Below are 139,141 nucleotides of genomic sequence, written 5' to 3'. Positions count from 1 at the left end.
GTTTTTTCATTCTTGTGTTTATGAGAAACATGAGCCTGATGTGTCCTAGTGATTTCTTCAATGTTTGAGCATATATTTGAAAGGCAAACTCTCATTTCCTCATCAATACATTGAAGAATTCCTCTCTTTTTACTCTTAATTGTGTTGAAAATAGAAAATCTTAATTCACATAAATAGGATGTTGAAAATTGTAGTAAAATGTTCAAAGCTTTTTAAAATATTGCCTCATATCTTTATTTTATAGAAATCCACAAGGCTTCAAGAGACAATTCATTATGTTTAATCATCAATCCAAACTTCCACCATACATATCATCTTAACTTTACACCAAACAAAGGATAGAAGAAACTTGCCTTCAGTCTTTCCAGAGAACATGGGGGTTAGTGTAAACAATCCAGCACCACAGCTTAACAGCCTTTTGCAACCTAATCAGGCAAGTGAGGTGGGGGGTTGGGCAGACTGTTAGCTTATAGCCAATTTCTCACACCTCTATCCCCCAAAAATCTAAACTCCAAAAACCATGTTGGTTTTTCGGTCCCTAACAGGCACATATTTCTCTGGAATACCATAGAGTGCACCTGGAAATCTAGGGTGCACCACTGCTCCCTAGCACACACTTTGAGACCCATTGTCTTAGAAGGAGAAGGAAGTGGTCTTCCCTGTTTGCTTGTCTGCTGGTAGGAGACTTAAATAAATGGAATGGCCCAGCATTTTCTGGCTCCACAGTTCTTTTACTGTCTACCCAAATCCAATGAGAACCTGCATGGTCATGGCAGGAGCCAGTGGTCTTACACTCTTCTTTTTCCTAAGCTGTAAGATCCCCATGAGACTTGCAACTAGGATGGCGGCAGCTGGTCCCAGGCTAACCCCTTTAATCTGTTTCCAAGGTCTCCTTTTTTTCTTACTTTCCTCTTGCTTTAATTGGCAGCACTTTGTCTTTTGATTGAATTTTTTCCTTCAAGAAGACAAAAATTGCAGTCCCATCATGTCAGCAGCAACACAGACATATATCTGATAAATAATATTCTTCAGCCTTGGAGATAAAATTTTTATTTATTTTATTATTGGGTATGCTTGCTTGGCAAGTCTTTATTTTAGCTCTATGCATACTAAGAAAGATTTGCTATAAATAAGATGTAAATTCAAAATTATATGTGCTTAGGAAATAGCTTTTTAGAATTTAGAAAGATAAAATATGAAGGTTTCCAACTGACTGTGGTGGTACAGTGGATAAAGCATCTACTTGGAATGCTGAGGTCACCAGTTTGAAACGCTGGACTTGCCTGGTCAAAGCGCATATGGGAGTTGATGCTTTCTTCTCATCCCTGCTCCCTCCCCCATCTAAAAATTAATAAATAAAATCTAAAAGTTTCCCATATTGTAATGAAATCTATCCTAAAATAATCTATAAATACAAGTTATGAACAAGCAGTGTATTTGATAGGAGAGACTGTGCTTATTAACAGTTTATAAAAACAGGGCTTTCAACAGTTCCCTTTCTAAGAACAATCAAGTACTAACTCACTTAGAATGGTAGTTCCAACCCATTTCACCAACAATGTTGTTTTTAATTTTTCTCTTCTTCCTCTTGTGGTCTATTAATTTAAAAGATTTTTGCCCAATAAATATTTATTTTTTAAAATCTTACATTTTTTAAGGGATTAATATGCTGTTTTCATTAGTATTTTTTTTTCTGACCAGTCTAATGATTCTAGAGTTTATATGGAGAGCCAACAGGCTCAGAATAGCCAAAAGAATATTAAAGAAAAAGAAAAAAGTTGGAAGACTGAAGCTACCAGATTTCAGGATTTAATATAATACTACAGTAATCAAGACAGTGTGGCATTTGAACAGTATAGAGAGCCCATAAGTAGATCTACATAACTAGCACTAACTGATCTTTGACAAATTAGCATTTACAACTAATGGTGCTAGAACAACTGGACGTCCACATGGAAAATAAATGAATCTAAACACAGACTTTATACCCCTCACAAATATTGTCTAAAAACGAGTCAAAGACCTAAATGTAAAATGCAAAACTACAAAACTAATATAGAAAGTAACATAGGAAAAACTTAGATAACCTTGCATGTGGTGGCGACTTTTTTATTAAACCTCAAAGGCTTAATCCATGAAAGAAATTATTGATAAACTGGATTTAATTAAAATTAAAAACTTTGCCTGAACTGTGGTAGTAGAGCGGATAAAGCACTGACCTGGAATACTGAGGTCACAAGTTGGAAACCCTGGGCTTGCCCGATCAAAGCACATTTAAGAAGCAACTATGAGTTGATGTTTCCTGCTTCTCCCCACCTTTCTGTCTTGCCTTTCTCTTTCTCTCCTCTCTAAAAAATCTCTAAAAAAATTTAAATGTTTTGCTATGCAAATGATAATGAGGAGACAAACCACAAACTAGAAGAAAATATTTGTAAAAGACACATCTGATAAAGGATTGCTATCTAAAATGGTATAAAGAGACTCTTAAAACTCAAGAATCAGAAAACATACTGATTTTTAAATGAGCCAAAAATCTTAAAGGATATCTCAACAAAGAAGGTATACAGATAACAAATAAGTATATGAAAAGATGCTCCACATCATATGTCATAAGAAAAAATGCAAATTAAGACAACAAAGGAATGCTACTACACAGCTATTTGAATGGTTGAAGCCTAGAACACTGAAACCTCCAAATCCAGAAGAGAATGGGAAATAACACAAACTCTCATTCATTGCCAGTAAGAACGCTAAATGGTGAAGCCATTTTGGAAGACATTTTGGCAGTTTCTTACAAAACTAATGATACTCTTACCATAACATCCAGCAATCACACTTCTTGGTATTTTCCCGAAGGAACTGCAAACGTACCCACACAAAAACCAGCACATAGATGTTCTGACTTAACTGGAGATGGAAGGAAGAGGGCAACCTGCCGTGGAATGCCGAATGCTGACCCCTTGAATCTAATTTAGGATTTCTGACCTTCACAACTACAAGGTGATACACTTGTGTTGTTCTAAGTCACTCGTGTGTAGTAATTTGGCATATCAGCAATAAAACTAGTATATCTATCATATTAGTCCTTAAAAACTTGTAAGAATGGCATTGTGAGAGATAATAGCCATCAAATATTCTATTCCCTCTCCTCACATTTTTTTTCCCCGAGAAAGATAGAGAGGCAGGGAGAGAGATGAGAAGCAGAGACAGACAGACAGGAACAGAGAGAGATGAGAAGCATCAACTCATAGTTGCAGCACTATAGTTGTTCATTGATTGCTTCTCATCCTCACCTCCATTTTCCAGTCCCTATGAAGTTAGATGTTACTCTTAATTTTGTTCTAGCAACTGAAATGTGAGCAGAAGTGAAACGGGTCACTTTCAGATCAGTTTCTTTTCTTCTGCTGTGTCTGTGTGGTTCAGATGGCACAATTACAAAATGGTAGCTTCTCAGTCAATCTGAGACCCTGAGTGACTGACTGTGTGAAGCCTAGCAAACACTGTTGAATCCTCACTGAACATTGAACTAGAAATAAAAGTTTTATTATGTTAAGCCACCACAATTTGAGTGGTAATTTGTTACTGTAATATGACAGTTTATTATAAAAATATACATACCAAATTATAGCTTAGTAAAAATATTTTTATCACAAACCAAGTTTCTTTAATTTCTAGAGTTCTTGCTTGAAAATAGAACTCACAGGATTTAGAAGACTTTATGGGTGACATCATGTTTAGACTGTTACATTTTATCTACACTTTTAGCACACAATATTTAAAATTCTAAATGTGCTCTGTGACTAGTGCCTGAAATGAAGAGTGTATCTTATTGAAAAGAGTATTATGATATTTATGGAAAATGGTCAATCAATAGCAGAATAAGATTCAGTTAAATGAGTGAACAGGTTGTCTTATTTTTGCTTAGAGGTAACCTCATGAAAGCACCTGGAGCAGAGTTGACAGTAACGGCTGGCAAGAAGCCAATACTTTTCTCAAAGAGCTTTGAGCCTCTTGTATGACTGAACAAACACTTCTTTGGCAGTTATCTGCCAAAGACCTAAAAGTTATGATTTTATCTTGGCCTAGTGGTTTTTAAAGGCAAGTGGTTGCTATTTCACCCAGTCACTTAGAGAACTTTAGTGTGAATCTGTTAAATAAATGAACCAAAGTTTGTCCCTAGGTAATTTTTTCACAGTGGCCTCTAGGATCTGTTAGCTCCGAAGACCACTGGTGCCAAACTAAAATTTTTACACATCCAATTATTTTCAACATAGCCCAAATAGGTTTTTAGCTATTTTGAGCTTGTCTGCTTTTCATATCATAGGAAACTGTGCCCAACATCCGCTAACCATAGATAAAATAAATCTTGTCACTATCAAAGACCCCAAACTGCTGCTGACCCTTTAGAGCTCTGTGACCCAGACTCCCTGCTCAGCTGCTCTGTGACATGACTTAGACATGTAAGTTCCCTCTCTCAGACACCTCTCCCCGTTGGAGTCCCCTTGCCCTCCTCCCCTTCCGGATTTTGCTTCTCATCTCCTCCCTTTTGCTATAGCCTCTCGATGGTATTGTGCTGTACGGGACTTCTCCCACATGCAAAATTGTCAGAGTGTTGCCCAAATAAAACTCATATGTGTTACACCACCTCACAGCCATATCTTTTTCTTTGATCAATCCTGAAATCCAGTGAACATATTACATAATCTTATAGAATGTGTGATTTTTATCTGTCATTGCTGGGCCCATTCGATATTATTTGCTCAAAAACACTTCTAAGTAACTGAGAGAACTCCCTAAGTGGGATTACTAATATTGTCCAAATAGATCATTGTGAATCCCCCCCCAAATACACCCCATGGTTTCACTTTGACATTATTACATATTATGGGGTATTTTTTCCTAAATTTATTTGGCAATAGATTCAGATGTTTTGCGAAACTTCATTCTGGTTTAGCCAATTTCATTAGGAAATACAAATGCTATTTTAATGACCTTTTGAGCACATTGTAATGCAGTGATTAAAACCCTAGATTTTGTCTTTGAGAGAACTGTGTTTGAATGTGTTTTGTCAATTATGTAAGTTGGGTATTTATTTACTTTAAGACACTTTTCTCATTGAAACGATAGGAATAATAATTGTATAGAAACATGGGTCATCATTACCTATTACTGTGTAACAAATTAACCTAAAATTAGTGGCTTAACAACATATATCCTCCAGTTTCTGTGGGTCAGGAATCTGGGTGCCGACACCCGGGTTCTGTGGCTCTTGAACTCCTAGTGCTGGAATCAATGCATCATCTGTGGCCTCAGTCATCTCAGGGTTTATGTAGAGAAGAGTCTGCTGTTAAACTCAATCATAAGATAGGATATGGTTATCGGTAGGATTCAATTTCTCAAGGGGTTTGGTTCACTGACTTTTGACCAGAGGCCACTGTTGGTTCCTTGCTTGTGGGCCTTTCCATGCAGACTCACAGAGTGGAACTTGCTTCACCAGTATAGCAAGCCAAGCAAGGTGACCCAGAGAATAAATGTAAACAAGGAGGTCACAGTCTTCTATAGTCTTGACTCAGGACTGACATTTCAACACTTTTCAGAAACAATTAGAATACAACTTTCTTTATTCAGAATTCACCAGTTTTTCCACCCATGTTCTTCTCTTCCATGATTTAATCCAGGATGTCACAAGCACTGGAGAATTTTATAAAAGGTAGTGACTAATCTTATTTTTACAACATTTGGTCTAATTGAAAAATTACAAAAATCTTTCAAGAGTAGTGCAAGGAAGTTTCAAGTACTCTTTATGTGAAGTGAAAAGTATTACACAATGGCAGCTTTGTATTAGTCTGCACGATCCAACCTATTCTCTTTGTATTAGTCTGCACGATCCAACCTATTCTCTTCAAAACAGCTAAAATGGTACACAGTCAGCCCACCATACCCACAAATACTGTTTCTACAGATTCAGCCAACCACTTATTAAAAATATTCTGGAGAAAACATCCCAGAAATTTCAAATGCAAAACTTGAATTTGTCACCATTATCAGACATTATACTGAATCCATGCTAATGAAGTGATGTGTAGGCATTACCTGCTGTAGCCTATGTGCAAATATATATTACATGCAAATACTACCCCATTTTACATAAGGGACTCAAGTTTCTGTGAATTTTGGTATCTGAAGGGGGTCCTGAAACCAATCTCCTGGCCATATGGAGGGACAGCTATACTGGCTTTTACTTTTCTATGATTCAAAAACAACGATATTACTATACCTACTATAGAATAAGGAACCATAGTAATTTTCTCACTTCTCTCTACATATTTATATAATAAGTGCAAATATGTTTGGGGACTATTGCAGCTATCTTTAGTGTGTAATTTTGGGACAGCCACAGGTGGGTACCTATTGACTGGTGGGAAACTATTTTTCAGATCAGCCTGTACTGTCCGGTGTCATTGTAAGCATCCTGTGGGCAATTTTATTTTATTGCTTGAATTTTACTTTAGAATTTTTGCCTTAACTATTGACTTTTTTTTTTGTGGATGGGTGGGACAAGAAAATATAGGTATAAGTTTCTGAAACATGTACAGTACAAATGAATGTGTAATTGAATCCAAAACTTTACCATCATCAATGATGCTTGAATATTATAACACACATAATTTAGTAACTAATTAATGTTTATGCTTACAGTTTTTTCATACTTATTATTTTAGTATACTATTTTAGGAAGCTTCAAGTGGCATTCATGCAATATATCTTTTATGTTCAGGTCCATTATTTGGGAAATAATTTGTTTGTGTATAATGGTATGTCTGTTACTGCTCTATGACTCATTCCACTCCATGAATAACTAGAAAGTATTTTCCTAGTTATTTTCAAAACTAAGTAATATTTTCACTCTTGTTTTCTTACTTTCTACCCATATACCAGAACTATATCTTCCTCTTTTTGCTAACATATACTTTGAATGCTTTAGACATAAAAAGAAAACAAGAGTCAGGGTAAACAGTACATCAGAAGTATGAAAAATTTATTGTCTAGTCAAAAAATGCTAAGAAAGTAAGGTGGTCACAACAAACAAGCAACTTCGCCAGTGAGGTCTTGAATGGTTCCAGTTTGAATAGAACACAGTCCATTTATTTGCCTCGCCAAGGCCTAGAGGGAAACCTATGGTTGCTAGCTATAGGAATAAGATCAGGGGAAAGAATAAAAGTGGTTTAATGGAAAAACAACAAAATTCTAATTTATGGCTGGGGCACTACATAGTTGTTTGTGAAACAAATTTAATAAAGTTTATATTCTTGTCAGTATTTTATAAAATTAACAGGTAATTGCAGAGTTTTAGCATTGCTGAATTTCGTATTTGGAATAGGCTTCAGTTATTGCCAACCCACATCTCCGTAGTTTGCATGCCTCCCACAATATCCTCAATATCTGACCAGCTAGTTCCTCCAGTGATAGCAAATTTACCTACTGAGGCAGTCTATCCCATTTTGTATGGCTCTAATTCAATGGATCTTAGACTTGTTTTGTCTCAGAACTCCCTCCACTCCCATTTTTAGCAAATGGTCCCAGCGGGAGACAGAAACAGGAAAGAAGTATATCTTCATTCTCAAGAAGTATTACTTCACAGAGAAAATACAAGCCATCAGTGGGAGTTCATTCCACTGCCAAGGCCTCCTCACCCGCAAATATATCTGCATCTGCCCTAGGCCCTATCTCTGCCTGGCCACCCTGTGTTCCCTTCCTCCCTGGGGCTATGGATCCCTATGCTCAGGTGAATTCTCTCCACTACCCAGGAACCTCTTAACGTGGCTCTTTACACTTTCTCTCAGCATTGGCTTTTCCCTTTCAGAATATAAATATGTTCAAGTCTTCCTTTTACTTGTGTCCTTGATTATATTAGCTCTCATCCTGTATTTTTCTTTTTCTTAAACAGCTTAATTGAGATCCAACTCACATACTATACAATTTACCCATTTAAAGTGTACAACTCAGGCCTGACCTGTGGTGGCGCAGTGGATAAAGTGTCGACCTGGAATGCTGAGGTCGCCGGTTCAAAACCCTGGGATTACCTGGTCAAGGCACATATGGGAGTTGATGCTTCCTGCTCCTCCCCTCTTCTTTCTCTCTCTCTCTTTCTCTCTCTCTCTCTCCTCCTTCTCTCCTCTCTAAAATGAATAAAGTCTTAAAAAATAAAGAAGCCTCAAAAAAAATAAAAATAAAAATAAAAGAATAAAGTGTACAACTCAATGGTTTGCAGTATAGTCAGTGTTGTGCAACCGTCACCAGAATCAACTATAATTTTCTTTCTTGACAAAGCCAGATAGCTTACTAGAGGGTTGTAGGTGGTGTCAACTGTCTTATCTCCCATTAACTCCTCAGTATGCCACATTCTAGCTTCTGCTTCTACCTCTATTCAAACTTATCTTACCAGCCATACTCTAATTCAGGGGCAGTTATTAAAATCTCTGAGCATAACCTGACCAGGCGATGGCGCAGTGGATAGAGTGTCGGACTGAGATGTAGAGGACCCAGGTTCGAGACTCCAAGGTCACCAGCTTGAGCGTGGGCTCATCTGGTTTGAGTGAGGCTCACCAGCTTGCACCTAAGGTCACTGGCTTGAGCAAGGGGTTACTTGGTTTGCTGTAGCCCCACGGTCAAGGCACGTATGAGAAAGCAATCAATGAACAACTAAGATGTCTCAACAAAAACCTGATGATTGATGCTTCTCATCTCTCTCTGTTCCTGTCTGTCTGTCCTTGTCTATCCTCTCTGTGACTCTATCTCTGTCTCTGTAAAAAAAAAAAAAAATCTCTGAGTGTAATTGAGCATTTGTCTGTATTTCCTTGCAGTTTTTGCTTGCTGCATTTTGACATCTTGTTTTTAACTATATAATTATTAGGATACTTAAGTCCTCTTGATAAATTTACCCCTTTATTATTAGGAAATAACCTTTTTTATCTCAGATAATTATATATATACAATTAATTATATATATATAATTTTATATTTACACACACACACATAATTTTGCTGTGAAGTTTATTTGGACTGTTATTAATATAGACATTCCAGGTTTCTTTAGATCGGTATAAGCATAATATATCATTTTCAATTTTTTACTTAGACTACTATCACTCATATTTAAAGTATGTTTCTTGCAGATAATATTTGTTTATTGCATTTTATATCATATCTAATAATCTTTTCCTTTTAATTGGAATATTTACTGTTTTTATACTTGATGGATTATTACTATAGTTATGTTTAAAACATTACCTTGTTACTTGTTTTCTTTTGGTCTTACCATTTTTGTTCCTTTCCTCTTCTTTTTCTGCATTCTTTTGTCCTTGTCCTTTAGGAGCATATGCTGAAAGCTTTCACAAATTTCAATGTAAAGATTTTGTTTTATTTTACCTATGTCTACTGCCTTGAACTCTGTTCATTAAAGATCTTACCTGTGTTTACAAGCAAATTATTTTTCTAATTAACAGTAGCTTGCTGGCTTCCTCAACCTCATACTAGACTTCTCAACTCCCAGTAAATTATGAAAAGATTATTGTGAAAGAATATATAAAGTTTTTCACTCAACACTATCATTTTATTTGTTATTGGCCTATTTCCTGCTTCTGATTGCATTGCGCTTTTGGGTACGTTTGACATTAATCTTCCCAGAAGCAGGCTGCTGGAAGAAATTATATCTTGATGTCCTTCATAATTCTATAGATCTAAATTTTAATAACCTTCATTTTTTACTTCTCTTTATTTAAAAATGGGTAGGAATTAAGCTGCGTGTTTATTCAGTAAAGATTACATTTTGTCATGATCATAACATTGTGATTAATATATCCTATATAGAATTGTAGCATATTAATAACTTTCAATCAGATCTTGAATAGAAAAGGAAGACATTTTAGAAAAAATATCCTAATTATTAATTATAATAGAATAATTTCTTCTAATTTAAAGCATTTCTCAATATATGTAAGTCCAAAATATGCCTTCTTCGCTGTATGTAATATTGAGGCATTTGTATCATAAACATGCATTTATAGAGTTCATAATGTTTTGAATAAATTATAATAATCATATATTAGTGAAAAACTTAACTTGATACTGTAAATTTTACATTAATAGTTTGTTTTTCACAACCCATTGGGTTTGCTTTCTTATAGGATTATTGTATCAAATGTTAACTTGGTTTTTTAAAAATTATGATCAGCCATGTTTATGAATGTACTTTCTTAATGATTTATAGTTAGTATGACTAAAAAAAGTATAACTATAATTTTTTAATACAAATTTATCTTTCTTTGCACCTACAACTCAAAACAGTATTTAAAATAATCTAGTTTAGCATTATATTTTTTCTCATACAGAGAGAGAGTCAGAGAGAGGAATAGACAGGGACAGACAGGAACGGAGAGAGATGAGAAGCAGCAATCATTAGTTTTTTGTTGTGACACCCTAGTTGTTCATTGATTGCTTTTTCATATGTGCCTTGACCATGGGGTTACAGCAGACCGAGTAACCCCTTGCTCAAGCCAGTGACCTTGGGTCCAAGCTGGTGAGCTTTGCTCAAACCAGATGAGCCCATGCTCAAGCTGGCAACCTCGGGGTCTTGAACCTGGGTCCTCCGCATCCCAGTCCTACGTTCTATCCACTGCGCCACCGCCTGGTCAGGCATACTTTGTTATTTTTAATGATGTATTTTGTAGACTATTTAAAATGAAAAAGAAAACTGAAGAATATGATCACTTAGATTGCTTCATCACTTTTATTTAGTAATATGAAATCAAACGGTATTAAGAAAATTTTAATACTGGGGTTGTTAATTTACCTCAACAATATCTTCCCTTGTCCATTGTTGTATTCAGATTTTCTCAAGATCCCTCTAATTTTAATATTCTATGAGCCTCATAATATTGTTATACTGGTCAAGGATTTGTATCCAGTCTGCAGTTATAAGGGAACTAAGAAAATATTAAAACCACATAGAAAGGAAAATGATTAAGAACTTGTCATAGGCATAAATATATCTACATGGATGACCAGAATATAATCACAATGTTACTTTTAAGCATGGAATCAGAGTTAATGAAGAAATCTTTTTTTTTAATAAATTTTTATTAATGGTAATGGGATGACATTAATAAATCAGGGTACATATATTCAAAGAAAACATGTCTAGGTTATTTTGTCATCAAATTATGTTGCAAACCCCTCGCCCAAAGTCAGATTGTCCTCCGTCACCCTCTATCTAGTTCTCTGTGCCCCTCCCCCTCCCCCTAACTCTCTCCCTCCCTCCCTCCCATGTCCTCCCTCCCCCCCCCCCACCCTTGATAACCACCACACTCTTGTCCATGTCTCTTAGTCTCATTTTTATGTTCCACCAATGTATGGAATCATGTAGTTCTTGTTTTTTTCTGATTTGCTTATTTCACTCCTTATAATGTTATCAAGATCCCACCATTTTGCTGTAAATGATCTGATGTCATCATTTCTTATGGCTGAGTAGTATTCCATAGTGTATATGTGCCACATCTTCTTTATCCAGTCTTCTATTGAAGGGCTTTTTGGTTGTTTCCATGTCTTGGCCACTGTGAACAGTGCTGCAATGAACATGGGGCTACATGTGTCTTCACGTATCAATGTTTCTGAGGTTTTGGGGTATATACCCAGTAGAGGGATTGCTGGGTCATAAGGTAGTTCTATTTGCAGTTTTTTGAGGAACCACCATACTTTCCTCCATAATGGTTGTACTACTTTACAGTCCCACCAACAGTGAATGAGGGTTCCTTTTTCTCCACAGCCTCTCCAACATTTGCTATTACCTGTCTTGTTGATAATAGCTAATCTAACAGGGGTGAGGTGGTATCTCATTGTAGTTTTGATTTGCATTTCTCTAATAACTAATGAAGCTGAGCATCTTTTCATATATCTGTTGGCCATTTGTATCTCTTCCTGGGAGAAGTGTCTGTTCATGTCCTCTTCCCATTTTTTTATTGGATTGCTTGTTTGTTTGTTGTTGAGTTTTATGAGTTCTTTGTAAATTTTGGATATTAGGCCCTTATCTGAGCTGTCGTTTGAAAATATCAGTTCCCATATAGTTGGCTGTCTGTTTATTTTGATATCAGTTTCTCTTGCTGAGCAAAAACTTTTAATTCTGATGTAGTCCCATTCATTTATCTTTGCCTTCACTTCTCTTGCCATTGGAGTCAAGTTCATAAAATGTTCTTTAAAACCCAGGTCCATGATTTTAGTACCTATGCCTTCTTCTATGTACTTTATTGTTTCAGGTCTTATATTTAGGTCTTTGATCCATTTTGAATTAATTTTAGTACACGGGGACAGGCTGTAGTCGAGTTTCATTCTTTTGCATGTGGCTTTCCAGTTTTCCCAACACCATTTGTTGAAGAGGCTTTCTTTTCTCCATTGTGTGTTGTTGGCCCCTTTATCAAAGATTATTTGACCATATATATGTGGTTTTATTTCTGGGCTTTCTATTCTGTTCCATTGGTCTGAGTGTCTATTTTTCTGCCAATACCATGCTGTTTTGATTATCGTGGCCCTATAATATAGTTTAAAGTCAGGTATTGTAATGCCCCCAGCTTCATTCTTTTTCCTTAGGATTGTTTTGGCTATTCGGGGTTTTTTATAGTTCCATATAAATCTGATGATTTTTTGTTCCATTTCTTTAAAAAATCTCATAGGGATTTTGATGGGAATTGCATTAAATTTGTATATTGCTTTGGGTAATATGGCCATTTTGATTATATTTATTCTTCCTATCCAAGAACAAGGAATATTTTTCCATCTCATTGTATCTTTTTCGATTTCCCTTAACAATGCTTTGTAATTTTCATTATATAGGTCCTTTACGTTCTTTGTTATGTTTATTCCTAGGTATTTTATTTTTTTTGTTGCAATCGTGAAGGGGATTATTTTTTTGAGTTCGTTTTCTAATATTTCATTGTTGGCATATAGAAAGGCTATGGACTTTTGTATGTTAATTTTGTATCCTGCGACCTTACTGTATTGGTTTATTGTTTCTAATAATCTTTTTGTGGAGTCCTTCGGGTTTTCGATGTATAGGATCATATCATCAGCAAAAAGTGATAGCTTTACTTCTTCTTTTCCGATATGGATGCCTTTTATTTCTTTGTCTTGTCTGATTGCTCTGGCCAGAACTTCTAGCACCACGTTGAATAAGAGTGGAGAGAGTGGACAACCCTGTCTTGTTCCTGATTTAAGGTAGAAAGTCCTGAGTTTTATGCCGTTTAATAGGATGTTGGCTGATGGTTTATCATATATGGCCTTTATCATGTTGAGATATTTTCCTTCTATACCCATTTTGTTGAGAGTCTTAAACATAAAATTGTGTTGTATTTTATCAAAAGCCTTTTCTGCATCTATTGATAAGATCATGTGGTTTTTGTTCTTTGTTTTGTTGATATGGTGTATTACGTTAACCGTTTTGCGTATGTTGAACCATCCTTGAGATTCTGGGATGAATCCCACTTGATCATGATGTATTATTTTTTTAATATGTTGTTGTATTCGGTTTGCCAGTATTTTATTTAGTATTTTAGCATCTGTATTCATTAGAGATATTGGTCTGTAGTTTTCTTTCTTTGTGCCATCCTTGCCAGGTTTTGGTATGAGGGTTATGTTGGCCTCATAAAATGTGTTTGGAAGTATTGCTTCTTCTTCAATTTTTTGGAAGACTTTGAGTAGAATAGGAACCAAGTCTTCTTTGAATGTTTGATAGAATTCACTAGTATAACCGTCTGGGCCTGGACTTTTATTTTTGGGGAGATTTTTAATAGTTTTTTCTATTTCCTCCCTGCTGATTGGTCTGTTTAGGCTTTCTGCTTCTTCATGACTCAGTCTAGGAAGGTTGTATTGTTCTAGGAATTTATCCATTTCTTCTAGGTTGTTGTATTTGGTGGCATATAATTTTTCATAGTATTCTACAATAATTCTTTGTATTTCTATGATGTCTGTGGTGATCTCTCCTCTTTCATTTTGGATTTTATTTATTTGAGTCCTGTGTCTTTTTTCCTTGGTGAGTCTTGCCAAGGGTTTGTCAATTTTGTTGATCTTTTCAAAGAACCAGCTCCTTGTTTTATTGATTTTTTCTATAGTTTTTCTGTTCTCTATTTCATTTATTTCTGCTCTGATTTTTATTATCTCCTTTCTTCGGCTGGTTTTGGGTTGTCTTTGTTCTTCTTTTTCTAGTTCCTTAAGGTGTGAAGTTAAGTGGTTTACTTCGGCTCTCTCTTGTTTGTTCATATAGGCCTGAAGTGATATGAACTTTCCTCTTATTACTGCTTTTGCTGCATCCCAGAGATTCTGATATGTCGTATTTTCATTTTCATTTGTCTGTATATATCTTTTGATTTCTGCACTTATTTCTTCTTTGACCCATTCATTTTTTAGAAGTATGTTGTTTAGTTTCCACATTTTTGTGGGTTTTTCCCCCTCTTTTTTGCAGTTGAATTCTAGTTTCAAGGCTTTATGATCAGAAAATATGCTTGGTACAATTTCAATTTTTCTAAATTTGCTGATATTGTCTTTGTGGCCCAACATATGGTCAATTCTTGAGAATGTTCCATGTACACTAGAGAAAAATGTATACTCAGTCACTTTGGGATGAAGTGTCCTGTAGATGTCTATCATATCCAGGTGTTCTAGTATTTAATGAAGAAATCTTGATAGCTTCTGTCATTAATGTGTTTTCCCTTGGCTTATCCAGTTCCTGATTAGAAAAACCACTGACTGTGCACCCCAGAGAATGACATTAGTAGGTGAGGCATCCACTCCTGTGTGCATTGTTGGAGCTTTACTACAACTTACATACCATTCTTTCTTCTAGTCTCCACCTTCAAAAAGGTAGCAAACAAAATCCACAAAAATAATAGCAATTATTAAATACCTTCTGAAATTAACATGGTATATTTTGACTATGCTCACTAGATTGACCAAAGAATTAAAAATAGACAATTTTTCACAGAATTATCAAAAGTTTATTAAGTTTTGTTTGTTTTGTTTTGCTTTCTTCTCATTGTTGCAAATCTGAACCCCCTTCCTTCTATCATTGCAGCATAAAGGATGTAGGGGAACAGGAAAGTGGTGTTGATAACACTTTCAGTAAGAGCAAGATGTATTTAAAATGAAGCAATAGCACTTGCTAGTCTTTCAACAAAACTCTACAACACTGAAAGAGTAGAGATTTCTCCTTAGACAGTATAGATTTCAGAGCCTGATGGTTGTGCTAATTTGATTTTGATAGTATGGTTTGAATTTATTAATTCAAAGCTGCAAAACAATCTTATACTGTGATTGTATTTAATTATATCTCACGAAAGCAAAACTTGCTTATTGGTTAAATTCATATATAATTTAACCAACTCATAAATAAATGGTGATCTATCTATTTACACCTTTACACTCCACTTTAAGCCTATTTATGTCAAACCATTTTTTGATAGGCCTAAGAAGATTACATACTAAACCTAATTTGGATATCTGAGAACTGGGTTATTCAGAGCAAAATATTCTTCAAACCTCATCAGCATCAGGTAAATATGAGTCCTGAACTCTCAGAATTTTTATGCATTTTTTCTAATCAACAAGGAAGATATCTGACTTAGAAGACTGCATATCATTTAGTAAATTGCAGGCTATTAACTATATGTCCTTGGGTGAGTCGTTAATCTGATCTTTAATGTGTAAAATATAGATAATAATAGTTACTGCTCTTATAAGGATTAGTAATTGGATATATAGTAGACATTTAATGTTATTTCTTTTTTTTTACTAAGATATTTAAAAAAAAATTTTTAATTTAATTTTATATTTTTAGAGATACAGAGAAAGGGATAGATAGGGACAGGAATGGAGAGAGATGAGAAGCATCAATCATCGTTTTTCGTTGTGACACCTTAGTTGTTCATTGATTGCTTTCTCATATGTGCCTTGACCGTGAGCCTTCAGCAGACCCAGTAACCTTTTGCTCGAGCCAGCGACCTTGGGTCCAAGATAGTGAGCTTTGCCCAAACCAGATGAGCCCACGCTTAAGCTGGCGACCTCGGGGTCTTGAACCTGGGTCCTCCGCATCCCAGTCCGACGTTCTATCCACTACGCCACCGCCTGGTCAGGCTAATGTTATTTCTTATTTCTACTCTTTCCTTAGTTCTAGGTCAGTCTAGACCTTTTTTACTCTGAGGAAACAAAAAAACAGGATGTATTTCTGTTCCACGTAAGGTACATTTTTTAAAATCTCAATCCCTCAACTCAGAAAATAAAGAATATACAATTGAAACAAAAATTTCACAAAACCATGCTTATGTGTCATGCGTTGTGTATTTTTTTCTTCTGAGTCTAGTTTACTTCATTAAGAGGTAATAATGTTTGAAATATTCTTGCAGGATAGTGGTTTTCAACCATCTTATACTTGGGGACCAGTGAAAATACGAGAATTATTTCGGGGACCGCTTAAGCAGAAATCACCCTAAGCATAAGAGAATTTGACTAAGATTATTGGGTCTGTAATCTTCATACATCCAAGTAGTTAACTCTTCTGCAGCTCAGCACAAAATTTCTGGCTGACTGGTCCACAGATGGGTGGTTGAAAAACACTGGTGTAGGCCATCAAAACTGAGCCTAATGCCTACAGTTAGAAGAACTAAAACATCTTATTTTAGGATGAGAGGGAACCTTTCCATATTCCCTTTACTGGGCTGAAGGCTACACTGGATATGACCATCATATGCTACCAAATCATTGTTATTTGAGAGGTATTATTAGCACTGAATCTAGAACTAGCTTCTTGGACTGGTGTTAAATGAAAATAGCAAGACTTGGAAATTCTCTCTAGAACTTCATAGAATGATTAATCTGTAGTGAGGTATTCTAACTTTACTTAAAAAAGGGCCTTTGTATATGAATGATAGAAGTGTATTGGAAACAATACAATATGGCAATATAGTATCTAGTAAAATCTGAAACTTGTTTTGAGCTATTTCATAATCACTAATTAGATCTGAGGAAGTAGGTTCCTTTACACTCTATAGTCTTATGAAGCATAACAATTTTGTATATGGAGCCTTGATTACCTAGCAAAAAGAAAATATATATGGTTTTATTATATTCCTTATTGGATCAACATTTAATTTAAGGAAAGATAAACATCTGAGATCTTTATATACAATTTTAAAAGTATCTTTGATTAAAATATATTACTTTGAGATATATTTAGTCTATCTTCTGATGGGGAGAGAGAATGGATGCTTTAAAAACCTAATCAGCCCTGGCCGGTTGGCTCAGTGGTAGAGTGTCGGCCTGGCGTGCAGAAGTCCCGGGTTCGATTCCTGGCCAGGGCACACAGGAGAAGCGCCCATCTGCTTCTCCACCCCTCCCCCTCTCCTTCCTCTCTGTCTCTCTTCCCCTCCTGCAGCCAAGGCTCCACTGGAGCAAAGATGGCCCGGGCACTAGGGATGGCTCCTTGGCCTCTGCCCCAGGCGCTAGAGTGGCTCTGGTCGGGACAGAGCGATGCCCCGGAGGGGCAGAGCATCGCCCCCTGGTGGGCAGAGCATCGCCCCCTGGTGGGCAGAGCATCGCCCTTGGTGGGCGTGCCGGGTGGATCCTGGTGGGGCGCATGCGGGAGTCTGTCTGTCTCTCCCCGTTTCTGGCTTCAGAAAAATACAGAAACAAAACAAAACAAAACAAAACAAAAAACCTAATCATATCTGGATAATGTCACTCCTTGGCTCCAAATTTTGCTATTTAACTCCAATAAAAGCTGAAGTCCTAACAGGCATCCCCAAAGTACGGCCCGCGGGCCGCAATGCGGCCCCCTGAGGCCATTTATCCAGCCCCCACTGCACTTCTGAAAGGGGCACATCTTTCATTGGTGGTCAGTGAGAGGACCACTGTATTTGGCAGCCCTCCAATGGTCTGAGGGACAGTGAACTGGCCCCCTGTGTAAAAAGTTTGGAGACCCCTGGCCGAACTGACCCCAACCACTCCTCCATCACACCTGCACTCCTTTACCTGTTCTCAATTCCTGCTGCTCTCCAACTATCTCATGCCACCCCAGCCACTATTTCTCCAACATACAAGGCTCCCTTCGTTATCTCCTTCAGCCTTAGCTCAAATGTCACCTTCTCAGCAAGGCATTCTCTGACCACCCAATTTATTTATTTATTTATTTATTTATTTATTTATTTATTAATCAGTTTTTACAGAGACAGAGAAAGAGTCAGAGAGAGGGATAGATAGGGACAGACAGACAGGAACGGAGAGAGATGAGAAGCATCAATCATCAGTTTTTCGTTGTGACACCTTAGTTCAGGGGTCGGGAACCATTTTGGCTTAGAGAGTCATGAAAACCACATATTTTAAAATGTAATTCCATGAGAGCCATACAATGACCCGTGTACGTTATGCATTATCCAATAAAAATTTGGTGTTGTCCTGGAGGACAGCTGTGATTTGCACCAGCCACCCACAACCATGAACATGAGCGGTAGAAAATGAATGGACTGTAATACATGAGAATGTTTTATATTTTTAATGTTATTATTATTTTTATTAAAGATTTGTCTGCAAGCCAGATGCAGCCATCAAAAGGGCCACATCTGGCTTGTGAGCCATAGGTTCCCAAACCCTGCCTTAGTTGTTCATTGATTGCTTTCTCATATGTGCCTTGACCGTGGGCCTTCAGCAGACCGAGCGAGCTAGCGACCTTGGGTCCAAGCTGGTGAGCTTTTTGCTCAAACTAGATGAGCCCACGCTCAAGCTGGCGACCTCCGGGTCTTGAACCTGGGTCATCAGCATCCCCGCCTGACATTCTCTCCACTGCGCCACTGCCTGGTCAAGCCCTGACCACCCAATTTAAGTTGCATGTTCCTCCCCTTCCCCAACACATATCCATTCTGGCCTGTCCTTCATTTATTTTCCCCCATAACACTTATCAGAATAAAATGTTCTATATATTTATTACTTATTATCTGTCCCTTATTATAATGCAAGCATCATAAGGCTAGGAGTAGTTGTCAGTTTTTATGCACACTTGTACCTCCCAGACAGTGCTTGGCACCAGGAAATAAACATTTTTCCATAAATGAATGAATAAATTGTAACTACTATTGTATAATGGTGTTCAGTTCTTCAAAGTGTTTTTTTTCTTATTTATTCCACAGGTAGAAATTATTTACGTGATTATCAACACTATTGATCTTAGATATGCAATATACTGCAGGAATAATATCACATATATGCTTTTAAAGTTTCTTAATTTCTATTCCTTAGTTTTAAAGAAAACCAAAAAGGTGACTAGTTGTGATGGGGGGTGGGCGGCTAGGGATTTCCGTTGTTAAGGAGGATGACAGGTAAAGCGTCCCGCCATGATGTTCATGGCGTCCAAAGTATTGTACCTGTGGCCGCTAGTCTTCTGTGTCCAGACCTAACAGCTAAGGAAGAAAATCACAGGGTATTTTCTTGAACGAGCTCCTGATGCAACTATGTTTACAGGTTTCCTGTAAGCACCCAGGGGGAACTTGACAGTTGCCGGACTCCCACAACCGCTGGTTCCCAGTCCCTAGGCTCCAGCAAGGAGAGCTGCGGGCGGCGGGCCCACGGCGGGGCGCTGGCCTCTCCCCCGGGCGGCGGCCGGCCGCCAGCCCACACCTCCCCTCGGGAGGCCCGGGCGCGACAGGTGAGCGCTGGGCGGCGCGGCGCCACGCCCACTACCCAGTGGGAGGCGGTGGTTCGCGGAGCAGGGTCCCGGCGGCGGCGGCGGCGACGACCCAGACCCCGGCCGGCCGAGGAGGCGGGGAGGCGGGGAGTTATCCCACACGGGGGCGCTGCCACCTGCCAGGGGCGGAGCCAGAGCGGGACCGCTTTTATTTTTAGGTTTTGTCCGCTCCTTGCACTGGGGCCGGATAACCATCCTGACCATGAAGGGCCGCAAAGGCATCGAGAACCCGGCTTTCCTCAACTCCAGCCCAGACACCCCGCGCCGTTTCCCCGCGTCGCCCTCTCATGTAGAGGTCTCTGCCTGGTCCGCCGATGCCCAGACCGAGGACTCGCGGCCACACGAGCCCCCGGAGCCTGACAGGTCCCGGGAGCCACCGCTGCCTCAGGCAACGCCCCCTGACTCCCGGGAGCGGTCCGAGTTCGAGGAGGGGCCCTGCGGGTGGGGAAACTTCCAACCCCGGTGTCTGCAGCTCTGCAACACTCCCCGGGGCTTCCTGCTGCACTACTGCCTGTTGGCCCTCACGCAAGGTAGGGGCCAGCGCCCGCCGGCCAGTGGGCGCGGGGTCTGGGGGCGGGAGGCGAGCGCGTCGCCAGCCAGGTGGTCCGCGCGCCCTGCGCCGCGGCCCCGGCGCTCCCAGCCCTGTAACCATCTAGGTTCAGACTTCCACATTTTAGCTTCTCCTTTATCGAGTAAACTTAAAATTTGCCATACAGCCTTTTATTTTTGGTGTCCTCAGTTTGGCAGATTCGATACCTCCAGGGAAGACTGAAATTACTGGAGCTTCCAGCGAGAACGGGTTGTCCCGGGAAATCTATTCTACATGACAAAAGCATGGATTTTGCTAAATCTCCAATTGAAGAGATTTTTTACGGTTACTGGAGCAGAAGGGCTGATTAGTAAATTTGCTGGTGAGGGTGGGGTAGTTCTCAAAGGAGAAGCTTGTTGAATATGTATAGTATAGGTTAGATATAAGCATTCCTGTTTTGTGAATGTATTGAGTTTTAGTTGTAGGCGGGCACAAGTGGAGTCCTGTAAGTTAGCAAAGGCTTCAGGTGTTGTAGAAGGGTTGAGGGTTTTAAAACCTCAAGAATTATGCAGTATGTTTTGTTCAAGGATTTCTTCTACATTCTCTTGGGAGTTACTGATTAAGTCCAGGTTTATACCCTCAGGAGTTCGCAATCTGAGCTTGGTTTGAGGAGTGAGTGGTGGGGGAGAAGAGAATGGCCCTTAGGAAAAAAAAGTGAAGGTAGACGCTGCCCTGGTTAGTCTAATGCAGGGGATGAAAGAAATAGGAAATTTCATTATCACTAAATGAGAAATTGAGGACAAATAGAAATTAAAGTGGAGCATCTTAAAGGACACGTTGAGGGTTAGTTAGAATTTAATAATATGCACATATTTTGGCACTTAACTCATAGTTTTTTGTTGTTGTTTTGGGTTTTTTTTTTGTATTTTTCTGAAGCTGGAAACTGGGAAGCAGTCAGACTCCCGCATGCGCTCCACCGGGATCCACCCGGCTCGCCCACCAGGGGGCGATGCTCTGCCCATTTGGGGCTTCGCTCTGTTGTAACCAGAGCCATTCTAGCGCCTGAGGCAGAGGCCATAGAGCCATCCCCAGTGCCTGGGCCAACTTTGCTCCAATGGAGCCTTGGCTGCGGGAGGGGAAGAGAGAGACAGAGAGGAAGGAGAGGGGGAGGGGTGGAGAAGCAGATGGGGGCTTCTCCTGTGTGTCCTGGCTGGGAATCGAACCCAGGACTCCTGCATGCCAGGCCGATGCTCTACCACTGAGCCAACAGGCCAGGGCTTAACTCATAGTTTTAAAATAATTTGCAAAGAGACAAGCAAGGACTGATTGAAACAAATGCCACCCAAGAAACATGGGGGGGGGGGGGCTGGAATTGCTTTTTTCCAAGATTAACAGAAGAATAAATATAAGTATATTCTTCCTGTTCTTATTTCTGTTCCCTTGTCTCATAGGAATTCCATGTTCTTTCGTTAGGTGCTAAGTATTTGTTGATTGCAAGTCAGACTAACTACAGATCCTCTATTAAAGGTAGTTTTGTGCTAAAGAGTTGTTTCCCTTCCCTCCTTTCTTGTCTCCACCAACATTCACCTTTTCTCAATTTCTTGATGTTAATTGTCCAAAATTTGTGTTTTTTAAAGCATAGCACTGTTAAAGGATTGGAGAATTTAAGAAGTTTGACACAAGTAAAAAAATTCTTGTGTTTTATCTTAAAACGTATTCTGAAATTTTGATATAATTAATCCAGAACACATCATTTTACATTCAATACAACATATTATTGCTATTATTATTAGTGAGAGATAGAAACAGACAGAGACAGACAGGAAGGGAGAGATCAGAAGCATCAACTCATAGTTGCAGCACCTTAGTTGTTCATTGATTGCTTTCTCATATGTGCCTTGACTGGTGAGCTCCAGCTGAGCCAGTGACCCCTTGCTCAAGCCAGTGACCTTGGGGTCATGTCTATGATTCCACACTCAAGACAGTGACCCAGTGCTCAAGCGGGTGAGCCCGCGCTTAAGCCAGATGAGACCATGCTCAAGCCGGCAACCTCGGTGTTTCCAACCTGGGTCCTCAGAATCCCAGGCCAACTCTATTCACTGCAAGCTTTAACACAACATATTTTAAAAATTGTTATTAAGCCTGATCTGTGGTGACGCAGTGGGATAAAGCATCAACCTGGAAATGCTGAGGTCGCCGGTTCGAAACCCTGGGCTTGCCTGGTCAAGGCACATATGGGAGTTGATGCTTCCAGCTCCTCCCCCCTTTCTCTCTCTCTGTCTCTCCTTTCTCTCCCTCTCTGTCTCTCTCTCTCTCCTCTCTAAAAAAAAAAAAAATGAATAAATAAATAAAAAGCATGGTATTTATATAAAAAAATTGTTATTAAATATAATTGACACTCTTAAAAAATGTTTAAACTAGAGCTACATCTACCCAGAGGTCCCAAATTTAAGAAGCATAATCTGAGATAAAAGTTACCCATTAAAGGCCCTGGCTACTTGGCTCTGTGGTAGAACGTCAGCCCAGAGTGTAGATGTCCCTGGTGCGATTTCCAGCCAGGATACACAGGAAAAGCGCCCATCTGCTTCTCCACCTTTCCCCCTCTCCTTCCTCTCTCTTTCCCTCCCACAGCGAAGGCTCCATTGGAGCAAAGTTGGCCTGGCCACCGAGGATGGCTCCATGGCCTCTGCTTCAGGCGCTAGGATGGCTCCGGTTGCAGCAGAGCAACGCACCAGAGGGGCCGAGCATTGACCCCTAGTGGGCTTGCTGGGTAGATCCTGGTTGGGCGCATGTGGGAGTCTGTCTCTATGCCTCCCTGCTTCTCACTTCAGAAAAAATACCAAAAAAAAAGGTGACCCATTACATTAATTCTTGTTTCATTTTATGTTTAAATGACTGAAAATATTATTACCATGTTTCTCAAACATGATCCTTGGGAAGACCGTATCTATGGTATATTATTAGGTGTTTAATTGGGGGAAATCCCAAAACTTGTTGAGCTTACTTAACCGAACATTTCTCGGAGATAAATAAGATTTCTCTTAGAACATAATTTTCTAATGTGCCTCTTAGCTTCATGCATTTACTATGGAGAGACGTAGTATACAGTATTCATGGAATTTCTTTTTCTTAAAGGAGAGTTCTTGGAATTTCTGTAGCATAGAATTCACACTGGTATTAATAGATTTAAAGTGCCATACTTCCGCAAGAGTATACAAATTTATTCTTTCAGAAAAGTTTTACCATGAAGACAAGGAGTTCTAATGATTGATTTTTAATGAGTGTGTTAAATATGTTGGAAAGTTGATTTTTAGATAAGAACATTTTCATATTCTCAAATAACCTTACCTACTTATAAATATGTCATTTTTAAGTACTTTGGATACTTTATTTTATCTTGAAATGTTAGGAATTGTAAACTGACTTATTAAACTAGCATAAAAGTAAAAATCATGTTAGGACTAAAAAAATTGTTATATCAATTTTCTTGAAATATATTTCCAGTTACAGTCTTGATAAAATAAAATTTAAAGAAATTGTGGAGATCGTGGCTTGTATACTCTTTTTATTAATTAATAAATGAAAACAATTTATGATATTCTCTTAAGTAAAAGTAATAACTAATTAAAAACTTTGTAAGTTGATCAGATGCCTCTTTTTATTTATAGTAATGTTTAAACTGTAAATTTAGTTTATATTTGGACAGGACATTTTTATTGTCAGTCAAAATTGGATTTTCAACTTTTTAAAGTTTACATTATATTCTTCCATCATAGTTATAATAAGCACATGACATTTTTTTTCTTTTATTTTGTCTATGGTTTAGAATGCCAGTGGTTAAAATAAAACTCTGTTTTGCTCCTGGACCTTTAACTTTAATATCTGTAGAGTGTTAGAAGAAAAAAGAAGTTTGAGAGCTCAATTTTTAACTTTCTAGACTAAGTCAAGTATCTTCTGTTATAGATAAATATGTTTAAGGATTGAGTAACTTGGAAAGTGAGTGTTACTCGATAACCTCTGGAATCAGTTATACTTATTGTGTTCCTTTAAGTGAGGCCAGTGAGAGTATACTACACTTGGCAACCTGGCAAACTGGCTTTATGAGACTTTAACAGTCTGACTTTTTGAAGGTTACTTAAAGAAAAATGAAGTTAGCTACAATTTAGGATGTGTTAAACATCAATTTTACTTAACACCTGAAAATTCACAAGTATACAATTTAAAAGCAAACTGATTTGTAAGGAATCACGTTTGTGTTGCTTCCCTTTGAAATTATCAAAGTATTTTTAAAATTGGAACATTTAAAAATATATTAAAAAAAACACACCAAACAACCAGCCTGACCAGGTGGTGGTGCAGTGGATAGAGCTTCCGACTGGGATGCAAAGGACCCAGGTTTGAAACCCAGAGGTCACCAGCTTGAGCCCAAGGTCACTGGCTTGAACCAAGGGGTCACTCGCTCTGTTGAATGCCCCCTGCCCTCTCACCCTCTGGCCAAGGCACATATGAGAAAGCAATCAATGAACAACTAAGGAGCTGCAAGGAATAATTGATGCTTCTCATCTCTCTCCCTTCTTGTCTGTCTGTCCTTATCTGACCTTCTCTCTGACTCTCTGTCAAAAATAAAAATAAAAAATAAAATAAATGAGTAACCAACCAAACTTTAGTACATTGTATTAATAATCATAATGTATATGGTAAAGTTGTAATAATGCACATAAATTTTCTTTTTTCTCTTTTAGGGATTGTAGTAAATGGCCTAGTAAATATTAGCATTTCCACTATTGAGAAGCGCTATGAAATGAAGAGTTCCCTGACGGGCCTGATATCATCAAGCTATGATATCTCATTCTGTTTGCTGTCTTTATTTGTATCCTATGTTGGCGAAAGAGGACACAAACCAAGATGGCTTGCATTTGCATCCTTTATGATTGGACTGGGAGCACTTGTATTTTCATTGCCAAAATTTTTTAGTGGAAAATACCAATTGGGGTCCCCTGTTGAAGGTAAGTTTCTGTTGTGTTTTTGTTTTACTTTAAGAAACTAGGCCATTAACTGCGTATTGCCATTCCCCTATACATGCAAGTAGGGTAAGGTCTCTCCTTTCCGCTGCTCACTGATTTGTTGTGATGGGAATTGTATGAAGTAGGTTACAGAGACAAATTGTGCATTGGCCGTTCCTTTAGTGCGGTGGTGGTCAACCTGGCCCCTACCGCCCAGTAGTGGGCGTTCCAGCTTTCATGGTGGGCGGTAGCAGAGCAACCAAAGTAGAAATAAAAAGATAGGGTTAACTATAGTAAGTTGTTTTATAAAGATTTATTCTGCCAAACTTAGCAAAAATCTGACATAAAGTACTTGGTAAGTAATTATTATTATATGCTTTAACTTGCTGTAACTCTGCTTTATAAATTTTTTTTTTTTTTTTTGTATTTTTCTGAAGCTGGAAAAGGGGAGAGACAGTCAGACAGACTCCCGCATGCGCCCGACCGGGATCCACCCGGCACGCCCACCAGGGGCGACACTCTGCGCTCTGCCCATCAGGGGGCGATGCTCTGCCCCTCCGGGGCATCGCTCTGCTGTGACCAGAGCCACTCTAGTGCCTGGGGCAGAGGCCAAGGAGCCATCCCCAGCGCCCGGGCCATCTTTGCTCCAATGGAGCCTTGGCTGCGGGAGGGGAAGAGAGAGACAGAGAGGAAGGAGGGGGGGTGGAGAAGGAAATGGGCGCTTCTCCTATGTGCCCTGGCCGGGAATCAAACCCGGGTCCCCTGCACGCCAGGCCGACGCTCTACCGCTGAGCCAACCGGCCAGGGCCTCTGCTTTATAAATTTTATAAAGTAAAGTTACTTCCCTACTTTATAAATCACCATTACTGTGGAACCGGTGGGCAGTTAGAAAATTTTACTACTAACAGAGATACAAAAGTGGGCGGTAGGTATAAAAAGGTTGACTATCCCTGCTTTAGTGGTTCCAAATTTTTAATCCTCTGATACACTCATTCCTTATATTACACCCAGTTCTCCTCAAAAAGAAAAAAAAATGATCATTTTCCTTTGAGGTTGTGGCCTCACTGGAATTCTGAGATCTGTGGTTTTTCCCTTTGCAGTTTTATCTCCTGTGCTTACAGCTCTGTACCCAGACTTGATTCCTGATCTGAGATAAAGTGAGGTAATTTATAAAACCGAAGCTTTTCCTAAAAGCTGAAGGACTCGTGACTCTCCAGAGACATTGAACTTCAGGAGTTATCTAAGGCAGTGGTCCTCAACCTTTTTTGGGCCACGGACTGGTTTAATGTCAGAAAATATTTTCACGGACCGGCCTTTAGGGTGGGACGGATAAATGTATCACGTGACTGAGACAAGCATCAAGAGTGAGTCTTAGACGGATGTAACAGAGGAAATCTGGTCATTAAAAAAAAATAAAACATCGTTCAGACTTAAATATAAATAAAATGGAAATAATGTAAGTTATTTATTCTTTCTCTGCAGACCGATACCAAATGGCCCACGGACCAGTACCGGTCCGCAGCCTGGGGTTGGGGACCACTGATCTAGTGTATTGCCCCAGTTGGATAAAGAAGCCTTATTCAGAGACTCAACAAAGGAATTTTTTTTTTCTTACAGAGACAGAGAGAGAGTCAGAGACAGGGATAGACAGGGACAGATAGACAGGAACGGAGAGATAAGAAGCATCAATCATTAGTTTTTCATTGCGCATTGAGACACCTTAGTTGTTCATTGATTGCTTTCTCATATGTGCCTTGACCGCGGGCCTTCAGCAGACCGTGTAACCCCTTGCTGGAGCCAGCAACCTTGGGTGCAAGCTGGTGAGCTTTTGTTCAAACCAGATGAGCCCGCACTCAAGCTGGCGACCTTGGGGTCTCGAACCTGGGTCCTCGTCATCCCAGTCTGACGCTCTATCCACTGTGCCACCACCTGGTCAGGCTCAAAAAAGAAATTTGATTTTTCATCTTTCTATTCCCCCCCCCCCAAAGTGTCATTTTCAGTGGAAAAACAATTATGGTAATATCAGAGGAATGTGCTAGTAAAGAAGACCTTAACATTTCTGTTGTCTTTCCTGGTATTTTAATAGCAAATATAGAATAAAATAAGAGGGCTAATAAATCAAAAGCTTTCAGGGCTTAGGTAAGTGAAGAAAAGTCTAGAATTGGGACTTGCTGCAATATATGCATTATTTTTAACAAATTAATATTGTTATTTTTCTGAGAATTCAGAAAAATATTGAAAGTTAATATTAAAGTGTTAACATTTTTCCAAGACCAATCTCCAAATTATAGATATAGCAAAATATTTTCAATGACAAAGTATATATTATGCAGTATGATTTTAGGTGTACACTTTTTACTTAAGCATACTTCATTTGGCAGTAAAAATAAAATTACACCTGACTGGTGGTAGCACAGTGGGTTGAGTGTAGGCCAGGACCCTGAAGGACCCAGTTTTAAGCCCAGAGGTCACTGGCCAGAGCACAGGCTCATTGGCTTGAGATCCGGCTTACCATCTTGAGCATGGGATCATCAACATGATCCCAGGGTCATTGAATTGCACCCAAAGGTCACTGGCCTGGAGCCCAAGGTTGCTAGATTGAAGCTCAAGGTTTCTGGCTTGAAACCAAAGTTGCTGGTTTGAGCAAGAGGTCACTGACTAGACTTAAAAGCTCCACCCCTCCTCTCAAGGCATGTATGAGAAGCAGTCAATAAACAACTAAAGTGAAGCAACTACAAGTTGATGCTTCTCATCCCCCCCCCCCCCCAATTCTTTTCTGTCTTTCTCTAAAATTAAAAAAAAAAAAAAGCAAGCATATGGACCACTAGAGTATGTTTTTAAATGTGGTACAGTTTGGAATGAATGAGATAAGGAGAATATGTTATCAGTGGAAAGAGTACTTGTTTTGAGTCTAGTACATTATCTAAGATTGGAAGATATAAAAACAACTTCACAAGATTTCACTGGGGTAGTTTTAGGAACAAGGCATATAGGCTTTCGTATAACACCTTTGAAATCTTTAACAGTAAGGGAAAAATCTAAATTTTAGTCTCGCACAAGAAACATGATACTGACTTTATGATAGCAAAAATTTACTATGTTTGTAGCATGTAGGAGGTACCTTTGTACTCAATCTAATTCCTTACTCTTGTAGCTGATCAGATGACCTACTTTGATAACAGACCTCTGACTACTCTATAATAAACACAACCACCTATTCCAATGCAGAAGCCTCATCTGTCCTCAGCAATCTTCTTAGCTTTATCTCTTGCCATATGCACCTTGCGTTGCAGCCAATCTGAACAATTTATATTTCCCCAAGAGAAATGGGCACAAATTAAGATGTGTGTGACCAGAGCTAAACCTAGACTGCTGAAGCCAGATCTGTAAATTTTTAGTACATTATTGTATACTGTGTGAGTTTTCACCAAATTCTTTCTGATATATTTTATTATTTTAGCTGAAATAGATATTGGCTGATCTGTAAATTTTTTACTCTTAAATTAAGACTAATAATTTAAATAATAGTTTACCTGTGGCAAATGAAAGCAAAAACTCAGGTTGCCCTTATGTTAGTCTATCATTCATATGATAAATATTTATTGATATAGACTATACATGTTGTGGGAAAAAATAGTGAAACAGTTAATGCCATCCGTATTTTATGTACTAGTGTGAAGAAATTAAAATTAATAAATAAGATGAAAATTGATGTGAGTTTATGAAGGGAATAGACAGTATGAAGTAAGTGTACAAAAGAGAAAAGTGCTTTCCAGGCTGGAGAAAAACATGAGTGAGGGTGTTAGTGCAGGAAAGAGCTTGGTAGATTTTTGGATGGTCGGGTTTGCCTAGCGTGATCAAAGCAAGGGAGAGCATGGTAAGAAGTGAGTTTGGAGTGGCACGTAGAGGCATGAGGCACTTAGATTTTCCTTTAAGTGCAATAGGAAGTATAAGAGAGTTTTACACAGGGAAGTGCATGATTTTATTTAAAGTAATCATTTTGGCTTCCTTGTTCTGAGAGACAAGAGTAAGTGGCAGGAAATCATTCAGGAGGTTTTTACTGTAGTCCAGGTGAGACATAAAGGTGGTTGGGACTGAGTAAGTAACAGTAGAGATCTAGAGGAGTGACTGATTTTCAAGTATTTTAAAGGAAAAAGAGATAGGACTTCTTAGTGGATTGATTGTTTGGAGGAATAAATAATGACTCCTTGATATTTGCCTTGACCGACTGGGACCATTTACTAGAATGTGGAAAACTAGGTAGAATAGATTTGGGAGTGAAAATCAAGAACTCAGGTTTGACCTTAAGTTTGAATTGCAGATTATATATCCAATGTTGTAATATACAGCTTTGAACACGTATGTTTGTGTATGTGTGCAAGTCATTAGTCTTCATTCCTGGAGTGCAAATAATAGGTTTGAAGGGCTTCCTTATTCTGATTTTTTTCATAAATAATGTCACACTGACTTTTTGGACAGAATATAGCAATCACTCTCCTATTGTCAATATATGAAAATGCCTAGTAGCTATTTTGAATTTTTACATTTTTCCTGAAAAATCTCTTTAATAGAAATATTATTGTGGTGTGTTTGTATGTATGTGTAGGTGTTTATAATATAATAGATACAAAACTCAGGACTGAAATTGAATTAAATATCTAAAAGAACTCAGACATTTAGAAAAAAGGAATGTTAGATATCATAAATCTTCTTTTTCTTTTTACAACATAAAACCTTAGGACAAGAGATGAAACAACTTAATAGTGATTTCATAGATAGTTAACAGCTAAAATAATTATGTTTTTCTGTTTCGTTTAATGTTTTCCAAATTTTTGTTTATTACTCATAGTAGTAATATACTACTATATTGAATAATTTGAAGTATTTTTATGAATTTAAATGACTTCTTCCACAATTTTAAATAACCCGTTATAATGGTCTGTGTTTTCTTTAAAACATGACAACTTGTTTATTCAAGTGAACTAATCTACTTCTTTAAATATGGGAACGTATAACCAAAAATCTGAGTTATTCAGTGTAGAAAAAAACTGAAGATTTAATATAAGAAAAAAAATTAGTTGAAAACTTTCTGTGAATAAATTAGAAGCAAGGAAATATACAATCTTCTTAGGTAACATAACATAAATAGCCCCAAGAGCATAACATTAAGAAATTATTTTATTAATTAAAATCATACATGAAACTGACATTGAGAGAATTAACATATTTCTTATGTACTATTTCTGTTGTGTCATTGTTTTTAAATTTGAGGAAAACCAAAGTCAGAACTCAGTTTGAACTAGATAATTTATAATATATAAGTAGGCCCTGACTGGCTGGCTCAATGATACAGCATTGGCTAGGCATCTGGAGGTCCCAGGTTTGGTTCCTGGTCTGGACACATAGGAGAAGCAACCATCTGCTTTGTCACCCCTTCTCTCCCCCCTTCTTTCTTGCTCTTCCCCCTCTAGCAGCCATAGCTTGATTGGTTTGAGCGAGTTGGCCCCAGTGCTGAGGATAGCTCTGTGGAACCTCTGCTTCAGGCTCTAAAAATAGCTTGGTTGCTGAGAAACAGCCTAAAATGGGCAAAGCATTGCCTGGTAGGGGGGTTGCCTGGTGGATCCCAGTCAGTTGGCATGCAGGAGTCTGTCTCTCATTTCCTCTCCTCTCACTTAGGAAAAAAAAAGAAAGAAAGAAAGGGAGAAAGAAAAAGTAAATATTAAAATAATATAGTAGAGTTGGCAAGTAGAAGGAAACAAAATGTGAAGTATGATAAGCATTATAATTTCCATAGGTGTGAGAAAAACACAAAAGGAGGTTAGGATTTAGCAAAAGGTAGAAAAGTGTGTTTGGAAACAGCTTGAATTTTCTATTCTGTAAAAAATGTTTCAATAGGTTTGTGTAATTTTTTTTTTTTTTTTTTTACAGGGACAGAGAGAGAGTCAGAGAGAGGGATAGATAGGGTTTGTTGTAACACCTTAGTTTATTGATTGCGTTCTCATATGTGCCTTGCCCTTGGGACTACAGCAGAGTGAGTAACCCCTTGCTCGAACCAGCGACCTTGGGTCCAAGCTGGTGAGCTTTTTGCTCAAGCCAGATGAGCCCGCGCTCAAGCTGGCGACCCTGGGGTCTCTAACCTGGGTCCTCTGCACCCCAGTCCGAGGCTCCATCCACTGTGCCACCGCCTGGTCAGGCTGTGGAAATATTTTTTTAAGAGGAGCTTTTATGAAGACATAAGGGTTAGAAATGATTAACTTTGAAAGGAGATAAAAACATTTATCAAAGGGAAGTTTTGGTGTTTGTTATTGAATATTACAAGAGGAAGAATTAAAATAAAGAGAAATAAATAATTCTAAGACTAACTTTTGCATGTTAACCTGAAAAATAAAAGTGTTATAAAACATTTTCAAGCAAATCCTACTTGACACTTTTACTGTATTTTAATATAACATTAACATACATCTTAATAAAACTTTAAGATATTTAAAAATATAATAAATGAATCTTCACCACATATTATTTTGTTTCCATCCAAGCACTGTTTAATTTTTTTTGGATGTGTGTTAATTTAATGTTGTTAAGCAAATAATATAGTCTTTGTTTGAGACTTAGGGCAAGAGCTTATTGGTCATTAGTAAATACTTAGGAATTATAGAGAGTAATTACTAAATCCAGTAAAGCACTTTTCCTTTATTGACCAATGTTTGTGTAACTTTTCTTAAGTTTCATTTTTTTGTTTCTCTTTTCCATCCCTTTTTCTCAAAAGAAAAGGTAGCTCTCAATACTTTAGCACTGAATTTCTTTGTGTGTGTTTTTTTTTACAGGGACAGAGAGAGAGAGTCAGAGAGAGGGATAGATAGGGACAGACAGACAGGAACAGAGAGAAATGAGAAGCATCAATCATCCGTTCCTCGTTGCGACACCTTAGTTGTTCATTGATTGCTTTCTCATATGTGCCTTGACTGGGGGGGGGCTACAGCAGACTGAGTAACCCCTTGCTCGAGCCAGCAAACTTGGGTCCAAGCTGGTGAGCTTTGCTCAAACCAGATGAGCCCGTGCTCGAGCTGACGACCTTGGGGTCTCGAACCTGGGTCCTCTGCATCCCAGTCTGACACTCTATCCACTGCGCCACCGCCTGGTTAGGCAGCACTGAATTTCTAATGTAGATTATTTCAGGGAGAATTCTGCACCTAAAGACTTTGGTTTTGGTTTTGATAGGTGACTAATTCAAGTTAATCTAGGAAAATGATTAGAGCAGGACTCAAAGTTGTACTTAATTTTTACTTACTGGTTTGTCTTTTATCTTGTACTCTTAAGGATTTTTTTTTGTATGTAATACTTGTCTAGATTGGAGAAGACAGAGGGCTGACGATCTTAGTTTTTTAAGTACTAATTCAATACAGAATGTCTTAATTTAGCTTGCCTGTGAGTGTTCTTCCTTCTTGATATTACTTCTTCCTAATGAAAATCACTTTTCTTTTTCTTTTTTTTTTGTATTTTTTTGAAGTGAGAAGTGGGGAGGCAGAGAGACAGACTCCTGTATGCGCCTGACCAGCCACTCACTAGGGTGCAATGCTCTGCCTACCTGGGGCGTTACGCCTTTGCAACAGATGTCATTCTAGCGCCTGAGGTAGAGGCCATGGAGTTATCCTCAGTGCCTGGGCCAAGTTTGCTCCAATGAACCTTGGCTGCAGGAGGGAAAGAGAGACGTAAGAGAGGAAGGAGAGGGGGAAAGGTGGAGAAGCAGATGGGCGCTTCTCCTGTGTGCCCTGGCTGGTGATCAAACCTGGGACATCCACACCCAGGTCGACGCCAGGTCTACCACTTAGCCAACCGGCCAGGGCCTGTTTTTCTTATATTTTAATTTTATTGTAACAAGCAATGGTCATTGGTGCCAACACAAATCTCCAATTTGGGTGCATGATGAAGGAAACTTTATTCAGTGTAAAACAGCTCAATGGTGATCCAGAGGGCTGTAAGGTGGACCTGGGGCCTGGCGCATCCTCAGCTAGTCAGCTCCTCTCTGTTCTGTTTTGGGCTGCTCTCCTCTGCTTGGGTGAGATATGCCTCTTGTGTTTCAGTGCCAGCTTGGGAAATGCAGTCTTCAGTGGAAAGGGAAAGTACACTCCATGAGCCAGAGGGAGCCTTGGCTTATATAGACAGAAGTACCACCCCTGGTCCCTGATTGGTCCATCCTCATGCAAATAGGGCCTCCAAATTCTTCCAGTTTGTATGGTTTAGGGCAGCTAATCTAATTGGTTAGTGAAGATGTTGATTGGGGGATATAGCTATGCAGCTTCAATGGAATGTCAAGGGCTTGCTCATATGGCAGAAACACAGTATAGGAAGGCAGTTCAATGCAGGAGGAAGGTAGTTTAGTGCAGGCTTTCTGAAGTGCAGTTTGTGTGTAGAGGGCCCTGTTTAGAAATGGCTTCCAGGCTCTGTTTTTGTCTTGTCATTACTTAAATTTAAGCCTAGCTAAGCCAACAGGAGCCCTTCTTAGTAGGTATCTTTTCTTTTCTTTTCTTTTCTTTTCTTTTCTTTTCTTTTCTTTTCTTTTCTTTTCTTTTCTTTTCTTTTCTTTTCTTTTCTTTTCTTTCTTTCTTTCATTTCGGCGAGAGAGGAAGGGAGGAACAGAGAAGGAGAGACACAGAGAGAGGGAGACAGGAACACTGATCTGTTCCTGTGTATGCCCTGACTGGGGATTGGCCCAGCACCCTCTGGTACTTTGGTTTGGGACAGTGCTCTAACAGACTGAGCTGTCTGGTCAGGGCAGTGGGTATCCCTGTTCTCAGGGACTATATAATTGAAGTGAGTAAAGAGGAGAGGTGATTTCTTAGGTTAGAAGATACAATGCTGTAAAGAAACTCAAATTATTCAGGACAAATTTTAAAGTTAATAGACACAATAAAAGAGCCAGAACTAGTCAGTGCTCCAGATGAAATTATCATGATTTTTAATATCAGAGTCACTACAGTCTTCCCTCAAATTCCTAGAAAACTTGAATTACTGTGTATGGCTGTTACTCTTATTTAATGTCTGTAGGAGATTCTTATTAAGTCTGGAGTAGGATTCAGAAATTTATATTTTTATAAAATAATCCAGGTTATCATCAATTATTTTGGGAGAATACATGTTCAGTTTAGTGTTTAATTATTTTATAAAGTTTCAATTGTGGACATAGAGAGAATGGTTTGTTTTCATTACAAGATTATTGCTTTATGTCTTCCTTTAAAATAGGAGTTTCACAACCATCATGAAATACTAGGTACGTTAATGTAGCCACTTTTGTTGAAATTCGAATGACCAAACTTCTGGAAATAGAGGAAACTCACAGAGAAGAAAAGCAGGTGTAATGAGAAGTTAGCAGAAACTTAATTCTCACAGTTATAGTTCGCAGATAGCTAGACATTTTAAAAATCCATGGCCTTGACCAAGAGACTATGTTGCAGTGTTTCCCAAGGAATGATCTGCAAAGCATAGCTTCTGAAGGTATTAAGAGTATGTTAAGCCTGACCAGGTGGTGGCGCAGTGGATAGAGCGTCGGACTGGGATGCGGAAGGACCCAGGTTCGAGACCCCGAGGTCGCCAGCTTGAGCGCGGGCTCATCTGGTTTGAGCAAAGAGCTCACCAGCTTAGACCCAAGGTGGCTGGCTCCAGCAGGGGGTTACTCGGTCTGCTGAAGGCCCGCGGTCAAGGCACATGTGAGAAAGCAATCAATGAACAACTAAGAAGTCGCAACGCGCAATGAGAAACTGATGATTGATGCTTCTCATTTCTCTCCGTTCCTGTCTGTCTGTCCCTGTCTATCTCTGCCTCTGTAAAAAAAAAAAAAAAAAAGAGTATGTTAAAAGTGTGTTCTATGGTTCAATGGGTTTGGAGGAAAAAGTAAAAGTTAAAGAGGTGTCTATTGCATCACTGCAAAAGTGGATGCATTTTGTGAATTTTTAGCTAGGCAAGTAAATGATAAGTAGAGTTCTGAACTTCCTGACCAAGGGACTCTGCTGTTATGCTTGTCCCCTTTTATCCTGCTTCCACTCCATGATTTTCTCCCAGATTAAGTGTTTCGGTGACCAGGCTCTGTGCTCTTATATTGAAGTATGCTATTTTGAAAGCTCTTGTTGAATTTAGAAACCTTATTATGGCTACCACTTAGAACAGCATGTGATATGTAGTAGGTGCTCAGGAAATGTTTGTTGAGTTATCAAATGAATTAATAAATGAATGGATACCTTCAGTGGTGGCATGTGTGGAATTGGATGACTTGTCCTTCCACAGAAGGCATTTAGAGCCGGTAAAGGCAGATAAAAGTGGTTTGGAATTCTTTGTTCATATTTTCCATAAGTTTGGCTTAAAGTATAGAGGAGCATTTTCTTTTCTTTAGGCCACTGATTTTGGGAAGAACTGTGTTATCAGAGGCAATATTTTTTTTGTCATAAATGATCTTTTTTGGGTAAGAATTGGGATCTGAAAATTTTACAGTGTGAAAAAGGAAGCTAAATTAAGAAGCATATTCGGAAATAGTAGCTTTTGATTTTGCCCTAATTACTTGTTAAAATATTGATTTCACTATGGGTCTACCATAGTACTAAGGTAGTGATAAATGTCAGAATTATTTTTTAATTAACTATTAGTAGTGATCATCCCTATTTATCCTGATATATGTAACCGAAGAGAATGCTCTGATAGGGCATTCTCATGGATCATAGACATGGTTGTGTCTAACCAGATATGATGTCTGTGTGAGGTAAAGATTAAGCAATGCTTTTTGTAGCTTCCTCAGAATGATTGGTTAAAATGTGGTTTGTGGCAACAAAGAAATGAGGAAATCCTATTTTCTTTGTCAGTGTTCTTAAAAATGCACAAATTAGCCAGTGTTTGTTTTAATGTCACTTTCTTAAATTTCAATGCTATTAACCATTACATTGAGTAAACGTACGCAGTAATATAGTAGGGATAATAAGGGCAGACAAGACTAAGCTGAAATTTTTGCTTCAGCATTGTGTGATAGCATTTGTGACCCTGGACAAGTGTCTTCAGCTATAAATTGTGATGATGATAATAACTGCTACCTTATAGAAGCACAAGCAGTGCTGAGGCAGTACCTGGTGTTTGGTAATGTTCAGTAAATAGTAGCAAAGAATAATAATGACGTTCATGATAATTCAGTAACAGCTATACTATCAACAACAAGAGAACTGCCTTTCTTGGTTTGTTTAGTTATTGGCAACGGCAGTTACAAAATAATGTGAACTAAAAATCTTTCAATATGGTACATTGTTTTTGTAGATGCCATTTGATGTTGACATACCCCAAATACTAGCCACTTTCAAAGTAATATATTAGAAAGGGTGTTAATTAGATATGCTTCCAGGATTTTATTCTTTTTATGATATGAGAAAATAAATTTATTTGGTGTAGCTCAGATGAACTAGATCTACTCAAAATATCATGTTGAAATATTGCCTTTTAAATAGCCAACTTGCTTCTTTTAAAATTTCTTTTCTAATTCAAAATTTTAAATATGTCCTTTGCAAGACATGCAGAAGATAGAAAACTCAAGAATAGAATAAAAGGAAAAAAATGGAACAACAAAGGAAAGAAAAAATTCTCGTAATATAATTTAGTTATGTACTGTTAATATTGTTCAGCCTTTTAAACTGTGTATACACATTCATGCATGTATTCACCAACAGTCACATTATCATACGCATTTACATTACACAGTCATTAACACACTCATGCATACACTAATACTTACACCAAAGTCTTACTGAAATTCATACATAATCTACTCTATATCACATTTACACATACACATTCAAATGCACATTTTAAGGAAAAAAATTTGAATTTACGGATATCTACTTTTTTTACTTAGACTATACATTGGATATTGTTATATATGAAAAAGGTACAGGATATTAATGCTTTCATATTATTTCATTTATCTATTTAGTCTACCCTCCTTTGTTGTGTTTTTTTTTTTTTTTTTTTTCTGAAGTTGGAAACCGGGAGGCAGAAAGACTCCTGCATGCGCCCGACCAGGATCCACTGGGCACGCCCACCAGGGGATGATGCTCTGCCCATCTGGGGCGTTGCTCTGCTGCAACCAGAGCCATTCTAGCGCCTGAGGCAGAGGCCATAGAGCCATCCTCAGCGCCCGGGCCAGCTTTGCTCCAGTGGAGCCTTGGTTGCGGGAGGGGAAGAGAGAGAGAGAGAGGAAGGAGAGGGGGAGGGGTGGAGAAGCAGATGGGCGCTTCTCCTGTGTGCCCTGGCCAGGAATCGAACCCGGGACTCCTGCACGCCAGGCCGACGCTCTACCACTGAGCCAACCGGCCAGGGCCTCAAAGTTTTTTCTATTTTAAATTACCTTTTTTTTTGTTGAAAGATTTTACTATATTTTGGTAATTATATAGTATTTAACATTTTGGAATTGTCTGTTTTTATTCAGAACACTATTCTCTGAAGACTGCAAGGTTATGTTTATCAATTGCTTATTCATTTTTATTGCTAATTAGTAGTTATTTTAAAGGACATCTGGCTTTACTCAGTCTTTTGGCTATTAATAATAAAGATATGAACATTTGTGTACATAGTTTTCATTTCTCTGGAATAGCTTTCCAGGAGTAAAACTGCTGGGTTATATGATAGCTCTATATTTAGTCTTTTGAAATACTGTTAAACTATACTCCAGAGTGACTGTGCCATTTAAAATTCTGTGAGCAGTGAATGAGTGATTTATTTATCTGTGTCCTTGTCAGCATTTGAAGTTCTCATTACTTTTTATTTTAGTGATTCAGATGGGTTGCATTGAAATCTTATTGTGGTTTTAATTGTCATTTTACTGACGGCTAATAATGTTGAGCATCTTTGCGTGTGCTCAAGTGCCGTCTCTTTATCCTCCTTGGTGTAACATCTGTTCATGTTTTTGCACGTTTTTTAACTGGATTGTTTATTTTTCACTGTTGAGCTTTGAGAGTTACTCGTATTCTAAGTACTAGATCTTTTTTTCCAAGTATAGAGTATTTATTTATTTGTTTTTTATTAAATTATAGTTCACATACTATTATATTAGTTTTAGGTGTACAGTATAGTGATTCTATATTTATTTACCTTAGGATGTGATCACCATGGTATGTCTAGCAACAGCCTATCACCACACAAAATTTTTGAGATATTATTGACTTTATTCTCTATACTGTGCATTACATCCCCGTGACTTATTTTTTTAAGACTGGAAGTTTGTATCTCTTATTCCCCTTCATCTTTTTCATCCATTTCCTCACCTCCCAGCCCTCTGGCAACCATCAGTTTGTTCTCTGTATCTATGAGTTTGGTTTTTTTTAGATTTTACATATAAGTGACATCGTAAGGTATTTATCTTTGACTTTTGTCTGCAAATATTCACTTAGTATAACACCCTCTAGGTCCATTCATGTTGTCACATATGGCAAGAGTTCATTATTTTTTATTGTTAAGTAATATTCTACTTTTCCATGGGGCGTTTGTGTGTGTGTATCATCTCTTCTTTATCCATTCATCCATCGATGGACACCTAGGCATGTCTTGGTTATTGTAAATAATGCTGCAACAAATGTAGAGGTAAGTATATTTTGTCAAGTTTGTGTTTTTGTTTTCTTTGCCCTTAAGTGGAATTGCTAGGGTGTATGATAGTTCTGTTTTTTTCTTTTCCATTTTCTCTCCTTTTTTCCCTCCTTTCTCTCTCTCTTTCTCTCTTTCTTTTCTTTTCTTTTTTCAGGGAGATAGTAAAACAGACTTCTGCATGTGCCCAGACTAGGATCCACCTAGCAACCCCTGTCTTGGGCCGATGCCCAAATCAACTGAGCCACTGGCTGCAGGAGAGGAAGAGGGAGAAAAACGGGAGAGGGAAAGGGAGAGAAAGAAATGATTCCTTCTCATGTGTGCCCAGACTGGTGATCGAAGTTGGATGGGGCTGACTCTCTACCATTGAGCCAACTGGTCAGGACCAGTAGTTCTTTTTTCAATTTTTATTGAATATAATATATAAAACACATTTTATATGTTTTATGTGTTATTCCCTTAATAATATCCCATTTACAAATATTTTTTCTTATTTAGTAGGTTGTTTGTGATTTTGTTGGTAGTTTCCTTTACTGTGCAAAAGCTTTCTAGTTGGCTGTAGTCCCATTTATTTATTTCTGCTTTTGTTGCGTTTTCCTGGGGCAATACATTCAATAACTATATTTAAGACTGATGTAGAGTTTACTGCCTATGTTATCTTCAAGAGTTTTATGATTTCTTTGTCACAAATCACCCTTTTGAGGTTTCACTTGTATTTGACTACTGTTTCTCAGCTGCCTTTCAAGATTCTTTCATCTTAAAATTTTGTCATTTTACAACTTATCTTGGTATGGGTCTTTTTGGTTCATCTTGTTTGGAACTCTCTGTACTTCCTAGTCCTTGATTCCCCAGGTGAGAAAAGCTCTCTGCCATAATTTCTTCAAGTAAGCTTTCTTCTCCCTTTTTTCTCCTTATTTTGGGCTTCCTATAATGTGAATATTAGTGTGCTTGATGTTGTACCACAGATCATTTAAACTATGCTAATTTTTTTAAAATTATTTTTTCTTTTTGCTCTTTTGATTGGGTGAGTTCCACTATTTTGTCTTCCAGTTTGCTAGTCTATTCTCTTATATTACCTAATTTGCTATTAAGTCTTTCTATTTTTCATTTCTGTTTTTGTATTTTTTAGCTATGATAGTTTTTTTATTAATTTATTTTTATTTAATTTATTGGGGTGACATTGATTAATAAAATTATATTGGTTTTAAGTGAATAATTATATAATACATCATCTGCACATTGTATTGTATTTTCTAACTCTTTTTTAAAGTTCTCATTGAGTTTCTCTGTTCCCCCAAATTCAGTAAGCATTCTTATAACCATTACTTTGACTTACTTATCAGGCAGATTATTTATTTATATTTCATTACAGTTTTTTTTGTTTTATTTTTTACTTGGAACATTTTGTTTGACTTTCTGTCGTTATTTCTGTGAATTAGATGAAATAGCTCTCTTCTGATCTTGAATAGTGTGTAGGAGCGATATCTGTGTAAGACTGTTTGTGCCCAGTGCTGGCTGGTTCATGCTTGGGGAGCCCTAAAGTGCTGGCAGGCTGGCCAGTAGTGGCTGAGGTAGCCCAGGGCATTGGGCTGGGGGAGCTAAAATGCTTGGTTATAATAGCTACTCTAAGTGATTACAAAATTAAATGAATACCAATGGTTTCTTGCTATAAAACCTAACTTAATTTTTTATTCTTATATTCTGAATTGGGATATACTTTTTACTGGATAGTATTCATTTGCCTATCCATATCCTGGGGAGATATAAACCAAGTGGCTATGCTAACTGCAAGGCGGGCTCAATTACCCAAGGATGTTACAGATATCAAATTGACATAAGTGGGAAAAGTTCTAAGTCCTATGGGCAGAAACCCCATCTGAATCAATAGGGTGGGGTTTAACAGCCCTTTAAACAATTCCAGGCCTAAGTGTGTTTATTATTGATAGGGAGGATAAATCTCTGAAGAACTTCATAGGATAACCAGGAATGTATATTGTTTTCATCCCCAAACCCATCCTGATTCATTTTATCCCAAGTATTGAGGGGAAAGGGTAGTATTCAGATTCACTGGAAGTTATTCGCTAATGACTTTGAGCTAACTGACACCTGGAAGTCTCAAGTACTGTCATAGTCCTCTGGTAAAATGAGGCCTTATGGAGTTCCAATTATAAAGGTGGCCCAAGACTACTCTGTGTCACAGTGGGTCCATGCAGTAGTTATTTTCCTCATTTTATGATGTAGAAAAGGTATAGATATAGTAGCTGGCAGAATGCCCACATTTGTGCCTGATTTGTATATTTAGAGGTATTATTGTTATATCCCTTAAGATTACATAAGAGAGCTAAGTGGAAGCTCTATGAGATAGTGTAAAGCCAGGAGCCAAGGCCAGGGCCACTATCAGAGGAGCCCAGCCCATGCAGGTTCTATTGGATTCGGACAGTCGGTAAAGAAACCATGGAGCCAAAAACTGGTGGGCCATAGTCTTTAATCTAGCTTGCACCCGGTGGGCAAGTAAAAATACACACTGGGCTCCAAAACCCAGTCACATTCAGTGCTCACAAAGCTACTGACTTATCCGAGTTTCCTAGAATCAAAGGTTTCTAGCTCACCAGACTTATTCACCTCTGTTCCCCATCTTCTTCCTTATCCCAGATACAAACTCTACACAAACTGGCATCTCACTCAGCACTCCGCCATCTTGGCTGCTCCTCTGGCCTCCTCCACGTGGCCTCCTCCCGCTGCTGGCTCTATTCTCTCTGCTGTCTCATGCTAACCTCAGGAACCAAGAGAGCAAACTCCTGCTCCGTTCCCATTTTATAGTGTAGAAATCCAAACCCTTAATCCAATATACATAATGGGGAAGTCTCTAATACAAAATCACTTCTATGAGGCATGATAGGATTGTACCACCTCACACCAAAAGGGTGGGACAGGCTTAATCCCAAAACCAAGCCTCAGGCTACAACAATTCTCAACACACATTAATATCACCTGGGCAAGGCCTCTTTAACAAAGTGAGCATAATACACTCTATCCGCCCAACAGATAGTAAACCAAAAACAATAGTGTATCCTTAAGGGAATTATAGAGTTTAATGATACCATCAAGATTTGAAAGATATAGATGTGGTGATTCCAACTTTTTAAATGTATTTGATGCAAATGTAGGATAAAGTCATAGAATATGACTTTAGCTCATTGTAAACATAATCTGGTGGTGATACTGATTACAGCTATGGTTGTACATATGGTACCTTTTCTGGAGCATGTCAGCACAGACCCTGACGCCTGACATGTAGTTGTTGATCTAGCAAATGTTTTCTTGCCTTTCTCAACTGCTTAGACAATCTAGATGGTTTGGTTTTTCTGGAGGAACAAGAGTACATCATCACTGTCTTATCTCAGTATTATTCATGTCCACTTGTTCTTTGTCATAATATGGTCTGAAGCAGTGGTTTTCAGCTGAGCCAATTTTTCATTTCTAAAGACACTTTTGATTGTCATGATCAAGAAGGAAGGTACTACTCTTATCTAGTTGGTAAAGGCCAGGGACATTGATAAATATATAAAAAGCACAGGAGAGCCCCCCACAAAAGGAATTATCTAACCCCAAGTATCAGTAGTTCCACAGTTGTGAAACTCTGGTCTGGAGGTACCATGATCATCTTACTACCCACAAAACATCATGCTGGACTCCACAGTGATGGTGTTAAACTAATTGGACTTAGTGAGTTGAGGTATTTTAGATATCTTACTAAAGCAAATGCATGCCAGAGTATAGGAGATACACCGCAAAAACATCCCTTAATGTCCCTTAACATACCATAAGAGTTATTTTTAGAGGTCCACTGATCTGGGCTGTGCTACAACTTCTTCTTTGCATTTTGGACACTCTGTACTTGCACTGGGCTTAAAATTTTGAAGACATCATCACCAACATTTGTGTACATTACTTCACTCCATTTATTGGGTAATGCGTAAGGGTGGGACAGGGTAAAGTTCTTGCAGCAGATACGGCCAGTGTTAGTGGCAGAGCGGGAGGATGTAGGAAGCATCTGACAAGTCTGCATGGCAGTATCAAAGTGAGAACCTCTAGGTTTTTGTAGTAAAATCATGTTTTCTTCTGTCTACATCATTCTCTAATTGAAAAGCAACTCTTGGATTGCTCCTTGATGCTGGTTTGTTAGGCATAAACATGACACCAAACATGGCTCATCTGAACACCAGAACTCCCATCATGAAGTACATGTTATTGACTTTAGCAAATGACAAAATTAGATGTGCGAGATGTGCTACTCCTTACTAAATGAAATTTTAAGTACAAGTAGTTTTGGAAGGCCTACAAGTAACTATTTAGGCAGGCATTTCAGACTACTGTGCTATTGATTTTTATTGCCTTGCATTTACTTCTTTTCAAATGAAGAACAGTATAATTATAGGCAGAAATGAACCTGGCCTTACTGCAAGTTCCCTGTGGCCAACTAACAGAGGAGGAAGAAGTATAGCCTAGTTCAGAGGGTTTGTTAGCTATGCTGGCACCCACTGAAAGCGGGTAGCTCTTGAATGCTGCCATAGCAAGGATGCTAATAAAAGGCAATGATAAATGGACAAATTCCCCTTTGATAGAAGAAGAGAGGCACAAGGTACAAATTTATATTAATTCATGAACAACACTAATAGATAAGCTGGCCAATCAGAAGCTAGGAAAAAACAAAAATGAAAGTTATTTGCAAGGTATAAGGCATTCCAGCTAAGAGATGTGTAGTGTGCTTCTTGGTATGGGCTCAGAATGGAAAGATGTCTTGTCATTTGTTTATGCTCACTGGAAGGTATTCTTTGTGGAAAAGTCTCTCAATTAAGAAAAGATGGTCTATCCAATGAATGTCAAGTCAGTGTTTTTCCCTGGCCACTGTGGTGCTTATGGAATTGTCCCATGTTAAAAATGGCCAGATAGCATAAAAGAAACCTACGCCATAGTTTAAAAATATGCCCTTTTCTTCATCAAGGCTGTTCTGTTCATCTCCATGCAGATATTTTTCCTAATTTACCAGCTGCAGGGGCCAGTCCTAATATTGCAGTAATCCCCAGGGCAGCCAATATACCCCAGGGCAACCAAAATATATTTGTCCTGGGTGCACTCTGTCCTCCTAAGTGTATATTCTAGATATGAATTAGTTTCCACTGCCTGCAGTGCTTCTACCTATACTCAATTCTTTGACTTATAGAATGCCTCATTCATTGTTATTATTTCCTATACAACATCACTTCTCACCAAGAAACTCACCTGCAGCAAAAGAAGTATGGTAACAAACTCCTGCTCATGAAATTGACTTGTCTTATTTTGTATCCCAACACTCAGAAGCCTCTGACTTGCTAGAATGGTGTTTGTTACATCTTGCAGAATAAGATCTCCTTCCCTACAGAGCATGGTATATGCTTTAAATAAGACAGAAACCACTTTGTGTTTCTGGCTCTTCCATAGCTGGAATGCATAAATTAGAAACTAGATAGTGTCCATGGATTGGTGCCTCTCGCTACTGTATCTAAAAATCTGTTAATGGAATTTTTACTTTCTGCTTTGGTCTTGCTGAGTTCTAGTCCTCAAAGAATGAATCTTTCTACCAGGCAACACAGTCTTCCCTCAGAATCAAAGCTGAGATTGCTCTCTAATTGTTTTTGATCCTTTCATGCAAAATCATCAACAGAAAGAAAAGATGGTCACTGAACTGGCAGAAGCGAGAGATCCTAGTTAATAAGAGAACTTTGGGTTGTTTCTATACATTGGCAAAGAAGATGTATATTTGGCTGGGGGAATTCATTTGGATGCCTGTTAACACCACACATACTATAGTACTTGTTAAAAGGAAAACTGCAGCAATCTAGCAGCAGTAGAATAGCTGAAGACTTATAAGGACAATGTAAAATCCCAGACCAACGGGGGCACAGGTAGAATGGGAACATGACCTGCACGATAGGAAAATGAGCAATGATTGTCAACTCAGGCTTTCTAACTAGCTGTAGAAGGAAGCAATACAGGGCCTGTTAATTGTCCTACAGCCCTTGTTTTCCTCTGCTATTTATGTAGAGCACACTGATTGTGACTGACATTTCAGTGATTTCAAGTGAGAGAAGAACCAAATTGATGTTGCCCCAGGCTGATAATTTCTAGTAAGTTTTTGTGAATTTCTTATGTTGGAGATATATTTTTCATCTGGACAAAGATAAAAGTGGGTGCTAAGGTACCAAAGGAAGAATTAGTGTTGGATGTTCTGTTTGTCTCCCTCCCATCCATTATTTACTACTTATCACCCCACAGAAGCCCCATGGACTATATCGCTCTGGCTTGTTTGCCCCTTGCTTTCTAGTTGGGTTCAGCCAAAGGCAGTTTGTGTTTTGGGAAGAGGTTGTGGTGCTTATTTTCCTCGTTTGCTTCCCACCACACTGCAGAAGTGGCCACGGGCCTCCACCTCAGACTGCAGCTCTTAGACACGCCCCTTCGCTCCCGTGCTTGCTGGGCTCTTCACTGTTCTCTTCATGCTACCTTGTTGTTGGTCAAATAAGTTTGTAAACATGATATATATGTTTGCTCGCTTGTGACTTATAATGGGTGTGGGGGACAGGCTATAAGCAGGCCAGGTTGTTGTAGCCTGAGGTTTGGTTTTGGGACTAAGCTTTTCCCCACACCCTTGACTGATTGTATGATCTGGGTGGTGCACTATCATGAGAAATCCAATTATGCCTTGGATAAGTGACTTTGTATCGGAGACTTCCTTGTTTGTATATTGGATTAAGGGATTTTGGTTTTCTACACTATAAAGTGGGACAGACCAGGAGCTCAGACACACAGTTCCTGCTATCACAATTGCAGGGGCTCCCCTGATCCCTTGCCCTTCATGGGAAGAGCTGGTTTTCTGCTTTTCCCTTGTCTTCTTTTGTGGTTTGCCTGTCTTGGTGAGACACCAATAAATAGGATGGCCCACCATCCTCTGACTCCGCCATTTCTTTACTGTCTGCCTGAATCCAATGGGAACCTGCATGTGAATGGTCACAATGACGGCTCCTGGCCTTACACTTGTAAAAAAAAAAATCTACATTCACAAAAAGTGTTAAATTTGCTTCATTTATTTCTTTTGTTTTTTATCCTACTTTAGCCTTAACTGATACATAAAAATATCCATAAACATATTTTAACTTGTGTCTTTCAAAAATTATTTGAACTTCCTTTTTACAGATGACTGCTCTTTCAAAATGAAATTACCTTTTTGACAAGTTGGGAACCTTTTATGTTCTTTTCTATGTTGAAACAGTTTAACACAGAATTGTTTTTTATTGAGCTTTAATATAAATTCTTCAGAAAAATCATTTTAGATAAATTGATGTTAGAGGTAGACTTTTGATTCTCATTCTAGATTTATTCCAGAATCATAGCTTACTTCACATGTTATATCACTTATGGTCAGTATTTATATTTTAAGAGATTTTCAAATTTCTTGGTATAAGATTGTATGTATTATTTTCTAATGTTTTAAATTTCTTATGTATTTGTGGTTATTCCTATCATATACATGGTACCAAATTGTTTTTCTAAATTTTAATGGTTGGTTAGATTGAATTTGCACTTTGCAAAGATAAAAAGATTGACTGCTAGATCTCACATCAAAAGTTTTCTGCTTTTTTTCTTTTTATCTAGATAATCAGAAACCTGTATAGAAATGTTTTGAAATTTTATCACTGTAGAGCCAGGAGCCAAGGCCAGGGCCACTATCAGAGGAGCCCAGCCCATGCAGGTTCGCATTGGATTCGGACAGTCGGTAAAGAAACCATGGAGCCAAAAACTGGTGGGCCATAGTCTTTAATCTAGCTTGCACCCGGCGGGCAAGTAAAAATACACACTGGGCTCCAAAACCCAGTCACATTCAGTGCTCACAAAGCTACTGATTTATCCGAGTTTCCTAGAATCAAAGGTTTCTAGCTCAACAGCCTTAGTCTCCTCAGTTCCCCATTTCCTTCCTTATCCCAGATACAAACTCTGTACAAACTGGCATCTCACTCAGTACTCCGCCATCTTGGCTGCTTTTCCTGGCCTTCTCCACGTGGCCTCCTCCCCCTGCTGGCTCTATTCTCTCTGCTCTCTCATGCTAACCTCAGGAACCAAGAGAGCAAACTCCCGCTCCGTTCCCATTTTATAGTGTAGAAATCCAAACCCTTAATCCAATATGCATAATGGGGAAGTCTCTAATACAAAATCACTTCTATGAGGCATGATAGGATTGTACCACCTCACACCAAAAAGGGTGGGACAGGCTTAATCCCAAAACCAAGCCTCAGGCTACAACAATTCTCAACACACATTAATATCACCTGGGCAACGGCCTCTTTAACAAAGTGAGCATAATACATTTTATCTGCCCAACAATCACACATATATTTTTTTTATGTGCCTTGACCGTGGGCCTTCAGCAGACCGAATAACCCCTTGCTTGAGCCAGCGACGTTGGGCTCAAGCTGGTGAGCTTTTGCTCAAACCAGATGAGCCCTAGCTCAAGCTGGCACCTCGGGGTCTCGAACCTGGGTCTTCCGCATCCCAGTCCAACTCTCTATCCACTGCGCCACCGCCTGGTCAGGCATATCCCACATATTTAAGTAACCAATTAATTTTACTTTTGTTAGCATTAACCACAAGATGAATCTGTTAAAAGCTTAGGCTCTTAAATCTTAGTGATTTTGTAGAAATTAATCTAATCCCAATTTTATATCTCTAAAATGAGGAAGGTGTACCTCCAGGGTATTTCTGGGGATTAGGTAAAATGATGCATACCAGTGAATGACCTTGCTTAAAATCAGCACTCAGTAAATACTATTGCTGTTAAAGTGCATGAAGATAAGAGAAGTAAGGCGCGATAAGCAAAAACCTGGTGAGTCATACTGGCCATTAAAACTTCGAGGTTTTATAGTCACTGCAAGAAGAAAGAATTTCCTTTGGGCAATTCAGGGGAGAACTTTTAATAGGAAGTACAAGGGGTACAATTTCAGTAGGAGAAGCATGCATGTGTTATGGTGATTATAATCAGGGAACATAATATTGAAAGGTTTTTATGTTTTAAGCTTGATGATTAAATGGACGTTATAAATAGATATTGAAAAATTGGGTAGAGAAGTTGATTTTGTAAGAAAGAGGGTGAGTTTATTTTAGAGGTAGAAATTTGGCATTAGATAATGTAGCTCTAGATTCTAAAAGACGCTGGAAATTCAACATTGAGATATGAAGTCATCTCCACAGTTTCTACACCCATGAAAAGTGCATGTTAATTCTAAAGAAGAAAGCTAGTAATAGAGTAGATGAAAGGCAAAATTCTGAATCTTGCCAGTAAGAATCATTAAGTGATCATTGATAATACTAACTTTCTAAGATTTAAGCGTATATATACAAGGGTTTTTAAAGAAAACTTACTACCCAGAATTGTTTTGTTTTACTCGATACCTTTGTTGTATTTCTAACCAGTATTTTTCAGAATTGTGTTTTTAGAGCACTAGTTCTGTGATATGATAGACATCAATGTAGAAAAGAAAGTAACTTAAATATATGATGGATAATGTGTAAAACTTAATTTTATTACATATAAGTGCGTGCATATTACTATGTAAGAGGAGAGGTGCAATAATAGGTACAAACTAATTTGACTATGGAACCTGTTACAGAACACAAAGAGTTTGTGCACTGTAAAGCCAGCGGCCAGGGCTACCATCAGAGCCGCCCGGCCCATGCAGGTTCGCACTGGATTCGGACAGTCGGTAAAGAGACAACGGAGCCAAAAACTGGTGGGCCATAGTCTTTAATCCTAGCTTGCACCCGGCGGGCAAGTAAAAACATACACAGGGTTCCAAAACCCACTCACATTCAGTGCTCACAAAGCTACTGACTTATTCGAGTTTCCTAGAATCAAAGGTTTCTAGCTCACCAGCCTTATTCACCTCTGTTCCCCATCTCCTTCCTTCTCCCTGCACAAACTCTGCACCAATTCTCTTCTCACTCAGCACTCCACCATCTTGGCTGCTTCTCCTGGCCTCCTCCACGTGGCCTCCTTCTGCTCTCTGCTCTGCTCTCTCCTCTAATGATAATCTCAGGAACCAAGAGCCAGTTCCCGTTCTGCCCCCATTTTATAGTGTAGAAATCCAAACCTTTAATCCAGTATACAAAATAGGGAAGTCTCTAATACAAAGTCACTTTTCTGAGGCATGATTAGATTGTACCGCCCCACATCAAAAAGGGTGGGAAAGGCTTAATCCCAAAACCAAGCCTCAGGCTACAATGATCCTGCCTGCCCCCATCACACATTAATATCATCTGGGGGACGGCCTCACGTGGGCAGCACCATCTTTAACAAAGTGAGCATAATACATTTTATCCGCCTAACATGCACCGAGTGCTAGCAGAGCCAAACACTGGTCACCAAGAATAGCAGTGGAGAAATATTAGTTATTTTATTATGAATGGTGTCATCCAGGAGTACTGGAAGCTAATGCTCAAAAGACTGAACTCCCCGATGGCTGTAGGTTACAGATTCTATAGGGCAAAGTCGCAAGACTCTGTGGGTTAGGGGATCAGGGTTGCGTTGGGAGCTGATTGGTGGCAGGTGAGGTTAAGTGTTAGAAATCATTTCTTCACGTCTTGAGGACAGCTCTAAGGTCTGTTCCAGTGTCCCTCTGTTTGGTCTTATGGGAAAGTAGCTAGGGGTCATTCCACCTTAGGACTCAGGAGCTGAAACATAACTTAGGTCAAGATGTTATCTTTAGCCTGCCATAGGTTGAAGGAGAGGTAGAGGAAGATATGATTTCTAGAGCTAGGACTTAAACTAAGTTAAGGTCAGAAGAACCCTCTGTTTCAAACCCTTTTGTTCAAGGAAATTCTAAGAAGCCTGTAGTCCATAAAGCGTACTTGGGAAAATTTTGCTTTATACCTCTTTGGAGAATGGTTCAGCTCATTAAGTTGTAGTTCAGAGCTCATGGAGAATACAGTGGGAGATCAGAATAGGAATCAGATTATTGGATTGTGTTGCAAAATGTGACTTCTTTCTTCATTTATAAAATGTCTACAAAAAGTTCTAAAAATTAGGTTAGGAAATGTATGTGAAGGCTGTGAGTATAGAGAAACACCGTGAGTCTAGCAATATTTACCGTATACTGTATATACATTTTCCCCCTGTTGCACTATATTCAGCAGGGGTCCCCAAACTATGGCCCGCAGGCCACATGCGGCCCCCTGAGGCCATTTATCCGGCCCCTGCTGCACTTCCAGAAGGGGCACCTCTTTCATTGGTGGTCAGTGAGAGGAGCACAGGATGCAGATGCAGAGTACTGTGTATGTGGCAGTGCCACAAAACGTGGTGTCGCTCACATACAGTACTACTTCCGGTGACATGGGATGTATGAGTCAGGGCTCCGGAAGCATGTCATATCACTTGTTATGGCTAGCAGTGATAAATATGGAACCAGACATTGACCATCTCATTAGCCAAAAGCAGGCCCATAGTTCCCATTGAAATACTGGTCAGTTTGTTGAATTAAATTTACTTGTTCTTTATTTTAAATATTGTATTTGTTCCCATTTTGTTTTTTCACTTTAAAATAAGATATGTGCAGTGTGCATAGGGATTTGTTCATAGTTTTTTTGTTTTTTTTTTTGTATTTTTCTGAAGCTGGAAATGGGGAGAGACAGTCAGACAGACTCCCGCATGCGCCCGACCGGAATCCACCCTGCACGCCCACCCGGGGGCGACGCTCTGCCCTCCAGGGGGCGATGCTGTGCCCCTCCGGGGTGTCGCTCTGTTGCGACCAGAGACACTCTAGCGCCTGGGGCAGAAGCCAAGGAGCCATCCCCAGCGCCTGGGCCATATTTGCTCCAATGGAGCCTCGCTGCGGGAGGGGAAGAGAGAGACAGAGAGGAAGGAAAGGGGGAGGGGTAGAGAAGCAGATGGGCACCTCTCTTGTGTGCCCTGGCTGGGAATCAAACCCGGGACTTCTGCACGCCAGGCCGACGCTTTACCACTCAGCCAACCAGCCAGGGCCTTGTTCATAGTTTTTTTTATAGTCTGGTCCTCCAACGGTCTGAGGGACAGTGAACTGGCCCCCTGTGTAAAAAGTTTGGGGACCCCTGATATACAGTGTGAGTAAAATAGGATTGTAGTGCCAGTAGCCACAGCCACCATCACTGCCGCCTGGCCCATGCAGGTTCGCATTTAATTCAGACAGATGGTAATGAAACAACGGAACCAAGAACTGGTGGGCTATAGGGCCAGGAGCCGCCATCATGGCCATTCACATGCAGGTTCCCATTGGATTCAGGCAGACAGTAAAGAAATGGCGGAGTCAGAGGATGGTGGGCCATCCTATTTATTGGTGTCTCACCAAGACAGGCAAACCACAAAAGAAGACAAGGGAAAAGCAGAAAACCAGCTTTTCCCATGAAGGGCAAAGGATCAGGGAAGCCCCTGCAATCGTGATAGCAGGAATTGTGTGTGCAAGCTCCTGGTCTTTCCCACTTTATAGAGTAGAAAACCAAAAACCCTTAATCCAATATACAAATAAGGAAGTCTCTGATACAAAGTCACTTATCTGAGGCATAATTGGATTCCTCATGAGAGTGCACCACCCAGATCATACAATCAGTCAAGGGTGTGGGGAAAAGCTTAGTCTTAAAACTAAACCTTAGGCTAAACGACCTGGCCTGCTTATAGCTTGTCCCCCACACCCAATATAAATCACAAGCGAGCAAACATATATATCATGTTTACAAACTTATTTGACCAACATGGGCCATTAGCTTTAATCCTAGCTTGCACCCGGTTGGCAAGAAATACACACAGTGGGAAAACACTTCCCTTTCCATTCAGGGCTCCCAAAGCCACTGACTCATCTGAGATTCCTAGAATCAAAAGTTCCTACCTCACCAGCCATATTCACCTCTGTTCCCCATCTCCTTCTCTCTGCACAAACTGGCTTCTCCTTCAGCACTCCTCCATTTTGGATGCTTCTCCTCTCCTCCACATGGCCTTTCTCTTCTCTCCTCCAGCATGGGCTCCTCTGCCCCATTTTATAGTGTAGAAATCAAAGCCTTTAATACAATATACAAACAAGAAAGTCTCTGATGCAAAGTCACTTATCTGAGGCATAATGGGATTCCTCATGAGAGTGCACCACCCCACATCATGTAACAGTCAAGGGTGTGGAGAAAAGCTTAGTTTTGAAAAGATCTTAGTATTAAAAGAGTGGGAAAGGCTTAGTCTTAAAACTAAGCCTTAGGCTATAAGGATCCTGCCTGCTTACAGCCTGTCCCCCACACCCAATGCAAACAATAAGTGAGCAAACATATATATCATATTTATAAACTTATTTGACCAACAAGGATATATTTCATTGTAGTTAAAAGGTAGTGGGTTTTTGTCAGAGGTGCTATTTGTATTTGTAGCTGTGTTGGGCAGATAAAATATATTATACTCACTTTGTTAAAGATGGCACTGCCCACATGGAAGCCCGTCACCCAGGTGATGGTATTGGTTGCCCTTCTTGCTTGGGATGGGCATGATTATATTAATGTGTGTTGGGGGCGGACTGTGGGCAGGCAGGATCCTTGTAGCCTGGGTTTTGGGACTAAGCCTTTCCCACCCTTTTTGATGTGGGGTGGTGCACTCTCACGAGGAATTCCATTATGCCTCAGAAAAGTGACTTTATATCAGAGACTGCCCTGTTTGTATATTGGATTAAAGGTTTTGATTTCTATACTATAAAGTGGGGCAGACCAGGAGCTTGCTCTCTCTCGGTTCTTGAGATTAGCATTGAAGGAGAGAGCAGAGAAAGTAGAGCAGAGAAAGGCCACGTGGAGGAGAGGAGAGGCAGCCAAGATGGTGGAGTGCTGAAGGAGAAGCCAGTTTGTGCAGAGTTTGTGCAGAGAGAAGGAGATGGGGAACAGAGGTGAATAAGGCTGGTGATCTAGAAACTTTAATTCTAGGAAACTTGGATAAGTCAGTGGCTTTGTGAGCACTAAATGAGTGGGTTTTGGAGCCCAGTGAGTGTTTTTACTTGCCCGCCAGGTGCAAGCTAGGATTAAAGGTGATAGCTCACCAGTTTTTGGCTCCGGTGTTTCATTACCGTCTGTCCGAATCAAATGCGAACCTGCATGATCAGGTGGCTGTGATGGTGGCTGTGGCTACTGGCTTTACAAGCTGCAATTTTTTATTTTTTTTAAATTTATAACTGATCTTTGCCTTTTTAAAAAATTCTTGTTCAATTCTTACATTACTTAAGTATTCAATAGCCTCTGTTCACTTGTGTATTCTGAAGCCATTTAGAAGTGCTTTTGACACTTGATGTACAGTATACTGCTGGCACTCTGTAAAAAGAAATAATTTTTTTCAACAGTCCATATGTCTCTGCAATTCAGTGCCTCTTCAAAATCCAGTCTAAGCTATGCCTTGGTTATGACTGTTCACGTTATGTTTCCCTGGCACCCAGTTACTCAGATAGAAGTATGTGGATTTATACATATATTTTTAAATATTGGGGACATTTTCTTAACTTATACCTTTAAGTATTATTTTTCATGATGTTAGGTTTTTTCCCCCTCGGGTACTTTAATTATGTACACATATGATCTCCTTTGACCACCTTGCCATGTACCAGCTTGGCTCGTAATTGTCCAGGTCTTGAGGGAGAATGGTGAGAGATTAAGAAATAAACATAGAAAGAAAAAGTATTAGGAGGCCATACAAGAAATAAAGGGGCAAACTCCCCTGGCTAGCTTTATTATATAGTGCAGAGAACAAATCTATTTGTAAAATGAGGAAGTTTCTGATACAAAGTCACATATCTAAGGTATAAAGGGGAATCCTCATAAGAGTGCACCACCCCCCACCATGCAACAGCCAAGGGTGTGGGTAAGAGTTTAGTTTTAAAAAGGGTGTGGGGAAGAGTTTAGTCTTAAAAGGGTGTGGGAAAGAGCTTAGTTTTGTTTTTATTTATTTATTTTTTATTTATTTTTTATTTTTTGTATTTTTCTGAAGTTGGAAACAGGGAGGCAGTCAGACAGACTCCTGCATGCTCCTATCCCGGCATACCCACCAGGTGGTGATGCTCCGCCCATCTGGGGCATTGCTCTGTTGTAACCAGAGCCATTCTAGCACCTGAAGCAGAGGTCACAGAGCCATCCTCAGCGCCTGGGCTGACTTTGCTTCAATGGAGCCTTGGCTGCGGGAGGGGAAGAGAGAGAAAGAGAGGAAGGGGGGGTGGAGAAGTAGATGGGTGCTTCTCCTGTGTGCCCTGGCCGGGAATTGAACCCCGGACTCCTGAATGCCAGGCCGACGCTCTACCACTGAGCCAACCGGCCAGGGAAAGAGCTTAGTTTTAAACTAAGCCCTAGGCCAGGGGTCCCCAAACTTTTTACACAGGGGGCCAGTTCACTGTCCCTCAGACCGTTGGAGGGCTGGACTATAAAAAAAAACTATGAACAAATTCCTATGCACACTGCACATATCTTATTTTAAAGTAAAAAAATGAAACGGGAACAAATACAATATTTAAAATAAAGAACAAGTAAATTTAAATCAACAAACTGACCAATATTTCAATGGGAACTATGCTCCTCTCACTGACCACCAATGAAAGAGGTACCCTTCCAGAAGTGCCCCGGGTGCCGGATAAATGGCCTCAGGGGGCCGCATGTGGCCCGTGGGCCGTAGTTTGGGGACCCCTGCCCTAGGCAATAGGACTTTTTCAGTTACAGCCTGTCTTCCACACCACCTTGTGTTTCTTCTTTATCATTCCTTGGTCACATTTCTTATTTCTATACTATGTGCTTGTTTTTTGTATTTTTTCCCAATCTGTTCACCTTTGTGCTCCAGTTTTATTTTTATTTCTATAGGCTTTTATTAATTTTAATTTTTAATTTATTGTGTTGACATGATTTCAAGTGTCTCACTCAATATAACACTTTGCCCACCACATCGTGTCCCCGCCCCACCCCATACAAAGTTCTACGGGGTTTTAATTTTTCCTTTTCTGTTTTTCCTGAGTTCTTACAGTGTATGTTTAATCTCCTGTTTCTCTCATCATTTATTTTATTTTATGTACAAAATTAGCTTTATTTGAGTTTTGGGAAATGTAGCTTTTGTTAGAAATATAATCTCATCATTTCTTTCTAAATTATTTCATGTTTTTGTTGCTCTCTTCCCATATAAATCATTGCTTTGTTTCATGATGCAGCATGTGTTCACACTTTCACTCCATGAAAATTTTTTTGTGGTTAGTATGTTAGTATTTTAACCTTTTTTTTTTTTTTTTTTACAGGGACAGAGAGAAAGAGAGAGGGATAGTCAGGGACAGAGAGAGATGAGAAGCATCAATCACGAGATTTTTGTTGCAAGACTTTAGTTGTTCATTGATTGCTTTCTCATATGTACCTTGACCGTGGGCCTTCAGCAGACCAAGTAACCCCTTGCTTGAACCAGTGACCTTGGGTCCAGGCTGGTGAGCTTTTGCTCAAACCAGATGAGCCTGCGCTCAAGCTGGCGACCTCAGGGTCTTGAACTTGGGTCCTCCACCTCCCAGTACGATGCTCTATCCACTGCGCCACTGCCTGGTCAGGCTGTATTCTAATCTTAATAAAAGTACATTGCTGTTTCTTCTTACAACATTTTTGTCTAAATGCTGTTGATAGTCCTTTTTAAAATCACTTTCTTGACTGAGTTAGGTTCTCATAGGACAGGGGTAGGGAAACTTTTTGGCTGAGAGAGCCATGAATGCGACATATTTTAAAATGTAATTCCATGAGAGCCATACAATGACCCGTGTATACTATGCATTATCCAATAAAAATTTGGTGTTGTCCCAGAGGGCAGCTGTGATTGGCTCCAGCCACCCCCAACCATGAACATGAGCGGTAGGAAATGAATGGATTGTAATACATGAGAATGTTTTATATTTTTAACATTATTTTTTTTTATTAAAGATTTGTCTGCGAGCCAGATGCAGCCATCAAAAGAGCCACATCTGGCTTACGAGCCATAGGTTCCCAACCCCTGCCATAGGAGATGAGTGATCAGGCCAGCATCCCAGGAAGGTTGGTTGCAAAGGCAAATGCTCTTATCTTTTCAGTTCCTGCAAAGATAGAGTCCTGAATTGTCTTTGAGATTTCTTGTGCAACCTCTTCCCATCCACCCTTTCTGTTTTCAGGAACGGCAGAAGCTCAGGAGTCCCTGCTGCCACCTGGCTCATCTCTTGTTCCTACATCAGTTGTTGCAGGCAAGGGAAGTCTGGACTTGATTGTTGCTTCTGATCTTCAGGAAAAGTATTTTTCCTGCTTTCTCAAATCTTCTGTCACCAGCTGCCCATAGGCCTGGACAGTAGGACCCTGTGCATAGAGGAATCCCCATGATAGATACTAAAACTCAAAGATAACTTTTTTTTTCTTGAAAATGTTTTTCTTAGAAAGGTTTTTGAAAGGTTGGTGACAGGGTAGATGAACAGAGGTTATAGAAGAGGGATGTAGGGAAGAGGAGCTACACTCTCCAGGCCAGCAGATGCTGTTAAGACTTGGGAATGTCAAGTCTAAACAAAAGCAACATCTCACTCTTCTTCAGGGTGGTGAGTAGGAGCTGGGAAGTAGAGCCAGGTGGAGGAAATAACAGTCCCTCCTTGGGAAGGGAGAAAGAAGTTGTTTTTGATTCAAGTTAGCCACCTCAAAGTACCTGATGCAGGTAATTAGGAAGACCCTGGAAAACTCTTCTGCTTCTCAGAAGAAGAGTTTCCTGCTTCCTGGAAATACTGTCAGAAAACTGTGGTTGAGGGTGTGGAATTTCATCTCAGACTGCAGCATCCTTCCCGACTGCAGGCAGCAAAACGAGCCCAGAAGAAAACGTGGTCCCTTTTAATTTCCAGGCTTTGAAAGTAAATATTTGGTGAGGAGCTTCTGAGTGGACATTGAGGGCTGAGCTGAGCTTGATTGATATTTAACTGATAAAGAATCTGCAATGTAGATTTTATTTTGCCCTTCTGCTTTTAGTTCCTTCATGTGTTAGTGGGCCAGACAGGTCACTAGTTTGTCCATTAAGTGAAGTTCTAAAGCAGGGGTAGTCAACCTTTTTATACCCACCGCCCACTTTTGTATCTCTGTTAGTAGTAAAATTTTCTAACCACCTACTGGTTCCACAGTATTGGTGATTTATTTATTTATTTATTTTTTTAAAAAAATTTTAATTCATTTTACAGAGGAGAGAGAGCGAAAGGGGGGAGGAGCAAGAAGCATCAACTCCCATATGTGCCTTGACCAGACAAGTGCAGGGTTTTGAATCGGCGACCTGAGTGTTCCCAGGTCGACGCTTTATCCACTGCACCAGCAGAGATCAGGCAGTAATGGTGATTTATAAAGTAGGGAAGTAACTTTACTTTATAAAATTTATAAGCAGAGTTACAGCAAGTTAAAGCATATAATAATAATTACTTACCAAGTATTTTATATCGAATTTTTGCTGTTTGTCAGAATAAATCTTTATAAAACAACTTACTATAGTTAAATCTATCTTTTTATTTATACTTTGATTGCTCTGCTACCGCCTACCATGAAAGCTGGAACGCCCACTAGTGGGTGATAGGGACCAGGTTGACTACCACTGCTCTAAACCTTAATTTTATTAGAACTGTGTTTATAAACTACAGAAGGGCTCCCTCTTGTGGTGTATTGTCAATCACTTTTAAATTATTGTTGAAAGTAATTTTTTTCAGAAAACTTTTTATTTCCTATTAGAAATTGAAATTCAAGGTTCAGATAGTTTCCTCAACAAAGAATACCACAGAATTTAAAAAATGGGTAAATCTAGCTACTTTATAAAAAAGAAGCAATGTAATAAAGTGATTTAATATTACTTATGATGAATAATTTTCAGGCCCCCATGACATCTCTGAAATGTGCCCTCTAGTAGTTTTGTTTCATTACAGGTTAATTTCATGACACTTTACATATATTTAAATATTTGGATTTTGCCCTCATGTTTAAATGACAGTTGGAACATAAATAACATTGTGAGTCATATTATCGTTCACTGATTACTTTTGCCATTTCTCTTTATGAGATTCACGTTGCTGTAGAGCAGTCTGATCAGCAAATGTTTTTCATTTTCCTCTGCATAAAGTGACTTTTTCCTTGACTATTCAAAGATATCTTTCCTCGTCTTGAAAATCCAGTAACTTTACGAAGGAACATCTTATTGTTGACATTCCTGTAACAAAATTTTCTGCCCTTTAAATTATAGAACAATCTTCACCTACATCAGGAAGTTTCCTAAGTTTTACCTTTGAATACATTTATTTTTAATATTTTAATTGAATATATGTCTGTTTGATTTTTGTTTGTCTGGATCTAATTTCTGTAATTTTCTCTGTAATTTTTAAGTCTTAGTTTCTGTTTCTTTAATTTTGTTTATATTTCTCAAGCCGCTTTGGTCAGTCCTTGTAATTCTCAGTCTCTTTTCTCTGTTGTCCAGTCCAGTGATGAAAGTTTTCATTTTGTTTCATGCCTTTCCTGAGTTCTTTCAGCCCATATTTTTTCCTTTTCTAATTTCAGCACATTGATGATCTTATTAAATCCCTGCTCTCAGCTTTTGCTTTTAAGAAACAATTGCTTTTATTACTTTATTAAAGGTGTGGAAATATGATAATTTTCAACATTAAATGTCAATATCATGGTGAATTTTTCTGGAAGCCATTCTGCCAGTTACTTTTCCTTTTTGGTTAAAGGTCTCATAAGATTATATTGAGCACAAGCAAATAATCTTTCTGACTAGTTCAAAGTCAACCGAATAGTAATCTTAAATTACTCTGCAGAATCCATTTTGCCATTGTAACATAATCAAAGGTGTGATATCATATTCAGGAATTAAAATGGGGGGTTTTGGAGGACTATCTTGGAGTTCTGCATAATTTAATAGTCGTGCAGGAGAGGTACTGGACCCTGTTCTGGACAAGCAGAGATTCTCTCTGTTGAGATGGATGTTCCTTATGAGTAAAGCTTTAACTTGGCCCCTGCATGCAAAGATTAGCATCTTATTTTTTTTAATCTGAAATTTCTTTTATTTTTTATCTTTTAGTTGAATTTACTGAGGTGACACTTATCAACAAAGTTATACAGGTTTGATTATTAGGTCAAGTCTTTCTCTGGTCCTGTGGCTATGACAGACTGTCCCTGGTCCTGCCCCACTTCCCCGGCTTCTCTGTGATGCCTGGGATACCATAATCTTCATAGAGGATGTTCATATTTAGTTCTGAGTGTATTAATTTATTGTTTCTATCATATACAGTATATATTTTACATCCCTCATATCATTTAACTTGTGCATATAAAGCCTACTAATTTTATTGTATATTAATTTGTATTTTACTACTTTAGTAAATTCTCTTATTGCTTTTAGTAGTTTTTCCATTGATTGTTCCATTGAGTGTTCCAGAAAGACAGTTATAACTTATGCACATCAAGATAGCTTTACCTCTTGATTTCCAGTTCATAGCCCTAGTTCCTTTCTCTTTCTAATACATTATTGAAAAGTTGTGGAGATTTTGTAATTCCAAATTTTCGTGTTACTCCTGATTTTAGCAGTATGTGTACAGATACATATATAAGGATGTATACATACTTATATACTCATATATTTGATCATATTAAATAAATATTTATTTCTATTTTATGTTTTTAATATGGTTTGGTGTTGACACTTATCAAATGTTTACTTAAAAATCTATCAAAGTGATCATTTGATTTTTCTAATTAGATCTAATATGTTAAATTTTCTTAGATTTTTCTAATGTGATTTTAAAATTCTGCTGTAAATTTTAATATGTTTTTGGCTGTTATTGCTAATGTTTTATTTATAACTTTTTATATTAATATTACCTATAAGATTGGTCTATGGTATCTTTTTTCTTTTCTTTTTTTTTTTTTTTTTGTATTTTTCTGAAGCTGGAAACGGGGAGAGACAGTCAGACAGACTCCCGCATGCGCCCGACTGGGATCCACCCCGCACGCCCACCAGGGGGCGACGCTCTGCCCACCAGGGGGCAATGCTCTGCCTTTCCAGGGTGTCGCTCTGCCGCGACCAGAGCCACTCTAACGCCTGGGGCAGAGGCCAAGGAGCCATCCCCAGCGCCTGGGCCATCTTTGCTCCAATGGAGCCTGGCTGCAGGAGGGGAAGAGAGAGACAGAGAGGAAGGAGAGGGGGAGGGGTGGAGAAGCAAATGGGCGCTTCTCCTGTGTGCCCTGGCCGGGATCAAACCCGAGACTTCTACACGCCAGGCCGACGCTCTACCACTGAGCCAACCGGCCAGGGCCTCTATGGTATTTTTTTATGTTAATCTTTTTCACCTGCTGGTATCAATTTGTACTCAATTCTTAAAATATGATTATTGTCATTATTTACTATATAAAAGATTGAAAAAAATTATCTCTGAACTATGAGCTTGGGAATTAATCATTTTAGATTTTCAAATTTATTTGCTAGAAATCTCTTCTAAGGAATCTCTTATGATTTTTAAAATATTTCCTCTCTTTGGAGTTTACTTTCTCTTCTTTTGTGTATTATTTACATATATGTACTTTCTCCTTTTTCATTATGTTAGCTACTGGTTTATTTTACTGATTATTTCAAATGATTTACTTATTTCTAATTTTAATATTTTTTATTCCATTCAGATTTTTACTTCTTTATTAAATCTTTATTTTAATTAGAAAGACTTCTTAATTGTTTTCCTTTTCCATTGTTTTTTTAGGTGTTCTTTTGCATGTCATTTTCTCAATAGCTATTCTATAATAACTTCATCTAGTGAGCTGTAGTGGTGTTAGTATTGGGAGCAACTCATTAATGTGTGATTAAGTTTTATATATTATTATTTTTATTTTTTTGGTGTGGGTGTTTTATTTTTGTTTCGATGAGATGGTTTTGTTGTAAATACTGTCACGGTGGCAGTGAACTACTTGGAGACCAGATGAAATGCTCCGAGGGTAAGGGCCGAATAGAGTCAACAATTCTGGTCGGCAGATCCAAGGACTGAAGCCCATCCCCAGCCATACTCAGACATTTAATAGCAAGTACCAATAAATCAAGGAAGCGGATAGAAGTTCTCAGGGTGTAAAATGAAGGACAAGGAACATGCTGACTTCTAATATCTGTTCTGAGAGCCTAAACATTTTCTGTTATTGACTCTTGTCCTGCTGTTTTGCTGCTTCCAGTACAGGGTCAGAGAGACCCCTGGACTCGTGTCCACCCAGAGCTTTCACCTTGGGGCACCTCGCTGTCTCTGTCATCCCAGCTCTGTGTATTTTCATAGCATATTCCTACCAAGTACTAACGTAATTATACCAAATAATTTTGATGTGTATTGTTTCTAGTGTCATTTCAAGGAACTTTCTAATTCTGATTACTTTAATCTAAGAATTATTTAACAGGGTTTTAATTTTCTTTGAAATTCAGGTAGAAGGGCCTTTTTATTTTCTGTTATCAGAGGTTTCTAGTATTATTTCATTTTGATTATAGAATGTTATTGTTATTTACTCTTTGGAATATATATATAGATATTTTTGCATTGAAATATATATTTTAGAACTGACCTAAAAATAGAAGACATACTTTTACCAGAAAATAGAATTTGACATGCTTTGCTAAATTCAGTGTTACTAATTACATCTTCTCTTTTCTTGCCTACTTTTAACAATTTGCTCTCTTGGACGGAAAAAGATGAAAATTAAAGTCAGTTGTTTTAACCTTTTCTGTCTATTCTTGCATCTCCAGCAAATTTTGCTTAATTAAAATTGCTGCTATATATTTTTATTTTTTATTTATTTACTTCTAATTTTTATGAAAATTTAAGCCTTTTTGTAATGGGTTGTTTTATTCTGTACTTTAAAAAATTCAATAAATTTGCCCTGGCCAGTTGGCTCAGAGGTAGAGCGTCGGCCTGGAGTGTGGGGGACCCAGGTTCGATTCCCGGCCAGGGCACACAGGAGAAGCGCCCATTTGCTTCTCCACCCCCCCCTTCCTCTCTGTCTCTCTCTTTCCCTCCCGTAGCCGAGGCTCCATTGGAGCAAAGATGGCCCGGGTGCTGGGGATGGCTCCTTGGCCTCTGCCCCAGGCGCTAGAGTGGCTCTGGTCGCGGCAGAGTGATGCCCGGAGGGGCAGAGCATCGCCCCCTGGTGGGCAGAGCATTGCCCCTGGTGGGCGTGCAGGGTGGATCCTGGTCGGGCGCATGCGGGAGTCTGTCTGACTGTCTCTCCCCGTTTCCAGTTTCAGAAATATACAAAAAAAAAAAAATTCAATAAATTTGATTTTTAGAAGTTTTAGATTAACAGAAAAATTGTGAGGATAGTATATACTTTCCATTTCCTTCTATTATTAACATCTTAACTCGACTATGTTTCTTATGACTAATTGATACATCATCTATTAATGTTTGTACTTACCAACTGAAGCCCATAATTTATTCAGATTTCCTTAATATTTATCTACTGTGCCTTTTCTGTTCCAGGATCTGGTCCAGGACACCATAGTACATTTAGTTGTCTTGCTCAGTTAGTTTCTCTCGGCTCTGATGATTTCTCAGATATTTCCTTTTTTTTTCCTGATAACTTTGGGAGTTTTGAGGAGCAGTGGTCAGATGTTTTGTAGAATGTTTTGCAGCTGGGATTTGCCTGATGTTTTTCTAGTGATTAGACTGGGGTTATGAGATTTTGGGGGAGGACCACACAAGCAAAATACCATTTTCATCACATCATATAAGGGTTTATGCTGTCAAAATTGCTCATCACTTTGATGACCTTGATCACCTAGCTGAAGCGGTGTTTTTCAGGTTATTTCACTGTGAAGGCATTCTTTTTGTTCTCATCTTCCATGTTATACTCTTTAGAAAGTCACTATGTGCACCCACACTTTAGAAATGGGGTTTTATGCTCTATCTCTTTCTGGGTGAAATATCAACATATATTACTTCAAATTCTCCTGAAATAAAGATTTGTTTCTTTCTCCCACATTTATTTATTCAAATATGTATCCACACTGAAAAAAATGTGTGTGTATATATAATATATATGTGTGTATATGTATACACCCCCCTCCCACGTACTTACATGCTTTGGGTTATAATTCAATGCTACTTTATTTTGTTACTCATAGTATAGTCCATTCGGTTGGCTCCTGTGTCCCTGTGGCAGACTATCATTGTGGGGTCTTGTTTGTTTTGAGCACTTCTTTACTTGCTGGGACTATGAGAGGATCCAAGCTTATCCTGTATATTTCTTGCCACAGTCCTAAAATAAAACATTTCTCCAAAAGGCCTTTTAGTAAGACAATAGGAAATAACTTTATAATCTAGAACAGGGGTCGGGAACCTATGGCTCACGAGCCAGATGTGGCTCTTTTGATGGCTGCATCTGGCTCACAGACAAATTTTTAATAAAAAAAATAACGTTAAAAATATAAAACATTCTCATGTATTACAATCCATTCATTTCCTACCGCTCATGTTCATGGTTGCGGGTGGCTGGAGCCAATCACAGCTGTCCTCCAGGACACCACCAAATTTTTATTGGATAATACCTAATGTACACGGGTCATTGTATGACTCTCATGGAATTACATTTTAATTCCCAAACTACGGCCCGCGGGCCACATGCGGCCCCCTGAGGCCATTTATCCTGCCCCCACCACACTTCCGGAAAGGGCACCTCTTTCATTGGTGGTCAGTGAGAGGAGCATAGTTCCCATTGAAATACTGGTCAGTTTGTTGATTTAAATTTACTTGTTCTTTATTTTAAATACTGTATTCGTTCTCATTTTGTTTTTTTACTTTAAAATAAGATATGTGCAGTGTGCATAGTGATTTGTTCATAGTTTTTTTTTTAGTCCGGTCCTCCAATGGTCTGAGGGACAGTGAACTGGCCCCCTGTGTAAAAAGTTTGGGGACCCCTGTTTTAAAATATGTGGTGTTCATGGCTCTCTCAGCCATAAAGGTTCCCGACCCCTGATCTAGAATACAGTGATATGTACAGTTCCTTTTACTTGCACTCTTGCAAACCCCACTCATTTCCAAAGTCACTTAGGTTAGCCCTCTTACCCCCACCTGCTATTACAGTTAGATCCTTTTGAACTCTTAAATGATTTTTTAAAGTTTTATACATTAAATTTTACTCTGTGCTGTAAAGGTCAGTGAATTTTGTCAAATACATAGTGTCATACATCGACAGGCAAACTGTCATATATTCAATAGTAGAATAGTTTCACCACCCTAAAAAAATTCTTTCTGTTACATTTATTTAACTCTCAGCAACCATTGGTCTTTTTACCATAACTATGGTTTTGCTTTTCCAGATTGTTATATAAATATATTTGGAATCTTAAAGTATGATTCATTTTGAAATTGGATTTTTTTTATTTAACAATATGCATTTAATATTCATCTATGCCTTTCTGTCTTGATATGTCATTTATTTTTATCATTTTTAAGAAAAGCAATAGAAGAAAAATATTTAGAAATAATACAGACAGAGTAATATATTAGACACACTAGAAGTAGATCTTAGGCCCTGTTTTTCTGGGAAAAATGATAAAGTAAGGTGTTAACTATTACAGAGCCTTTCACATAGTACTGTATAAAATAGGTTAGCACCAGGCAGAGGTATTGATACCCTCAAAGCTTATTTAGCTGAAGTAAGTATAAAAGATTTGTGCTGGAGAGAAAGTGCAAAAATCAGCGACATTCAAAGGAGCATGCAGAAATAAACTCATACATAGAAAATGTTATGGAAAGCATGCTCTTTGGTTAATCCAACAGAATGCTACATCCCTGTCTCTTCCCACTAAAATGTATTATTACATATGATTTTGAAATAAAGTAATAAAAATGCTAGGATAAAATTGCAAATTTATATGTAATCTTTTTTATTTACAGAGACAGAGATAGAGTCAGAGAGAGGAATAGATAGGGACAGACAGACAGGAACAGAGAGAGATGAGAAGCATCAGTGTTTTGTTGCAACACCCTAGTTCATTGATTGCTTTCTCATACGTGCCTTGACCGTGGGGCTACAGCAGAGTGAGTAGCCCCTTGCTTGAGCCAGCGACCTTGGGTCCAAGCTGGTGAGCTCTGCTCAAACCAGATGAGCTCACGCTCAAGCTGTCCTCCGCATCCCAGTCCGACGCTCTATTCACTGTGCCACCGCCTGGTCAGGCTATATATAATCTTGAATAAGGAAAGACTTTTATAAGTCAAATATCAATCTCAGAATCTATGAAGTAAATTTGAAATGTTAGGTCACAGGAATAATATACAAGTGGCCAGTAAACAGAGAAGAATGCTTAATTTCATTGATGCTATTTAAAAATAAAATTTAAAAATTATATATTTTGTAACCAATGAGATTGGCAGTTCTTTAAGTTTTATTATTTAAAGTATTGTTTTGGTGGTGGAATTGGATATTTGTATAGCTTTTTGATCAGGCAATTTGGCAGTATCAAAATATATATATTTTCACTTTTGGAGCTTGTATTATAGATTAAAAGTGACCTAGCACTTTCACTTTTTGGAGCTTGTATTATAGATTGACTTATACAAATATGCCAAGATAAATTTAAAAAATATTCATTAAAACATTGTTTTTAATAACCTAAACATGTATTATATAATAATCGTAATAAATGTTGATCACTAATTATTAAATTTAAACTTTGGATTAGGTAAATAAGTCATACGACATTTATGCTGTGGAATAATATAACAGTGCCAACAAACAAGTTTAAATACAGCTCTAATTTCCGACAGGACATAATAACTGAAAACTGGAAGTTGTTGAAATATGAGACTAGATATATTTAGTATGATTATACGTTGGAAAAAAAAAGTAAGTGGATCTGAATGATCAAAGGAACTATTAATGGGATTTATTACTTCCATCTAAGTTGCATGAGAGAGCATACAGTGAAGTGAGGTAGGGGTTAAGGGACAGTTTTGTTTTTCTCTTGATATTCTTCTGTGTTATTTAAAATTTATATTAAAAAAAAAGCATGTTTCATCCTCATGGATTACTTTTTCTGGGAAAAAATAACTAACACACACCAAAACCGCACAAGTAAACTCGTATAATAAAAATGCCTACAGCTGCGGCCCTGGCCGGTTGGCTCAGTGGTAGAGCGTCGGCCTGGCGTGCAGGAGTCCCAGGTTCGATTCCCGGCCAGGGCACACAGGAGAGGCGCCCATCTGCTTCTCCACCCCTCCCCCTCTCCTTCCTCTCTGTCTCTCTCTTTCCCTCCTGCAGCTGAGGCTCCATTGGAGCAAAAGATGGCCCGGGCACTGGGGATGGCTCCTTGGCCTCTGCCCCAGGCGCTAGAGTGTCTCTGGTCGCGACAGAGCGATGCCCTGGATGGGCAGAGCATCGCCCCCTGGTGGGCATGCCGGGTGGATCCCAGTCGGGCACATGCGGGAGTCTGTCTGACTGCCTTCCCGTTTCCAGCTTCAGAAAAATACAAAAAAAAAAAAAAAAAAATGCCTACAGCTGCTACAGGAGGGTGTTTACCTACTATTAAAAAGGGAATTTACCCATTGTAAAATATAATTAGAAAAAATAATAAACCAAGAAATACATGTATGCTCTGTTTTACAGTGCATCAAATAATTAGATTGTTAGTCTAATCTACTACCTCCAAGAAATTGAATATTGAAACTAGGAATTACGATTCAAATATCTGACCCGGCTAGCAAGGTAACACAAATAATTCAGACCTAACCCAGTTATAAACACAAATTATCTGCCAAAATATTCATCAACCTCGTATTAACAGGAATATGTGCAATAATATAAGGTATAATTTAAATATAAAAATACATATTTTATGCATACTATTTGCATTTGAAAATTTGATGGGTATGAACCAGTTAAAGAATCTTAAGGATTGATGCTTTGGACGCCTTATGTATTTCATCAGTCAGGAAATAAGTCTTGATCTGATACTAGGAAATGAAAATAAAATTAAATGAGGCCATTGTTAAAATGCAAATTCTTGGATACTACACCAGATTCAAAAGAAAAGGGTGGAAAATATATATATATATATATATATATATATATATATATATATATATATTTTTTTTTTTTTTTTTTTTTTTTTTTTTTTTTTTTTCTGAAGCTGGAAACGAGGAGAGACAGTCAGACAGACTCCCGCATGCGCCCGACCAGGATCCACCTGGCACGCCCACCAGGGGGCGATGCTCTGCCCCTCCGGGGCGTTGCTCTGTTGTGACCAGAGCCACTCCAGTGCCTGGGGCAGTGGCCAAGGAGCCATCCCCAGCACCCGGGCCATCTTCGCTCCAATGGAGCCTCGGCTGCGGGAGGGGAAGAGAGAGACAGAGAGGAAGGAGAGGGGGAGGGGTGGAGAAGCAGATGGGCGCTTCTCCTGTGTGTCCTGGCCGGGAATCAAACCCGGGACCTCTGCACGCCAGGCCGACGCTCTACCACTGAGCCAACCAGCTAGGGCCTGGAATATATTTTTAACAAGCATGTTTCTTTGTTCATTAACATGAGCAGATAGTTTAGGAAATATGGATTCACTATAATACCCAGAGCTTGAATGTAATTTTGAAGATCTTAATCAAATTTTAAAGAGAACCATTTTTCCTTTGATGAGATTTAAAAGAAAATCCTATAGACCCATGGATTGTTGAAAAAATAGAGTTATTAAAATAGTTTGAGTTATAACAAAATACTAGATATAACTTCCAAATATTACTGCTTTGTGGTTAAAGATGAATAATTACTGTTTTGGCCAAAGTATTTTATTACCCAAGTATACTTTTCAAATGTGTTTAAGATGTTGATTGATAATTCGGTATGGTATTTATATGACTTAGCACCACTTTTACTTAATTCATTTGTTTATATTACCTGAAAATTTTATTCTTAAAGTATTATTTCTCACCTTTGTTCTATATTTTCTAAAATTTAACATGGTAATATTTCATAGATTTTTAATGTGATACATATATTAAATTTGCTAAATATAATCCAAGTGAAATGGCTGGAAGAAATAAAGGTTATGTTAGGCAGGTCTAATTTTTAAAGATAAATATTTAAATTATTAGCTGAATTTCTTTATATTCACCATTTTATTATTTCTTTTCCTCTATAGATACTTGCGTAATAGCAAGGAATAGAACCAGTTGTACCTCTTCAAGTTCTTCACTTTCCAACTACCTGTATGTCTTCATCTTGGGACAACTATTGCTGGGCATGGGAGGGACTCCTCTCTACACCCTGGGAACAGCCTTCATCGATGATTCTGTGCCCACACACAAATCTTCTCTTTATATAGGTAAGTTTGCTTTATAATATAAATGTCTCAGTATTATTTCATCTTATTGTTTCTTTAATTTGTAAGTAAAGCATAACATGTGCTTATTTAAGAAGTTAGTTGTAATTTCATAGGTGCTTCCATGAGATAACATGTATTATTAATTTTTTTGTTTTTTTTATTATTTACTGGCATGTCCTTCAGTTGACTGCAGTTATGAATTTTGTGTAATTCTGTTTTTTTGTTCTGGGCAAGCCAGCCTTCCTGGAAGTGCCAACCAAGCAGTAGACTCTTCAGATTGCTTGAATTCCAGGCTTATTTACACAGCCTGTGGAGATTGAGCTCTGCCTCTTCTATGTGACTTACTGCATCCTATTAATTAAAGTCTACTAAAGAAACCAAAAAGGAAACTCCAGAAACTGTATGGAGTTGTTTTTTTTTTATTTTATTATTTTTTTTTTTAATTTTTCTGAAGTTGGAAATGGGGAGGCAGTCAGACAGACTCCCGCATGCACCCAACCGGGATCCACCCGGTATGCCCACCAGGGGGCGATGCTCTGCCCATCTGGGGCGTTGCTTTGTTGAAACCAGAGCCATTCTAGCACCTGAGGCAGAGGCCATAGAGCCATCCTCAGCGCCCGGGCCATCTTTGCTCCAATGGAGCCTTGGCTGCAGGAAGGGAAGAAAGAGATAGAGAGGAAGGAGAGGGGGAGGGGTGGAGAAGCAGATGGGCGCTTCTCTTATGTGCCCTGGCCGGGAATTGAACCCGATACTCCTGCACGCCAGGCAGACGCTCTACCACTGAGCCAACTGGCCAGGGCCTATATGGAGTTTTCCATGTCAGATTAACCCTTTTGATATATGACTTGATTTTTCTTCCTTTGTGATCTAATTTTTGGTAGCATAAACTTCTCTTAAATTCATTCCCTGATGTTCCTGCAAGGTAGAGCTCACTAGAATCTATTCATGGCCGTACAGCCAATTAATATGTAATTTATTTGTACATGAGTTTTTACTTTGCCAATTTATTATTGTAAGATAGGGAACTGCTTTAGTCTATTAGGACTGCAATCATAGAATACCATAGTCTGGTTGGCTTATAAACAACAGAAATATATTTCTTAGAGTCCTGCAGGCTGGAAAGCCCCAAACCAGGGTACCCACAGATTCAGAGTTTGGTGGGGGCTTAATCTGGGAAAATTAAAAGGTTATATATGGTGAATATTTAACTACCTTAAGAAATATGATCAGTTTAATTTGCTGCAAGTGAAAATGGGAGATTCACTAAAAGCAGATGTTTAAATTAATTGCTTACTTTTAAGAAACAAATGACCAGATGCAGATTTTTATCAGTTGCTGTAGTACAAAATAAAGAATGCTTTTAGAATGTGCACAGAGTGGAAAAGGCTCATTATTTTACATTGTTTTCCATATGAATTGTAAACAATAATCGCTGTCACCGTCCATAAAGGTAGTAGTCAATGTGCTACACCTGCCATCAGTTAATAATATAACCCTCCATGGATTTATAACTATTGGACTTATTGCAATTATTATTATTACATTAAATTATATATTTTAAGCTCCTGGATTTTACAAGAGATACGATGCAAATGACAAACTCTTAGTGAAAATTTGTGTACTTTCCATTTAAGTCAAATTATTTTGATTTTTCTACAGTAAAAGATTTGTGTTTCTTCATTGTTGTTGGACATTCACAGCAAAATTGTACAGATAACCATTTTCCATGTCTTTCTTCTTGTAGGAATTGGCTATTCTATGTCAATATTAGGCCCTGCTGTTGGCTATGTGTTGGGAGGACAGCTGTTAACCATGTACATTGATGTTGGTTTGGGACAAAGGCAAGGCAGTATCTATTTTTCTTTTTTTAAAATTTATTTCACTATAATAATGTTAACGTCATAGAACATTTTCACAATATTTCTTCAGTATGGAATGAGGGTTTTTTTCAGAAAACGAAACTGCAACACATGGTTTTTATATAATATTTTGGTTGCATTTCTTTATGAGTTAATGTCATACCATCTCTTAGTATAAAACCTTTATTTACAAATAAGGATGTTTAATAGTCACTTGATGAAATTTTTCCAAATATGTGTGTAAGACCCCATGTATTATTCAAAAAAAGAACTGAATCAAAATTAGTTATGCTTTTAGTAGGTTTAGCTAGAGGTAGATAGCTTATCTTGAAGAGTTTTACGATGTCTTAGAGATCACAATTGTGTGGTTTTAATAACCAGCAATGGAGGATAATAATAGCTAATGTTTATTTATCCCATACTATGTTCTAAACAATGTAGGTTTTATATTTTGCCTTATTTTACATACCATTTATATTTAATCCTCATAATAAGTACATACAGCTAGATAAGTGGCCAAGGCACAAATCAAAATAGATCTTTTTGACCACACAGTCCCCCTCATAACTACTGAGCTACCTCTTCATTTTCCTGAGTTGAAAAGTTAGTGTCTTTTGAGCCCATATTTTCTCATTGTACCACTGGGGATGATAACACAATCCTTTGACTGTGAGCAGTGAATATGTAATCATAGGTATATGAGTTGTCCTTTGAGCTGTTCGTCCTAGGGTCAGTCTCTTTAGAGAATATCTAAAGAAGTGTTAGAGAGGACCTTGAAGCAGAGAGCTGTATTTTAAAAACGGACATTTTAATTTCAGTGGAGAATTACATCAGTTTGTGTCAGTGGGATGTTTTGGGAAAGAGCCTATTGATAGAAAGTATGAAAATCATTATAAAAAACTTAATAAATCACTCTAAGAAGACTGTTATATTTAAATGAATGCCATAATTGAAGCACAGTGTATGAGTTTTAACAGAGATCAGTGCTGTGCTATGAGGGGTATTTACTATAGTAGAAAAAGAAATCCAGCCAACATTGGATAAAGAGTGTCTAGAAATTCTATGTATGCTTTCAAGTATTCAACATACTTATATTTACTGTTAACTATTTGAAACTTTTATGTTTTATTTGTCATTCTGAAACACATTGCAAACCATTATTTCTTATAGCTATCACTTATGCCTGCTATCTGTTGTCTGATATTATAACAATATTCCTCTATAAATGCACATCAATTATAAAGTATATAATTATCAAAATTGAATTTTAATGACCAAGATAGAGTTGACATTGGCCTTTTGTTTTTCTGTTATATAGCACCGATATCACCGAGGATGATCCGCGGTGGCTGGGGGCGTGGTGGATTGGATTTCTTTTGGCTTGGCTTTTTGCGTGGTCTTTGATAATGCCTTTTTCTTGCTTTCCAAAACATTTACCAGGTAAAAATTTTAAAACCAGGGAGTTTTTTTTTTTTTCATTGCTAGCCTATACCAAGTGTTGCTTTCTATATGACTGGTGAGAACCCTATAAAATTATTGTAGGAAATATTGGGTGGTAATCTTAATATTGATGGTTTTCTTTTATTTTCAGTAAATAATCACTAAAACTATACATACTTACTTCCTTACTACATACTTGCTAAATTTGTTTCTTATGTGTTATCTGGAATCCTCCTTTATGTATAATATATATATAATATACAATATATATATATTTTAATTTAAATGAGAGGCAGGGAGATAAGACTCCCACATGTGCCCTGACCGGTATCTACCGGGCAACCCTTTCTGGGACAAAGCTCTTCCCATTTAGGGCCATGCTCACAAGCGAGCTATTTTTAGCTCCTGAAGCAGGGGCTCCACTGAGCTATCCTCAGGACCTGGAGCATATATGGCTCAAACCAGTTGAGCCAAGACTGTGGGAGGGAAAGAAGGAGAGAGGAAGAGGGAGGGGGAGGCGTGGAGAAGCAGATGGTTGCTTCTCCTGCGTGCCCTGACCAGGAATCAAACCCAGGACTTCCACACGCCAGGTCAACACTCTATTGCTGAACCAACCAGTGAGGGCCAGATATAATATCTTTAAACTATTAATTTGTATTTAGTCATTAAATCAAGAGACAATCTGCCTTAAATCATTAATGCTAATTATTTGTTGTTGAAAGTACAGATGCTTTTGTTTTTCAGTTGTCACCAAAGTCATGCTTTAGTATACTCATTTTCAGTATATTTCAGTATTAGATAGTCTGTCCAAAAGAAAATACGGTAGGTTAATAGAAAGGATTATCCATTTCTTTCTCTGAGATTTTGCTTATGTGTAATCATAAGTATTTTTCTCTAGGCTCAAATCATTTAATTATTCCTATTATATGAAACAGTATAGATGACCACCAGTTGGAAATGGGCAAAAATTGACAGAGTAGAAGTAGGAGGAGTCATTGATTTTTTTCTTCTTCTTCTGGACTACCCAACTTATGATTCCATATATTGACTTTTTTTCTCAGATTTATTCACAGAGACATTATTAAAAATCAAAGGGACTTGGTAATAGATAGTAAATATTGTTTCATCTTCCAGGTATGTTAGAATTAAAGAGAGTAAAGGGGAAAAAGCCTCAGACATACTTTCTTTAATGTATAAAGGATGAGAAAGAGAAGCATTTGAATGGAAGAAAAAATATTTAAGAGGGATTTAAAATAAGAGAATAAATATGTGATGGGAATAAAACCATTTCATCTTAAGTTTTAGACCAGTTGGAACTTTCTTAGCTGATGGTAATGATATTAGATTTTAGGACAACCAAATTGCAGACTGAATATTTATATAGTTTGGTTGAAAAAGAGGAACTATCTTCTTATGTTACAGAATGTATATGCTTGTAGAAATGTGTGTCAGTTAAAAAGTTAGCGTTTTAAAAAATGACAAATGAAGTGATAGAGCAAGTCCATTCACTATTTTTTTAGGTACAGCAAAAATTCAAGATGGAAAAACTTCCCAGACTCATCAGAGTGATGGTCCCTTACAACACACAGATGAGAATTTTGGAAAAAGTTTTAAAGATTTTCCAGCTGCTTTAAAGGTAAAAATAACTGTTCACATACATCCTCCTTCACACATAAATATGTAGATACATGTATACATTACATGTATACATTACATATATACATAAACACACACATATGTATACAAACAAATATTTCCACAATGTTTATTTTTTATTATGCTAGCTCTTATAAACAACTCTTCAGATTTAATTTTCCTGCACTTTGAATACATAAAGACTAGTGCAGAGTAGAATGGTTGAAAGAACATGAGTTATCTAATTGGCAATGTCAATATTCAGAGGTCCCTCATTAGCACTGTAGGCCATCATCCCAGGCCATTCTGTTTATGTAATGGATGGATCAGTTATCACTGGGTTGTAAATACAGTGTGTCCGTAAAGTCACGGTGCACTTTTGACCAGTCACAGGAAAGCAACAAAAGATGATAGAAATGTGAAATCTGCACCAAATAAAAGGAAAACCCTCCCAGTTTCGGTAGGATGATATGGCAGCATGTGCGCGTGCGCAGATGATGACGTAACCCGTGTATACAGCAGAGCAGCCCATGGCCATACCAGTCAAGATGTGGACGGTACAGAGGAAAGTTCAGTGTGTTCTGTGGCTCGCTAAATTCGAATCCGTGACCAAAGTGCAACGTGAATATCGGCGCGTTTATAACGAAGCGCCAACACATAGGAATAACATTACTCAGTGGGATAAGCAGTTGAAGGAAAGCGGCAGTTTGGTGGAGAAACCCTGTTCTGGTAGGCCATCAGTCAGTGACAAGTCCGTAGAGGCTATCCGGGATAGCTACCTAAGGAGTCCTAAAAAATCTGTGCATGAGCCCCCATCAAACTGCACTGAATAGGTTTGAAACCAGGAGAGTTTTCCTTTTATTTGGTGCAGATTTCACATTTCTATCATCTTTTGTTGCTTTCCTGTGACCGGTCAAAAGTACACCATGACTTTACAGACACACTGTATATGTTTGAGAGTGCGAAACCAATATCTTTTCCTTGTGAAAAAAATGGCTGTTAGTAGTTACTTGATTTGTATTTGAAGTTACAGAAACAAAAGTGTTAAGGTCTATTTTGTTAAACGCAGCAAAAAAGCGTTTTTTCTATTTAGCATTATAAAGATTTCACATATAAAGGAGTTTATAATTTTACCTTTTTGAGGTTTGAGATTAATTAACTTTTTTAGATCATCTAGGTATGATTTCTAAACCTTTTATGTTATCCTTTTGTGACTCTTGTGTTTGTGTGTTGTGGTTGGTTTTATGAATAATTTTGCATTTAATATTCCAGAACTATACTTTGGTTTTCACTTTATGTTTAAATATATTTAAATAGTGAATCTTATACTCCCTTCTGATAGATTAATAACATTCTGAGAAGTCTAGCAACTTGGACACCTTTTTAAAAATACTTAACTCTGCCTCTCTGAAGTTTTCAACTACTGAGTCCTTTACGCATGGAACAACACTACAAGTTTGATTCTTAAAGACCATTCTCATCTGTGCTCACATTCAAGTTCTTCCTTTACTGGACATAGGAATTCAAGACACAATAAAAATGTCAATCGGGGGCAGATGCATTGTGCGGACAGTTACAGTGATACTGGGGAAGGAAAACTTTCCATGTGGGTTCTTACCTCCTTTTTCTGGCCCTTTGCATGTGACAAAGGCCATTTCTCAGTCCTCTACATCCTTCAAAGAATAATTTTCTTAGCATTCTCTACATAAATTATTTAATTCATATTTATACTTTTATGCTGGAGGAAAAGCTGAAATTTTATGGATACTTATATAGTGTTTATTAAAAATTTGCCATTCTGATGCTATATTTTATAGCATAATTATAGTTATTCATTTGATGAACTGTATTTTTTTCTTTAGAATTTGGTGAGGAATACTGTCTTTATGTGTTTAGTTATATCAACTTCTTCAGAAGCCTTAGTTACTACTGGATTTGCTACGTTTTTACCTAAATTTATAGAAAATCAATTTGGATTGTCATCCAGTTTTGCAGCTACTCTTGGAGGTAAAACATTGTCTTTGTTCTAATGTAATCTAATAACTTTACTGTACCATATTAAATGTTTAAAGAATAGCAATTAATTTTAGTTAGCCAAGTCCTTGAAATTTAAACTTTATATTAATTTTGATAAAAGCTTCTGATTTTCTGACATTAACAATCTTTTGTATGAACTTGAGAAATGCAGAGGCTAAATAGCTATGTAGCTAACTAGAGTATATATATAATCTTAATATTCAAAACATTAATTTTGTTAATCTTTTAATATAACTACTAAATCATTTATTCATATGTGTCTAAATCATGAGTACGTTCATATGTTAAAATTAATTTGCTGCTTGTTTTTTACGTTTTCCAATTGTTGGTATGAGTTACTGAGTATATTTGTATGTTTTCTCAGTATGTCTTCTTTCTCATTAGGGGCAGTTATAATTCCTGGAGCAGCTCTTGGTCAGATTTTAGGTGGTGTTCTCATTTCAAAATTCAAAATGACGTGTAAGAACACAATGAAGTTTGCTTTGCTCACATCTTTAATTGCACTTGTTCTGAGTTTTGTATTTGTTTATGCCAGCTGTGAAAATGAGCCATTTGCTGGTGTGTCTGAATTATATAATGGGTGAGTATATTTCAGTGATTTTGATATTAATATCAGAGTTATAAACTATGCGTGTATTTCCAAGTATATGATAAAATGGTGAGAGATTAGCTTTTTTCTTTTTTTTTAAATGAGAGACATTTTCCTATGTAAGAATAAGTACTTTGTTTTTTAGTTTAAATAACTGACATTTTATTAAAAGTTGGGTATTTATTCAGAAAGCAGTTAAGAAGCAACTGTTCTATACTGAGCACTATGCTCAGGGCTACAGAGATTTAACATAGCAGAATCCCTTCCCTGAAGGGATTCAAATCTTGGAGAGAATTTCACATTATATGTTGCTATTGATCTAAATTTTAAAAAATGGAGATGCCTCCCTATGTTGAAATTCTTGTATTAGGTGGATTGAAAATGTGGTAGGAGGAAAATTAAAATGAAGCTAGTCTAGATGATACTGATCATTGTGGTATCTACTTTAGAAGTTCATGTTTGCTGTAGAGAAATAAGTGACTTCTTACCTTTCTGATCTGTAAACATGTTGCTACGTATAACTGGCTTGACTGTTTTTATCATTCTTTGCCTTCTTTGTTTTGCTCTGAAATTTTAAGCAATGAATAGAGGTCCAGGCAGGAGGACATCTCATGGCAGTATATTTGATAGTAGCCAGTGTTGCTTTGTTTCATTACATATGTTTGAGGCTGTGGAGGGAGATGGTACACCAGGTCAGGGACTCTTTAGTTTTGTATAACATAGCATTCAGGTAACCTAAGTAAAATATGCTTGGGAAAAGTTTGCCATTAACAGTTATTATGACCTGTTAAGTTGCTGTTCATACTTGTCCTTCTTTTACATTAATGAGATGCTGAGCTTTCTCTTTCTAAAGCCATATTTAATTCAGCTCCATTACTTTTATTCAGCAGCTGTTGACTGCTTCCTCTTAGAATTTTATGGCAAAAAATGCATACTCTGAAGGCGTTTTCAGTATAGCAGAAGAGATCGGGAAAGAGTTGTGAATAAGCAATGCATTAAGTAATGAGGGATAGATACAAAGGGCTATGGAATTCAAAAAAGCTTTTTAGTTTTGTTTGATTGGATTCAGGAAAGGCTTCATGGCATTATAGAAAAATGGGGATAAGTATCCTTTAAGGATGCGAAGAGTTTTGAGAGGTAGAGATTTTAGAAGAGGGAAAGGTAGAGGGAATAGGGTAAGCCAATATATGCTAGTAAGTGGAAGGCTAGGATTAGGGACTTCTTAGAATGGACTTAGTTCATGTGTCTGGAAATCTTAGAAAAAGATTTGAAAATATCAAAAAGTAACTAGAGGTAATTTGGACAGACCTGACTTTCTCACTTATAAATTTCACCCAAACATATTCCAAGAAACCACTTTTATTCTATGTTCCTTTTAGAAGAACAGAAAATTCTGGATAGTTTAACGCTATTTTATCACCTTGACAGATGAGAAATATAGATGTGAGTCCCTTTGGTACTTTCTACCTTAAATAAGAGTTACTACCAGATGCACTGTCCTTGGTCTAATCCAGGTGTCGGGAACCTATGGCTTGCGAGCCAGATGTGACTCTTTTGATGGCTGCATCTGGCTCGCAGACAAATCTTTAATAAAAAAAATAATAACATTAAAAATATAAAACATTCTCATGTATTACAATCCATTCATTTCCTACCGCTCATGTTCATGGTTGTGGGTGGCTGGAGCCAATCATAGCTGTCCTCCAGGACAACACCAAATTTTTATTGGATAATGCGTAACATACACAGGTCATTATATGGCTCTCATGGAATTACATTTTAAAATATGTGGCGTTTATGGCTCTCTCAGCCAAAAAGGTTCCTGACCCCAGGTCTAATCAAAGGGAAGGCAAGTGAGATAGTGTCATTTGAGGTGCATGTGGGGTTGGTCATCAAGAGATGTCAAGAGCTGGGGTGTAGAGATAGTGCTTAATGTATATACACATTCTTAGTGATGGAAAATAATGAAAGTGAGCATAGACATGTATACATGCACATATATATAGATATCAATATTGATGTCACAGAGATGTGACATTGTCAGGTCGTTGTTTTCTCTGTGCCCCAAATTCTTAATTTTAGCTCTGTAGCATGCATTTTGAAGTGTTCATATCATGGATAGCTTAGTCAAATTAGTTTCATCCAAGAAACATGTATAAGGACAGACTAAGCAATTCAAAAAATATACTCACTTATTTGTGAGTGAGAGGAAGAAGAGGAAGTTGTGAAGAAGCCGGGTTTCTAGTTGAGTGGTGCAGCAAGTCTTTGCCCTTTGCCATGTAAGCACAGGTGGGTTAAAAAGAGCTCTTGCAGCTGTAAATGAATGAATTAGGCTTTTAAATAAATTCATTTAAAGCCCTATTTAACAGTATATCCAAAAAGCCTATGATCAATAGGACTAATTATTTCAGGGGACATTTTAAAATTTATAATGTTAAAAACATTTTTAAAGACTTTATTTATTTTGGAGAGGGGAGAGAGAGAGGAAAAGAGAGAGTTAGAAGGAGGAGGAGCAGGAAGCATCAACTCCCATATGTGCCTTGATCAGGCAAGCCCAGGGTTTCGAACCCATGACCTCAGCATTCCAGGTCAACACTTTATCCACTGCACCACCACAGATCAGGCAATATTCATAATATTTCAATAAATTCATTATTGAATGTTCAATATGGGCAGAACACTAAATTCAATTGAAAGGCGATTGTCTAAGTGTACTTCTAGAAATCTATTAATTACAAACATTTCTCATTGTTCTTATATTACCTTGACAGTCTATAGGATCCTTGGGTCTCTTTTGGTAATTCAGTGTTTAAAGTGGTGATTTATATTTTACTTTACTCTTAGAACCTCATAAAATATGAAATACCATAGTAAGTACATAGAGTTGTTTCTCTATCTGGCCCATAGCTGGACTTAACATTGCTTATCTGAAAAACAAACAAACAAGCAAAAAAAACCCATTGCTTATCTGAACTAGTACCTTAAAGAGGCATATCTGTCAAGCTGTTGCAATAGGTGTAGGAAAATCTTTGCTTATTATTATTATTATATTTTTTTTTTTCAGAGACAGAGTCAGAGAGAGGGATAGACAAGGACAGACAGACAGGAACGGAGAGATGAGAAGCATCAATCATTATTTTTTCGTTGCGTATTGCGACACCTTAGCTGTTCATTGATTGCTTTCTCATATGTGCCTTGAACGCAGGCCTTCAGCAGACCTAGTAACCCCTTGCTCGAGCCAGCGACCTTGGGTCCAAGCTGGTGAGCTTTTTTTTTTTTTTTTTTTTTTTTTGTATTTTTCTGAAGCTGGAAACGGGGAGAGACAGTCAGACAGACTCCCGCATGTGCCCAACTGGGATCCACCCGGCACACCCACCAGGGGCGACGCTCTGCCCACCAGGGGGCGATGCTCTGCCCCTCCGGGGCGTCGCTCTGCCTCGACCAGAGCCACTCTAGCGCCTGGGGCAGAGGCCAAGGAGCCATCCCCAGCGCCTGGGCCATCTCTGCTCCAATGGAGCCTCGGCTGCGGGAGGGGAAGAGAGAGACAGAGAGGAAGGAAGGGGGGGTGGAGAAGCAAATGGGCGCTTCTCCTATGTGCCCTGGCCGGGAATTGAACCCAGGTCCCCCGCACGCCAGGCCAACGCTCTACCGCTGAGCCAACCGGCCAGGGCCCAAGCTGGTGAGCTTTTGCTCAAACCAGATGAGCCCTCTGCATCCCAGTCCGATGCTTTATCCACTGCGCCACCGCCTGGTCAGGCAATCTATACTTATTATTGAAGCATAATTATAGAATAATAGTTTGGATTTAAATAAGAAATTAACATTCAAATTCTATTTGTGATAAACATGTTTCTCATATATACATGTGTATGTTTATACAATATATATTTTTAAATATTCCAAGTTTTTGAAATTCAAAACATTTTATGTATTTAAAAAATAATATATTAAGGCAATTTAGTGAACTTAAAGCATTTGCTATTTTTCTAATAGTTTCACCTTTACCTCATGAAGTAAAATATTTATAAAATATATACAGTGTGTCCGTAAAGTCATGGTGCACTTTTGACCGGTCACAGGAAAGCAACAAAAGATGATAGAAATGTGAAATCTGCACCAAATAAAAGGAAAACTCTCCCAGTTTCATACCAATTCAGTGCAGTTCAATGTGAGTTCACCACAGATTTTTTTAGGGCTCCTTAGGTAGCTATCCCGTATAGCCTCTACAGACTCGTCACTGACTGATGACCTATCAGAACGGGGTTTCTCCCCTAAACTGCCGGTTTCCTTCAACTGCTTATCCCACCGAGTAATGTTATTCCTATGTGGTGGTGCTTTGTTATAAACGCACCGATATTCACGTTGCATATGAATTCGAATTTAGCGAGCCACAGAACACACTGAACTTTCCTCTGTACCGTCCACATCTCGACTGGCATGGCCGTGGGCTGCTTCTCTGTTTACACGGTGTTACGTCATCATCTACGCATACGCACATGCTGCCACATCATCCTACAGAAACTGGGAGGGTTTTCCTTTTATTTGGTGCAGATTTCACATTTCTATCATCTTTTGTTGCTTTCCTGTGACCGGTCAAAAGTGCACCATGACTTTATGGACACACTGTATGTAGGTTGAAGTGCCCAACACTTGATAATAAAGTATATATGTTACATATTTTTGTTTCTACTATAGTTTGCATCATAGTGTCTTAAGCATTTCTGTTCTCAGTAATCATTTATCAATAATATGAGAATTATACATTGGATAATTTAAATTTAAAAATTATTGTGCAGAAGCTAGTTCTAGAGTTTCAAGGATAGTTTTTCTCTATCCCCCTTTTTTTCTGTATCTGTATTTAAACCAGTTGTTGGTAGAGACTGATTGTTATGTTTGTTTTTCTGAATAAAATCATGCTTGCTAAAGAACTTTAGCAGCAGCCTGTGGAATACATTTGAAGCAGAAGAGACTGTAGGTAGATTGACAAATTATTTAAAATTTACTCTTTGACCATCCTTTCTTCAAACTCCCCACTATTTCCAGTTTGTTTTCTATCCTTTCATCAGTTTCTTTTTTGAAATCCTTGTTCTCAACCTACTCCTTAAATATCATCACTTCCCAAATAATAATTATTATCTTGTAATACTTAAATCACTCATTTACTGTTTTTGACCTCCAGTGCAAGAAAGTTCAGTTTTATGGTTGTAGATTTTAATCCTTCCCACTTCCCTTCTGTCTTCTTTTCTCTCCCCCTTTTCTCTATCTATCTCTACCTTTTTATTTCTTTTGGCTGTATTTTCACCACTTTGGGTCTAGCACATAATTGGAGCTCACTATGTAATCATGAAATAAATGGACATCCAAAGACCTGTATATTCCTCTCACACTACACTCTATATAGTTGATCTCACCATTCTCATTTATATGCAAATAGGCATTAAGAGGTCTAGTGCCAAGCCAGATTTCTTCATCAAATTAGAGGCTTTTAATCTCAATATGTATAAAACCATACATCTTGCTCCAAAACTAATTCTTCTCTACCAGAATGTCAAGTTGGACACCAGGAGTCACTCTTGACTCTTCCTACATTGTTACCTTCTTCAATCCATCAGACACAAAATTTTACTAATTCTACATCCAAAATATTTCTCAAATTGGTTTGCTTTAACCAAGTGTTCTATTTTAGTTCTTCTGTACATTATCATAACCTACTGTCTGGGGTATTGTAACTGGTCACCTTCCTTAAAATTTGTACTCTGTATAACCCCTAGGATTATTTCTTTAAAATGTGCTTTTGACAATGTCACCTTCCAGTCTAAAAATACTTTGATTATCTTTTCAAAATAGGTTAAAACTCATTGTTTTTAACAAGGCCCATCAGGCCCTCAATAATCTGGTCCTTGACTCGTCTTCATCATTCTTACCACTCTGTGCCTCAGACATCATTCAGATTTTTTCTGTTTAGGAAAATATCTGCCTTTTACCAGCTTCTCTGAAGTTTCCTTCACCTTTCCCATTTACCCAGATCCTACTTATCCTTTAAGACTCATCTCAGGCAGCAGCCCTGAAGACCCTCTTACCTAAATTTGGCTTGTTTTAAGTGTCATACCCCAGTGCTTCTAAAAGACCCTTTTCATATATGTACTTATAGTCACTCTCACCAGATTGTGTGTAATTATGTGTTCAGTTGTAGTCCTAGATTGAAATCTTTGAGGACAGTGAATATCTTACTCAGCTTTGTATTCCCAGGAACTAGCATAGGGCCCAGCACTTGCTCAATATATATTGGCTGAATCAGTCAATAAATAAGGGATTAGAGAAGTTTCTTTGCTTAGGGAAACCCTTATGTTATCAAAGGTGTTTCCTCTTATTAAGAGACATCAAGGAACAACCCTGAGCCTGGAAATCAGGAGTATTTCATTGGGAAAAGAAAGAAAAGTACTAAGTTAATTTCTCTGGACCTCAGTTTTCCTACTGATAAAATGAATACGTTGAACACCATGATTTGATTTTATTCACCCTTCTGGGTTTAAATTTTTCCCTGCACTCCTGGGAAATTTGGCAGTATCTGGGGACATTTGGTTGTCACAACTAAGGGAATGTTGCTGGTATCTGGTGGGTAGAAGTCAGAGATGTTGCTAAATATCCTACAAATCTCAGAACCGCCATTTCCCTCACAGAAAAAGAATTTTCTGGTATCAGATGAGAAACTATTTTAGCTTACTCTGCTTATTTTTCTTATCACTGACAACATATTATATAACTATTGTTTTTACCACCTCTCTCTTCCACAAGAAGTTAAGCTCTATGTGAAAAGGTGGGCATTTTATTTGTTTTGTTCTTTTATTAATTAAATGTATGCTGAGTGATTGAATAAATGACTAAATGGAAAGCTATAACAATGATTCTGAATTGTTCATTTAATGTTACAGATAATTTGCCTCTCTTTTATTTCTTATTGACAGGACAGGAGACCTGGGAAATTTGACCACTCCCTGTAATGCCGATTGTAACTGCATGCGATCACATTATTATCCTGTCTGTGGCAGAGATGGAGTCCAATACTTTTCTCCCTGCTTTGCAGGCTGTAAAAATTCTGTTTCAAAAAGACAGCCAGAGGTAACTTGTGTCTGCTTGCTTTACCTTAACGAGGCAGTGTGTTTGTGTATTTGTGGATAACTTCCTTGATCCCTCTAATGGAGCTACACAATGCCCAGGCTTTCCTTCCTGCCCCACTTTCTCTGTTCAAAAGCCGTGTGTGTGTGTCAGCCATGTAAGGTGAGTGAGCTTCAGAGATCTGCTGGACAGCACTGTATGTATAGCCAACAATTGTGTATTATACACTTCGGATATACTGAGAGGGTAGAGCTCATGTGAAGTGTTCTTACATTAAAAGAAAACAAAAGCAAAGACAAAAATAAATCTGACCACTCAACAGAAAAAGTCTTCTTTGGGCGTGCTGGGTGGATCCCGGTCGGGCGCATACGGAGTCTGTCTGACTGCCTCCCCGTTTTCCAACTTCAGAAAAATACTAAATAAATAAATAAATAAATATACCTCAGATGCAACTATTGTGAAAACTTAACATGGACGTTACACACATCTTTGTAATATTGCTTCTACTATAGCAGTGAACTATTAGTTACCATTTGCCATTGCTTTATATTTTTCTCAACTGTATACCTTCCTTGAAGTCAGGAAACTTTTCTATTCTTACTAACTACAATGTATATAGTAGAAACATCGCTAGTATTTATTGTTTTTATCTGATGCATCACAGATTAATTTAAAAATATCCAAAACATTAACTCATTCTCAAACACAAATTTGCTTTTAATTCTGGATTAGAATAAATATCAGTTTACCTAGTTTTTTTTTTTAATACAGTTAAATAGTTTTAAGAAAATCCAATATAATTTTATGGTACTACATTTACAATCTAAATACTTCATCTAGCTAAATTTAAGAGTATTGGGAAAAAATAATGTTCCCATTACTAATACTGTATAAAAGATCGAGGGAGTTATGTACTATGATGTAAGGGAACACAATAAATAAGGTGACAGAACAGCACAATCATGAATATATGAAATATAGACTAGTGAAAAATAAGTAAATAGTAATAAAAATTAATACTCAGAACATACTTGAAATGGTATTTGTTATTTGATATGATTAATTTGGTATTTATATTTTTATTTACTGGTACTATAATTGCCATGTTAAACATTAGGGGTTGTTTAGGAAAAGCAGGTTATTTTGACTTCCAAATTTTCTATTTGTCCTTGATTTTTTTTTTTAAATTTTTTTTGTATTTTTTTTTTTGTATTTTTCTGAAGCTGGAAACAGGGAGAGACAGTCAGACTCCCGCATGCGCCCGACCGGGATCCACCCTGCACGCCCACCAGGGGGCGATGCTCTGCCCCTCTGGGGCGTCGCTCTGTTGCGACCAGAGCCACTCCAGTGCCTGAGGCAGAGGCCACAGAGCCATCCCCAGCGCCCGGGCCATCTTTGCTCCAATGGAGCCTCGGCTGCGGGAGGGGAAGAGAGAGACAGAGAGGAAGGAGAGGGGGAGGGGTGGAGAAGCAGATGGGCGCTTCTCCTGTGTGCCCTGGCCGGGAATCGAACCTGGGACTTCTGCATGCCAGGCCGACGCTCTACCACTGAGCCAACCGTCCGGGGCCTGTCCTTGATTTTTTCCATGTAAAAACTCCTTTTTTTCAGGATATTTTTCTTTATAGAATATTTCAGATAGGCAAATGCATTGATAATAATGTAATAAATACCTATGCACATTTGTTCACAGAAATATTAGTTTTGTATTTCACACCAGTGACTCAAAGTACAAAAACAAATGCCGATTACCAGCAACTGTATTTAAGCAGATATATACTTTTTTATGTAAGAGAGTTATAAAGTTTCATCAAGCCAAAAAACCCCTCGAAAAACTGTTTTCTTTTTTCTAATGAAAATGTTAAAGATTACATTATATCATTCATCATTATTTGATATATCTGATTGCTGAGTATAAAATAGTCCATTTTGGGGGTGTCCTCTGCATGTTTGAGTGTTCTGAGTCAGTACCAGTGGTCATAGAATACCTTTAGTACCCCAACAAAGATCTCTGACTTTAGAACCATAAAGGCACCACTTCCCTTGACTTCTCTACCTCTGCTCTGACTTCATTGAGGCCTTAAATATATAAAAAGATTTACATTAAGGATGGAACTGAGATATAAAAAGTCTTTTAAAAATAATTATGCCTAATATTTAAAATATCTGAATTTTTTCATACAAAAGTATACTTGTAACTTTTTTGACATGTTGCCTTCTAACATTTCATATTCTTAATTTGCATAGGTATATAGATGTGTGTATATATATTAAATAGCTAATTTGTTATTTATACTTAAAACAACCTTCTGGATAATGTAATAACTTCTAGTTTTTATTGTCATAAATATGTCATCTTAAGAGGGAGACAGTTTGAATTTGGTAAAGCAATTCAAAAAAGTTTAGAAAAATTATAGGAAAAATGTCATTAAAATGAGCATTTTTTCCCCCTGGACTTTAGTGATATGTTAGTTAATTTTACTGAAGCACTTGTTTAAATTATAGTGTTTGTCCTTTTAAACTAATATTATAAAGGAGAGATCGTCACTACGTATACTTTATTTGTGTGTGTGTCTTATAATGGAAAAGAAGAAAACAGGAATTTTTTTTGAACAATTATCAATTTAAAGCAGTCTAGAATGTGCACGATGATGTAATTATTATCTCATGTCAATTTGTTTCATAAGTTCTGAGAAATAATAGATTACAGGTTGAAGTAATAGATACAAAAGTCAAATACAGATGACAGTACTTCATAAGTATGGCCACTTGTTTTCCCTTGATTAATTTCTTAGGGTTAATTACTCTTTCTCAGTATTATTTGTTGTGTATGAATTAAGACTGTAAGAGTCATGTCTAGAGATCACCTAAATTTACAATGATAATACGTGTTTTTAAGGTAAACACTTATGGTATTTTTTCTATTTCATATTCTAGGTATATTACAACTGTTCCTGTATAGAAATGAAAACAGAAACAATACCTCCTGCAGCAGGTTTTGGTTTTGAAGCTAAAGCTGGAAAATGTGAAACTCGATGTACAAATTTGCCCATATTTCTTGGCATTTTCTTTGCTGCAATTGTTTTTACCTTTATGGCAGGCACTCCTATAACTGTGTCCATTCTAAGGTATGTGTTGTATTTTGAAATTTGACATCCCTAAGGCAACATGTTGAGTGAAAAAGAAAGTAGACTCCGAAGTTCACTTGGGGTTTATATTGACCATTGGTTCTAATACCTGTTCAGCCTTTACATTACTGTATTTTCCCATGTATAAGATGCACTATTTTCCTGAAAAACTTTGGGGTCTAAAAACTGGGTGCGTCTTACACAGTGGTTGTAGATTTTTTTACTTGCATTTCTCGCTTTTTTGCATTTTTTTTTGTGCTCATTGTTGAAGACGGTGATTCATCATTAGGCACAGATGAGGACAAGCTAACGGATGGGAGTTTTGACAGTGATGAGGAGTTATATAAATTTTATGATGAATAAAACTTGAGTTCAATAACTTTATGTAATACATTTTTTTTTCAAATTTTGGGCCCCAAAATTAAGGTGCATCTTATACATGGGGGAAATACGGTAGTTTCATGCTATTAAAAAAGCTAGCTCATTGAACCCCAGATGTATGAGGTTTAAATGAGATCATGTATGTGAGAGTGCCCTAATGTTGCCCACCTGTTATATACATGATGTTAAGTTTTCTACATCTTTCATGAGGCTTCAGTTGTAAGCTGAAAATATGTTCAATTGAATTTGAGTATGATGGAAATCCAGTGCACTCCATCTATGTCAGAATCAGAATGACATGCGTTCTGCCTCATACGTTAGGTGCTGTGATAGTAACCCTTCCTGTAGTGCTAATGGATAAGTAGCTGGAGGTCACCTGGCTCTTCACAGGGTTCTGTGCTTTTAGTTGCTTTTCCTCCTTCTACAGCACTTTGTGAAAATGTTTTCTATCTGCCCTTCCATAAGCTCATCAGCCTGCCTGTTTTGTTCTTCTAACAAACTGGCTTTTTCCTTTTGAGTTTTTGTCCCTTGATACCTTTTCACATACTTTTTGATGAATGGAAGAGTTTTATGGACTCTGTCTAAAATGCATTAAATAGTCTAGTAATGATATAGTACATGGAAATTGGATTTATTTAGAGTATAAAAAACATGTTTTCAAAACTTTATTTGGAAATAAGTTATATGTCACCTTTCAACTGCAAAATTGTGTATAAAGACTAGTTGATCTCTTAGCTCTCATCTAACGCTCTTGTCCTGGCTCGACATCTCATTCAGACTTGACAGTCATTATTAAAGGACGTATTGTTGAATCAGATTGAGCCTGAGCAAAGTTTTATATTGTCTCAAATTTGTACTCTTATCCCATAGATATGATTTCTGTCTCCAAGTTAGTAAGAGAATAAGAATTATTTGCTTGAAACTGAAAACATGTGACATGTGAATTAAGCAGTGGTAAAAAATAGATTTTGTTAGTGAATATCCATTCTCCTTTACATTTGTTAAAATTATATGTATTCAGTATAGTTGTTGAAAGTTATTTGACTTTTTGGCGTGAGTTATAGTACTTTAGTTCAGAAAACATTTTTCTCCTTTTACAATTCTAGAAAGTTTGAACTGTATATAAGTGGTTATAAATTATTTGCTTCTTTCATAAGCATAATATCTACTTTAATCTAGAAATGTCACCCTGGTGTAAAAATAAATTTGCTCAAAGAGTGAATGTGTCATCCAACCGTTTTTGGCCTCATGTGTATTTACTATCTATCTCCAGGTGTGTTAACCAAAGACAACGGTCTCTAGCATTAGGAGTACAGCTTATGATGCTTCGATTACTAGGTATGCCATTTTTCATAATTCATTAGTAACTTGTTTATTTTTGTTCTTTAGTGTTATTGATTTATTCATTTATGGTATGTGCCAAGAAAGTAATTAATTTAAATGCAGTAGAAGACTATATAATTGAAGAAAGCTGTTTTCCAGTATTTAAGATGTAGTTTTATTTGTATATCACATACGAAAATAATGACTTTAGTTTTTACCTGATTGGCTTACTATTGTTTCCAATTCTGATTGGTTATATTGCAAATATAACTTTAAGGACTATATTATGTTTATTTGAATTATATTATCATCAATGCCTTTCTATTAGGGCATGGTGAGAGACATATTTTTATTTATTTATGTAACACATATTGCCAACATAAATTATGATAAAATCTTATTTATAACTACTATATTTTTTTTTCTTCCTGCATTTACCTCTATTTGGGGAATGGTTATGGTGCATCAATAATAGAAAATAGTTAGAATTTTATGAGGTTCTGGCCCTGGCCAGTTGGCTCAGTGGTAGAGCATTAGCCTGTTATGTGGATGTCCCAGGTTCGATTCCCGGCCAGGACACAAAGGAGAATCACCCATTTGCTTCTCCCCCCTCCTCCCCACCCTGCCTCTCTTTCTCTCTATATATATGTCTCCCTTCTCCTCCCCTCCTGCAGCCAGGGCTCAATGGAGCCATTTGGCCCCACGCCTCTGAGGATGGCTCCATGGGCTCCGCTTCAGGCATTAAAAAAAAAAAAAAAGGCTCCAGTCTGCCTCTGCCTCTCCTCCTCACTAAAAAAAAAAAACAACTTTATGAGGTCCTGGATGTAGGAAAAATAAGAAAGACAAACATTGTTTTATACACATAATGATGTGTGTATACTTATTTATACAATATTATGCACATAATATTGTGATCATTTTAAAAACAAAAACCAAAAGTAGGAACATTACAGGTCATCTGAACCAACTTTCTCATTTCTTAGATGAATAAATGAAGGCCCTGGGAGATTCAGGGATTTGCCCATACTTCCACAATTAATGATGCAAATGAGAGTAAGAAATGTCTCCTTATTCAGTCCAGTGCTCTTTTGACTCTTTCATGCCACAGGTCATGGAAGAATAGGCTAGATGTAGCTGAAATTTTTATCTCAGCAATGCCACTTCTAATCATGTGTTTGATTTGTAGTAATTGGAAGCTCCTTAATTATGTGAAACGTTTGTGCTTTCTGACCTCACACAGGGTAGGCTGTATTTGATTGAGATAGCAGTACTAAGCATGTTAATGTTTGTGTGCACACATATGCCTCATGCAAACACATACATGTCAGTATGTGTATATATATATTCACATGTACACACATATAATACACTTTTTAGCACTTTTTTGTGCATCGATTTATTTTGATTTTTTAGAAGTATAATAACTAATTTAAAAGATATATTTATTAAATTAGAAAAGCAGTGAATTAAAATATTTAACCAAACTAATTGGTAATGCAATATATGCCAGAGATTTTTATTAAAATAATTTTTAATTGATTAGAAATATATAATTATGTTTAATTATTTTAGACTTTTATCCTTTTTTATATCCCTATTATTTGTACATGAACTAATTGATTTGCAAATGGACAGATTTGACGTCTATTCTTATTTATATAAAATATATATATAGTCATGGACATAAAAATCTATAACTATAAACTGTAATCTTTACCCATGTATATTCGCACGTAATTCTTCTAGGCTCAATACCTGGACCTATTGTTTTTGGTGTCACAATAGACAGCACATGTATGCTCTGGGATATTAACAAGTGTGGAATTAAAGGAGCTTGCTGGGTTTATGATAACATCAAGATGTCTCGTATGCTGGTGGCCATAAGTAAGTAGTGACTTCTTGATAACTCTCGATTAAATCAATGAAGTAAAAAAAAAACAAAACTCTTATTGTTACTGACTTTGGTTTTGAAAGGTTGAGTCTGTGCTGTTAGGCTGTTTTACAGACCTGAAGCAGAGATCAGCTATCAGCAGGTGATAAAAGGCTTTACCTGCTGTCTGTGAGACTCAGTCTGAAACAAAGAGAATACATTTTGGCTTTCATTACATCACATGTATAATTTTCTTATGACAACTTTTGTCAAACATTTTTGGGGTAGTCTAACAAAACTGAAGGAGAATTCTAAAAGACTCTGGATTTCATCTAGGTACAGAGGTGCTGGAAAGCACACAAAAGCTGAGGTAGGGAAGTGCCCTTGAGTTCTACAACATGCTACAAGAAATGTTCTGTAAGTTTAGAAGATTCGCCATGATGTTTAACCCTTTTGCCTTTGACAATCTGTCATATAGTCTTGGTTAAGCAATAAATGAATATTAAGATTAAGGAAGCAGAGAAATGCATCTAGTTTGTAAAAGTAAGATAAAAATATTAAAACAACCTAAGAAACTAAAATATTATAAAACAGAAATCATATATATATATTGCATATATATATTGATTGCAGTTGTGATCACAGTTATTTTGGCACATGTATCAAGATAGCTTATTGCTCTTACATTTGTTTAAACCCAGAGCATGCTGTCTGAATTTATGGTGACAGTAACACAATAGTCACTGAAGAAATAAATGCATAAATAAAAAATGGGAGAGTAAGTATTGACTAGAACAGGCAAAAGTAATCTTTCTACCAATTTTCCCTACAAAAAAACTATTTTAATTAAATGTCTTTTTATGTTTAAAATTTTAATTATTTTTGTATTCTTTCATTAAAAGATATATATATAATATATTATATATATATAATGAATTGTTCCTACTGTTATAAATGTGAGCATTTTCCCCTAAAAGCTTTTATATTTTTCAAAAACATTATAACAGTAGCACTTATGTAATTAATCTTTCTATAAATCTAGAACTACTTAGGTCATTGAGCATTGTTGTTATTCAGATACACACTTTGAGTAAAGCATTAATGATCAACACAGATAGCTACACTGCAGCAGTTACATTGTAAGGCTATTTAGCTTGTTTGACTGGAGCTTAAATGTTGTGCTTGCTCTGGCCAAAACTAGTTTCTCTTCATATAGCTGAGTTTAAAGTCTCGGTTCTTTGAAAATAAATCAAAGCTTGTAAAGTGAATCTTGATATTTGATATTTTTAGTTCATACTTAAAAGTAAATTTGGTTGAGTATTGAATGTGATATATTCGCATAGAGGCTTTCTTCTAAGAACTCCAAAGCTTTTTTATTTTATTTTTAGAGTTATTTCTATCAAGAACATGAAAATTCTGCAGCTTCATTTTAGGTTCAAGGATGTCCTAAGCTGTTTTCCTTTGTCATTGATTTTTTTGCTTGTAATTTTTTATAGATATGGTATTATGTTAATAAAATTAGAATGGAACATGGTTTTATTAAATTCTTTATGACACATAAGAATGTACAATTATAACCAAGAATAAAATAAGTATTGCATATTTTTATTGTTTAGAAAGAAAATACAAGCTAGTTCATTGAAATGTATACAGAATTTTTATTGAAATATACCATCTTCCTAAAGTTTAAAAAATTTAAAACATAGAACTATATACTTCTATATGCTTCTTCTCTTTAACTTAACAAGTTTCTAGTTTTGAAGAATTTCTCAATGAGATTGATTTTTTGTAATAATTAAAGGCCCAAATGCATGATTAATTTTATTTTTATATTTAGGTGTTACTTGTAAAACTGTCACCATTTTCTTTAATGGACTTGCAGTCTTTTTATATAAACCACCACCATTAGATGCAGATGTGTCATTTCAAAATTCGAATGCAGTTGTGACTGCTGTTCCGATTGAATGTGATCTCAGCAAAGCAAGAAATGAAGGATGAAATAAGGAAAGAGACTGTGTTACAGCTGGAAAATCAGCCTGTATTTGTGAAAATGCACATTGCCACTGCAGCGTCATCTACCCAACATGGACATTTAAAAAATTGATATTTTATAATTAAATGTGTTTTCCATATATGTACAGTATGAGTGAACTCTCATTTGTTTTGTTTTAATGTAAGAAACAGACTTATGCCTTCAAAACTCACCAAAAGCCTCAACACACACACACACACACACACCCATTGGCTAGGTGTGAAATTCCCAACTAATAAACTAGAAAAAAAGAAAACCAAAGATTAGCTAAAATTTGTGGTTAAAAGTAATTAAATTTATATGTGATGATTTTCAAAAACTATTATGACGCTCATAAATTTAAAACCAGCTAAATACTATTATTTGTTTTTAAATTTATATATACTAATCTGTTCTTTATCACAGAAGGTTACATAACTTTTAGAATATGTTAATTTTATTCTTTGTGTCCCAGTATAGAGTAAATTTAGAAATATCAGCATTGTATATACATATTTTCGCTTTAACTCAAGAAATCTAGGAAGTAATTTATTGATATTACTAGTTTTTAATACTTACCTCTGAATATCAATCTGTGATAGTGTTACTCAATTATATATCTTCCAGAGGAAAGTATCAGTTTTAGCAAAAAAAATGCCAATTAGACACAAAAGATTTCTATTTTTTTAATGACTTAGGTGCATTTTACTGGTTTTCTTTGTAAGATTTCTTAATGAGCTGTTGATCAATGTTTAGATACTTAGTAATTTAATTTTTATCACTTAAGAAACTGATTACCTCATACATTACTTATAGCACCTAAAATAGTGCTTTGCTTATAAGTTGGCATGTACTATTATTGTTTGATTAAAACAAACTCTACTCTTTAACTGATCCATTTATTTGAAAGATAAAGTATTTCATGTCTGAGAACCTTACAACACTCCATTTATTCAGGTCAGACTTCAGCCAACTTTGCTCAGAAATTGGGAAAAAATAGATCTGTGAACATCAAAAATAACTTCTGGCTAGTCAAGATTTACTGATTTCCAGTGTTGATTCTTACCCTTTAAAAATTTTTTTGAAATAAGATTACTAATTTAATAAGGTTTAATAAAATAATTTAGCATTTTTACAAGCAGTGTGTTACTTACACTCTGATCAGAATAACAGTGAGAGTACAGGCCTGGTAGGAAACCAGGAGTGGAAGCACTAGTGATTCACAGAGTTGAAGAGCTTATGTATGTATCATGGTGATCTGTGGCCAGTGATCACTCAAGAAACGAGTAGCATTTATACATTGAAAAGCAAGGAGAAATGCATTAGTTAGGCAAACAAGTACACTTGAATATTAGAGAATTAGAGGACCAGTGGGCCAGGAATCAGAGACAGACAAACTTAAACCAGAAACATATAAAAACCAGAGGCTGAGGTCAGATGGTTAGTCAAAAACCAGCCATATGGGAAGCAGGAAGTTTGTCATAACCAAGAGACAGTGCAAGGTAGGCAGGGAACAAACATGTGACACCTCGAATCAGAGCCAATCTCCCTTCCACCCAGCCAGACACATTTTAAATGCTCCTTCCTGTTGGAGCCAAGGCTAAAGGAGAGTTTAGACCAGGGGTCCCCAAACTACGGCCCGTGGGCCACATGAGGCCCCCTGAGGCCATTTATCTGGCCCCGCCGCACTTCCAGAAGGGGCACCACCATCTCATTAGCCAAAGCCAGGCCCATAGTTCCCATTGAAATACTGGTCAGTTTGTTCATTTAAATTTACTTGTTCTTTATTTTAAATATCGTATTTGTTCCCGTTTTGTTTTTTTACTTTAAAATAAGATATGTGCAGTGTGCATAGGGATTTGTTCATAGGTTTTTTTTATAGTCCGGCCCTCCAATGGCCTGAGGGACAGTAAACTGGCCCCCTGTGTAAAAAGTTTAGAGACCCCTGGTTTAGACTTTCTGTGTTGATATGTGAAAGCAGGGAATTGAAAAGAAAAATTTTCTAGATGTAAAATAATGGCAAATTCCAAGGAACTCATTGATAAAGATGTGAAACAGCAAGAAGAGAGGAATCAGAATAACTATAAAAACTTATTTGTGTAAGGCCACTTAATTAGGAGAAGAAAAAAAAACACCCCATACATGAAAATCATCTGACGAACAAATCACTAAATTGACATTCATAGTGATTTTTACTTATCAAGGGTTTTATTGTATTCTGTGTACTCAATTTTATGACGTTTTACAAAGTTTTTAATAATCGTTAAAATGAAAATAATTTTGGCACTTGAAGGAAATTAGTCTTTTATTTATAATATACATATTTACAAAGAATACCTCCTTTCATGATAGGACACTGGAGACACTACTGTAATTTACAAACACTTATATTTTTGCATTTACCTAGATTATATGGATTGGTATTGTGCTACTTTTAGAACAAAATTTTTCATAATATGCACTTTTTACAATTTGTAATAATTTTTAAGTAAGCTTGAATCTGTTAAGTTGACCTGTGGTGATTTTTGTATGTAATTAATTGCATATATCTTAAAAGTTTTATTTTAAGGATTTCCTTACTGTAGGAAATTCAGATGTAAAACTTTTATCCAGGGAGAGAACTGTGTACAGTCGATTTAGCTATATAAGTCAGAGGAAATATAAATAAAATTTTAGTTCTATTTTCTTTCAAGATGTATTTATTGTATAAAAAATTATGCAAAATGTATATACATGCCTTTCTTAAAATTAGACCATTTATACTAGTTTGTTTTAAGTATTTAACCTTATTAAAGGGAACATATTTTGAAATATGATTTATCTGTGTTTGAATACGCACCCATGTGATGGTGGGGAGAGGGAAAATTCATGTTCTTTCGAACTTGGTGAATATGATTTAGTTAATCTGATGATTTCTGGTATCTCAACAGATATATTTAATTAAAAAAACATACATTCTAAAATTCTTCACACAATATACTAAAATTCTTCACACAACAGTTTCCATGTATGAAAGATGAATCAGATTTATATGAGTAAGATACATGTTACAGATGGTTGTGAAATGTCGAACACTACAAAGGTAAGTTTTTGGAAAGGTTATATTTAATTCTTCTTGGGTTATCAAAATAGTATGTTTTATAAAGAAATCAGATTGGACGTTAATTTGAGATGTAATGTCCTTTTCTTTCTCACTACAACACATTCAGCCTCCTTCAGCCTTTTTGTGCCCAAACAATAAATATTAACTTAAAATGTGGGACTGATCAAAAATAAATAAAAGACTGTTTACAAACTGAATTGGCACATGGGATCTGAACAGTTTAGTGTTTTAGCTAAAATTTACCTTCTAAGAAGTCATCCTTATCTGACTTTCTAAAACTTTGTTTTGTAGTAGTTTTAGATTTATAAAGTTTTTAAAATAGTGTACAGAATTTTCCCATATGCATTACTTGCTCCCCCCCCCCCATGTCAACATTTTACATATCCATAGAGCAGTTATCTAACCCAGGGTATTAGAGGGAGAAGTAGCTAATACCAGATCTGCAAAGGGCATGGCAGAACTCGTTCACGTGGTGGCAATGTTATTGTCCTTTTTTTTATTGCTGAACTGTATGTATTAAAATGATGCATTTTACTATAAGTAAATTATGCCCCAGCAGAGTTGATTTGTAAAGAGGAAATGATATTAGAAACATTGTTTTTTAACAAAAGACATTGCTGGGAATCATGCTAGTGATAAGGATGTTTCTAAAGAAGGAGGCTGGTATTTCCTCCCTAATTGGAAGTTTGCTGAGTTCAGTCGCATCAAAATGGAGTATGTAACCCAATATGCGGAGGGAGGAAAGGAACACAGAATTCCTGCTTAGGCCAAGGAAGCACAATACGCAGGAAGTCTTGGAGGAGTGGCTGCACTCACCTGAAGACAACGTCACCTGCCCTGAGATGCCAGGGAGACCTGACACTTGGAGCAGTCTTAATGGGACTCTTCAGAAGTACTGCCTGCTGGGAGGTCCTTCAGGAGGCCCCTGCCTACAGTGGTTTGACTTATGACTTCAATTTTAGGATGGTGGGAAAGCAATACTCATTCAGTAGAAACCGTACTTTGAATTTTGTTTTTCCCCCAGGTACTGATGTGCAGTATGGTACTCTTGCGATGGTGGTCAGCGGAGCCAGCTGCAGATTCCAGTCAGCCAGGCAATCAGCAGGGCGAACAGCTGATACTCCAATGCACACCATGTTGCCAGCATTCTTTTGTTTTAGCTCAGTGCTTCATTCTTCAGGCCCAGTGCTTTTGGCTGCATACGTTAATGGTGAGTACCCATCGGTCCACTGCTTTCACTTTCAGTGCAATATGCCATCAGTTACAGGAGATATTCAACACAGTTTTTAAAAGATATAAAAAAAAGCTTGGTGTTAGATGATTTTGCCCAATTGTCGGCTAATGTAAATATTCTGAGCATGTTTAAGGTAGGCCGGGCTAAGCTAAGTTGTTCAGTAGGTTGTATTAAATGCTTTTCAGCTTACGATATTTTAAATTGACTGTGAATAGATTGGGACATCATACCATCATCAGTGGAAGAGCATCAGTGGAGGCAGGAACTGGCTGGAGCAGGTCTGTGAGAAATCAGCTGGAGGTGGTATCAGCCTGTCTGGGAACCGATCATTGCAGAAGTCACGATAGACCTATAATTGCACCCCATAATTAAGCGAGCTTTTTTAGAGGCCTGCCAGAAAGGACATAGAGGTCAGCCAGTATTAGTTAGGAGGAAATTACTAGGTCCTGCTGGTGTCAGGTTTTTTCTTCTCTCACTCCCCTGCAGGAGAAGACAGAAGAGGACTAGTGAGTATATCATCCCTCCCCTTAACACGACCCTTTTCCACAAGTCACTTCTCATTTGGGAGCAGGAGAGAACTGAGACCTTTCTGATACTTAAGGGAAAAAAAGGCATTGTAGCTATAGGATCTAGCCAAGAATGTTGTCAAGGGGGTGGAATGAATAGATCCTGCGTAATGAATTTGAAGGTAGCTTACAGGTAAGTTTGTTTATATAGAGTTCCACTTATTCCAGTCTGTTAATATCTCTGTCTCCTATTACTTAGGGGAAATAAACAGTATGATTTTGGTATATTCTTTCTCTAACCCATGAAAGAATTTAGTCCTTAACTTTTTGAAAATCATTAATTAGAGTATGGGCTGAGTGATGACCACAGGGCCTGAAGTTGAAGTCACCTGAGGAGCTTTAAAAATTAATGTTCAACACCCATCCAGGACCAATTCAAGTCATTCGTTAAAATTTCCTATCTGATTCTAAAATGATTAGGGTTAGAAACTGTTGACTAGCCCTGGCCGGATACTCAGTGGTTAGAGCATTGTCCTGAAGTGCGGAGGTTGCTGGTTGATGTTACTGTCTCTCCATCCCTCCCTCACTCCCTTCTTCTCTCTAAAATCAATACAATAAACACTGAGATAAAAGAAGAAAAAGAAACTGCTAAATAGAAACTAATACATTGAAGACTGAGGAGAAGGTTCATGAATCACATTTTGTCAATGATTTCATGATGTTTTCATATTTCTAATTTGATCTCTAAAAGAATAAAAGTTTGGTTTTAAAACATAGGATAGAAAAGGAATAGTGAGGCAAATTTGAGGGTTCATATCCTAGGGGCTTCTGTAAATACGAAAGTGCATATTCTGGGATGGACTGGGTCAGGTGAGGAAGAAATGGGTGCTAGAAAGTTGGAAAGCAATGGAGAGAAGTTTACCTGTTTTTAATTTTTTTCTCAAGGCTCTTTCTTTCAGAAATAAAAACAGAGAACAGCACTTGATAAATTCCTCTTTTTGTGCACTAGTGAACCACTTCCACTGTAATATGGGCACAACCTTCACTACAGGATTGTTCCTGGGCAGGTGGGAGTGTGTGGCATCAGATGGTGTCAGTAATGTCAGAAATTCTGATAAAGAAAAGTGGACATTCGACATAACTAATTGGAGATGCTCGACACACTGACAGACATAAAGCAGACATCCTGGCACATGACCCTCAACTATATTCTTGAGATCTTCCAAAGAATGCGCAATTGACCCAGCGGGCTTCCCAGTGAGAAGGCTCTGACTGGCTTCTTTGCTTGTTGACAGCAAAGCAGAAAGTTACCCCCCAAAAGGAAAAAATAAATCACTGTATCAAAAATACCTAAATTTTTTTCTTCTTTTTTTTCTTGCCTTATATACATTCTGCTTTTGCATTGGTTAGATTAAGTCCATTTATGATCGGCTTTTATGTGTATAAGTAGTGTAATGACAATTATCAAGTGTCTTTGATAGGCAATTTGAAATTCTGAAAATTATAAGCAGCAAAACTTGTTGGCTAGCACTGCTCAAGAAAACACTTACAAAATATATAGCAAATATCAGGTAATTCTAGTGAAAATGAGGCTGTTACTGCCTATTGAATATATCAGTTATTGCTTATCTATTGCATATGAAGCAATGTGTGCTTAGATGTATTACACATTTTATACTCTGTAATACTAACATTTCACATAAGAGACAACTAAATTCCAGGAAAACTAAATTTTCAAGACCAAAAAAGCTAGTAAGTATCAAACCTAGAATTTGAATCCAGGTATCTATGATTTCAAAGCCTGGGTTTTTTCTTTTTTTTTTCTCACTAGAATATGCTGAGGGTAAGTACATGGATTAAAAAAAAAATAGCAAACAAAAACGCTTTTAATTATGGAAATTATCCAATATATTTTTTAATCCTAAAAGTTACATTTTATTAAGTTATAGTTAGTAAGCAAATTTGAGTCACTAGAAATAAAAATGTGCTGGTCACAAGAAAAAAGTGTTAAATTTAAATGTTTTCATCTTTCCAGGTTTGCAATTTACATTTTTACCAGCAGGTGGAGGTGTTGTTTCTACTATCATAGTAAAGATACTTTGCTTTCAGAACCTTTTCCTTGATGGAATATTACTGGTTTCTTGATAAAAATTGCATTTGCATTTTTTATTACCATTATACATATCCTTTTAGAGATTTTCCGAATTCTTTATTTTCAGATCATTGAACGCATTTCTACTTACAACAGAAAGTATAAGGTCTACCGGAAAGTTCTGCCTGTTTCTATCACAAGTTTTGACATGTAAGCACATGTTTATTTGGCGCATGTGTGCCTCTCTATTTTTATCACTTAATGTATACATACTGACATAGCAAATTAACTAAAACAAAGTTGATTCACGTTAGTCTTATGTGTGAAGCGATAGTGTACCCATGGCTACTGATAAAGTTCATTTATGCCACTGTGTTGTATATGAATTTCCACAAGGAAGAAATGCTACAGAAACATGTAGAAATTTATTGAAAGTGTTTGGTGAAGGTACAGTTTCTGATAGGACATGCAGAAGATGGTTCGAAAAATTCAAAACAGGTGATTTCGACCTTTCTGATAAGCCACGTTCTGGGCAACCATCTTTGATCCATGACGATGTTGTTAAGACCATGTTGGAGCAAGATCCTTTTCTGACAACATCGGAGATCGCAGAAAGGCTTAATTCAGCTCAGCAAACCATTTTGGACCATATTCGGAAGATAGGATTGGTGTGGAAATATATTATTTAATAAAGTTTATTGACAGTAAGAAAAATTTGTATTTTGTTTTATTCTAAAAATGGACAGAACTTTCCAGTAGACCTTATATTTAGTAACCAATGAGAATTATTTGCCAGTGAATTTTCACTCTTTCTAACCCCACCCCCCTCGTTTAGAAAGAGAATGGCACACATTTTTTATTTCAGGGGTGTTCTTTCCAGATATTGGCCAAGAGTGAATTTTAGATAGTCTGTGTTTTACTTTAAACACCAAATAGCTATTTAAATTATTTTCCATTAAAAGTGTTTTGTTTCCTATAAACATACTAAAGAATTACCAGAAATAATACATTTTTAAATTTTGACCAGGTTGTCTCTCTGCTGGCAAGAATGAATTCAATACTCACTAAAATTATTAACTTTTTAAAAATATTATACTGGGATTTTTTCCCATTTGTATCTACAAGACCACCTGAAAATAGTATTTAAAAAGTGAATCTGAATATATAGATAACAAGTTATCTTTTTTTTTATTCATTATAGAGAGGGGAGAGAGAGAGAGAGAGAGAGAGAGAGAGAGAGAAGGGGGGAGGAGCAGAAAGCATCAATTCCCGTATGTGCCTTGACCAGGCAAGCCCAGGGTTTTGAACCGGCAACCTCAGCGTTTCCAGGTTGACACTTTATCCACTGTGCCACCACAGGCCAGGCCATATTTATTATATGGTTTTATTATATATAATATTTTTATAATCCTGAAACCCTTTTTGGTTAGCCAGAAAATACATTATGTTCTGTAGTTTTCTTATAAAACTGTCTCTCTCAAAGTTTCTTTTTTAATCCATTTGGACATTATCTTATTTTATTTTAAGGAGTTAAATGTAAAAATAATTTTAATTCATTTTTTTATTAAATTTAATGAGTTGACATTGGATAATAGAATCATATACATTTTAGGTATACACCTCTATGATACATGATATGTGTATTACATTTTGTGCCCATTATCCAAAGGGGTGGGGGCTTTAATATGCAATACTATGACTTAATGTCCTCAAAACTTATCATTTGCCTAACCAGGTAGTGGCACAGTGGTTAGAGCATCTGACCTGGGACGCTGAAGACATAGGTTCAAAACCCCAAGGTCAATGACAAGCTCAGCAGCTTGAGTACAGGCTCACTGGCTTGAGCACAGGATTGCTGGCTTGAGCATGGGGTCATTGACATGACCCCATGGTTGCTGGCTTGAATCCCAAGGTTGCTGGTTTGATTCCAAAGTTTCTGGCTTGAGCAAGGGCTCAATGGCTCATCAGGAGCCCCACCCCCACCCCCAGTCAAGGCACATATGAGAAAGCAATGAATGAACAACTAAGGTGCTGCAACTGAGTTGATGCTTCTCTCTTCCTATCTGTCTGTCCCTGTATGTCTCTGTCTCTCTCTCTTGCTAAAAACAAATAAAAAACCCCACAACAACAACAAAAAACTTAGCATCTAATTGGTGAAATAAAACCTAAGTATGAAAAGAGTTAACAAGTAAAACAATTCAAGATTTAAATAAAAGTCAAAATATTCAGCTTCCAGAAACATTTATTGGCCTTTTACTAAATGCCAGGAACTATTTTGAACTCCAAAAATTGTAGTTGGGGTGCGTGGAGAAGCTCTTTTTTTCTTCAGGGTCTTAAGGACTTTTGTAAATAGAATTGTGATTAATTAATTATATTAAAATATGGTTTAATTTTCTCCCAGGCTTTTTATATAGAAGAGTTTGGTGTCTGAAAATACAGAATGTAGATCCCACCCTTTCACTGCCCCTCCCAGTTGATGCTTACAGCCAATAAATCTGTAAAGAAATAATATGGAGTGTTCAAATTGTTACCAGAATGCACACTGGGAGTGACCAAACAACACTATCTGGAATTTTTGTGCAGCACAATGACAGCTGTGTTAGCAATTTAGAAAGTGATGGATTGACATAATGTTATAAAGCAATGTCTGATCACAAATGACTTGCACAATTTTATGCCCAAGCTGGTTTAGTTAGAGCTATGTCCATAGTGAAACAGATATCAGAAGAATCCTACACTGTTTTTCTGCAGGTGACACTGCTTTTTGTTTTACAGAAAAAAGTCATTAAATAGGACTCTTTTCAGCTGTTTACATCTCCTCACACCCTGTTTTCACATCAACATTTATCTGTTTTTCATACCATCTCTGGGAAAGGGGCCCTTCCATTTTAAAGGTAATCTACCAACCTAGTCTCTTCATCCTGTTCTGTAGAGCACATTAAACTCTTCTTCCTCCTTTATAGCTAAAGAATTCAAGGTTCTCTCTTCTCTGGAATATGCTCTCTCTCCCTCTTATGCCTTTTAAATGCCCAGCTCTCTCCCTGGTTTGCCTCTCCATATTCAAGCACATAGATACAGACATCTCCCTTTGTCTGATTCACAGTCATCTTAAGCTCTGTCAGCAGCTGAACCACCTCCCCCAAGTCTGTTTCCTTCTCTTGTTTTCCCTGTTTTGATTAATGGCTGTACCCAGCTGACACCCAGATTTCCTCTGCCTGTGCATTTTAAACCCATCGGCGATCCTATTCTAAACCCATAAACAATACCTTTCTGGACCACAGGCTATAAACCAGCAACAAATATTGTATATAATGCCTGTAATTTCAAGGGTAGGATAACATATAAACATAGATTAAAATTTCATCAATAAATATGTATTGGGTTTTACTATGTGAAAACCAAATTAGCAGAATGCCAAATCTAGATCTAGACTGAATTTTTATTTCTCCATTATCTACATGGAGTGTCAAGAAACAATTGAATTAAGGAAAAATCAAGAATGATAAAACACTAAATTTAATTACTTGGCTTAATTTTTATTTTCAAACATTTCTTTCATGTATGATAAGTTAATAATCTGAAATTGAGTCACTTGCTGATGTAAACTAAAAATGGAAATGTTTATTCTCCTGAATTCTTACTTTTCAGGTCCACAGCACTCAGCTGGCTGGCCAGAGCCAGTCCTGGGAAAGCTATGAAATAAAGTAAGTGGTTTTAAATATTTTAAAAATGATTTTATCTGGCATTAGTTGTCAAAGCAAAAAATTACACTGGACAAATTTGAACAAGTAAGAAAGACTTTATTCATAAGAAACCAGAACTCAGTCTGAACTCAACTCCACAGAAACAAAAAGTAGTGTTTCTTTTAAGAGGTGGTGAGACCTTGCCTAGTTTGCTCATTAGTAGAGTGTCAGCCTAGCATATGGATGTCCAGGGTTCGATTCCTGGTCAGGGCACACAGGAGAGGCAAACATCTGCTTTTCTCCCCCTCCATCTCCTCTTTTCTTCTCTCTTCTTTTCCTGCAGCAGTGGCTTGATTGGTTCCAGAGTAGGCCCTGAGCATGGAGGATGGCTCTCTGGGCCTTAGCATTGGCCTCAGGCAGAGGATAGCTGGGTTGATGAGAGCATTGGCCCCAGGACGGGGGTTGCTAGTGGTAGGGAGGTTGCTGGTCCAGGCACGTGTGGGGGTCTGTCTCACCATCTCCCCCCCTCTCTCTTAAAATAAAAAAAGAGGTGGAGAGAGGGAGAAATCATAGTTCATCAGTGTTTGTCAACTGGCTTTAACCAAAAGAAAAGAAAACTTTCTCTTCCTGAGAGGTAGTTTTATAATGCAGAGCCAGAAACCCACTGAAGTGAGGCTCCTATCCTTCTACAGATGGAGGTGCTGGAGAAAGGGGTGCCGTATTCCTTTCTCGCTGACAAGATTTCACAGGAATGGTATCCAAGTGCTTGGGAAAGACATTTCTGGGTTGTGAAAAGAGCAAAAAGCTTTTTAAAATATTTACATCTCAAAAGGGCAAGGAAAGAATTTACAGTGATCAGGTTCCTAAAGTAAATGTTCTAAGAAAAGCAAGGTGTGGGAGGTGGAGGGTAGTGTCAGTTAAAGCCTTTTCTAAGGGTTAGTCATGCTTGAGGGGCATGTGAGGCTGCCTTGGTGAAGGGGGTGCAAATTTCTTGACTTCATTTCAATTTGCCCTAATGTCTCTCTGAGCCCATTTTCTATAGCATATCTTTGTGGTTGCTCAGTATTTGATTTTGGATTTAGAGAATCTATACTATAATAGCCCTGCTTAAGTTTTAGAATGACTTGTCCTATTACTTTTTAATTAAGCATACATCTGTCAATGGATTTGTGTTTTTAATCAAAAGGGTACAATAGAGCAGTTAGTTGCTAGAAACTGTGTAAAACTAAGCCACAGTATTCTTAAAAGACATTGATCCTATTTTGACTCTTAAATTCTGATGTAAGAACACTCATAAAAGACTGCCGTGAACAGAACAGGCAGAGATAACACAGGCTCAGACACACAAAAGCTAATTACGTACAGTAAATGGTTTGAATGTGAGCCAATAGGAGATTGGGGAGTAAGCCTATTAAAGCCATTATAATAGAAGACATGAAATGAGACAAAAGAAATGAGGGATGGAAATGTAATGCATGGAAGGAAAGTCATATGGGAGATTAAGAAAATTACATTGCTATTGTGTTTTGTTCTAGTTAAAGTGAATGACCTTCTTTGGCAATGGTTCATGAATCCAGTCTTTATAAGAGAACACAGACACGTACAATGGCATACAGGTCAGCTCCTTTTGGCTTTTTTTCTGTTTTTTTCCCCCCGATTCTTTTCTTCTTAATGCTTAGGTAATTACCTACATTGCAGATATGCAGTCTAGTCTATGCACATTAAACCTTAAAGAAGGGAGATGCGATAAGCTATACTTATCTAGCTGGACACTTTTCCAAGATCATATCCTTTTTACAATCCATTAATGTATTGGATTTATACATTAATAACTTTAATTGATGAAGAAATGTGTTGTTATGTTATCAGACTAAAGGGGTCCATTTAACTGCATGTATCAAAGCCTGATAAGACATGAACAAGACCTTGCAGCAAAAAAAGTGAAGGTTTATTTCAGGATGTGGCCCATGATGGGAAACAGGTTAGCTAGTGCTCAAAGTACTGGCTTCCAGGGTATGGGTTTTCTATGAGAAAAATCATTCAGCATGGTGACTAAGGGAGGTAGTCTGTACTGATTGATCGGTGCTAGGGGAGGGGTAGTTGATCGGGCATCTGGTGCTGATGTCAGTCATGCTGTCACTTTACCTGGTTTTGCAGCTTTTTTGGGCCAGGAGCTAAGACACAACAACATAACTGTGGCCCACCTGTTACCTCTAGTTTGACTGGAACTCTGCCTCTGTGGGCAGCAGACCAGAGGCTTTCCTCCTAAGACTATTTGATGCTGCTCAGAATTTCATTGCCCTGAGGGCTTAATGATAAAGGAAGTGGTTGTACAAGGGAAGAAGAGGCAGGTGAGTCAGAGTGCTGGATAAGGTCAGTTTGAATCAAAAGGAAAGAAAGGAGAACAGGTCTTATTACAGAAATGAAATTTCTACATGGTTACAGTCAGAGCATTTTCCCAACTTTCAGTGAACTGCTAGGCCCAGGAATACTGACCCTTTGTGGATGTCTCCATGTTGGTGGAAGGTGAAAATTGTAATCAATTCTCATGCTCCTAAATATGAATAATATGATTTATTAGTCCTATAACAAGACATCAGTAGACCCTGGGGATAGGGAGGGGAAACAAAACATAAATTTGGTGCCATCTCTGATCTGTCCTAGATAAAAGATTGTCCTAGAATCAGTTCCATGTTAATGAATATGCACTTAACTCTCAGAGGGTGGGAGAGAGCACATACCTCTCTATCAGAAAGTGATAGGAGAAGGAGGCACAGAATGAGGTGAGTTTGCTGCACTGCTATGTTAATAGTAGTTTTACAGAGATTAGATACTGGTCCAGGGATTCCCCAACTTTCTTAGTTCACAGCAAACTTAGTGCTCAGGAATTTTTTTTATAGCGTATCTAGACCCAAGGAAATGGTAAACAGTTGTGTTTATTAACTAGATAGGTCCAGTTTTTAATAAATATTTATTTAAAAAGTTAATAGTTATTTGAAAAAAGAATACACCTAATGTGAAAAAAATTATATTTTTATTTAATTTATAAAACACACTTGGCTCTTTATCAGCATGGTTGCCGAAAACCCAACTTTCAAAGATATGACATCATCTAAAGAAATATATATAGTGCAGTCAACTAAGACTAAATTCCTCCAGCTAACAGTTTGTAGAGAGTAAAACAGATAATCCAGTGTTGCTGTGTTTTCTTAAAAATTTAAATATCCCACAGGGCCTTCTTGAGTTTACTGTGGCATGAATAAGGGCAAATACAAACGTAAAATAAGAGGCTTATTTCTCCCTGTGTAAAATAAAGACACATCTCTCTCTTTACTTTTCTTAACAAGTATTTCCTTTAGAAAACTTGTAACTTCTTTCTGTTGGAAGAGAGTTCTGGTTTTCCTTTTGGGGGAGGGGTGGATTCTGTTTTTAATTACATTTCCCCAAGCTTTTGGACTTAGTCTCAGAATATGATCCTAGACATAAAGAATATAATCTTTTTCAGACATTTTTACTTTTTTATATGAAATGGTTTGTATGACACAACATTACCACAACCTTCTAAACGTTGGAAGGCAGGTGTCACATTCCCTTTTAAAAGTTATTTTTAGATAACAAAGAGCAATCTGACAGGCATACTGTGTGTTGCCCGAAAATGACAAGGTTAGATCGAGGCTATATGTAAATATACTGCTCACAAAAATTAGAGGATATTTTATTGCTTCATATTCATTTTGAAATATCCCCTGATTTTTATGAGCAGTATATTTTTTACATTGTTTTAGCAGACTTAGAGTATGTGGTTTTCCAGAGAGTCAGATTTGACACCTACATGCCAGAATCTCATCCTAGTTCCCATAGCTTTATGAAAGAAGTGTTTTTAAAAATTGACTGACAAAGAGGATATATGATTAATTTGTGAGAAAAAAAAATCTTTGTGTGTGTTGTAAGATTTAGGAATCATGGGCTAGTAAGGTTCTAGGCTAGGAAGTTTCCTTTTGGGAGATTTTACTTTATGGATACTTTTCTGTATTAGTTAAATTATAACATTGTTATATGGCAACTGAAACAAATCAAATATCCTTCACCCTTTCGCTATTCCTTTATCCATCTTCCCATCGCCTCACAATCTTACTCCCCTAATTAACGGGGTGACAGTGCACATTGGCTTCCTTTTGCTTTTCTGCGCACACACACACATTCACAAAGAGAGTTTTCTTCCTTAGCCTTTACAAAACTAGAAAATGCAATTGTGTTATACAGAATTTTACAATACAACCCCCGACTTTGATTTACTATATCATGGGCATAGTCAAAGTCTCTAGATAGATCTACCCCAGTTTTTAACCAACCTATAGATTTCTAATGGATAAATACCATGATTAATTACTATTATCTCCATAATTTAAAATATAATATGGCAGACCAATATCTTTACATAGGCTTGAATGCAAGTCTGGTTAGACATGAGGGATAAAGTTGATAATTTAATCTGTCAGTTTCCAAGAAACTAAATAATCTTACATGGTAGTATAAAATACATACTATCTGATATTTTCTGAAGTGAAAAACTGGGAGGCAGAGAGACAGACTCTTGCATGTGCCCAACTGGGATCCACCCAGCATGCTCACTGGGGGGGCGATGTTCTGCTCAACTGGGGTGTTGCTTGATTGCAACCGGAGCCATTCTAGTGCCCGGGTCAACTTTGCTCAAGTGGAGCCTTGGCTGCGGTAGGGGAAGAGAGAGATAGAGAGAAAGGAGAGGGGGAGGTGTGGAGAAGCATATGGGCGCTTCTCCTGTGTGCCCTGGCCAGGAATTGACCTGGGACTTCCACACACTGGCCCAATGCTCTACCACTGAGCCAACTGGCCAGGGCCAAGAAGCATCAATTCTTCATTGAGGCTCCTTTAGTTGTTCATTGACTGCTTTCTCATATATGCCTTGACTGGGGGGCTACAGCAGAGTGAGTGACCTCTTGCTCAATCCAGCAACCTTGAGCTCAAGCCAGCGATCTTGGGTTGCAAGCCAGCAAGCTTTGGGCTCAAGCCAGCAACCATGGGGTCATGTCTATGATCCCATGCTCAAGCCAGAGACCCTGTGCTCAAGCTGGTGAGCCCGCACTCAAGCAGGATGAGCCCGTGCTCAGTCCGGCAACCTCAGGTTTTGGAATCTGGGTCCTTTCCATCCCAGTCTGATGCTCTACTTACTGCGCCACTCCCTGGTCAGGCAATGGTGCACATATTTTTCCTGATAAATGTTTTAATTTTTTTCAGATGTATACCCAGGATAGAGATTGCTGGGTCATATGGTAGCTCTCTTTTTAATTTTGTGAGGAACCTCCATACTGTTTTCCATAGAGGCTTATCCAATTTACATTCCCATGAGGGTTTCCTTTTCTTTTCTTCCTCCAACAGTTATATCATGTCTAATTGATAGTAGCCATTCTAAGAGGTGTGAGGTGATATCCCATTGTGGTTTTGGTTTGCATTTTCCTTATAGCTAGTGAGGTTCAGCATCTTTTCAAACTCAGCATATATATTACTTATATAAAGATTAAATTACGGTTTAAAAAAACCTCTCAATTCATTTAGGAAATTAATATTTTCAGGAAAAGAACCCATTGACTTACAAAGAGTTTGTGTGTTTTTCAGTGGCATGTCTAAATATTTTCCTTCCATTACACTTTCTAAATTTGATGTATTTTTCATAACATATCCTTTTTCACTCTCTTCCTCCCACATAGTTATAAAAAAGATACACAGAAGTTGATGGATCTCAAAGTGACTCATACAGTGTGAAGATTTTCTGAAAGTTTTGATTTGTCTACAAATTTGGAAAGATACTACCAATATGGCTGGCTGCACATGGTGTCAGAATAATCAGCTAAAAAAGGAAAAATTTAGTAATTCAAGGGAATGCAAAAAGTCTTTTGACCCATTGCCAAGTTTTTTCCATCTTGTATAGACACAAGCTCTGCACTTTTTAGCATTTATACAAAAGTGCTTTAGATACATTTCTATGGAATGGTTAAATATAACTCAAGCTTTTGTATGCACACAAACACACATTCTCTCTCTCTCTCTCTCTCTTTCTTGAAGAAGTCAAATCCTGAGTTTGAAAAGTTTCTTGACCACAGTAATAGAAATACATGGGAACAAATATTAATTTATTTTTAAGACAGACAGGAAGAGAGAGATGAGAAGCATCAACTCATAATTGTGGCACCTTAGTTGTTCATCAATTACTTTTTCATATGTTCCTTGATGGCGGGGGGGGGGGCTCCAGCCTAGCCCATGACCTTAGGCTCAAGCCAGTGACCTTTGGGATCAAGCCAGTGTCCATGGGTTCATGTCTATTATCCCTTGCTCAAGCTGGTGACCCCTCTCTCAAGCCAGAGGAGCCTGTGCTCAAGCTGGAAATCTTGGGGTTTTGAACCTGGGTCCTCAGCATCCCAGGCCGATGCTCTATTGACTACGCCACTGCCTGGTCAGGCCAGAACACTATTTTTATGCTTAGGAGCACAGTTTACATTTTTTTTTTTATTAAAAACTAAATACTGGTGGCATATAGCACGAAAATAATCAGGGGTTGGTCAGAAAGGCAAGCTTTGTGAGTCATTCATATGGGATACATTTTAGCTCAACATTCGCCTTAATAGTTATGAGCTCCAAAGGCCTTTGTTCAAAAATCTGTCTGTAAGTAACCGTAAAACACTGTGAAAATCAAAGTAATTATTCTTTCTTTGTTACTTATAAGTAGCATTAAGCTATAAGGCTGAGAAAATGAGAAATAATCTACTACAGTTATCACTGAGTTCATTTAATATCTAGATACCAGAAGCTTTAATGTTAAACTAATCATAAGAAAAGAGTTCATTACACCACTAAGATACTACCATGAGAGATAATAAGCTGGGAGAATCTCTGAAAAGGGACCTCACAGTCTTTTCTTGCTGGTAGTAAGTTTCTGATAAGCTTTTATTGTATCATATTTCCCTAGCCACAGAAATGCTAGGCACCCAGAGCTGAAGTATGACACTGATTAGAAGAGCAACACTTGCTATTGTAGAAATGGCTAACTTTGCAGTGACAGTATTATTTTAGGTTATTGCTAAATTACAAAAAATTAAAACAACAATTTTTATTAAATAAAGGCAAGGGAAAGTCATTTGACCAAATGACTATGTTATTATGGGGTATGTTATAATTAATATAATAACTAAGGTCACAAATTAGCTTTCCACAAAATACCTTATTTTCAATAACTTTGAATTAACTAAAATAAAACCTAGTTTTTGTTTCAGTTTTTGGACATTTGTTCTCAGACTTTCCTGAGGATAAAGCTTCTGAAAGTAAAAGAAGAATCTTTTCAGCACTTATTAAAAACTGAGGTTTGGGGGAAATGTCTACTTTGTCACTGTTAATTCACTGGGAAACAACATTTTTGTTACATCCACAAAAACACTTGTTCTTACCTAATTTGAGTGTGCTGATCCCAAATCTGATATTAGTTTTTCTCTGTAAGATACAGTTTTTTTGCAATTCAAGATTTTAGGTTTTCATCTTATTGTAAAATTTTCAACAGTTAGTTTAACATAATGAAGTAGAATGTCTTCTTGGGCATCATCTTTGTGAAAATATAATAATTTATATAATGCAGTAAATACACTAATACACTAAAAGATATGATTGCATCATATTTTGTCTACAGTTTCAAAATAGAACATATTAAAACACTTATTTTAATCATAAAATTTGCACAAAACTTATTTAAATTCTATTCAGGCAAAAATTTGCGTTTGTAGCTCTTGCATTTGTGTATTTGTTGAGGACAATCTTGTTTGATGCTCCAGCAGTAGTCTGATCATCACTAACAGCTCCAAGATTTTCAGGAAACTTATCAAGGTGACTGTTCAGTGTTAGATTCGGGGAGGTATGCTGTGGCTGTCAGAGTGTAACTATTGAAGGAGCAGGAACAGGGAGGTGCTGATAGGGCCCCTGTGAGGCTGAGAACTAAGAAGATCAGCACAAAGAAGGACAAACATCCTGCATTCTATTGGTCAGAAACCCTTATCAGAAGTTTATGTTTGAAATTCTCCACTAAGCTAAACCCTGCCCCTGTTGCTATGCCATGTGTGACCTCCCTAGCGAATAGCTAACTGCCACATCTGCTTCTGTATAATGCTTGCTCACTTAGGATATATAAGGACCTAGTTGTAAGTGCCAGGCACGACTCTCGTTTGCAGCTCCTTGTGAGTACGGTGTCTCCGGACATCTTGGGAGTTCGTCCCTGCGCAGGTTAAACTGGCCAATAAAGTACGATCTAAGCTCCTGAAAGTCTCCGACGTTTGTTCTTGTACCCGGTGGATGCAACATTCAAGAAGTGAATCTTAATGCTCATGTTACATCCAATGTCACGGAAAGCCAACAGCATCCTTTGAACCAGAAGTTCATAGTTTTCTGCTTTTTTTGTTGCCAAGGAAGTTCTTTGTAACTGCCACAAAAGACTGCCATGCTGCTTTCTCCTCCTTATTCATCTTCCTGGCAAATTCTTCATCACGTCTGAGGGTTCGAATTTGAGGTCCATCGAATGCACCTGCTTTTATCTTCTTGAAAGACAAGGCAGGAGAAGCAGAAATAATATTTTAAAAGCTTTCACTTTCTCTATTCAAAGCCTGAACAAACTGCTTCATTAAGCCAAGTTTGATGTGAAGTGGGGGAAAATGATCCTGTCTCGATTAACTACAGGTTCATTCACAATATTTTGCATCCCTACTTCCAGAGCTTCACATTTTGTCTGTCCTTCTGTGTCCAGTGTTTCTCCTGAGCTCGGCTGTCCCACAAACACAGAAGCAAGTATACTTTGTGAAACCTCTCTGTTATCCTAGCAGGAAATTTACTATTTTAAGATCCACACAAATGATCCAGTTATGCTCCTCATACTTCAGAAAGTCAAGGACAATTTTTATATCATTATAATCTTCTTGAAGATGAGTTGAATAACCAGTTGGAACTGCTGCATAAACATTACCGTTGTGTAGGAGAATACATTTCAAACTCTGTTTAGAGCTGTCAAGAAATAGCCGCCATTCTGTTGGACTATAAGTGGTAACACCTGGCTGGCTGAGAAGACTACTGATATCATGACAGTAAACAAAGTGTTTGTCTTCAGGGAAAAAAGTCCACAAAAACTTGTTCACACTTCCTGAAATGGGATACTTACCTGACTGGTGAAGTACATTCTTTTCTTGAAGTCTGGAGGCTAATAACTCAGCTGCTTTCTTTGATAGGAAAGAAAGCAAATCTCATACTAAGTCATTCAATTCAGGTTGGCTAAACTGCTGAGGGGTAAATGACTGCTTGGCATCAGAAGAAGACCCTTCAGATTCTACACCCATTTCCTCATGCATCTTATCAAAATACACTTGATCGCCATGTTCACTTTCTTTATCCTTAGAAGAAATAGAACCATTGAAAACTGGAACCGGGAGTGTCTCAGAGTGTGGGATAGGTCATATTGCTGAAGGAGTATTAGGATATGCGATCATATGCCGTTTTTTCTTGCTGATGCCCTTTTTATGGATCAGACAGAAATAACAGGCACTGCTGTGGTCCTTAGGTTCACGCCAAACCATGAGAATACCAAAAGGCATTCCTTTGCATTTTCCTTTTGTCCAGTCACAAAGCATTTCCTCACAATTATGGCACACAATATGAGGAGCCCAATTCTTGTCTTGATTGCCAAGGGGAACTTGAAAGTAGGTAATGTATGCACGTGTCACAAATGATAAAATATTGCGCCTTTGACATTGAAGTGTGTAACAGCCACATATATAACAGAAGGTGTCAGGACTATTCTTACATATATGCCTACTCGAAGAAGCCATGATTCAATCTTAAAACAAAGTAAGAGGGTGTTTTTATCAGATAATAAATTTTATATTTAAAAACAACTACAATTATGTAAAAGTGATGTTTGTAAAACATTAATTGCCTTGTGGTTATGTTTCACTCAAGAGTCATTGCCTTTTAACTCCAATTTAAAAACCAATGCATGCCATTAACTGTAACAAAAAGAAATTAAAATTGCATAAAAACTAGAGCATGCACCAAAAAACGGATTTCAGATTTGGAATCAGTGATGCAGAAATATATGGAAACAGTTCTAAAACTTCATGCAACAGAAAATGAAAAAAATTTGTTCCCTAGTGAATCGGTACATTTCCTTATGTAGCCACTCTTAAATCAGTGATGGACAAAACTTAACATTGTAAAACCAAATATTCTATAAACCTTTGGTACATCTCCAAATTAATGTTAGAAGCAAATTATCTTGGGTAAATAATTCTAATATTGCAAAACTGGCATAATCCTGTTAGTATAATGCCAATAAAAATAACAATTTAGTAATATCTAGTTCTTCAAACATTAAGCTTATTTTTGGGGGGGAGACTCTGTTCTTATTGTCTCCTAGTTATCAGTTTTCCTCCTGTTCCCAATATTGCTGTTTATGCTGTGTAAGGGTCACCCCTCAGTTCTTGAGTTCCAAACATGTATTTCTTTTTTTTTTTTATTTTTTTTATTTTAATTTTTATTTATTCATTTTAGAGAGGAGAGAGAGAGAGAGACAGAGAGGAGAGAGAAAAGGGGGGAGGAGCTGGAAGCATCAACTCCCGTATGTGCCTTGACCAGGCAAGCCCAAGGTTTCAAACCGGTGACCTCAGCATTTCCAGGTCGATGCTTTATCCACTGCGCCACCACAGGTCAGGCCCAAACATGCATTTCTGATGGTCCCATTAGCTTCACATACCCAGTGCTACCAAAACTGTAGAGTCTACACATTGCTCTGCTTTCTGACTATATTTATTCTATTACTTGCTTTTGAGTGACACATATTAAAATCATCTTAATTCTTTGGCCTTTTTAGCATCCCTTACTGTACTGAGATATTGCAATGCCCTGCCACAACCCCTCAGTCCATCCCACGGATGTTACCACAGACAGGTGCCATACGTGCTGGCATATGGGAAGTCTGTGGTCATGGAAGCAGTTGTTACCTATGTATGAAGCAAGCTAGAAGTGTCAGCGAGTTGATTGGTTATAATTTAAACTAGTAATTAAAATATATGAAATATACAGACTGGAAATACTTTAATTAGTCATCTAAAAAAAGTTTTTTTGGTGATTTTGCAGAAACTACATAATCACAATTTTATAGACTCAACTACTGATTTATGGAAATATTAGAAAAACTTACAAAACAACTATCAGAAAATGAAAAAAATTTTCAGAGCATCCTCACAAGGCTAGCATAAAACATACCTTTCTTTATCATATGGCCCATTCTTTTAAGAAGATGTGGAAATCCCTGCCTTGTACAAATTATACAAATTACACTTCTTGTCCCATAAATCGAGCGAATGGGTCCCCTATCCACTTTGTTCCTTTACCAGAGCATTATCTGCCAGTCATTTTGTTTCATGACATATTTATTGTGAGCTTGCTATTTTGTATGTGGCTTATCTATGACCTATTAGAAAACTTTCCCTAGGCAATAAAGCAAGGTCATGACTAAAATGATGATGGAGCACCATGAGTGGGGAGAAGAGATGCACATTGGAACTTTACCCACGGTGCCTGACACAGATGTCTAGCTCAGATGACTTTAAATCTCCTATACTGCAGACAAAGTAAGAATTCTGGGCTCCTGCTACAAAGCCTCATAGTGGTCCAGGAAGGAAGTATGTAAGGGACTTCTCGTAAATCATTGTCAGGGACAGAATGTTAATATGTAATAAGTGTATTGGCCATGCTTTAAGTTCTGCTATTGACCTGGTCATGACTGTGCCTCAGAGTTTCAGGATAGAGAATGTGCATCCCAATTTCTTATCACTGGCACTTAAATCAACAAAGTTTAGATATATTCAGAACCTGCTATGTTCTTGAAACCAAAGCAAGTATCTTCATATGTAGTAACTTTTTTGTCCACACAACCTATTGGGGTGTATTTAATAGGTGAGGAAATGGAGATTTGAAAAGGTTAAATGACTGCTTTTCAATCTATAAAATGAATGGATACACTCTAGAGCTGTATAGACAGTATTAGAAAGAGACTACTCCTTCTTCCTTGCACATAACACACACACAGAAGGTATCGTTCTTGAGGCAGCCTTAGACCCAGTAAATAATTGTTCTGAACAGCTCTATAACTAAGCATAGAACAAGAAATGTTTCAATACTTAGAGAAAGACCATGCATTGTAAAATTTACTTTGTATTATCAGAAACCCTGGGTAAGTAGAAGACCATAAAAAATTATCTAGGTTATGTGACATTAGACTATTTTAATAGTCTCATAAGTAAACTGAAAGAGCAATATTAAATACATCAATTGTAATCAATAATTGCCTTTTATAACTTCTCTTCACAAAATAAATCAGAAGCAAAGTTATTACGTAAACGATAACTAGCCCAGCACTGCCAGTCCGGGAATTTAGAATGAATGGCAAAGGAACACTGCTCTCCACTCCAGATGCCTCTTCATCTTCCTCTAATCTCCACTTGACCTTTGCCCACATTCTCAATCCACTCTCTTGGCTTTTATCACTGTGGGCAAATATGAAGAGTTGGGGAGTGTTAAACAACCCTTAGAGATACTCTGCAGGATTGCTGTCCTCTCAAAAGAAAATTGTGTTACTTCTATTCCTTTTCATTTGCTTTACTTTCTGATATCCTGTTTCCCAGTATTGAGGTTTCATAACCCTATGAAAGATTTTGTTCTTTTTGTTTCCTTCATCATACTTAAAAGAATCTCTTTGTTAGACTCATGCTTTTCAAAGGACAGAGAAGAGACTTGGCTGCAAGATTTTGTTTTCCTATCCTGCAAAACTGTCTTAGCAAAGAAATACTGAAGATCTGGTTACAGCCTTGAAATTGGAGAAGGATAAATTATAGAGTTCATTTACATTAACCTGTTTTTTCTTACTCCTGACAACAAAGTTGCTTGAAAATTTCTTATTCAAAACTTAAAAAGAAAGGCCTGATGATTTGCCTTTCTTTTTTCATGATTAGATACATTATATTCTGTGGAATTAGGTAGTTAAAAAGAATACTAGGAAATAGAAATCTCAATTAATGGTACTCTTATTTTTAATTAACTATGTCTTTAAATAAAAGTCGCTCTTAAATGTAGTCATTATTCTTTATTTCATGGTGAGATTTAAAGAATTTAAATGTAGCCATAGATCAGAACCTGGATGCTTGCATTCTACTCAACTACCCTTCACTTAGAGTGAAATTATGAAAAAAAATAGTGGATTTAAATAATTAAGTATGGAATTAATTCTTTGTAATAATGATTACCATAATAATGTATTCATTCTTTGTTTTGAATATTTGACCCGTTCTTTTATATGCTATTAGTTATCTGTAATTTTAGGAATCCAAGCTCTTGTTCTTTCCATTTTCACAATATTCTAATGCTTAGAGAAACTGAGTTAGAATTACGTACTGCTTTCAAAAATGAGGCTTCTCTTTGTGTAGCAAAAAGGTAGATAAATAGCAGGGGGAAGGTTTTTTTTTTTTTTTTTTTTTTTGGTTTAAATCTTTTAAAAGAATTTTATAGTTATATATCTATTTCTTTTTTTTTTTTTTTTTAATTTTATAATTTTATTTTTTTAATGGGGTGACATCAATAAATCAGGATACATATATTCAAAGATAACAAGTCCAGGTTATCTTGTCGTTCAATTATGTTGCATACCCCCCACCCAAAGTCAGATTGTCCTCTGTCACCTTCTATCTTGTTTTCTTTGTGCCCCTCCCCACCCCCTATCCCTCTCCCATTCCCCCCTCCCCCCCGTAACCACCACACTCTTATCAATGTCTCTTAGTTTCACTATTATGTCCCACCTACGTATGGAATAATACAGTTCCTGTTTTTTTCTGATTTACTTATTTCGCTTCGTATCATGTTATCAAGATCCCACCATTTTGCTGTAAATGTTCCGATGTCATCATTTCTTATGGCTGAGTAGTATTCCATAGTGTATATGTGCCACATCTTCTTTATCCAGTCATCTATTGATGGGCTTTTTGGTTGTTTCCATGTCCTGGCCACTGTGAACAATGCTGCAATAAACATGGGGCTGCATGTGTCTTTACGTATCAATGTTTCTGAGTTTTGGGGATATATACCCAGTAGAGGAATTGCTGGGTCATAAGGTAGTTCTATTTTCAGTTTTTTGAGGAACCACCATACTTTCTTCCATAATGGTTGTACTACTTTACATTCCCACCAACAGTGTATGAGGGTTCCTTTTTCTCCACAGCCTCTCCAACATTTGCTATTACCTGACTTGCTAATAACAGCTAATCGAACAGGTGTGAGGTGGTATCTCATTGCCATTTTGATTTGCATTTCTCTAATAGCTAAAGAAGATGAGCATCTTTTCATATATCTGTTGGCCATTTGTATTTCTTCCTGGGAGAAGTGTCTATTCATATCTTCTTCCCATTTTTTTATTGGATTGTTTGTTTGTTTGTTGTTGAGTTTTATGAGTTCTTTGTATATTTTGGATATTAGGCCCTTATCTGAGCTGTTGTTTGAAAATATCATTTCCCATTTAGTTGGCTTTCTGTTTATTTTGTTATCAGTTTCCCTTGCTGAGCAAAAACTTCTTAGTCTGATGTAGTCCCATTCATTAATTTTTGCCTTCACTTCTCTTGCCATTGGAGTCAAATTCATAAAATGCTCTTTAAAACCCAGGTCCATGAGTTGAGTACCTATGTCTTCTTCTATGTACTTAATTGTTTCAGGTCTTATGTTTCGATCTTTGATCCATTTTGAGTTAATTTTTGTACAGGGGGAGAGACTGTAGTCCAGTTTCATTCTTTTGCATGTGGCTTTCCAGTTTTCCCAGCACCATTTATTGAAGAGGCTTTCTTTTCTCCATTGTGTGTTGTTGGCCCCTTTATCGAAAATTATTTGACTATATATATGTGGTTTTATTTCTGGACTTTCTATTCTGTTCCATTGGTCTGAGTGTCTATTTTTCTGCCAATACCATGCTGTTTTGATTGTCGTGGCCCTATAATAGAGTTTGAAGTCAGGTATTGTTATGCCCCCAGCTTCATTCTTTTTCTTTAGGATTGCTTTGGCTATTCGGGGTTTTTTATAGTTCCATATAAATCTGATGATTTTTTGCTCTATTTCTTTAAAAAATGTCATTGGAATTTTGATGGGAATTGCATTAAATTTGTATATTGCTTTGGGTAATATAGCCATCTTGATTATATTTATTCTTCCTAGCCAAGAACAAGGTATATTCTTCCATCTCATTATATCTTTTTCGACTTCCCTTAACAATGGTTTATAGTTTTCATTATATAAGTCTTTTACATTCTTTGTTATGTTTATTCCTAAGTATTTTATTTTTTTTGTTGCAATCGTGAAGGGGATTATTCTTTTGAGTTCCTTCTCAGTTGTTTCATTGTTGGCATATAGAAAGGCTATTGACTTCTGTACGTTAATTTTGTATCCTGCGACCTTACTGTATTGGCTTATTGTTTCTAGTAGCCTTTTTGTGGATTCTTTGGGGTTTTCGATGTATAGGATCATATCATCTGCAAAAAGTGATACCTTTACTTCTTCTTTTCCGATATGGATGCCTTTTATTTCTTTGTCTTGTCTGATTGCTCTGGCTAGAACCTCTAGTACCACATTAAATAAGAGTGGAGAGAGTGGACAACCCTGTCTTGTTCCTGATTTAAGGGGGAAAGCCTTCAGTTTAGTGCCATTTAATATGATGTTAGCTGATGGTTTATCATATATGGCCTTTATCATGTTGAGATATTTTCCTTCTATACCCATTTTGTTGAGAGTCTTAAACATAAAATTGTGTTGTATTTTATCGAAAGCCTTTTCTGCGTCTATTGATAAGATCATGTGGTTTTTGTTCTTTGTTTTGTTGATATGGTGTATTACATTAACCGTTTTACGTATGTTGAACCATCCTTGAGATTCTGGGATGAATCCCACTTGATCATGATGTATTATTTTTTTAATATGTTGTTGTATTCGATTTGCTAGTATTTTGTTTAGTATTTTAGCATCTGTATTCATTAGAGATATTGGTCTGTAGTTTTCTTTTTTTGTGCCATCTTTGCCTGGTTTTCGTATGAGGGTTATGTTGGCCTCATAAAATGTGTTTGGAAGTATTGCTTCTTCTTCAATTTTTTGGAAGACTTTGAGTAGAATAGGAACCAAGTCTTCTTTGAATGTTTGATAAAATTCGCTGGTATAGCCGTCAGGGCCTGGACTTTTATTTTTGGGGAGGTTTTTAATGGTTTTTTCTATTTCTTCTCTACTGATAGGTCTGTTTAGGCTTTCTGCTTCTTCTTGACTCAGTCTAGGAAGGTTGTATTGTTCTAGGAATTTATCCATTTCTTCTAGGTTGTTGAATTTAGTGGCATAAAGTTTTTCATAGTATTCTACAATAATTCTTTGTATATCTACGGTGTCCGTGGTGATTTCTCCTCTTTCATTTTGTATTTTGTTTATATGAGTTCTTTCTCTTTTTTCCTTGGTAAGTCTTGCCAAGGGTTTGTCAATTTTGTTGATCTTTTCAAAGAACCAGCTCCTTGTTCTATTAATTTTTTCTATAGTTTTTCTGTTCTCTAATTCATTTATTTCTGCTCTGATTTTTATTATCTCCTTTCTTCGGCTGGTTTTGGGTTGTCTTTGTTCTTCTTTTTCTAGTTCCTTAAGGTGGGAAGTTAAGTGGTTCACTTGGGCTCTCTCTTGTTTGTTCATATATGCCTGAAGCGATATGAACTTCCCTCTTATCACTGCTTTTGCTGCATCCCATAGATTCTGATATGTCGTATTGTCATTTTCATTAGTCTGTATATATCTTTTGATTTCTGCACTTATTTCTTCTTTGACCCATTCATTTTTTAAAAGTATGTTGTTTAGTTTCCACATTTTTGTGGGATTTTTTTCCTCTTTTTTGCAGTTGAATTCTAGTTTCAAGGCTTTATGATCAGAAAATATGCTTGGTACAACTTCAATTTTTCTGAATTTGCTGATATTGTTTTTGTGGCCTAACATATGGTCAATTCTTGAGAATGATCCATGTACACTGGAGAAAAATGTATACTCAGTCACTTTAGGATGAAATGTCCTGTAGATGTCTATCATATCCAGGTGCTCTAGTGTTTTGTTTAAGGCCACTATGTCTTTGTTGATTCTCTGTTTGGATGACCGATCTAGAGCCGTCAGCGGTGTATTGAGGTCTCCAAGTATGATTGTATTTTTGTCAGTTTTTGTTTTAAGATCAATAAGTAGCTGTCTTATATATTTTGGTGCTCCTTGGTTTGGTGCATATATATTAAGAATTGTTATGTCTTCTTGGTTCAGTGTCCCCTTAGCCATTATGAAATGGCCATTTTTGTCTCTAAGCACTTTTCCTGTCTTGTAGTCAGCATTATCCGATATGAGTATTGCTACACCTGCTTTTTTTTGGATGTTATTTGCTTGGAGTATTGTTTTCCAGCCTTTCACTTTGAATTTGTTTTTATCCTTGTTATTTAGATGAGTTTCCTGTAGGCAGCATACAGTTGGATTTTCTTTTTTAATCCATTCTGCTACTCTGTGCCTTTTTATTGGTGAGTTTAATCCATTTACATTTAGTGTAATTATTGATACTTGTGAGTTCCCTATTGCCATTTTATATCTTGCTTTCTGTTAGTTTTGTGTCTTGTTTGATCCTTCTCTTTCGTTTTTCTATCTTTTGTTTTTATTTGGTTGTATTCCATACATCTTTCCTCTGTTGCTATCTTTTTTATCTCATGTGCTTCTGTGGTGGTTTTTTCAATGGTGGTTACCTTTGAGTAATGAAAAGGGTCCCTACCCTGTTCATTGTAGCGAACTATTTTGTGAGTACTTTTGCACTCCATCGTCCTTTGCTACTGTTAATCTCCGTCTTCTCCCCCTCTTTCTTTTTGTTGTTGTCACAGTTTAAATTTGGTTTTATTGTGTTCTTCTTGGAGCTTTTACTTGTGGCTCTGTTTTTTTTTTGTTCTTTGTATCTGATTGGAGAACCCCCTTTAGTAATTCCTGGAGTGGGGGTTTTCTGATGATAAATTCCCTCATCTTTTCTGTATCTGTGAATGTTTTTATTTCTCCTTCGTATTTGAAGGATAGCTTTGATGGGTATAGTATTCGTGGCTGAAAGTTCCTCTCTTTCAGGACTTTAAATATTGGGGTCCACTCTCTTCTAGCTTGTAGAGTTTCTGCTGAGAAATCTGATGATAATCTAATGGGCCTTCCTTTATATGTTGTATTCTTCTTTTCCCTGGCTGCCTTGAGAATTTTTTCTTTGCTGTTGGTTTGTGTCAATTTCATTATGATATGCCTTGGAGTAGGTTTGTTGGGGTTAAGAAAACTTGGAGTTCTGTTTGCTTCTTGAACTTGAGGCTTTAGTTCTTTCCACAGGCTTGGGAAGTTCTCATCAATTATTTGTTTAAGTATGTTCTCCATTCCATTTTCTCTCTCTTCTCCCTCTGATATACCTATTATTCTTATGTTATTCTTTTTGATGGAGTCAGATAATTCTTGTAGGGCTATCTCATTTTTTTTAATTTTTGAGTCTCTTTCTTCTTCTCTCTGTTGTGCCTCAAGTTGCTTGTCTTCTATTTCACTAATCCTCTCTTCTATCTGACCTGTTCTATTAGCTAAGCTTGTTACTTCGTTTTTCAGCTCGTTAATTGAGTTTTTCATCTCTGTTTGATTTGTTTTTATAGTTTCAATTTCCTTGGCCATATATTCTTTGTGTTCATGGAGTTGTTTTCTGAGCTCCCTATATTGCCTTTCTGTGTTTTCTTGTATATCTCGGAGGATTTTTAGGATTTCTATCTTGAATTCTCTGTCATTTAGCTCCAAGGTTTCCAATATATTAAATTTTTTCTCCATAGATTTTTCCTCATCTAGCTGTGTTACCTCTCTTTCTTTTGTATCCATGATATTCGATTTTCTCTTCCTTAATGGCATCTGAGGGTGGTTTTGTTGATAGTATTAATGAGATTTAATAAAGAATAAAAAGTTAAAAAAAATAAAAAAATAACAAATCGAAAAGAGTTGTTTTTTTTTAAAAAAAATTAATAATGAAATAAAGAAAAATAAAATAAAATAAAAATTTTTTTAAAAAAGGAAATTATTCCCCCCCTCTTTTTTTCCTCTCCTCTCCTCTCCCCTCTTTCTTGAGAAAATCTTGTGGTGGACTGTGAGTTATAACAAACAATGCCTGTGATGGAGGGCCTGAATTGGGGAAAAGTAATAAAGGGGCAAAAAAGAGAGAAAGAAAAAAAAAAAAAAAAGGAAAAAAAAAAAAAAGAAAAAAGAAAAAAAAAAGAGCGTATGGACCCACAAAAAGCAAATAAGGAAAAAATTTGGGTCAAGAATAAAATGATTTGCTTTTAGGTGTTGGTTTTCTAAGAGTTATGATGAGAGGAATAAGAGGAAAATGGAAAAATGGGGGGACAAATTAAAAACTTACTATTGTATTTAGTGGAACAAGAACTAGATAATATGGAGAGCCAGGGATGGGAGCACTGCTAGTGAGTTAAAAAGGTGAAGTAAAAACCCCCCAAAATGCCACAAACATAGGTTTGAGTCCCAGATAAGATAATTTGTTTGTTATTGAGGTTTGAATGAGAGGAGATGTAAAGGAGAAAGGAAGAAACTAATATAGAGGGAGAAAAGAAAGAGAGAGAGAGAAAAAAAGAGGGAACCACTAAAAGAAGAAAAAAGAAAGGAGAGCGAGAGAGAGAGAGTTAAGGGTTTTGGAGTGCAACCCTCATAGAGAGAAAGGAAGAGAAGAGAAATGATAATGGGAGATGTAACACTTATGGGTAGTGTAGTTCAGGGAGAGGAGAGAGTAAGACCGGTAGAGAGTTAATCGGCCAAATTGGAGGAGGAAAAAAAAGTCTCAAGAATGAAGATAAGAGAAACAAACGAACAAATATAATAAAATGGGATAGGTTATAAAGTCTGCAGATTATTCTTGATTTTGAGAGGTTATCTTCTTGCTTTTTCTTTTCTCTCCCTCTTCCTGGTCGGGGACTCTGTACCCCGGGTTCTGCCCCTTTGGCACGCTCAGGTAGAGGTTTGCAGTTGATAAGTCTCTATGGCAATGTCATGTATTGTGCTTTATTCTCGTTGGGAGTCGAGGCTCATTAGCATTTATAGGCTCCGACAGTGAGAGAGTCCGTGTTCCTGGAGCCTTTCTCCTAGTCTTTCCTTCCTCAATTAGTAGCCTGATAGTCCAGGTATGGGGTTGCTGCTGCCTCTGCCTGGATAGTAAGAGGCTCAAATTGCTGGCAACTCCCCACTCTATTTCCACTCAGCACAGGGCTCTGGGTAAGGCTCAGTCAGTCAGAGCTGCTAGCATAATCAGGCGGGCTTTCTGCCCACTCGAAGACCTCTGGCTCTGCCACTCTATCCGGTAACACAAGCGGGCGCCCACTTCCGGGGGGCGCTTGGAGGAAACTCTCATTCACTATCTGTGCGCGCAGACCAGGATATCCGGCCAGCAGTCTCACGCTCTGAGTGAAACCCCCAACCGCATGGAAAAGTTGCAGCGTTGGAATTGAGTCTCGCTCCGTCCCCGTGTGCGGCTTTTGCAAGGCGCTGGGGCGGCCCGAGATTCCGCTTTGGCCCACACAAAGGCCCCTGACTCTGCCCCTCTGTGCGATAACACGGGCGCGCACTGCCGAGGCACTCGGAGGAATCGCTCACTCCTTATCTGCGCGCGCAAACCAGGATATGAGGCCAGCCGCGGTTCCCTCTGAGTGAAACAGCCTCCAGCACGGAAAATCTCCACCGTTGGGATTAGTTCTCACTCCCTCCCGTGCGTGGATTTCCCAGGGCGCTGGGGCTGCCCAGAGACTCTGCCCTCAGCCCACAGAAAGGCCTCTGCCCTGCCTCTCCGTGGGGCAACACGGGCACCCACTTCCGCGGCTTAGGAAGAAATCTCTCTTCCACTAACTGCGCACCGACCAGGAGACCGGGTAAAATGGCCGCTCCGCTTGTCTTTCTTTGTTTGGGTTTGGCGCGAGTGTTAGCTTGTATTGCCCGGCTTGCCACAGGATCAGATTTTCCTCGGCTTGGATCTCTGGGCCACAGCCTGGTTCGGCCGTTTTTGCTGCGGCGGCCTGGATCTATTCACCCCCTTTGCCTGCCTCAGTTTCTATATTCACAGTTACCAGAGAAAGCCGCCCTGTTTAGGTTAGTGAGGAAGGCGGAGCATTTCTTACTCCCTATTTCCTTCGGGGTTTGGTTATATATTTAGCCAATTTTTCACTCAATCATACCTTTGGGTGTATTGCGAAGAATCTGGAAGCTCCAAGTATAGGTTTTTCTGTTTCTGGTTGAAGATCTTGTTGAGTTTTGGGGGAGATTTATCGGTATCGCTTCCTACTCCGCCATTACTCTGACGTCATCTCCGGAAGGTTTTTTTTAAAAGCTTCATTATAGTATAAAAAATAACAGAACATAAGGTTTCTGGAATATTCTTGATGTCACTTTCAATCTTTAAAGGATTATTCTAGTAGAAAAGTCTTAAAATTAATGCAAAAATAAAACAATTTTAGTTATAAGATGCTGAGAAACTTCTAGATTCTTGCTGCTTATCTCTGTCATTGATGTTTTACAAGAATTATATGGGAAAATGGAGCTTAATTTTTTTTGGCAGGGATGAGAGAAGGGAAGGTAGTGAGACAGACTGCTGCATGCACCCTGACTGGAATCCACCCAGCAGCCACCATCTAGGGCTGATGCTTGAATCAACTGAGCTATTTTTAGTGCCTGAGGCAGACACTCAGATAAAAAAATAGTGCTTAAAAGCCACTGACTGCAAGAGGGGAAGAATGAGAGAAGGGGAAGAGGGAAGGAAAGAGAAGCAGATGGTCACTTCTCCTGTGTGTCCTGACTGGGAATTGAACCCAGGATGTCCATATGCTCTATCCACTGAGGTAGCCAGCCAAAGCCAAAGAGCTTACTTTCCATATTCAATTGTTTTATTTTAAACCAGCTCAACAGTGAATAATTAGATTGCCTTTAGAATAATATGAATCAACTTTGTGTTTTTTTCCATAATATCACCATGGTACAAAGATGACATGGGATGGCCATTAAGAACAAGGACAAGTCTTTTTTTAATCTAAAAGCAAGGGCAAAGTGTCTTCTTAATGCAGTGGATAGCATGTAAATGTCATAAAAGCAAGTACAAGCCTTCCGAGAATGAAAAATCCACTTTAACCAAATCAAATTTTCTACCTCATTTTACCATCATCTAGCTTTGAAGTCATGTGCTTAAAAACCCCTTTTGCTCATCCTTAGTATTCTTGAGTTTGCATTTTATCATTTGAAATTTAGAAGCTAATGTTAAGAAAAATTGAAGCAAATTTTTAACCTTACAAATAAATCCAGCTATTTGAATATATATTTTTTTATTCTGTTGGACTATATTATTTGTTTGGTTTTTCTCTTCCTATTAAAGTCTAATCCTTGTATTAATCTTTGATTTATAGGTTAACATTTGCATTGGTTTTCTTCTTTTTCATCTTGATTATAGAAAACATACAGAATTATTAGGCATTGTACTAACATTTTTCTCATGAAATAAAATTTTTAGAAATAAGAAATATACTGTGAAATCATGTAATAGGGTTGAACATTTGTATTTTGATACTTGTCTCTTCAAATAAAAGTGTTTCTTTTTTTCCCTTTTGATTTGAGTGAGAGGAAGGGAGAGAGAGAAAGAGAGAGAGAGAGAAGCATCAACTCATTGTTCCACTTAATTGTGACCCATTGATTGCTTCTTATACATGCCTGACTGGAGCTCAAACTGGCACCCTTGGGATCAAGCAAGCAATCCCAGAATCCAGCCAGCAGCCTTGGCACACTCTAGGACCACACTCTATCCACAGCACCACGAGCCAGGGTGAAAAGTGTTTCTTTACTTTCAGTAACTTTCCTGACTTTCTGTACAATGCTTGAACTTGTAAGGAAGAACAGAGCTCTCATGTCCTCTCACCCTTACTTTGGTAAGTGAACTTCCAATACAGTAGACTAATTCAAATTCAGCAATTTAAATAGTTTTAATTTAGGTATTTGGTAATTGATTCTTTTGGGTGTGATACCATATTTCAAAAAAATTATTGTCATCCCAAGCTGTTTGCCGGGATGCCATGTGGTGCGTCTGATGTGGGGCTTATGCAATGGTCTAGTGGATTCAGGAGCCAAGGTCTGTGGACTCAAGTGATTTTACCTGAGCTCTGCTGTGGAGTAACTGCTCCTGCATATTCCTTGAATTAATGACTATTGTGGTGATCCATGGGTGTTTGTTATGTTATAAGATAAACTAAGGGATATTAAAAATTTTAAGAGTTTATTTGAGCAAAAATTGATTCCGATCAAGCAGTGCCAAACAGGAGTAGTACGATGCTGCTCCACAGACAGGAGCTGTGGGAGAGACTTTTATAGTAGAAAAAAAAAGAAAAAAGAAAAATAAGACAATTATTGATTGGCTAAAGCCTAGTTAGGTGTTTGAAATCTGTTGTCCTCAGGTTTTAATTTTGTAGCCATAAGGCATTATTGGTTTAGATTTTGGTCTGCTTACATAGGCTGCCATGGCATTAGTGCCCCCTTAGTCTAATGGCCTCCTTGGCTAATTAGTATAACAGGGCATTATGCTGAAATTTTCTATTGGAATATATACCTCCCACATTTCGCCACCAGTCATGAAGTCTCTACACATGGCATTCCCTTGATTCCAATCCCTCACACTTATGATAATCCACTGTATCTCTTTGCCAGGGTACAAGAAAACTATCAACACCCCTCCATAGCTCCCACAGTCTGGGGTCAACCTTTGGCTATTTCTCTAACTATTGAATACTTGTCTTCCAATATGGCATGATCTTGACATGCCCTGTTGGATGTGACCAAATGCAAGTCTTTCCCTAGAGCCAGGGTAAGCAAACTATTGTACTATCTGTAGGCCAAATCCTTCTGTCACCTGATATTGTAAAGAAAGTTTTATTGGAACAGAGCCACACTTATTCATTTGTGTCTGTGGCTCCTTTCATGCTACACAGGCAGAGCTGAGTAGCTTTGACAGAGACAATATAGACCACCAAGTCTATATATATATTTGAGAGAGGCAGCAAGAGAGAGACAGGAGCATTGAGCTGCTCCTGTATGTGGCCTGACCGGGGAATCAAACCAGCAATGCTCCAGGATGCTGCTGCAACCAAGATATATAGCCAGGGCTTAATTTTTTTTTTTAATTTTTTTATTGATAGAGACAGAAAGAGAAAGGTGGAGAGAGTAAAGGAGTAAGGGAGGCATTTATTTGTTGTTTCACTCAGTTGTGCATTCATTGATTGCTTCCCATGTGTGCCCTGACTGAGGATCAAACCCACAACCTTGTCATTTCTGGACAATGCTCTTACCAATTGAGCTAATTGGCATGGACCATAAAATATTTAATATCTGGACTTTTACAGAACAGATTTGCTCACTCATGCATTAGAGGCTTGCAGTCTTACCAGAGTATCCTGGGTTAACATGTCACTATCTTCTCTCCCTCTAATTCTCAAGATCCACCATTCCCAGCAGGAATTTTTTAGAAAGGAGAAATGAAAACATAGGTTGCCCTCTCTCATCACCTTCCCGTCTCCTCTATTTACCATCTCAGGGGACATGGGGTAGGGGCGGGGTAGGGGTCATTCTCTTCTTGTTTGCAAGGTGTTCCCTTAATATCTCCTTTCTGTAAAGATCTTTACACTGCTTCCTATCTTGAGTACTTAGTGGCAGGAAGAGATTTGGATGGGGAAACAAACTTACAAAGAGGAGAATATAAATCAGGAGATGTTTAACAGTGTACTTGTTATACATGGCCTGCTTTTATTTTCCTATTTGTGTAAATAGATGCCAATAACTAGGCACTTGAGTTGTTACTTTGTTTTTCCCAGTAATGCTAAAATATTCACTTGAATTTGTAATTATGAATGATCTAGATAAGTGGAAAATAAATCAGAAAAACATTATAAGATTAATATTGTGACATTGGAAAACATATGAAATGTACAAACTGTGTTTCTACCATACATGGAATTCTATGAGCTCTTTCTGTTCTTATACATTTGGAAATAGATTATATATATATATATATAATTTCTATTTCTATCTATCTAAATTGTATCATGCCATACAAGTTGGAAATGAATATTCATCTATATTTAGAGTAGGTAGAGAGATGAGAAGCATCAATTCTTTGTTGTGGCTCCTTAGTCTCCTTAGTTGTTCATTTATTGCTTTCTCATATGTGCCTTGATGGGGGGGGGCTACAGCAGAGCGAGTGACCCCTTGTTCAAACCAATGACCTTGGGCTTAAGGCAGTCACCCTAGGCTTCAAGCCAGCGACCTTTGGGCTCAAGCCAGAGACCACGGGGTCATGTCAATGATCCCATGCTCAAGCCAGAGACCCTGCACTCAAGCTGGTGAGCCCATGCTCAAGCCAGATGAGCTTATACTCAAGCCGGCCACCTTGGGGTTTCGAACCAGGGTCCTTTGTGTCCCAGTCTGATGCTCTACCCACTATGCCACTGCCTGGTCAGGCTGTTCTTATTTTTTCACCATAATTTTATGCAACACAGGATCAAAACCAACATTCACAGATATTAGGTCTAAGTTAAGTAATTTTTTATTACTTGTTAGCTAAACATGGCCAGCTTTAACAGTGAAATTCTTAGGAATATTGTGTGGAATTAATATTTTTAAAATCCATAATTAATACTCTCCCATAAAACATGTTTATTTATGTTATTCTACCTCCTATCAAAGTGAATTCCTTGCTGTTTACATTATTATTAATGAGGGTATGGTCTGGTCATAATTGTTATATCATTGATTATTCACACATATCTTATTTGAATTCTTTTTTTTTTTAACAGTGACAGAGAGAGACGGACAGACAGGAACAGAGAGAGATGAGAAGCATCAATCATCAGTTTTTCGTTGTGACACCTTAGTTGTTCATTGATTTCTCTCTCATATGTGCCTTGACTGTGGGCCTTCAGCAGACCGAGTAATCCCTTGCTTGAGGTGAGCCTTGCTCAAACCAGATGAGCCCGCGCGCAAGCTGGCAACCTCGGGTCTCGAACCTGGGTCCGCTGCATCCCAGTCCGACATTCTATCCACTGCGCCACCGCCTGGTCAGGCTCTTATTTGTATTCTTGAAATTATAAGTTCCCTGGTTTCCAGGATTTCTATGGTCTTATTAAAAACTATTTTATTTGTCAGCCAAATGTTCTGTGTTCATCTCCATTATGAAAGTTCAACTTGAAAATGATTTTAAAACTTTGAGAAGTTTATATACAGCAAGGACAAATATCAAGAAAATTTATGAGAATATTTTTGACCCCTAAATTCTATGCTCATTTGACGTGTGTGCATGTGGACATGTGCACATGTGTATACACATGCAAGGAGCTGAAGGATAGCAGGAAAACTGGTGATGTGTAACTGAGAGACCCTGAAACAGAGGGTTGCCTAACCGCCCTGCTCTTCTATCAGTTGTACTTATCTAGCAAAACACTAACCTCTTTTTTTTTTTCTTTCTTCCTTTTTCCGAAGCTGGAAACGGGGAGAAAGTCAGACAGACTCCCGCATGCGCCCGACCGGGATCCACCCGGCACGCCCACCAGGGGGCGATGGTCTGCCCATCTTGGGGCTTCGCTCTGCCGCAATCAGAGCCATTCTAGTGCCTGAGGCAGAGGCCACAGAGCCATCCTCAGCACCCGGGCAAACTTTGCTCCAGTGGAGCCTCGGCTGCGGGAGGGGAAGAGAAAGACAGAGAGGAAGGGGGGGGGTGGAGAAGCAGATGGGTGCTTCTCCTGTGTGCCCTGGCCGGGAATTGAACTCGGGACTCCCGCACACCAGGCCAACGCTCTACCACTGAGGCAACTGGCCAGGGCCACTAACCTCTTTTTTATCCGAATTCCTAACTAATCACTGCCTGCACCCAACCAGCTGAATGTAGCTGAAGAAAACTATCCAATTTATGGGTCACATTTTTAATTTAAGACCATACATCTCAAGTGACCAAAACTGTTCCTCAGGTCAGGATAAATTAAAGATAGGCTAATTCTAGGAGGGTCTTGATGTTAGAGTGGAAGCTATCCAGTGGTCAGATGGTGGGCAAGCCTTGAGCAGGAGCACCAGTTACTCAATCGTAGTGACAGAAGAGTGGGCAGAGTGTCCCCTCACTCTCTCACTTCCAAGAAAAACTCTTTCCCTCATGACTATCTCATTCTTAACCTCTACTTAGTCTCCCCACTCCTAACTGAGTTTATCTCTGATTTTGCTGAGAAAATTGGAGCAATCCAAAGAAAACTACCTTATCTTCCCACCTGCAAATCTGCACACCTACTTGCTTCATTATACTTTTGTCCTGCCTTTTCCTTTTTTTATTTACCTTTAAAAAAAACCCTCCTAGATTCAGATGGTGCTTTTAGTTACTGTTGCATGATCTATTTTATAGTGAAAATCTTCCAAAGACCTAAATGTACTCATTCTCTTCCCATACTCACTTCCTATTCTCTCCACAGCCCTTTGCAATCAGTTTCATTTCCACTACATTAAAAGTGTTCTGTGATCTTCATCTTTGAAACCCACAGTATTCTTTGTCTACATCTCTTAAAAATATTTTAGCACTATCGGTATATATCACCTTTATAAATGTTTTGTTTCTTTGGCTTCTGGGCTACCACCCTCTTCAGAATCCTGTACACTTTTCCTCTTATTTCATTAGTAGCTACTTTTCAGATTTGTTTTCTGGTTTCTCCTCCTCTCCTGCATCACTAAATATTGGAGCTTTTGGTGCTCATTTTGTCTTTCTTTTTTTAAATCTATTTATACTCACAGCCCGTATGATCTGATTGAATTTCATAGCTTCAAATGCCATCTCTATACTTGTAATTCCTACTTTATATCTCAAGCATTCACTGTGTTCCTGAACTCAGTAACTGTAAATGCTTGCTTGACTTTCTGTACTTAAATATCTAATAGAGCTCTCTGTCAGACTTTATTATCCTAAACTCATTCCCCTAAAAACCTGCTAGTCCCTCAGTATCAATAAATGCCTTCAATTTCACAACCAAATCATAAGCAGTAAAGTCATCTCAATTTTAAAAACATACTCATTTCCACTCTCAATTCCTATACTGCTACCACACTGTCTCAGACCCAGCCTCTCACCCTAGTACTATGATAGTTTCAGCCCATTTAATTTATTTGATAATTCACCACAGAGTTTCAAGTAAGTCTACCAATTGAGGAGGAAGATGTAAGAGTGAGGCAAAGGCAGGAAAATAAACTTAGAGGGGACAGGGTCTTTTGTGATGACATTTATTAACTTCTGGTGTTATATGTATGAGAAGTCAGGCTATAAGATTGTTTTTCTGACTTAACTTTAGATTGAAAGGTTTTGGGTATTACAAACTATACTATAAGCCCTAGAAAGATATAAGACAAAAATTCCATGCAATGACAATTTTCAGTGTTCTAGGCAATTTAAGTCGTAGAGTTGAGTGGAAGAAATACTACTTCATTTATATTACATGCAGGAAGACAAGGCCTCTGGGAAAGTAAGATGCAAATGTGAGGTATCACTTTAAAGTTAATATGAAGTGCAGGCAGTCTGTTGGAGAAGGTCATTAAGAAGATGTGAAGGCTGGTTTGACTTGCAAACTGGGCTGGGGCAACTGGAGGCTCCTCACTCTCTCCGCTGTGCTTGGAATGTGCATTCACCACACTGGAAGCCGCCCAACGACACAGTCTTGAGACAGAAATGTGGTGATCCAGACTAGGTACATGACTAAATTCAGTTAATTCTTCTATAAAACTTTTAAAGATTTTGCAGACGAGTGCATAAATCTCCTTGCCTATGGCTTCATGAGTTCCCTTGCTTATTAAATCTGCCCCCTCCCAACTTGCTTTTGTTCTTGTCTCTCCCTGCCCCGATAATGGGCCAGTCTCAGATTACACCTGGGAAGCTTCCAAGGAGGTTGCCACCCAATGTCAGTCTATACATTTCATGCATTTTCACTTATGTAGAGTAACTTTTCCACTGTAAGGATGATAGCCTCACACAGTTACACCCAGTGTGTAATATCTGCATTTCTTAGAAAGCTCTGCTATCCCAGTTCCCCCTCCAGTGGCAGGAATGGTTCCGATCCCATCTATTCACATGCTGATACTTCCACACATTCCAATTTATCCTGAATGATCCCTCTCTCTACTGGAAACAAATCAAGATAATGAGAAATACAAAGCTCTATTTGCTAGATCTCTGATGAGGATTGTTTGGTTGAATCGCTCTGATGTCTGGAGGCAGTGGTGAAGAAATCAATGAGGGACAGCTTCGGAAAACATCCCGGTGACTCTCCGCTCCTTCAGCGTATGTGAGCACTGAGCAAGGAACTTGGACTTTTCCTTCTTGACTTCATTTCCTCCTATAATCGTAAATAGTGTCTTTCATTTAAAGCTGCTTTACTTCTCGTATATTTCTCCTTGAGCTTCTTAGACTAGATAATGGATGGCAAGCAGCCATGACAGAAATAAAACTGAAAAACAAAGTACAGGTATGTGATAGGAACTGAATTGCAGGTAACAAAACAGCATCAATAACATTTATGAAAAACGAGGACATATTTTACTTCAGAAACTAAAGAGGAGGGAATTTCGTTATTGGAACAGCTCATCCCCATGGCTGTTACCATATATGCTGTCAATGTAAAAAACGTCCAAACCTGGAGAGAATTTTTATGAGTTTATTTGAGCCAAGCTCACTATTGCTGGGAAGCAAAATCTCAATGGATTGAGAAAATGCTCTGGAAAATGGCAGTTTTGCAGTTTATTTTATACATTGGAATCAAAGGAGGAGACATAAGGAAGTGGACATGAAATTTATTGGTTGTAGATTAGAGAGACAGGAGAAAGCAAAGCAAGGAAATCTATGGGATTGAATAAAAAATAAAACACACATTCTTCTTTTACATTGGTGAGTATGGGATAGTTAACAACATTTACAGCACGTAGAGATAATATTTGGACAACAAGATAAAAACGAGGGACTCTGGTCCCATGCTCTGGTGCAGAGCTGGTGCCCTGAGGAGGCTGGAAAAGGACATTACTCCGATATTCCAAGGGTATGTTATCTTAGATGCAAAAAAGGCAATAGACAGTCTCAGTTAAGTTGAAGATTGACCTTTGTGAAGAAAGCTACAAGCCTGGAGTGTGACTACTCACCATGACTTGCTTTTAGTTAGGAATTTTTATGTTCAGACCATCGTGCATAGTTACTTTCAGTCTCTGAGGTCGCAAAGTTTGCTATGCAGGTTTCCCCTGAATTTGTCAGATTTAGCATGTGGCCCATGTTTTATCCACAGTTCTACAAAGAATAACCAGTTTAACCTAATATCTTAATATTACTTCCAAATTAAGAAACTGTTTATAGCCTGACAAGGCAGTGGCACAGTAGATAGAGTGTTGGACAGGGATGTGGAGGACCCAGGTTTGAAACCCCGAGGTCACCAGCTTGAGCCCAGGCTTATTTGGTTTGAGCAAATCTCACCAGCGTGGACCCAAGGTCACTGGCTTGAGCAAGGGGTTACTTGGTCTGCTGAAGCCCCCAGTCAAGGCACATAGGAGAAAGCAATCAATGAACAACTAAGGTCCCGCAGCAAAGAATTGATGCTTCTCATCTCTCTCCGTTTTATATTATAAATAAGACTGTCTGTCCCTCTCTTTGTCTCTCTCTGTCTCTGTCAGAAAAAAAGAAGAAACTGTTTATAATAATCTTCTTTGTAGCAAAGTACTGTACCCTTCATTCATCCAATGGTATTTATTTGAAATTTATTTTTTCACTTTAATATTTTGTTTTATATCATTCAGATCACAAAAAAATTTGACCATTATATTAATCCAATAATAATTTATTATGGAAAGTGAAGAAATCTTTAGAAAACTATAGGAATTTTATAAGTAAGAATTGTGTTATTTAATTTATAGCAAATTTTATTTCATAATGATGTATAACTAATAATATTATATGTGTGATATATGTGTATGTGTACATGCACGTTTTATTTAGTGACATTTATACACCTTATTATACATGTTTCTTTTTTAACTTATTTGCATATTGCTTCATTATGTTTGTTTCATTCTTTTTAATATTGTGTCATATTTCACAGTAATGGCATACCACAGATTAAATAATCTACTCTTGACCAATATTTTTGATTAAGCTACTTTAAAAATATTTTTCTATTATAAACAATATTGAAATATATATATTTTCATAGATATGATATTACACCAAAGGGTGAGTAGATCTGTAGGATGAATTATAGAAGTAGAATCACCAGTAAAAAGACTGACTACATTTACATTCTGGTAAATACCGACCAATGAACAAACAATGATATTCTTGTAGCAGCAGGTGCTCCTGTTATTCAGATAATCTGTGGAAGGCAGGTATGAACCAATATGAACAAGGAAAATTATTTTATCATTGATACAGTGTTTAATTATATCTCTACCAAAAATATGTAAGTGTCAACACTTCCTCATAACTTTGTGTATTAGTATCTCAAGAAACAGAACTAAGAGAAGAATACATGAAAAAGATATATATAGATATATATCTTTAAATATATATACATATATATATAAAGGAATTATTATATAGATATAAGGATTATATAGGCTAAGAAGTCCCATGATCCCATAGAAATCAGAGTTTTTTTAAGGGATTATACAGCAATAAATAGTAATATTGATTAGGACTTATTCACTTACAAATAACAAACAGTTTGAACTCTGATAAACACAGCAAAATAATTAAAATGAAGTAAAACAAAAAGATTTATTGGGAAAGAAAACTGGAGGAGACTTGAAGAAATAGTTATCTAAAGCAAGAAAGCACTGTTGTCTTCATAGACTCAGATGAAGAAATGTATGCAACAAGGGTCCTCTCTTTGTATCTCGTCACTTCTTTTCTCAGTGTGCCACCTGCATTCCCTCAGGCCTCTGTGCTGGATAAGGGGGTGACCTTGAGCATCAGCGGGGCTTTGTCCTTTCAATGCACATCCTGAGAGGAAGAAAGGCTTTTTCATCAACAACTACAGAAAATTCACCAGGGAAGTATTCCATTGAGTCTGGTCTGTGTACCTTGCCCAACAAACACTTGGCTGAGTGTGGACTGAAGAGTGAGGTGTTATCATTGGCAGCCTTGTTCACAGCGGCTCATATTCATCCACCATGGGTTATCTGGAGAATAGAAATTCCAGCTGCTGCAGAAGTGTCAGTATTTGTTCGTGAGTAGCTTCTTCTTGCCCGTAAGGTAACGTTGTATGGCTGGAACAAACTTCTTGAAGTCAGGCTCTGGTCTCTTTATGTGCTATGATTTAGAGACAAGGGAGGAAAAGAATGCTTGTGGGTTTATAAGAGGGAGAGAGGGAAGCAGAAAGAAGGGCAAGGTGGAAGGAGAGAGAGAGATATAAGACAATGAGGCAATACCAATAAATAAGGAGAAGAAGAAGAAACTGGCCAAAGCAAAGCAATGAGGATCTCTCTGGAAGCAAAGAAAGAAATGATGGAGATAGCGGGGGCTAGGGGTTTGGGAGGCTGAGTGCAGGGTGGAGGGATTGAGCAGAAAGAAAAAACAGAGAAAAAACTTGGAAACCCAGACAACAGTATGGTGATTGTGGGGGGTTATAAGGGGGATGAATGGTGATGGATGTAGGCTTGACTTGGGGTGGTGAACACACACCGTACAGATGATGTTTTGTAGAATTGTGCAACTGAAACCAGTATAATTTTGTTAACCACTGTCACCACAATAAATTCAATAAAAAGGACAAAAAATAGAAAAAAATGATGGGGGTGGGAAGAATATGAGTTGTTAACAAATTCAAGCTACAGACGTGCCTCAGAGATCGGTGCCTTGGCAAACTTGTGTGTCCACAGAAAGTTTTTACTCTACTTAGAAAAACATGGCTTTAGATAAAAGCATTGCTTATTTGGATGAACAGGAATAACATTTCACTAAAATCAGTTTTGAATATTGCTGCCTGACTGGATATAATTAAAAATGGTTAGGTGTTTTGGAATGTATAATGAAATATGCCCTGAACGGAATCCCTGTAGCATTTTATATAAAAAGTAAAGCTCCAAGCACATTTTGTACCTTTGACTTTAAAAACCACACATGAAAGAGGGAGAAATGGCCTGCAGATCAGAATTCTTTGCCTGAGGCCACATAGAAACATGACAACATATAAACTGGCAAGCCCTCTCAAATTTAAATCAATTAAAGAATCAAGAAAACCATTCCAAGGGGTTGAGATCTCGCTTCACTAATTGACTTAATTTCCAACTGTCTAATGGGTTCCTTAGGATGACATATACAGTGTGCCCATAAAGTCATGGTGCACTTTGGACCGATCACAGGAAAGCAACAAAAGTCTATAGAAACGTGAAATCTGCACCAAATAAAAGGAAAACTCTCCCAGTTTCATACCTATTCAGTGCAGTTTGATGTGGGCTCATGCACAGATTTTTTAGGGCTCCTTAGGTAGCTATCCTGTATAGCCTCTACAGACTCGTCACTGACTTATGGCCTACCAGAACGGGGTTTCTCCACCAAACTGCCGATTTCCTTCAACTGCTTATCCCACTGAGTAATGTTATTCCTATGTGTTGGCGCTTCGTTATAAATGCACCGATATTCACGTTGCACTTTGGTCATGGATTCGAATTTAGCGAGCCACAGATCACACTGAACTTTTCTTTGTACCGTGTTCACATCTCGACTGGCATGGCCATGGGCTGCTCCACTGTATACATGGTGTTACGTCATCATCTGTGCATGCGCACATGCTGCCACATCATCCTGCAGAAACTGGGATGGTTTTTCTTTTATTTGGTGCAGATTTCACATTTCTATCTCTTTTGTTGCTTTCCTGTGACCGGTCAAAAGTGCACCATGACTTTACAGACACACTATTTACCTAGTGGTTAATAGGAGCTCAGTTTCCATAATTCTAAATGTGTTGCCTCATAGAATGGAGACTGGAAATCTGTGTGGCATTTGGCTTTATTGACATTTTGACAATGAAATATTTCTGTATAAATGTACTTTGGAACATATTGCAGCAAGATTTTTGGCAGGGTGTTCCTTTTCAAATATCAAACTTAATCCTACAACATGTATCACAATACTCTGCAGCAAAAACATAGGCACTGTTTCCTTATAACTGATTAGATGACTCCTAGGTATGACCATCTGTGTCTATAGTACTGATAATGTCTTTTTTATTTGAAACGGTTGTGACTTCCTTGAAAGCAGGGAGATGATTTTATATTTCATACACTTAAAAAATGTTCAGCATAGATCTAAGTGTATGGCATTTGCTTTATATTATATATTTGTTGACTTGATTTGGTATATCTTATTATGGCTGCCTGCAAGATGGTGTGAGTCAGCCTACAAAGCGATTTCTTTACAGATTTTCAGATTCCCGAACCCTTCTGTCCTTAACATTTCTTCCAGAATACCCTGACTCTAATCTGGGCCAAAGCCTTGAGGAAGGCCTATGAGTGTGTACGTTATTGTTTGTTCTTTCTTCTTCTCTCTCTTTTTTTTCTTTTTTGTTGTTTATAGGGTCACATTTTGTGTATGTGTGTATTTTCCCTTTGCTGAATCACTGAGACTTTACATTATATTCCTGAAAAGATGTGTTGTTTATGGCTTTCTACTTTCTCATTGCTGTATTCTTTTTTATTTTATTTATTTATTTATTTATTATTTATTTATTTATTTTTGTATTTTTCTGAAGCTGGAAACAGAGAGGCAGTCAGACAGACTCCCGCATGCGCCCCACTGGGATTCACCCGGCACGCCCACCAGGGGCGACGCTCTGCCCATCCGGGGCATTGCTCTGTTGCAACCAGAGCCACTCTAGTGCCTGGGGCAGAGGCCAAGGAGCCATCCCCAGCACCCGGGCCATCTTTTGCTCCAATAGAGCTTCGGCTGTGGGAGGGGAAGAGAGAGGCAGAGAGGAAGGAGAGGGGGAGGGGTGGAGAAGCAGATGGGCGCCTCTCCTGTGTGCCCTGGCCGGGAATCGAACCTGGGACTTCCGCACGCCAGGCCGACGCTCTACCACTGAGCCAACCGGCCAGGGCTCATTGCTGTATTCTTATTCCTGAATCCAGGCTCATGGCTCTGAATCATATTTTTCACATCTAATTTGGTAAAGCAAGTCACATGTCTGGGCCCAAAAATCAGACTGAACTGTGTCCCTTCAAAATTCATATGTTGAAACCCTCACCCCAATGTGGCTGTACTGGAAGATAAGGCCTTTAAAGAGATAATTAAGGTTAATTGAGGTCATTAGGGTGAAACCCTAAACCAATATTACTAGATGCCGTTATAAGAAGAGAAAGAGACACCAGGGCTGCACACAGAAAGTGAAGACACAATGAAAAGACAGCCACCTGCAAGCCAAGGAGAGAGGCCTCAAATAAACCAGACCTGCTATCACCTTGATCTTGGATTTCCAGCCTCCAGAATTGTGAGAAATATATGTCAATTATTATTTTTTTAAATTTTATTTCTTGATTTGAAAGAGAGAGACAGAAACATCAATCTGTTCCTATATATGTCCTGGCCAGGGATCAAACCCACAACCTTTGCATATTGAATTGATGCTCTAACCAACCGAGCTATCTGGCCAGGGCTAAATACCAATTATTTAAGACACTCAGTTTATAGTATTTTGATATGGCAGTCTTAGAAGACTGACACAGGTAGGATCATCCAAATTTCAGAGCAAAAAGCAAAGATACAGATAGGCTATTAAGATCATTCATCTACAAAGAGATCCATAAAATTTTTTTTAGAATATACTTTTTAGTATACCATAATATGATGTATAACATATAAAGAAAAGTGCATAAATCAAGAGTATAAAGTATGATAATTTTTTCCAAAGTGAACACATGCATGTAGTCATCATCCAGACCAACATATAGAACTGATTTCTGTGTGTGTATATGTGTATTTTGTGAGATAGCAATCAATTAATTTCTGTCCTTATGGCAATCCAATAAATACAGCAAAATTTACTAGAAAGTTGTGTGTTATTTATTATTCTTCGTGCCAAGTTTGCTATAAATCAGGTTCTATCTTTATATGGTTCTTTCTGGATGACACATTCTAATCTAGTACTCTTATCTGCACCAATATCAAACAGTCTTAATTACTATAAGCTTACCAATGTTTGTTCAGGGATGTCTTAAGTGTCCTTACTTCTTTGACTTTTATAAACACTTAAAAATCAGCATGTAAATTTCCATAAAACAAATGGCTTATATTTGAACTGGGTTGGCACTGAATCCATAAATTAATTAAGAGAGACAATATCTTTACAGTATTGATGTTTTTGATTCACAACTATCTTATTTGTCCACTGTTTATTTATTTATTTTTATTGATTTTAATTTGTGTTTACATAGTTACAAGTGTTCCCCCGAATATATCTCCTCCCTCCCCCCTAGTTCTCCTTGATACCCCCTTTCTCCCTTCTCTTACTGCCTTCACCCCTTCCCTCCATGATTTACTATCCTGCCCTCTATCTCTCTGTGTTATATGTATATATATTCACTAATGTCTTTCCTTTCTTTGTTCCCCTCCTCTCATCCCCTTTC

At 37.7% G+C, this 139,141-nt stretch overlaps 1 protein-coding gene across 3 annotated transcripts; it reads left to right on the top strand.

The window, feature by feature from the left end:
* Positions 1-19,789: 19,789 nt before the first annotated feature.
* Positions 19,790-94,375, top strand: SLCO4C1 (solute carrier organic anion transporter family member 4C1). Of its 3 annotated transcripts, none has more exons than XM_066273906.1 (14): positions 19,790-20,304; positions 25,046-25,309; positions 68,115-68,297; positions 70,042-70,138; positions 71,475-71,596; positions 73,117-73,232; positions 75,094-75,238; positions 75,653-75,848; positions 82,823-82,976; positions 85,908-86,098; positions 87,753-87,817; positions 89,549-89,686; positions 91,555-92,943; positions 92,992-94,375. In XM_066273906.1, the coding sequence occupies exons 1-13, from the start codon at positions 19,977-19,979 to the stop codon at positions 91,668-91,670; spliced, it is 2,115 nt and encodes a 704-aa protein (XP_066130003.1). In that variant the 5' UTR covers positions 19,790-19,976; the 3' UTR covers positions 91,671-92,943; positions 92,992-94,375. The 3 variants fall into 3 exon arrangements, with proteins under 3 accessions (XP_066130003.1, XP_066130001.1, XP_066130002.1); XM_066273904.1 differs by having other exon boundaries at positions 91,510-92,943; XM_066273905.1 differs by having other exon boundaries at positions 91,510-92,950; positions 92,999-94,375.
* Positions 94,376-139,141: the final 44,766 nt, after the last annotated feature.

Source organism: Saccopteryx bilineata, chromosome 4 (assembly GCF_036850765.1).
Source record: "Saccopteryx bilineata isolate mSacBil1 chromosome 4, mSacBil1_pri_phased_curated, whole genome shotgun sequence".
NCBI lineage: Eukaryota > Metazoa > Chordata > Mammalia > Chiroptera > Emballonuridae > Saccopteryx > Saccopteryx bilineata.
Note: the sequence above shows the minus strand (reverse complement) of the source record. Positions and strands in the feature narration are given on the sequence as shown.

Excerpts from the sequence above, each read along its gene's own strand:
- SLCO4C1 (XM_066273904.1), top strand. The coding sequence starts at position 19,977 with ATGAAGGGCCGCAAAGGCATCGAGAACCCGGCTTTCCTCAACTCCAGC. Across the intron at positions 20,305-25,045 it reads CCTGTTGGCCCTCACGCAAG|GGATTGTAGTAAATGGCCTA; the intron begins GTAGGGGCCAGC and ends TTTCTCTTTTAG. Across the intron at positions 25,310-68,114 it reads ATTGGGGTCCCCTGTTGAAG|ATACTTGCGTAATAGCAAGG; the intron begins GTAAGTTTCTGT and ends TTTCCTCTATAG.